The sequence below is a fragment of the Juglans regia genome, chromosome 8 (assembly GCF_001411555.2).
Source record: "Juglans regia cultivar Chandler chromosome 8, Walnut 2.0, whole genome shotgun sequence".
NCBI lineage: Eukaryota > Viridiplantae > Streptophyta > Magnoliopsida > Fagales > Juglandaceae > Juglans > Juglans regia.
Genome location: NC_049908.1, coordinates 675,255 through 817,073, shown reverse-complemented (window position 1 = coordinate 817,073; position 141,819 = coordinate 675,255). Strand labels below are relative to the sequence as shown.

At 35.2% G+C, this 141,819-nt stretch overlaps 12 protein-coding genes and 1 long non-coding RNA gene across 29 annotated transcripts; 8 read left to right on the top strand and 5 right to left on the bottom strand.

Annotated features, from left to right (window-relative positions):
* The first annotated feature begins 6,254 nt into the window (after positions 1 to 6,254).
* On the top strand, positions 6,255 to 20,050 carry LOC109001015 (muscle M-line assembly protein unc-89-like). Of its 6 annotated transcripts, none has more exons than XR_001997821.2 (15): positions 6,255 to 6,579; positions 8,938 to 9,141; positions 9,306 to 9,487; positions 13,453 to 13,579; positions 13,655 to 13,852; positions 14,582 to 14,629; positions 14,750 to 15,670; positions 15,786 to 15,896; positions 16,214 to 16,278; positions 17,559 to 17,610; positions 17,820 to 17,906; positions 17,982 to 18,025; positions 18,744 to 18,818; positions 18,884 to 19,557; positions 19,736 to 20,050. XR_001997821.2 is itself a non-coding variant. In XM_018978128.2 (14 exons), the coding sequence occupies exons 1-14, from the start codon at positions 6,478 to 6,480 to the stop codon at positions 19,485 to 19,487; spliced, it is 2,820 nt and encodes a 939-aa protein (XP_018833673.2). In that variant the 5' UTR covers positions 6,255 to 6,477; the 3' UTR covers positions 19,488 to 20,050. The 6 variants fall into 6 exon arrangements, 2 of the variants coding, with proteins under 2 accessions (XP_018833673.2, XP_018833674.2); XR_001997820.2 differs by having other exon boundaries at positions 19,705 to 20,050; XR_001997819.2 differs by having other exon boundaries at positions 18,884 to 19,617.
* A 10,714-nt stretch (positions 20,051 to 30,764) lies between these two features.
* LOC109001025 lies at positions 30,765 to 34,496 on the top strand. Of its 2 annotated transcripts, none has more exons than XR_004802203.1 (3): positions 30,765 to 31,708; positions 31,811 to 31,879; positions 33,676 to 34,496. It is a non-coding gene; the product is annotated as an uncharacterized LOC109001025 (long non-coding RNA). The 2 variants fall into 2 exon arrangements; XR_004802202.1 differs by lacking the exon at positions 33,676 to 34,496 and adding an exon at positions 32,761 to 32,990.
* Positions 34,497 to 54,102: 19,606 nt separating this feature from the next.
* On the top strand, positions 54,103 to 58,492 carry LOC118349275. The gene is made up of 6 exons (XM_035693322.1): positions 54,103 to 54,286; positions 56,272 to 56,510; positions 56,597 to 56,806; positions 57,232 to 57,324; positions 57,402 to 57,491; positions 58,145 to 58,492. The coding sequence occupies exons 1-6, from the start codon at positions 54,103 to 54,105 to the stop codon at positions 58,490 to 58,492; spliced, it is 1,164 nt and encodes a 387-aa protein (XP_035549215.1).
* Positions 58,493 to 63,803: 5,311 nt separating this feature from the next.
* LOC109001021 (WRKY transcription factor 18-like) lies at positions 63,804 to 66,209 on the top strand. 2 transcript variants are annotated; one of them, XM_035692979.1, is made up of 5 exons: positions 63,804 to 64,057; positions 64,179 to 64,241; positions 64,853 to 65,152; positions 65,392 to 65,508; positions 65,614 to 66,209. In XM_035692979.1, the coding sequence occupies exons 1-5, from the start codon at positions 63,971 to 63,973 to the stop codon at positions 65,977 to 65,979; spliced, it is 933 nt and encodes a 310-aa protein (XP_035548872.1). In that variant the 5' UTR covers positions 63,804 to 63,970; the 3' UTR covers positions 65,980 to 66,209. The 2 variants fall into 2 exon arrangements, with proteins under 2 accessions (XP_035548872.1, XP_018833684.2); XM_018978139.2 differs by having other exon boundaries at positions 63,808 to 64,057; positions 64,176 to 64,241.
* An 8,082-nt stretch (positions 66,210 to 74,291) lies between these two features.
* LOC109001014 (WRKY transcription factor WRKY76-like) lies at positions 74,292 to 76,714 on the top strand. The gene is made up of 4 exons (XM_018978127.2): positions 74,292 to 74,623; positions 74,978 to 75,253; positions 75,751 to 75,870; positions 76,075 to 76,714. The coding sequence occupies exons 1-4, from the start codon at positions 74,585 to 74,587 to the stop codon at positions 76,468 to 76,470; spliced, it is 831 nt and encodes a 276-aa protein (XP_018833672.1). The 5' UTR covers positions 74,292 to 74,584; the 3' UTR covers positions 76,471 to 76,714.
* Positions 76,715 to 77,043: 329 nt separating this feature from the next.
* LOC109001013 (formin-like protein 18) lies at positions 77,044 to 93,653 on the bottom strand. 2 transcript variants are annotated; one of them, XM_018978125.2, is made up of 19 exons: positions 93,090 to 93,653; positions 91,210 to 91,910; positions 89,953 to 90,174; positions 88,047 to 89,827; positions 87,832 to 87,961; positions 87,199 to 87,270; positions 86,981 to 87,079; positions 86,788 to 86,829; positions 86,383 to 86,463; positions 86,240 to 86,290; positions 86,027 to 86,108; positions 85,041 to 85,135; positions 84,751 to 84,822; positions 84,532 to 84,648; positions 78,518 to 78,586; positions 78,350 to 78,416; positions 77,752 to 77,925; positions 77,490 to 77,527; positions 77,044 to 77,388 (listed from the first exon to the last, which is right to left on the bottom strand). In XM_018978125.2, the coding sequence occupies exons 1-18, from the start codon at positions 93,160 to 93,162 to the stop codon at positions 77,511 to 77,513; spliced, it is 3,945 nt and encodes a 1,314-aa protein (XP_018833670.1). In that variant the 5' UTR covers positions 93,163 to 93,653; the 3' UTR covers positions 77,044 to 77,388; positions 77,490 to 77,510. The 2 variants fall into 2 exon arrangements, with proteins under 2 accessions (XP_018833670.1, XP_018833671.1); XM_018978126.2 differs by lacking the exons at positions 77,044 to 77,388; positions 77,490 to 77,527; positions 77,752 to 77,925; positions 78,350 to 78,416; positions 78,518 to 78,586 and having other exon boundaries at positions 84,560 to 84,671.
* Positions 93,654 to 96,350: 2,697 nt separating this feature from the next.
* On the top strand, positions 96,351 to 98,966 carry LOC109001012 (chorismate mutase 2). Its single transcript, XM_018978124.2, has 6 exons — positions 96,351 to 96,524; positions 96,755 to 96,985; positions 97,502 to 97,588; positions 97,692 to 97,835; positions 97,994 to 98,086; positions 98,356 to 98,966. The coding sequence occupies exons 2-6, from the start codon at positions 96,767 to 96,769 to the stop codon at positions 98,587 to 98,589; spliced, it is 777 nt and encodes a 258-aa protein (XP_018833669.2). The 5' UTR covers positions 96,351 to 96,524; positions 96,755 to 96,766; the 3' UTR covers positions 98,590 to 98,966.
* Positions 98,967 to 103,220: 4,254 nt separating this feature from the next.
* LOC109001011 (BTB/POZ domain-containing protein NPY1-like) lies at positions 103,221 to 109,170 on the bottom strand. Its single transcript, XM_018978123.2, has 4 exons — positions 107,975 to 109,170; positions 106,110 to 106,179; positions 104,716 to 105,888; positions 103,221 to 104,036 (listed from the first exon to the last, which is right to left on the bottom strand). Exons 1-4 carry the CDS (start codon positions 108,034 to 108,036, stop codon positions 103,527 to 103,529), a joined length of 1,815 nt encoding a protein of 604 aa, XP_018833668.2. The 5' UTR covers positions 108,037 to 109,170; the 3' UTR covers positions 103,221 to 103,526.
* Positions 109,171 to 113,706: 4,536 nt separating this feature from the next.
* LOC109001010 (early nodulin-like protein 1) lies at positions 113,707 to 114,635 on the top strand. The gene is made up of 2 exons (XM_018978122.2): positions 113,707 to 114,005; positions 114,119 to 114,635. The coding sequence occupies exons 1-2, from the start codon at positions 113,828 to 113,830 to the stop codon at positions 114,463 to 114,465; spliced, it is 525 nt and encodes a 174-aa protein (XP_018833667.1). The 5' UTR covers positions 113,707 to 113,827; the 3' UTR covers positions 114,466 to 114,635.
* Positions 114,636 to 115,381: 746 nt separating this feature from the next.
* On the bottom strand, positions 115,382 to 117,986 carry LOC109001008 (nuclear nucleic acid-binding protein C1D). The gene is made up of 6 exons (XM_018978121.2): positions 117,544 to 117,986; positions 117,405 to 117,460; positions 117,094 to 117,148; positions 116,730 to 116,810; positions 116,390 to 116,643; positions 115,382 to 115,744 (listed from the first exon to the last, which is right to left on the bottom strand). The coding sequence occupies exons 1-5, from the start codon at positions 117,749 to 117,751 to the stop codon at positions 116,408 to 116,410; spliced, it is 636 nt and encodes a 211-aa protein (XP_018833666.1). The 5' UTR covers positions 117,752 to 117,986; the 3' UTR covers positions 115,382 to 115,744; positions 116,390 to 116,407.
* A 1,730-nt stretch (positions 117,987 to 119,716) lies between these two features.
* Positions 119,717 to 124,226, top strand: LOC109017823 (pentatricopeptide repeat-containing protein At4g31850, chloroplastic). 2 transcript variants are annotated; one of them, XM_019000009.2, is made up of 3 exons: positions 119,717 to 123,462; positions 123,651 to 123,736; positions 123,826 to 124,226. In XM_019000009.2, the coding sequence occupies exon 1, from the start codon at positions 120,063 to 120,065 to the stop codon at positions 123,402 to 123,404; it is 3,342 nt and encodes a 1,113-aa protein (XP_018855554.1). In that variant the 5' UTR covers positions 119,717 to 120,062; the 3' UTR covers positions 123,405 to 123,462; positions 123,651 to 123,736; positions 123,826 to 124,226. The 2 variants fall into 2 exon arrangements, with proteins under 2 accessions (XP_018855554.1, XP_018855553.1); XM_019000008.2 differs by having other exon boundaries at positions 119,717 to 123,471.
* On the bottom strand, positions 124,154 to 131,433 carry LOC109001007 (probable protein phosphatase 2C 60). 8 transcript variants are annotated; one of them, XM_018978118.2, is made up of 13 exons: positions 131,175 to 131,337; positions 130,661 to 130,686; positions 130,446 to 130,580; positions 129,962 to 130,084; positions 129,088 to 129,151; positions 128,080 to 128,188; positions 127,466 to 127,619; positions 126,520 to 126,645; positions 126,018 to 126,141; positions 125,628 to 125,704; positions 125,437 to 125,489; positions 124,786 to 124,840; positions 124,199 to 124,618 (listed from the first exon to the last, which is right to left on the bottom strand). In XM_018978118.2, the coding sequence occupies exons 4-13, from the start codon at positions 130,076 to 130,078 to the stop codon at positions 124,430 to 124,432; spliced, it is 1,068 nt and encodes a 355-aa protein (XP_018833663.1). In that variant the 5' UTR covers positions 130,079 to 130,084; positions 130,446 to 130,580; positions 130,661 to 130,686; positions 131,175 to 131,337; the 3' UTR covers positions 124,199 to 124,429. The 8 variants fall into 8 exon arrangements, with proteins under 8 accessions (XP_035549419.1, XP_018833663.1, XP_035549417.1 ...); XM_035693526.1 differs by having other exon boundaries at positions 124,154 to 124,615; positions 130,446 to 130,686; positions 131,175 to 131,433; XM_035693524.1 differs by having other exon boundaries at positions 129,962 to 130,080; positions 130,446 to 130,686; positions 131,175 to 131,338.
* A 2,469-nt stretch (positions 131,434 to 133,902) lies between these two features.
* Positions 133,903 to 137,521, bottom strand: LOC109001006 (pentatricopeptide repeat-containing protein At2g29760, chloroplastic-like). Its single transcript, XM_018978111.2, has 2 exons — positions 137,442 to 137,521; positions 133,903 to 135,613 (listed from the first exon to the last, which is right to left on the bottom strand). Exons 1-2 carry the CDS (start codon positions 137,444 to 137,446, stop codon positions 134,014 to 134,016), a joined length of 1,605 nt encoding a protein of 534 aa, XP_018833656.1. The 5' UTR covers positions 137,447 to 137,521; the 3' UTR covers positions 133,903 to 134,013.
* Between the last annotated feature and the right edge of the window lie 4,298 nt (positions 137,522 to 141,819).

Below are 141,819 nucleotides of genomic sequence, written 5' to 3'. Positions count from 1 at the left end.
CTCTCTCTTTCTCTCCCCTCTCTCTCTCTCAACATTTTCATTCTCTCATAAACCATTTCAAATTCAAAGGTTCTTGCACAGTCGACGAATTTTCTTGGTAGGCTTTATTCTCTAGGTGTTGAAATTTAATATATACTTGTACATTTGTATAAAGTAGGAAGATTGGTCATTTTCTCTTATTGGAACATCGTTTGTTGGTACGGTGGATGTAAAGAGTGGTTATTCTCTCTCTCTCTCATTTTTGTTTGGTTGTTGATCATTTTCAATTTTGGATAAGATACTTGCTGTTATTTGGTTTTCGAGAAAGTGTTGGGGAAAATCTTTATTTTTTAGGCTTATTTTTGTTTAGTTTTTGAGAAAGTGTTGAGGAAAATAAAAAAGTGCCGTTGTTTAACAAAATTTAAATTTAAAAAAAAAAATTACACCGTGTTGGTTTGGGTCAATTTGTTCCTTGGCAGCTAGGTCGGATCGGGTCGGGCCCAAACACAAATCGGATTGATCGGGTTGTAGGCCTACTGACTTTTAAGAGCATTAGTCATTGATATGTCTAAATTTTGGCTAGAATTTCAAGTTTTGGTTATAGCATTAATTTTTGGTTAGGTAAATCAACATTGGACTAGACAGTTTAAAATTTAAATAATAATGTAATATTATATATTTTAATAATATTTTACATTAATTTTTTATTAATATTTTACAAATACATTTCATATATTTCTTCAAACTGGATTCAACCATCCTATACCACAAAATCAGGCAAAATATATTACATACTGTTGAAAAATGAAAAAATAATAAAGTAAAAAATGACAGACTATTTATCAAAATTAAAATGGATAATATAGATTTTAAAATAATTAGATAATATAAACATTGAAATAATGTATAAATTTTTGAAATGGATGTAAGATATTACTTTGGAAATGATTATTATAAATTATTAAAATATTACTTTGAAAATGGTTGTTGGAAATGATTAAAATATTATTTTGGTGAGTGAATAGTGCATGCCAAAGATGACTATGGGGCTTAATTTACTGCAACTCATATGTTGAGTTATAGTAGTTTGGCTAATACAACATAGAGAACTTTACTCATGCCTTGCTAAAATATGAAAATGTACTGTCATTTGGCTAGTCCAATACCAATACTTTTAAATGAATACTAATATACTTTTAAGACATTTCCATAGAATCATTGACCAATGACTGCATTATATAATTTGCAAAGCACTCAAATGATATGGTACAATCATAATATCAATTTAGTTTAATTTGTTTTTCATGAGAAATGTTATTTTTATTTGTTTGTTTTCATCTCATCTCATCTCATATAATAATTACAATCTTACCAAATTCTCATATAAAATAAAATAAACAATTCAACTTTTTAAATCTCAAAACATAAATAATATTAAAAATATTTTATAAAAATATTTTATTCAAATTTTAACATTAATCTCAACTCATCTCATCTTATATTATCTAATATGCGAAAACAAACGAGGACTTGAGCACCATATCAGAGATTGATCATCAAGACAGACCAGCCCAAACAACCTGAGGGAGTGAATAAAACTAGAATATTGCTCATTACTTCTCTTTCATCAGTTGAATGGTTTTAGTTCAATAATTCCTCTGCATCGACTAAGTTTTTGGTTCAGGTGATTCCAGAATTCCTTATAAGCTGAAATGCAATTGCAGGGTTGTGTTTTAACGAGAGACGTAGACAAAGCAACTCGTGGACCACATTATCTTACTTTCCCGTGCATTATCTTTCCATGTTATCGAATTTCATGGATACATGGTGAAGAATAATTGTTACCCACGTGCATGATCATTCCCTTGATGGCTTAATATGTTTTCAAGGATATAAATCACATGCATGCATGCGCCGCATTTTAGCTAATTCTGCAGCTGATCAGATGCAGCACTTGTACCATATTTGGCATAATCTGCACATGAGATTAAACTTTCTTTAGATTTTTGGAGAAAAACCGCGACAGCAGACTCTCTTTCATGTTGCAAAATTTTCTTTTGGCTTGTAAGCTGTAAGAGGGAAAATTTCCTAAAAAATAAGCATCGCATCAAAACCATATTGGCTTTCTTAAATGTAATCATGGACTAAAAAAAAGATGCGATGAATGGTACTTTTTTGCCCACTTTCTTTTGCTGATATTAACGCCCGGTTGGGATTAAAAAATATTTCAAATTTATTTCAATTTGTATCATCTAATTATTATAATTTTTTAAAATTTTTATACAAAATATAATAAATAATTTAATTTTTTAAATTTTAAAATAATAATAATATTTTAACAATATTTTATTTAATTTTTAACTTTTATTTCAACTCATTTTCTCTCAATTTACTATCTAAACCGTACTTAAAAAAATTCTATTACTTTTTAATAAGTCAAAGCACAACTTTATTTTTTCCAAATCGGTGTCCTTTGTGAGAGTGGCTTGGGTTAAAACTTAAAAGCACTCAGCAATATCCCTCCTCATCTCCATATTCCACGAGAGGCATGTGATGATTAGGGGTGCGAGGTACCCCCTCTCCGCCCCTGCCTCGCATCTATCCTGCCCACTTCAATAATAGATTATAGTTTATTTGATATAAAAACAGAAATGCTATAGACAACCGACCTGTGTTCTCGCTGCGACATCTCGTTCGATGTGGCTAAAATGGAAACGACAACGTTTCGCAAAAATTGAAAACATAAAGGGCTCTGGTCTCCATCCCCATTTCGATTTCCCTCATCATTTCGAAGACAGAAGATGCTTTGGTCGCCTTCCCTATTTCCAATCCACATTTTCTCCATCTCCTTCTTCCTCCATCCCCACAATTATGTTTCGAATTCAAGAAAGCCACAGTCCTCACTTCGTCTTCATTTTGCCCACATTTTATCTTTCTATTTTCTCCATCTTCTTATTCTCCATACCTACAATTACCTTTCATAGACCTCTTTTCGTCTTCCCACGATGGTTTTGGGTCTCTTCTCATCGTTCTATCCCTGCTCACACTCGCAAGTTCCATCGGACTCCATGGACTTTCGTCACAATTTTTTTTCTCTCTCTCTGCGTGTTTGGTTGTTGAGAAAAACAGATGAAACTAAATGCGAAAGGAAATTTATAACTTCAGGTCTCAATTTGAGCTCTAATTTTGTGTGATTATCTTTTTGGTTGCAGAGAAAATATATAGAAGTAAATGAAAAGAGATTCATGATTTTTCTCAAATAGTTTATAACTCTGACTTGTTCTATGTATGCGCATTTTCATAAGGGGTCATTTCCATAGAAAGCTTCGATGATGGCTCTCTATCTCTAGATTCGGTCCTCCTCACGTCAAAGCTCTAAACCATCCTTTCAGGAAAAGAAGTCACAAAACCAAAAGAAACTATACTGGCAAATTTCGAAGTATCATCCAAGAAAAATGTCACAAGTAGTGGTAGAAGGATGAGGTGTGAAACGAAGAGAAGAGACCATCGTGGGTTCGGCGGTGTTTGTGGTTGTTTTTGTGAGACAGAGCAATGAACGTTTATAAGAGGAAGAGATGTGTGGGGGTGGAGAAGAGAAAGAGAAAAATGTGAGGCGAAATGGGGAGGGAGATGCAAGCCCTTTTATCTTTGAGCTGCAGCGAAACGAAACGTTGCCATTTCCATTTTAACCACGTAGGACACGATGCCGCAGCAGCGACGCAGGCAGTTGTCTATAGCATTTATGATATAAAAATTATTTATAAGTTTAAAAGTTATCAAAAAACACATTTTTTTATTTAAATTGTAAATTTAAATTTGTAAATATGATTATAATTTAAAAATTATGTAGTTTTTAAAGTTACCAATATATATTTTGTATATGTTGTAGTGTATTAGGGTGACCCTTTTATAAATTACCTTCACAATACAAGTTTCACACTTAAGCGATGTGAGACTCTTGTATTGCCTTGACAATCTATAAAAAAGTCACCCTACTACACTACAATTTACACAAAATATTAAATAAAAGTTATACTTAATACATATTACTATATTTAAATATAGTACAAATAATAAATATTTTTAAATATGTATAGTATAAATATATAAATGTGGGGTCAGGTTGGGCCCTCCCCGCCCCCGCTAGGGGGCCAGATGCGGGGCGGGGTTGCCCCGCTGCTCTCCCTTAGTGATGATAAAAGACAATCCAACATCATTCTCCATAAAATGAGATGATTTAATCTTTATAGACAAAAGTTTGATAGATAAACTCTTTTTTTTAATTAACAATAAGAAAATAAAAAAAGAAAGCACTAAGATAGATGCAAAAAATAATGGATTACATTTTAGACCAATTGCGGTAGATTTCAGAATCTATGACAGCGCATGAAGGCAACATGCTTGTCTCTTTTCAACCACAAAAGTTAGATCTAAAAGATCTGGTAGTGGCGAGTCCGGTGATCTGGCGCATGTGGCGATAAAAGCTGCTAGAGGGCTAGTGCGTGAGGACCACTCGTGGTAATTTTCGTAAAATTACCACTTTCCTCCGAACGATTTGTGACTTTGGAGTTTGCTTATGTCGCTCGTGTATCTAGCGAGTTGCCGAAAAGTTGTATATTTGTCTTTTTCAGTTTTGAATGAAACAAAATAAAATTAAACAAAAAGAACTATCTTGATAGAGCGTGAGTGGATGGAAGAATGATGGGAATGAGAGGGAGAAGAATGATGATTTATACAAATTCTAAATAGACAAATCTCTCACAATTTCTTTTTAAAAAATTGGACCACACAATGAAAAATATAAAATATATATATATATTTTTTAGTGGAATCCACTTTTTTATGAAAAACTTACACAATATTTTTCTATTTGAAAGTTATATTTAACATTACTATACGTATATCTATATTGAAGTGATTATCAATTTTAGTATAACATTGGGAATTTTAAAAACTATGTAGTCTTTTTTGGATTATTTATTGGCGATGATATATTTGATACGCAATATCCAGTTTTTCTAGATGTTCGAAAATAAGTAAATAATAAAACTAAAAGCATAGATAACAAATTTATTTGTAAGCAAGCATCAAGGATAGATCATTCATATGTCTAGGCTCCATTTAGATGTTGAGTCGACTTAAGATGAGTATAATTCTTTATAAATAATATTGAGTTGAGATAATAAAATGAATTTTATAGGTTTAATTAAGATGAGTTTAAAATGTGTTTAGATATTAAAATGAGTTAGATCTAAAATAAAATCCAACTGAGATGAGCTGAACTCATTCAAAGATCCAAATGAAACTTTAAAATGAAAAAAATATTTCATACCAACTTTCATGTAGAATTATTTAATTAATTTTAAAAATTCAATGACATGAGCTAGCAATCCACATGGCCCCACATCTTGAATTAAACCTTATGTACAACTAAAATCATATTCAAACAACAAAATCATAAATCTTGAAAACTTTTAATCTCAAGTGACCAAACCAATTTCACTTTCGAATCTTTAGCTCAAAAACTATCACTTTAAATGAATGAATTTTTTACAATTTTGAAAAATATGTGAAATAAAATAGTGAGCTACCACATGCTTAGTAAGTAGCAATTTATTAGAGGTGTGAGAGTTGACAATTTTATTGACTATAAGAGAGTGAATAAATTCTCAATCAAATAATATGAGTAATGCAATTTTATTTCAACCAAAATATCCAGCCAAATATCATGACCACATGATAATAGGGAAATCACTAATGTACTACAAATATATCATGCCATGAAGACATTCATCGATATATCACAAAGACATTTATATAATGGATTCAAGAATAAATAACATGCTCACATTTAACTTCTAAATTTAATAAATCACAACAAAGCTAAAATAACATAAGAATGTGTATAAATTTAAAGTTTACATAAATTTAAAATATAATATCCTAGTGCATAATTCTAAACAAAACCTAACAGTTATTTTGTACTTATATTATATAATTTGACTAACATCATTACAATATTATGATAAAATAAAAAGATGTTAGAGATTTCGTTTTGGACTCTCATTTTTTTATCAGATTGTTTTTTATTTTTATTTTTAATTTTTTTTTGACTTAGTGATTAAGAAGATATTATTTAATAATATTATGAATTTTTTTTTATTTTTTTTAAAATATTTAAAAATGTTAAAAAGTGTGGTTACCGTAGACATATAAATTATAGTAGCAAAACTTTATGTAAAAGTTTGGTATGATATTTCACAGCGGAGTTCTTTTATTGTCACCAGTCTATATTTTATACGGAAATTTCAGAAATCCTTACAATTCTCTCTGAAAAAACTCGATTTTTTTTTGTTCTTCTCCAAAAATTAATAGCGCTTTCTTTCGCTGAAATTCGAGTTCTCCTCTCTCGTTCGTGCGCTCCTTAGGGTTTCTATGGTTTGAAATCGACGCAAGACGCCTGAGATTTGGAAGGATCCAGGGTTACGAAGCCAGCGAATGGCGTCTTCGGATACAGAACTCGAAGAACAGCTTCTCCAAGCTGGGAATAAGCTCGTGGACCCTCCTTCTTCCGTGGATGACCTCCTTCCTATCCTCGACGTAAAGCTCTGATTTTTCCCCAATCCTATTCAAAATTTTTTACCCTATTAATTTATTTAACCCTCTGCATTATTTAATAAATTATTTTACTTATAAAAATGATCACCTTTAAACAAATAATCGTTTTTTTTGTCTCTTTATTAAATTCCATAGATACGATTGTTGCCTCTATTTAATGAGATGGGTTCTTGACATTTTAATACCATTGAAGCTTGTGATGTAGGGTTTTATTGGTTTTCGTCATCTGTGTTATTAGCCTTTTGTCTTCTATACGTGTTGCATGTTTTCTTGCATTTCTTTTGCTTATTTTCTTAGTTTAGACGGTTTTTTTCTGAATTAATACTTCACGGTGCCACTGACGTATATTATACTGGAATTGGTTTAAATTAGGAGTTATGCATACTGCATAACTAATCGTTTGATGCTAAGCTACCGTGTTTTTATTTGTTTGTAACACTCATCCTTGAAAGTTTCTCAGATGAGGGATCGAATCTTTAACTTCGATGATTTTTATATAAGTAATCGTAGGGCTAGTTTTCTGTGCACCCCTGGGATTAGTTGGGAAGCTTTTCTCAGACACCCGGTGCCAATAAATGTAGGGCTAGTTTCTATGTTAAATAGGTATGCATGCAAAACAGAATATATATATATATATATATTTTAGTTTTAATCTGTAGGTATGCGTGCAGTTGTTTGGCTTCTGCATTAAACACAATGCCACATTAGTAGTTTCTTTGGGGTATTGTCGAATGAGCTATAATCACCAATCAGGACTTGCATTTTCTTCATTATTGCCATCTTTACCGGAGGAGGGGGAAAAGAGAGAGGTAGATACATTTCAATTGGAAACTCATGATCTTGGCATCTTCCCCACAGAAATTTTGGAAAGAGAATAATTGACAAGCTGAACTGGATTTTGTACTATAACTTTCCGAAGGAGGACGGTCATGGATAAGCACAACATTATAATAGATGACGTTTTTAATTCCTTTCCATTTATATCAATTTTTTTTTTTGGTAAAATCACGTTTTTGAACATGACTCAATGCGTTTACCCTTTTTTGGGTGTTTGCTTGTTTAGCTATTTAATCATGAACTAGAGAAAGGCCTGTTATTCTTTTAATGTATTCACTGCTATATGTCTTTTTGTGGGGGTGGATTGTATCAATTTTCCATATCCTGGTTGGCATTGAGTTATATGAGAATTCAATCTCCTTTCGAAAAAGGGTATCTAGAGAGTGTAATAATTTTTTTATCATATGTTGTTAAAAATACTACGATATTTTTTCCTTTTCTGAAAGTAGTGAAGCCCTATTTTTTAGGCCTTTGCGTGAGGTGTATGGGGCATAAAAGGCATAAATGCCTTCTGTCTGCATATGTGTGAAACTCGTAAGCCTGGATTTGTTCAACATGAGCCCCACTATGAATTTCTAACGTATTATTTCATGAACCCACATAAGATATACTTATAAAAAAAAATGAACCCACATAAGATATGTTTCCAAAATTTGGAACATTCACAATTTTTGAAATATTAAAAAATTATTGTTGACTCCTTTTGTCTCTGTAATAAGCTATGAGGATGGTGCATATTCAATCAGTACCTTAATACTCTTAAGTAAGCATGCACTATTATAATTTATTTTTTGATCGATAACAAAATCTTATTGAGCATAAAATAGACAAAGGCCCAAGTATACTGGACATATTCTCATGCGCTATTATAATTTATAACTGAGCTTTATCAGCCATGAATAATCAAATACCTGTCCTTATGAGAATGTTAAATTTTCTTGATTTCTTTAGAGAATATTGCAATTTAGTGTTGAAGAATATTATGACCAGTTCACAAAAATAATAGTGAAAATTATTTTAGGAAGGGAAATATTTGAAGGATTTTCTTCTTTTGGAAAATTTTACAAATTACATGTTATGGGGGTAATTATGGGACACAAGGAGCATGCATGCGTAGAGAATGCAAGAATTGTGTCTTATGTTCTCTTGCTATCACATATCATGCTGTTGTTTTTCGATATACATAGCTAATAGTTAAGTTTCAGTTTGTTATACATGCAGCATCTTCACTTTTTCTTCTGTTTCATTAATAATGATGCACCTTCTTTTGCAAATGTTTCCGAACAAGTATGCAATTGTTGATCTTTGAAAATTATTGGTTATGAGATTTCTTTAATGTTCACTTTCATGCCTGCATCCAGCGTTAGCGAATGGTTAAATTTTCTGTGTCTCGACTATTGTAATGACGGGGGACTGGAAATGGCAAAATTTGTGACTTTTTACTTGTTCTGATGGCCTTGTATTTGCATAATCACGCTCTTTCTTTATCCCTGGTGATTTTAGCATGTAGAGAATTGTCTGTCAAGAGTGGAACAGTCTCCCACCAAATCAATGCAAAGTGCACTTTCTCCATCACTGAAAGCATTGATTGCTGATAAACTTTTTAGACATTCAGACGCTGATGTGAAAGTTGCAGTTGCCTCTTGCATCAGTGAAATTACAAGGATAACTGCACCTGATGCTCCTTATGATGATAACCAGATGAAGGTATCTGAACTTTGTGGTTGGGATATTTTTGGGGATTTTACCTACTAGCTAGCTGCCTCGACATTATTATTTGTAAAAACAAATTCACTTATAAAAAAAAAAGTTATAAAAACAAATTTCCGGTGTTATCTTGCTTTTATAATATTTCATTTTATGTTGTGCAGGAGATCTTTCAGTTGCTAGTATCTTCATTTGAAAATCTTTCTGACAATTCCAGCCGGTCATATACAAAGAGGACCTCAATTCTTGAAACTGTGGCCAAGGTCAGGTCATGCGTGGTGATGTTGGATCTTGAATGTGATGCCCTGATCCTTGAGATGTTCCAGAATTTCTTTAAGGCAGTAAGGTATTAAACGTCACCCCATCTTAAGGATGTTTTATCATTGAAAATATCTGCTGTATTCCGTAGTGTCTTTATCTTTGTGGAGTCTGAATATCTATCTGATGTGTTTTGATTGGTGAAATGGTACTTACGTATTCGACTGATGTTTTTTCAAACATTTGAACTATGGCATGAGTGGTGCTGTCTAAAACAGGTTAGGCTTACGTATATGTTGAGTTGTTTGGAGTAGTTAGTGAGAGTGTAATTCTTACCTTAGGTCTCGTTTGGAAGGTGAGATGAGATGAGATGATCTGTGAATAATATTGAAATGTTTTGTGAATAGCAGTGAAATTGTTTGAGTTGAGATGTTTTATGGGGTTTTGGAAAATGAGAGAGAAAAAGTTGAATAAAAATATTATAAAGTTAAAAAATTGTTAGAATATAAGTTTTTAATATAATTTTTATTTTGAGATTTGAAAATGTTGATTTTTTTTTTTGTCTTTTGTTTGGAAGTTTGGGAAAGTTGTAATGATTAGGTGAAAAATTGAAGATTTGAAATTGAAAAAGGTTTGTGGTTTTTGGATATTGAGATAAGAGGAGATGTTATGAGATGAGCTGAGATGAGAGGTTTTTTCTATCCAAACTAGGCCTAAATGTAAAGTGTTATATCCATAAAAAGTGGATCCCTAAGGGTTGGTTTGAATTCAAAGCTGAGATGAAATGATTTTAGATGAAAGTTGAAAAAAAATATTGTTAGAATATTATTTTTTAATATTATTATTGTTTTGGGATTTGAAAAAGTTGAATTGTTTATTATATTTTGTGTGAGAATTTGAGAAAGTTGTAATGATAAGATAAGATGAGATGAAACACTTTCCGAATCCAAATGGAGCCTAAATATGTTGGATACTAAACAAAAATTTTATATTTTTTTTCCATGGTTTTACAGTTGAAATTACACTTATCTTAATTATCAGAAAAAGAAATTTCACTTAAGTTATCTTGGAAGACCAATTAGCTTTTATGACAAGATATGTACAAGCCCAAACCGTTTATTATGTACCTTTGTTTGGTAATTCATATAGCTGATGTTCATAAAGACTCTTCTTTTGCTACATCTGGTACACTTATGGTTTCCGTGCTAAATTGGTCCCCTCAATAAAGGTTAGCAGGCACAATAAGGTTATTATTTGCAAATTTCTGGAGTAATTTTTTTTTTTTTTTTTATCAATTTATTAATGATGATACTATAAGTACACAAGATGGTGTACAAGAGATAAAACCTATTTAGGTTGTAGCAATAGAAACAAGAAAGTCATAAAAATCAAGGCCATTAAAGTCTATAGCTATGGTCATAGGAATAGAGTTCTAAAACATAAAGATCTAAGTTCCGCTAGTGAATGCTCCTTATCTTCAAATGTCCGGTGTTTCACTCTTGCCACAGGCATCACATAATACAGATATGTACCATCTTCCACACAGCTTTGATTTGTGGAATACCTCCTGGATGTGTCCAATTGGCCAAAAACTCACCTATTGTGGTGGGCATTATCCAAGCTAACTCTACTCGGTCAAACGCTTCATTCCACTGCGCTCTAGTAATCTCGCAATATAGTAAGAGATGATCCACAATCTCGTTGGATTTCTTACACATGCAGCACCAATCTAGTATAATCACCCTGCGCTTCCTCAGGTTATCTGTTGTGGAAATCTTACCCAGGGAAGTTGTCCAAGTAAAGAATGCCGCTTTGGGAGGTGCCTTATTCTGCCAAATCTTTTGCCATGGAAACTGATTATTTGGTGAGTGTGTGAGGGACTTGTAGAAGGATCGAATCGAGAATGTACCCTTACCTGCAGGTACCTACCACAACGTGTTAGCTTGTTGTCTATCCGGTTTCACAGAATACAATAGGCTAAAAAAGTCCTCGAAGTTGCCAACTTCCCAATCTTGTGCCGCTCTATTGAAAATGATCTTTCATTGGACTTGATCTCTCGATAACACCATGAGATCCGCCTCTAAAGCTTCTTGATCACATGCAACCCGGAAAACTGATGGAAAGGAGTCCTTTAAGGCATTATTTCCCCACCATATGTCACTCTAAAATTTTTTTCTAGAGCCCGTTCCTAGCATCAGCTTGGTATGGCGAATAAAAACCCTCCAACCTCGTCTAATATGCTTCCAAATGGCCACTCCATAAGTCCCACTCACCTCTCTAGTACACCCGCCCCCCTCCCCCAAAAAAAATAAAAGAAAAAAGAAAAAGAAAAATAAAAAGAAAACAAAATACCATATTTGCAATCAACTACCAACTTCCATAGGGCATCCGGTTCCATATTATCTCCACAACCATTTCTCAAGTCAGGCCCGATTGAAAATTCTCATATTTCTAATTCCCAACCTACCAGAGGAGATTGGAGTGCATACCTTGTCCTAACGGACTAGATGAAATTTGAATTCATCCCGCACACCACTCCATAAGAAATCACGGTGAAGTTTTTCAATCTGGGCCGCCACACTATCTGGAATTGGGAAAAGAGACAAGAAATATGCTGGTAATTGGTAAGTTAGAAAGAATACTCTTGATTAAGGTAATCCGACCACCTTTTGAGAAGTACAACCGCTTCCATACTGCCAATCTACGTTCTATTTTCTCAATCGCTGTATCCCATATTGATATAGCCCTTGGGGCAGTCCCCAACAGAAGTCCAAGGTAATCCATGGGAAGAGAGGAAACCTTACATCCAAGCGTACTGGCCAATTGCCGAATGTTGCTAACAGTACCAACTGGCACTAACTCTTATTTATCATAGTTCACTTTCAAACTTGACGCTACTTCAAAACATAGTAGAAGTGCCTTCTATGCCCGGAGCTGGTATTGTTCTACCTCACAAAATACTAGTGTGTCATTTGCAAACAATAAGTGAAAGATGTTAATAATACCCCTATTGGGGTCACCAACTGAGAAGTTAGCCACAAAACCATTCATAATCAAAGCTGATATCATTCTGCTAAGTGCCTCCATAATAATGACGAAGAGGAGTGGGGACAACGAATCCCTTTGCCTTAGGCCTCGCGAACACTAAAAAAGCCAACTGGACTGCCATTTATCAAAATTGAAAATCTTGCCGTTGAAATGCACTATCTAATCCACAAACACCATCTCTCTCCAAATCTGCACCTCCCCAGTAAGTAAAGTAGAAAGTCCCAATTTACGTGATCATAGGCCTTCTTCATATCCAGCTTACATAGGATCCCTGTAGAACCAGATTTTAGTATGCTATCTAGGAATTCACTGATGATAAGAACTGAGTCCAAAATTTGCCTACCCCTTACAAGTGCATTGTGGTTTTGTAATGATCTTCCCCAATACCTCTCCTAAGTGATTTGCAAGGCACCTTGGAGATGATCTTGTACACCCCATCGACAAGGCTAATGGGCCTATAATCCTTTACCTCTGATGCCCCAATCTTCTTAGGAATCAATGCAATAAAAGTGATGTTTAGATTTTTCTCAAATCTTCCAGCTGAAAACGGCTCTTGGAACACCTTCATTAGATCCTCCTTCACTACCTCCCAACATGTTTAGAAGAATCCCATAGAAAGCCGTTTGGGCCTGGTGCTTTGTCTTTGACCATTCTTCTTACCTCACCATTCTTCTCAAATTTACTTTGATAAGCTAATGTATTCTTTATTTTTTCCCGATTTTCAGCTACTCTGTCTTTCACCCTCATGATTTTGTTTGTTATTATGGGCGCTTTGATTTTATTAATTTTTTTTTAAAGAGAGCTATTCAGCATTAACTTGGGGTAGTTTTCGTTTTATGCAGTTGATTTCTATCCAATTCCCTGATCATCTTTTAGTTTGAATCTCCTGTTTTGAATATCTATCTGATAAGTTATAGTTTCTGTCTCCAGGAAACTTTTTGGGAGTTAATTGTGTATTTGTTATTTATTTTTCATTGCTGATGGTTCCGCTTGTTCAAATGTCAGGGATTATCACCCAGAGAATGTCTTCTCATCTATGGAGACAATTATGACCCTTGTTTTGGAAGAAAGTGAAGATATATCTCTGGACTTGCTCACTCCCATCTTAGCTAGTGTGAAAAAGGACAATGAGGTTAGTTATGCAGTGAGCCTGACAATATGCATCTGCCTTCTCAATTTTATCAATTTTCTGACCCTTCATTTCCAGGAAGTTCTGCCTGTAGCGCGGAAGTTGGCAGAGAGAGTGTTCGAAACTTGTGCTGTGAAGGTAAAGCCTTACCTAATGCAAGCAGTGAAAACTTTGGGAATATCTTTCGATGATTATAGCGAAGTTGTTGGTTCGATATGCCAAGAGACATCTAGTGCTGTTGAGCAGAATGAAGCCCATGCTACTGGCAAAGATACGGTAATCTTGTCATTTATTCCAAGATAGTGAAACTTACACTTTTTGCTGTTTCATGACTGTAAGAGAACTTCTGAGTTGGTGCTCCCTCCAAAGCCATCAATACATAAGTTCTGTCCCTCGTTGCCTTATCATGAATGTTAAAGAACTCTTGATTGGTGCTCCCTCCATAACCATCAACACGTCTGCTCTGTCCTTTGTCTCATAACATTTTACCAGTATTCACCAAGATCTAGTCACTTTCATCTGGCATCACTGTTTCCATTCTACAATCTTACTACCACCGTATCCTCCAATCACCATCTCTTCTCCTAAAACTATTTTCTTAATAATTCAACAGTAAAAATTTCAATTGACTAAGAGATATTTCCATATAAACAGTGGTTTGGAACAATGCTATTCTCTGATTGCCTTGTTTTATCTGATTTTGGTAGCATTAATGTTGAGATAGTTTGTTGATTATGTAGAAGTTTCGTTTGGTAATTTTGTTGAGGTGGGCTTTCTGAGAGCAGGTTCGCACATCATGATCGGTTCACATGGATTTGAAACCTATGTGATGCTTTTTACACTTTTTTTTTTTTTTGGGGAAGGATGGTCATCTATTGAATTGTTGTCTCCTGTTATATCTCTTCCAATCTGGTCAAGTAATCATTGGTGGTTGATTCATAAAAAAAAAAAAATAATTTGCTTGTGATGCGAATATACTCATGCTTCTGTGTTTATATTCTACAGGCTGACAAGAGCAAGTCAGTGAAGTCATCTGTGGATGAGGAAGCCCCGGTATGTTCTTCCACTTATCTTAATGCTTTGTCTTGCTATTAAATTATATCATTTGTTCTTATCTTGAAACTTAAATTTGTGAGCCCGAGCTGTCTTTTATATCATTTTTCAATTGTTCAGGAGGATAATGGGAGATCAAAAGCAATAGCTTTTTCTGAACCAGTCAAACCTGCTATTCAGAGCAATGGTGTCGCACAGATGGGGGAAAATGACTCTTTGCCACCTCCTAACTCTGATCAAAAGCAAGAGGATGGTCATCATGCTGATCCATCCATAAGTATGAATGCATCGAGCAATGCTGAACCTGATAGTTTGGATACCGAGAACGCAATAAACATAGAACACCAGCCCCGACAAACAACTAGAAGAGGAAGAAAATTTAACTCTACAAAAAAATCAACCGAACCTTCTGAAAACACGGAACCTCCTGACAACTCTGTCATTGATGATGAGATGGAAACTGAGAAACTGCCAGAGCATAAAAATCACAGTGAGGATGTGCCTAGTCCATCTCCCGAGGAGGATCCACCTGTTGAGGCAACTGGGTCTCCAAAAAATGAAAAAGAGACTGGTACTAAGGTATCCTCACCTAAGACTTTGGATAATGAATCTGGGAATGTTGCTCCCCTATCCCCAAGAGGTGGCCTTCCTGATGAAAGTTATTCCAAGAAGGCAGGTGGACGACTAAAGAAAAAAGAGAGCTTGACTAAAGAGGCTACACCATCAGCAGATGAAGTTTCAGAAAAGGTATCTGAAGCAACAAGTGATTTGGAGCTAAAACCAACTAGACACACAGGGAAAAAGGTTCCTAGTGAGATTTCTACTGAGAATAAAACGCCGACTGTGGTAGATGAATCTAAAAAGGAAAGTAGTGATTCAGAGGCAAAACCTTTGAGGCGGCCAGCTAAGAAGGTAGATGGAAGCAGTAAGATTGGTGATGGATCATCTTCAAAGCGACCAGAGGACAAGAAAAGGCGGGGACAGGGTAAAGCTATTCGTGAGAAGGATGAAACAAAATCTCCTGCCAAGGCTGATGACAAAGTACTTTCTAATTGGCTTTCGAATCATGAGCTTGCTGTAGTGTCAATGTAATGCTCATGATTTTTTGTGCTGGATCCTAAAGCTAATAGAAATGTTGTTTCAATGATTTATCTAGGAAATGGTGTCTTCACCGAAGTCAATCACAAAATCTACCAAAGATGATCATCACTTGGATGAGACCCCTAAGACAAATTCCAAGAGAAAGCGTACTCCAGGCAAAGAAAATGTATGTATCTTTGGTTTGCAAGGCTGTATATGTTTTATTTCTTATTGTTTTAGCTTCAAAATGAAATTTCTAACTGGCGCAATTTATTGTGCCTATCATATTAACGTGGGATATCCTCCATGAAGCTGAGTACATTGTTTTGGTATCTTTTACCCCTATTGGGGTGTTGAAATTACTGATGGCATTGGGTTCTTTAAATATTTCCAATGTTAAGTAGTTTTTTCAATTTCAAAGCTGTCAAAGAATTATCTGTGCATATTTTTGTACTTAGGATTTAACTAGAAATCAGTTCCTTATTTGAGTGATTGCTATCTCAGGATTCTGATTATGGTGAGAACTTGGTTGGTTCAAAGATTAAGGTTTGGTGGCCTAAGGATCGGATGTAAGTACTGTCGTTATCTTCTATGTGTTCTCAATTGGAGATCTTCATTGATTAATCTTCTAAATGATGGCTTTTTGTGACATTGTATATCTTATGTTTTATATTTTCTTAATTTATTTTCTAATCCATTTCTGGAAAGTTTGTAAATTAAACTGTTGAATGCTGTGCATGTGTGTATGTGCGTTTATTCCTATAGTAGAATTGCTTCAAGTGGTTTTCATTGAGTGTTTATAAACAGTATTATTCAATCATTTTAAGGCCCTCAAGATTTTATAGACTCAGTCATGCCATTGTATTTTTCAATTGGGGCTTCGTTTCTTTCATGATAACTCATTGCATAGTTGTCTACTATTTATTACTAAAATCTTGTCAATTTTAATTCATGATCAACCCAACAAGCTTTTGTTGTATATCATACCTGGTTTTTGTTTTTGACGAGTAAGAAATTTGTATCATACCTGAAAATTAAAGCTACTTTCAGCAAAGACGGCTTTTCACCTTTTGGGGGTTTGTTAAAATTTGGTCTATATGGAGTTATTATGGTTCATCTGGAAGGGGGGAATATGATAAATTTTGGAGTTGTAAAAGTGTGATGAAGTCGTAAAGGAGAGAATTACAGCATTGGCGGCATTTATGATGTGTGGCCACAGTGCAGTTTTAGAGGTGTTGTATCTCAGATTACTTGGAAAATGTAAATCTAAATTACGAATGAAGTTGAAAAGAATGAGATGATAAAATGGTTCTTGGTCTCAATTGGGAAGTTGAGCAAGCAGTAGCTTTTCTGGGGGTTTGTACATGAAGAAATCGGGTGTCTTTATTCGGTTTAGAGGAAGCTTTAACATCAGATTTATGTAGGGGATTTATGTAGGGGTGTGCTCTCAGTGGATCCTAGTCCTTTATATCATGGCTGTCACACGGACATGCAAGCTCCTAGACCTGGTCCCTTAAAGGTTATTTTATTCTGATTCTAGAGTTGTAACTACTGTAGATAACTGCACCTAGTTTCAACCTTGGAACAGAGTGTCTCTCTCTCTCTCTAGATAACTACTTTCATTATAACAGTAGTGTCTCGATAACTGCACCTAGTTTCAACCTTGGAACCTGTATGCTGTATAATCAAACCTTTTGCATTGCCTATTAACTGAACTCTGTTTCATTTTGTTGTTGCTTTTATATTATGCTCTGGAGAAGTTTGGTCCTTGATGGGGAAACTTCTTATACGTGGATTTACAAGAATGTTGAGCTTGTTTTCCCTTACGTTTTATTTTGTAATTTTGCAGGTTTTATGATGGTGTAATTGATTCTTTTATTTCTAGCTCAAAGAAGCATAGGGTGAGATGCCCATTATACAAGCCCCAAAGAATTATCATCTTTTGTGATCTCTCTCTCTCTCTCTCTCTCTCTCTCTAAGTGTACATGATTTACAAAAAATTTAGATTTTCTCAAAACAATAAACATTTTTTTTAAAAATCTTGTATGTTGCATTTAGTGTTGACTTTTATTTGTACTCATATCGGATGTGCTGTTTGGATTATTTATAGGTATTATATACAGATGGCGATGAAGAAGTGTTAAATCTTAAGAAGGAAAAGTGGGAATATATTGGAGGTGACTCTGGGTCAGATGGGGTGGGTGGCTCCCTGATTTATATTTTGTAGCTTATACTTGTGTTCTTGAGTGATGCTGATAAGATCTGTTGACAGGAACAAGTAGCTGATCAGCCAAGTCCTGATCCTTCCTCTGAAATGTACGTATTGCCTACTTTGGTATTGACCTTTTAGTCAAGAATTTGTTGCATTGCGGTTTTCTCTTGAGATGTTCTAAAATTTGCGTCATCGGTACTAGCTGTCAAAGTTTTGCAACCCAGAACCTATTTTAGCAATTTGTTAATTCTGTCCCATTACTTATATGACATGTATCATATGGGACGTTGAGTTTTGATAGAATGAATGGATTCCGTTTCTGACTGCTCTGGCATGGTGCCACATAGCGGCATGTGCAGTATGGCAGTGAAATTATGAAATGATTTGTTTTTTATTCCTTAAATGTGAATAACTTACTGCATTTTTTGCATCCCTTTCAATTTTAAAAGTTGCACAAATTTCTACCGAATGAATCAAACGAAAGTGTCTTATTCTTGAGCTATCTAAGGTACAGGTTTCTTGTTTTTTTTTTATACTGCCCAATAGGTTTCCTTGTTCTCTTGATTTGCCATAGCAAAGCCTTTGGGTTTAGTGGCAATCTCTTTTGATTTTATGAGTTTTTAGTTGCATTAATGTATCCCTTCATTTTTCCTATATATATATATATATATATATATATAAAATCCCTTCATCTAGTGGTTGTCCTTTATGCTAAGTGGCTTATATGTTTGGCACCTGAGCCTTTCTGATTTGTATTCTTCACAATGTTCTTGCTTGGTCATTATAACATATGCTCTGCTCTGTTTCCATCATTATTTGCAGGCCCCCTAAGAAGAAAGCAAAAAATAATTCTGATGAGCCAACTAAGCAAGCGAAGATGGATGCTTTACCCAAAAAGTGAGTGCTCTTTTAGTGATAGACTTTTTCGTGTTATTTCTTTGCTGGCTTATAAGGGTTTCCAGTTTACCTTCTAGGGGTGGAGGTGCTTCTTCCAGCAAATCCAAAGGCACATCTTCAAAATCTGGTCACAAATTCCGTGAAGGCAGTAAAGTTGATGGCAAGTCCAAAGATGACTTTCCCAAGACTGAAAATAAATCAGAGAATGCCAATAGTGTCAAATCGAAGGATCGTACACCTAGAAGTGGCGGTAGTAAATCAGTTGGTCCTGCTCCTAAATCAGGTGGGAAATCCAAGAAAAATGATCCCAACACACACAAGATTGGCAAATTCAAGGATGATAATACCAGCACACCTAGAGCTTCCACCAAGTCCAAGCAAAACATCGAAAAGACTGGAAAGTCCAAGCAAGACACGCCCAAGAGTGCCTCCCTTTCCAAGGACAAAAACCCCAAAATTGGTGGTAAGTCTGGTGTTAATGGTACTGGCAAGATGAAATCGGGCAGTTCATCATCAAAGGCAAAAGAGAGAGAGGATATGAAGGATAATTCTACTGATTCTGCAAAGGTGCCTAGAAGTACTAAGGGGAAGTCACCAACTTTGTCGAAAGCACAGGGAAGTGACTCAAAGACTGGGAAGAAGCGCCGGAGGGGAATGACAGGGAAGTGATTCCACCCACCACCCTCTCCAGCTATCTTTGATATCTGAGCAGTGCAGTTAACATTAAGCTATCAATTAGGTATTCTTCATCATCTTTGACATAATTCCGAGATTGCAACTAGCTTGTACTCCACCACAGGTAGCCTAGTTTATAGTTATTTTAGGGTTTAGCTAGTTTTTTCCTTTATTATTGTTTTAGTAGGTATTTACGTTATTTGGCTGACAGCACTGGAAAACAACGGCTCTCTTTTTGTCAGAAATGCTTTTTCGCAAGCAGTGTAATAGATTCAAGAATCAAAACTAGCTGGCGGAATGACAACACCTCTTGATCGTACTAGCCTTCTTGTACCAGGTTTTTGTGAACAACTTTTACAAGGTTTTTGTGCTTTAACGATAAAAGCGTTCTACGATCATTACGGCTGTAAGTTGTAACACATGGTTTTGATCACAAAACCTCCTCACACATGTACAAAATCCCACTGTCTTCCTACATTTTCTCCTCTCATTGTTAACCTGTTTTTCACTAATTTATAGGCGACCTTCCTGGTGGCTGGAAGAATGCCCTTCACTTCTATTTAAACTCGCAGTACAATTTCTTTGTAGAATTAATTAATTCAATAGGTTTCACTTATGTAGAGCTCGCGGTGTTCCATTAATGCCCCCCCCACGTACATCGATTGCATTGCAAGGTCTGCATGTGCTGGCAGACCGTAAGAATTATTTTTAATATTTTAAGTAAGCTGAAAATAAATGATCGATTAAATTGATTAAAATTTTAGAGACCCAACTGATCATGAATCCCTTGCAGCATATATGATTAAGTTGATAGTGTGTAGTGTAAAAAGTTTTCAAATGATATGATACATCTTATAGAATGAACTTGAAAGCTTGTTAGTTAGTGAGAAATTATTAAAGCTAGCTGTATATTATTAATTATCTTTTCCTCTTTTGTTTTGATGAATTAGTTGAAAGATCTTATTAATATTGCTGCATTTCTATTGGCCAACCACTAGCGTAGTTTCATCGAGTTAGTGGATTGCCTTTATGTTGGTCAAATGTTGCTGCAAAATTCAAATTCGTGTCGTTTATCTTTTATAAAATTTGATCATGATGTGGTTCGTGAAGCAAAAGTGACTTAATTTCCTTTTGTCCTTTTTCCGAAAGGCATATATATATATATACACATATATATGTACAGTGCTACGTTTGAGCTTCCCGTTATATGTGGCAAGCTACGTATTTTAATTTTTTTTTTTTTATATAAAAAAAAAAAGCTTTATCTCCTGCCCAACACCCCCTTCCCTTGCTCCTCATTTCCTCTTCAGACGTTCACTTCATGCGACTCGTCCGTCAGACATCTGACCATGTTTTAAAACCAAGAAAGCTAGCCACTTTCTTTCCGGCGCCATCTTCCGGCACTCCTCCGTCCAAACTCCGCCGTCTTGTAAGGGATTACTCGTTAAAGTTAAACAGAGTTTTGCGGCTATCTAACTTAGGCAAATGCTAATAGGCCAACCATTTAGCTGGTAAGGCTTGGTGCATTTTAGTTCCATTAACTACAACTTTTCCAACATCATCAGAAGTATCTCAGAGATTTTCCAAAAGAAAATCACACAACAATGTCATCTAGTTGTTGTGGACAGAAAATTTACACCTTCATATCAAAGTTTATTCATCATTCCGTTGAAGACAAAACGCTGGACTGATCACCAATGAATTTTTTAGCATTACAACAAATGAAGTACTTGTAAAAAAGAAGGCATTACAACAAATGAAGTTTTGCCAACATCATCAGAATCATCTTAGAGATACCCCAAAAGGAAAATCAAACAACAATGTCATCCAAGTATTGCGGACAGAAAATTTATTACATCATATCAAAGTTTATTCATTATTTCATTGAAAACAAAACGCTGTAACAATTGCCAATGAGTTTTTAGCACTACAACAAATGAAGTATTGAAACTTGAGGGATGTACTACGCTTCCCTCGAGGACCAAGTCGCCCAGTCGAAACTTGGTCTTTGAAGGGTTCTCGGCATACTTCTGGAGCGCGTCAGTGGGAGTGACATAGAAGATGAGCTGGTCTTAGAAGTTGTTGAGGACGATGAAGACGAAGCCAGCGACGTAGTTGAAGGTGAGGGCATAGGTCTAGAGGCGACGAGTCTGTAGTTGTCGAGCTCGGGCACTGATATCCACGGTCTTGGGACGGGTCGGGTGGCCCTAGGTGGTGATAAAGAGGAAGCGGATGCTGGAGAGGGAAAGATCGTTGGAGGAAAAGGACGGTGGGGGGTTTGATGGGGAACATGAAAAGGGTGGTGGAGCTGGTGGTGGTTCGGAGAAGGTGGGATCTGAGGCAGAGGGAGAAGTGTGCGGCCTCTTTTTCACTTTCGAAATATACCTATTCATCGAGTAAAACTCTCAAAATATACCTGTTCACTTCTGAAATGGTGTAAGCACGGTATGAATTTCTCATAAGGTTGAAGACGAAATGGTGCGAGCACATGATGGTTTCTTAGAAGTGGGTTTCTCTTGTTTGCGGGTTTGTTTATTGAAGACGAAAAAGGTTGAAGATGAAATGCTCAAACAGGCGGCCTCTTTTTTTTTTTTTTTAATTTTTAAATGCTTAGAACGTGGCATTCCACGTCAAGCAGGAAGTGGGAACGTGGCATTCCTATATATATATATATATATATAAGGGGGTGCTTTTTTTTTTTTTGAAACATCATAATTCTTCTTCTCATTCATTAATAATGAGTTTAATCAATACAATCCATATCTTTCTTTACAAGAGAAATTAACATGAATTCCAGATACTGGTCCATCTTCAATCCAACATTGTTCTCCAATATCAATCTGTAATGCCGGCCTCTTAGCCAAGTCATGAGCCACACTATTGCCTTCTGATCAGTAGATAAATCTAACTTCCCAATCTGATATTTGAGAGAATATATATATATATATATTTATATAAAGCTCCATTGCCCTCCATGAAGCACAAGCTTCAGCTAGGTCAGGCCAGCTTACCTATAAATTCCTTTGCAGCATACAGAGAAATTAGAATCTCTCCCTTATGGTTTCTTCCAATAACACCCATTCCCATTATTTTCTGATTTGCCATGAAAGTTACTATTAATCATGATGCTAAACTTATACTAATATATGGTTCTATTTTCGTGAATATATAACTAGCATAGATATTTCAGTACGTACTCTGCGGAAACTTCGCTAGCTAGCTTGAGGCAATGTTAAGAAATCTCATTTGACGTAATATTTATATATGATAAAAATATTTTTAGAGAATTTCTTCTTTAATACTTGATAAAAAATATTTATGTCAAGTTGTTTAGTTACTAGACTACAATTTTTTGGTAGTTTAAGTGGGTGATTATCAAAATTATAGGGTGTACGTGGTTATTGCAAATTGGGTATTAGTAGATGAAGGGGGGTTTTATATATATATTTTTTCCTTTTATTGAAACTTAAACAATCTTACGGTTTGTAAGTCCCATGCACTCGTATAAAAAAAAAGAGTTTATTATTAAAAAAATAATTTATTTCATGTTGATTATAAATTTATCTATTTTTTTTTAAATAAGCATGCGAAACTTGCATATCTTTAAAACTATAAATATAATTTTTTTAAAATATTAGTTCAATTATAACTTGTTATTTTGTTAATACAAGTTATTTAATGGTATGTATGAAGAGTAGTACGTTGTTTTTAGTTCAATTTCTACGATCCTCTAGCTAGATACTTAAAAAGTTATTTAAAAACTAATTGAAAGAAAACAAATAACATAAAAAACTGAAAAACTAAAAAGAAAACATGAATGAATTTCATATGATGTACATTAGATTGATCATAGGTGTTGGCTGTCGCACAAAAGATATACAACATGCAACGCCATGGGAATTCCCGTCCTAGCTAGCTATATATATATATATATATATATATAGCTTTTGTCCTCATTCGGAAAGCTTTCGGATAAACAAGAAAACATGAAAGTATTGGGTATAGCTAGGATAGATAATATTGTCTCATCCCCCTCAAGGCGTTACAGTACCCCAACAGTTTGCATGCAAATTGCAGGCAACTCAGGAAACTTGTCGCAGGTTGTAATTGCCCATGACTTTTCAAGATTCCCTTACAGAAATTTAATTCGATTTATTTATTTGATTATCAATGGCATACAGAATTCATAAGTAGTACTACTGTGGGGAAGATATTAGAGTAACGATACATATATATATATATATATGTAGCATATTGTATAATATATTGTATAACAATGTTATAAAATGAGGGTATTTTTATAAAATGAGGATATTTTTATAAGATATTTTATAAAAATAATTCTTATTTAAAATATAATTATGTAAAGTGCTGTAAAAAATATAGTTTGTAAATCATTTTCTAAGATATTAATAGGATGTAACTAACTGATCGATGAGGACTAAAAGCAATGGCCCGGGGACCTTGTTTTCGAGGGATCGATGATCTAATTGCCCATGCACTTATCAAGATACTTATTTTTTCTGATAAATAAAAGGATTTCATCATGAGTTAATAAATACATTTGTGCATGTCCAATGACCAAAAACAATACACATGATGAATGAAATGGTAATTTAATTTAATTTCCACGATAATTTTTTCCCAGCTATCAAGAGTTCCTTTTGGCTTTTTTCCGTCGAGATAAATTGTGAACCTCTCATGAACACCCAAAACTAATAATAATAATAATAATAATAAGACAAATGATATTTGTAATCGTAAGTGCACAAGTGTCGTACAATCATTTTAAAAAAAGTTAATAACTACGGAATCTATATGAAAAAAATTAATTTTTTAATAATAAATTTTACTTTTTTTTAAAGTAATTGCACGTTACTTGTACACCTCACGATTATATTTATCATTACTTTAATAATAATAATAATAATAAGTATAAAAAAATCAGTGGTCCAATATGCCAACAACCCTAAAGTTAAAGCCCTGAAATATTTAAATGAAAAAAAGGACGAGTTAGATTTGTGTGTATATATATAATATAGGTCTACAACATTTCTAGCTTTTTGGGCGTGCATGGTCTCAGCTTGTTCCTGCAGATCCAAGCAGCTTATAAATTTTCTGTGATCTGTTAGTATTTGTTTATTAGAAATTCGTGCAGTTTTCGGATTAGCTAGCTAGCTAGCACCTTATTAATTTCTCAAATTCTTTTTTAACAATTGAAACTGCAAGATCTAGTACTGCATGCACTTGTTTAATTTTTCTTCTGTACATACATACTGCATCCCATATGCATATATATATATATACTAGCAGTGGGTAACGTCCAAGGGACGTTTGCCCAATTTTTTATTTTTTATTTTTACCTAGTGATTAAAGAAGTATTTTTTAATGATGTTGTAAATTTTATATTTTTTAAAAAAATGTTTATGATGATTAAAAATATACATAAAAAAAAAAATTTAAAAAAAGTGAAATATACATTCAGGACATATTTTCGGATTATAAACTAAATTTGATAGTTTATGTATCATATGCTATTTAATATCTGAAAAATATTTAATAATGACTTAAAATATTTATCTAAGGACTTAAAAGGAGGGGTTGAGATTAATTTCTTAAAAATATTTAATAAAATTTGATTATTTATTTAATGATGAAATATTAGTATTTTATAAATTAAATTTGATAGTTTATATATGATTTGTTATTTATATTTTAATTATTTTAATTTTAAATTAGTTTAAATCAGTGTTTTAATAAGAGAAATTATTTATATATAAATTTTAACAAGAGAAATTATTTATTATAGTAATAAATATTACAATTTTATAATTATATCTCTAAATTTTAATAGAAATTATTTATATAATTTTAAAGTGTATAAAATCTACACAATTTAAACAAATTTTAGATCCCAAACGTTGTATTTTACGATAAAACCCTGCCCCTCTCTCTTCCTCCCTCACTTTTCTCCCCCCCGATCTCTCTCTTTCTCCTCCCTCTCCTTCAGCGTACGCGGTACGCTCTCCCCATGCCGAATTCCTCCACTGCCCAGCCCGGAGCCGCCGTGCGCCGGTGAGTCTCACCGCCCCTTCCACCGGCACCACCTCACTCCGGCGAGTCCCTCCACACCGGTCTCCCTCTCTCACGCTCTCTCTTCCTCTCTCTCGGTAGTGCACAGCCCGAATGGGCTTAATGTTGCTGCGTCGCCGTGTGCCGTCCTCCGATGCCACCACCTCCACGGTAGCCTCCCCTGCGACCGGCCATCCTCCTCCAGCGAGCTCGGCCTTCGTCTCCCTGCCGTTTGCCCCCAGGAAGTCCACCTCTCTCTTGCACGGGTTCTCCACACCCACGGCCGAGCTCCACCTCCTCTGGCCACCGCACCACCACCGGGACCTCCTTTGGCCACCGACCACCTCTCGTAGCCATCCCCACGTCCAGCCGAGCCACCATGCATCCTCACGTCTCTCACGCTCTCTCCCTCTCACACACGGTCGACGCGGTCTTGCCTTGATTTTGCCGTGATTTTGTGATCACTTTGTGGTATTTTTGTGATGAATTTGCTGTGATTTTGTGGGGATGTGGGGATTTTGCCGTGGTTTGCTTTGAGGATGCAGAGAGAGGGACGCGGTCTTGCCTTGATTTTGCCGTGGTTTTGGTTTTGCCGTGGTTTTGTGATCACTTTGTGGTATTTTTGTGATGAATTTGTTGTGATTTTGTGATAATTTTGTCGTGGTTTTGCTTTGAGGACGCAGAGAGAGGGACGCGGTCTTGCTTGATGTTGGACGGCACTATTCACTACTGTTCATCTTATACACGCTTTTAAGTATTAGGAAGATATGTTAATTGTTTTGGTTGAAGTAAGAAAAAAAGCATTGAAATGCATGGGGTATATATGAGGTAGCTGCTAGTGATAGGAATGATAACTGGTTGAAGTTATCATGCATTTTACCGTGGATATATATTCTGGAAGAGTAACCCAAAAAAGTCAATTTAAGAAGGGGTGAAAACTCTGTTTGCAGTAGTAGTACTACGTACTGCATGCCCCTTTAAACCTTGATCAGAAAGAGCATGTATGTATGTACTACGACCATTATATATGCAAGCAGGCTGCAGACATAAATGTACTAGCTAGGACCAGAATGAAGTTGTAGTTTTTGTACTAACTAGCAGCTTAACTAATGCTTATGACTCCAAAGGATCGGCCCTTTTATCGCCCACATGCAATACATATATATATAAAAAATCTAAAATGAAATATATATACGTTCCAAAAAAATAAAACAAAATATCAGAAAAAGGTACAATCGGTCCCCGCTAGCTGATCACTATGCAGCGAAAGGTAATAAATATTGCACCTAAAGCGACTCCAGAGGTACTGAGAATACTGACCGACCTCTTTTCGGGTTCAGAATCTAACCACTGATCGCCAGCTCCTTCCCTTCCATGCATAATTTACAGCCTCTCTTTTTCTTTTTCTTTTTCTTTTATTGTTCTGAAAATAAAAACCATTAATTATAATGTGCATTCAGAAGATGATCATGAGCTCCGTGATATCCAACCATATATAAATCCAACCCTTAACCTCAAGATCAGCGAATTATATATTCCCCATGCATCCATCATCCCTGATTTTGATCACTATCTCGAGAAAGTTGGCCACCATATATATATATATATATATATATATATATATGTATGTTGACGTGCTAGCTTGTAGGTAGAATGGGTTGATGATGCATGCATGGTTTACCCTAATTATAATTTGCAGGGCAGAGATGTACGTATATTGTATATATGGTAATATCAATTGTAAGAAAAATAAATTAATCAAATGCCACAAAAAAAAAAAAAAAATTATTTTTCTTCCAATTTCTCATGCCATGAAAATATTTCGGAATTAAGAGACACAACATATATATATATATATATATATATTTATATATCTGTGTATGTGTGTAAATATTATTCCCCCAGCTATATATGTATGTATGATATATATTGTGGGCAGAAACAGAGACTAGCTAGCCGATGGATCAGCCATTCTAAATGGATGCAGGAACGGCTGGCCTTTCTAGCAATTACGTACAGTGCGCGGATGCTGTCTCCATCTATCTGTTTGAATTTCACTCATGAATTACCAGCGCGCTATTAATTATTAGATCAGCTGTACATGAGTGCTATATATATAATATATCATATACACAGAATTTCAAATCTCTTCGATCATTTATTGTTTGAGAAACGATCAATAACTTTAAAATGGCCGGACGTACTTGATCAGAACTACGTACGTACTAAGATTTAGATCATCATCTGTACGTTCAAGTCAAATTAACTAATATTCATGTCATGATCAACTCATCATGTGTTGTTCATGTCGGTCGATTAGCATTTTATTATTTTTAGTTATATTCCATTTAATTGATTGATATATAAAATTAATATTTTACATTCGTATATACAAAAATCTATTCCAATATCCATCATGCATGCATGAATCCTTCGAAAGTGTCCGTAATGCATGAGATTAGAGTCTAATTAAACTAACTGAATTAATGAAAAATTGTACTAATTTGTTACATACTGTATTGATCATCTCCAATTAAGTCAAATGATCTAAATTCAAGAACGACGTACGTATAACAATCTAATTCATAGCTGTATTCTCCAGGGGCCGGCCGGCCGGACAGATCATGGCGGCCAGGAACCGGTACGTAGCTAGGTCGTAACACACACACATATATATCTCGCATCCGAATTAATTGTTTTAAATCTTTTGTTTGAATTAGTTGATAATTAATTAATTTGAAGTAGAAAAAAACATGATTATATGAAGTTGCTTTTATTCTATTTATTAAATTTATTTAAAAAGAAATTGTTACATACACTATATGATAATAATATATAAAGTAGGACCAGTTTAATTATATATATAATGTACCTATATATAACTGATCAGTACAGCTAGACCTTGGACGTATTTTGAGCCTAGTCATGAATCCATCAAGCAATTGCAGTAGTCACGTCGTATTAAAATTTAATGTCAATCATTCTAAAACGATCGATCAATTTTAGAGACAAGTAACTAAAATTTAACATAAAGTTGACAGGTGGCTGATCATCGAGCTGTTCCGTATATAGAATGTTGATCGAATTTTTCTTAGACGACATGCAGCCCATTGATCTATCTGGAGCTGTCCGCCCTCCTCCGATCCATCTCAAAAGAAATGAACATCAGTAACCATGACCACACACGTTTTATTTTTATTTTAAAAAACATTTTTTGAATATTTATTTAATTTTAACTATCTTAATGAGATTACAGTATTTGTATGTTAAGAATATTTTAAATTATTTGTGAATAACAGTGAATTATTTATAAATAATAGTAAAGTAGTTTAAATATATCTGATAATAATTCATGTGTTCCTAAATAGAATCTAAACATTTATTTTTACAACAAAAAGTTTAAAATCTTAGAAGTTTTCACGTAATAATCTAATCATTCTGTCATCGATATAATAATATTAATACAAAATATGCAGATTAATCCAGATCAAACTGACTGGCCTATTTATAGTATTATAAAAGAAAATTTTTGTTTTTAAATTGATTTGTAGAGCCCAACATATGATCATATATATATATATATATATGTCACTTAAAAATGATAAGATTTTCAAGTGAAACGTGTAAAGGGACATAGTGATTGGTGCCAGCTTGGCGATTGTTGTCGCAAGGAGTTACCCTTTAAAGAATGCCAAAAAGGAAACGCAGTCATAGTCCCATCTGCCCCACAACAAATATTTTACCGATCAATGTTAGGGACAGATGACCGTAACAAAGCGGCCACACTTTGACACTGACCCCACGTCTTATTGATCCGATGGCAGGGATTAGTCCCCGTCAGAGAGTTGAATCAACGGCTGACAATCCTTCACCGGTCAACCTACCCATGACAGCAACACGTACCATCCAACAAGTATCTGAGCCAACCAACCAAATGATCCCTATGCAAGTTGCACACACACTCTCTCTCTCTCTCTATCCCCTCTGGCCTTTTTAAGTTTTAACCTCGAAAACGCTTTCGTGAACTGCTTTGCTCCTTCGTCGCCTTCCCTCAACAAGAAAGATAAATAGTACATCGAGAACACTAGCGAAGAATATCCCACCACACACGCACATGAGACGTACGCACGTACCGAGTCGTGATAAGAAAGAAAGATAGCCAGACCAAAAGCAAAAACAACAACACAAAAAGCAACGAGCAAAGCGTGGATTGATTAGCCTCAGGTGAGTGACTGACTCTTTCTGTCGAAACATTATAAAAGCTCTCTCTCTCTCTCTCTCTCCGCTCCTCCCTCATTACTTTCCTCATTCTTTTGTTTGTTCACTGCCCTTCCGTTCCGTATTTTGGCCCTTTTGGGTGCAATTCGCTGTGCTATCCGTCGGTACTGTTTGATTTGTTCCGAAAGAAGTCAGGCTAATGGAGACGTGTCATGACCGACACCTGTACATCATGCATGAGAGAGGAAGGAGAGTACAAGGGAGGTTGTTGTGAATGCAGAGCCTGAGAGAGATGATCATGGGTTTTCTTTTCTTTGGTTTCTGGGTTTTATTTTTTCTTGGTCTGAGAAAACCCTAAAAATGCTTACTTTTTCTCTGTTCTACACCAAACGAGAATAAGATCGCAGATTGTTAGCGACTTTTGGTTGCTTTCCTTAAATGTGCCCCACTGTGTTTCAGATCTGACTCAAATATTTTTTTTCCTATCTTTTTTGAGTGTGTATGCTGAAGCCTTTTCGTTTCCTCATTTGGGAAGCCTTTTATCTTTACTCATTTTCGCTTCCACTCCTCTCTGATTTCCGTTTCTTTGGGGCATAGAAATTGACAGAAGAGAGTGAGCACACAGAGGCACACGGTATAGTCTATACTATTGCTTTGCGTGCTCGCTTGTCTTTCTGTCAGATTCCAGTGCCGGAGAAGTCCAAACCATTATCACCCCTCCTCCGTCCTGCCTTTGTTTCAGAGATCCTATCTCTCACTGTCTCTCTCTGATATTTCCTATATAATCTTTTTTTTGGCTTTCTGGGACTTCCAACTTCAAGAGCCGATGACGAAGATAATCGAGGGTTGGATGGATCGTGAACAGGTGTTTTCAGCGTCTAGTGTTTGAAATTCGACAAATAATTTATGCTTAATTTTATATATATATATATATTATAGATTTAATTGTTGAAAGCGTGACTTTTGATGTAGTTTTCGCGAGAAGCTACGCCCGATTACTGTGTGGATTAAGCGGCAAAACTTGTTTATAACATGGGACCATTACGTTAGATAGGAGTAGTATGGTCCTCACCAAATACTCCCTCCTATAATCCTATTCCTTTTTCTGCTTCATAAGTTGGAAGTTTGCCATCTTTGTAGCGCCATCCCCTTTTTTTATTCCTGCGCATGCGTTTTTCACTCGAGATTTGATACTGCTTGGGGTCTGTTTCCACCTGAATCTAGCTAGGTTCTGGTTGCTTGTTTTCTCGCTTCAGATAGATATTATTGTTTATATTAATTTGAAACCCTATTCTAGCCATAAGAGAGGTCGCTTTTGGCATGAGTGGCTGAGTGCAGAGTTTTCCAGCTCTAAAGTCTTGTAAAAAAATTTGGTCCCTTACATCCCTAGTACTGATGGGTCTTTGGATCAGAAAACCACAAATTTCAATATGATCTTTGAAAAAAAGTTCTAGCATTTCAATATCTAGATCGAACTCTCTCCAGATCAGAAATTATATTGTCAAACAGGTTTGGGCGCGCGTGCTTCCAATAACCCTTCTTTTCTACTGGATAGAGTTTGGTTTGTGCCTGATCTTAAATAAACAACAATTTATAATTTCAATACTTGCAAATCAATAGAGAAATAGATGGCTTATTCTTTTATGAGTATTTTGCTGAGATCGGTAATCTTTACTTGCTGTACGTTGTCTTTTGTGATCAGTTCAGTTTGATGTCTGGATTCTGCATGATACATGGAATCGAAAAATTCCACCCGAAAGATCAGCTAGTCATACTTTGTCAATCATTTTGCTTTGGGATTCGTTCTTTCCAAGACCCAAGTACTGATAAGTTTCATCTGACCTTTCTGCAGGAGTTTATCTCACGTATACTGTATTCATTAATGTATTCGACAATGTTGATCTTATATATCTGTGCGGTCTTTGGTAGGAGTATTAGCTATAATACTACTACTACTATTTTATGCTGATCAGTTACAACATTTCATTAATTATATGTTCTAACTTCTAGTGACGATTCAATTTCAGACATTTATGTCTACTGCCAAATGCCTAGGCCGCAAAATGGAATGTTCAACTAATCCTATGTTTTACAAGGTAATTCAATTTGCAATTCAGAATTTTGTTTACCGTATGTTAAAACGTTGACAATATTGCTGGCACATTTTCAGTGCCGTCGTCCTATACTAGAGTTTTTAACATATTACGAGGTTTTGATTATTAATTATTTATTAATCATGTCTTGTTTTTAATATTCTAATTATGTTAATTTTAGAAATTTAATTAGAGATGATTTTTATCTTTAATATTGTTATCATCTAATGATCATGTACGTATGATGAGACTCCCATCAGTTGCATGGTTAAAAAAAGAATCACGATCCTTGGCATTATAAATTACTTTCTGATTTTTCATCTGTTTTTTTTGGGGATCTATATTTTAATTACTGCAATACAGGTTTAGGCCATGTTGTCGTCTTATTTTAGTACATATATATATTTTAATTACTGCTATTCATATATGATTTTGTTTAAGACCAGACAACATGTGACATGCATGCATTATATATTTTGCTATTCCTCTATTGTGTTCGGTATTTACATTTAATACTCTTATTTATTTAGTCGCAACATATTGGAAGTAAGTTGTATGAAAAAATTATAAGGAGTTGGAATAGTACGCGTAGTTGGTGGATGCTCATCAAAATGGATCGAAGAGTAGTTGGATGAACTTAGAATAGATGTTAATCATGAATGAATGCATGAATTCGGCATTTTACATTTTTCTTGGATTGCATAAGCTAGTATATACTATGGTTTCCAATTGATCCCTGATGAAGTTATTAGATGTCCATCAAGATGAATTTTCGTTAGACATATGCTAGCTAGCCAGTGGTAATGAATGCTTGAAATAATATGTAGATCGAGGACTTTTTTTGTAATTATATATAATAATGCCCCTTCTAAATCAATGTGTAGGAAATTCATAAGCTCAATTCTGGAGAATTTTCTCGGGAGGAGGGAAGATGTTAATTTTGCTTGAGGTTCAAAGCAACTTGATTTCAATATTTTAAAAGCCATCATTAACCCTTTTTAATTTCTTCTTTTGCTTATTGATCAAAATATACTGAAGGTTATTTTTTTTCAAAACCTATGTAATATCTTGCTTGGTCTGCCTATATTATACAGATATGTGTGTGAGTGTGTACGTATTATGTATCTATGTATCTATGTATTATATATTTATCAGGGTCTTATATTTTCTCGTGCATAATGGCGCAAAACAAAAGAATATGCTGATTCGGGTGGACATACTATATTTAATCTACCATTTATCCATCATTTCCACATTTAATTAAATAATAAAAAAAATCGATCGGGACATTAAATTAATAACTAACCAAATAAAGGGGAGTTCTCTCATTTAAAAATAATAATAAACTCTGGATACAAATAATGCAATCATAATTAACCTATGAAATAGGAGCTAGAGAATCCTTATATATGCATGGGGAGGAAAGAGTAGCATTGTTTTTTTACAAGTAATCAAGAATTTTTATTAATGAAAGCATTAAGCATAGCCCATGTACATAGGATCTATACAAAAGATGGAAAGGTACATAATTTTTTAGATGGAAGAAATGGAAAGGAATCTTGAATGTGATTATATGGATCAGTTGAAGAAATGCATTCTGCATGTTGGTGGGCTTAATTAAGAAATGTCATTGATATTAATTGGTCATGTTCAATTACAACTAGTCTTTTTCAAATGATGAGCTACTTCAGAACCACTGGCTTTGAGGTTTATGAGGGGTGGGTATGGGTATCAAATCTCATGAGCTTTTGTTTGCTTAAGGGTGGAATTCACTAACAAATGTGCTTTTTGTGTGGTAGGAGTCCGTCATCTTCGGCACCCTCATTTCCTTCATTTGCCTTTTTGACTTCATCTCTGCCTAAAGATAGTGTGGTGCACGCCACCTTCAACAGAGGAGTAGTTGGATGACAAATTTGTTGATTTATTGGAGCTTTTGTCTTTAAGGAAGTAAATGACCATTGGATGATGATATCAATGTGAATGATAGGGCTTGAGGATGGTCTTTTTGGTTGTTTTGATACCCTAGGAGGATGAGGTATGAATTGGAGAGGGAAGACATAGCGAGCTCTTTTGAGTTATTGGGCAAAATTGGTGGTGGTGGTTTTGAATAAGATCGGGCATTGGGGTTAGAAATTTTGTTCTTTCTTTGGCCAACAGGTCATGTCGAGGGTGGCATTAGTTTCCCTATTGGGGTTGGGTGTTAAGGAGTTTGATTGTGAGGAGATCTTAATATGATGGGTGGTGATGGCTGGTTTGTTGGGTTTTTGCTGGTTTGCATTTTTGGGGTAGATAGGTACTGTGGATTGTGGTGGTGTTTGATAAAGGTCTTTGGTATGTTATGATAAATGATGAATTCGAGTTTGGCGGCCATGGATGGTATTTTCACAATGGCTAGGAGGTGCATATATACCAGGGGATAAGGAAAGTGATGGTTGTGGTTGAAGAATGAAATCGTAGTTCTTATTGTCCATCAAAACACTTTCTTTTTAGCTTTCAAAAAGTGTTTCTTATTGACCTTGGAGATAATAAAGCTACCTTATTTAATTTGTGAAGCAAAAAGGAAAAGAAATCTCATATATATGTGATTAATTATCTGGTTCAAGATATTCGACAGGTTCAGGTTCGGACTAGTAATAAATCCATTCTGTTTAATTTACTTAAAAAAAATGAGGTTCAAGATACTTTTACTCGACAAAAAAAAATTATGTGGGTTCAAGAATTGCTCAAAGTCGACATGTTAATTGGTGGGCTAGCTATAAGCTTTAAGCATGCATGTTATTGCATTTTTGAGCATTTTGAAACTTGAACACATACATGATACATGAAATAATTAAGAAGACCAAGTTCATGCACGGTAATTGGTAGGCTTTTCCACCCTCAGTTCGGCGCTGAATATATTAAGAACACATACATGATGTGATATCACTAGTGCTAGCTTGTGTGCGTGTATATATATATATATATTTATGTATGATGATGATGATGATGATGTGATAAAAAATATTGCTTGTATGCTCATTTATAGCTTTTGATCGATGTGCATGCCAGGCCTTTTGAATTAAAGAATCACTAGTACTGTCCTCGCTAGCCATATATATGCATGCTGTGATACCAATAATTTCTCTCCACCTTAATTTGTCCCTGGCCTGGCCTGGCTCTTCAATGTTCCTGATCTAGTTATCAAATTTTCCCAGTTTTCAGGGTTATTGATGAATGACTCTCTCTGATCTCTCTTCCTAATATAATTCTAGATCTTTTTTAATCTTTGAAAAAAGGTCCTTAAATTTAGTAGTAATTTTAGATCAGATAGTGTTAAGGTACGTACGTACCGTGCAATTTGTTGTCTCCATTATAACATAAATTTCAATGATTGCTGGTACGCTTGGTTGATCTTCTTCTTGTGTTTACAAATCATCCAAATATCAAGTACTTCAGTCTATACATTTACAGATCAGACGTCATTTGTGACTGCGCCATTAGTGAAATTAAAGTGAAGGAATGGTTTGTGAAAAGCTCTTCATGTATTAACTTAGAGTCTCATGTTTAATTATGTTACAATCGTTTCTATACATTAATCCCATTATTCTTAACTCTGCAGACGTGCGATATATATTTTCTTAATTTGTGTTACATATTAGTATCTCTTTCCACTTCTATTAATTATTAGGTGTCTTCCATTTAATGTTCCTATGTATAACATCGTACTTGTGTACTCATCATGTAGCATGCCTTGTGATCAAAATGTGGCTATTGATCTAAAGTTATGGTAGGGCTTATATATTATTGGATTCGTTCATGCCAATCTTGCCTTGAAACGATTTCTATTAGGTAATCGGTACACACTGCATGCAGCTTGGTCCAATATTACATGAGCTGATCATGAACTTTGCCTCGAGCCTAAGCTATAGCTAGCTAACTTTACATTGAAACCTTATTTGCAAGCATTATTAGGCCCTAATTCAGGATTCTAAGATCAAAGATCTCATGTTTTGATCGTTTTACACTGTGCATGAAGTGCCTCATGATGTACATCTCAAACAAGAGTGATATATATATAACTTATAAGTTTGCTATTGCGGAAAAGCAAGAGTGATATATATATATATATACATGTACAGTGACTTTTAGGGAGATATCTTCATGTACACTACCTGAAGAGTGCATGAGGTTTTTCCTTTAATTTTAAAATTCCTGATAAATTACATATATATATATATATATATATTGTGTTATCGTCCATGTTAGTGCTAGCTTGTCAGATTTATGAATTATCCAAGTTATAAGTGGGGCCTGGGGGTTAAAAGCTGGAGAAACAGCTCTCTACCTCTTAGCCTAAAATATAAGGGAAAAAAAAAGCGCACTGTTGATAAAAATACTTCCTAATATATTTTATCATACTCATCATCCTCTTATCATTTCATTATAGGAGGATAATTCATTGTTTCACTTGTCTATATAGGAGGAGGATAAGCCATTGAAGTAATGATGAATAAATAGATGATATATAGCTAGTATTGTTTTATAAATATCAAAATAAAATTGCTATATATTGCAACTAGATCTATTAATTCCACTGTGTTCATGTGGTACTGTATATTAACATTCAATTTTATTATTATTTTTAAAAACATCTACAAGTTGATAGTTAATATCGCATCATGGAATAATATAGTGAGATACGAATAAGATGAATGTACAATTAAATCAAATTAGAGTTTGGTTATGCAAATAGTACTTGATTTTTTTTTAAGCAAGCAAATATATAATTCAGATAAGGAAAACGAGATTCATGAAATGGGGGTGTGGTTCCCCAACAAATACTCCATTACAACAACCACATCGAAAAAGTGAAGAAAAAAGATTTTAGGACCGAATACTTGGTCCTCACCTATACCCTGCAAAGAGGTCGGTGCCGTGTTAAATGATGGTTTTTGGCAGTTCGCACAGTTGTGCGAACTGTGGAGCCACCGCTGGAGGGGTGAAAGTTGAAAGTATACTGCGGTTTGTTGTTTTGAGATATTTCTTGAAAAGACTTGTATTCCCTTCCTTAAGATCATCAGTTAGGGAAAGTGGAAATATAGTAGGAAGACCAGCATCGTATGGACTGGATTGTGGCGGGCCATGTTTCTTCACATGCACCTGTGGTACTGGTGCGTGGAGACCATGTGCTGGTGATTGTGAGATGGGGTGAGGTAGATAAGCTCTTGAGGTGGAAGATCTGCTAGTGTTGCGAGTGTAGTCGACATAGCTTTATGGTGCAACGGCGCATGACAAACACGCATAGAACAAGCCGCATGTGAGCATCAAGAGTCGAGATTTTTGCTGCAATTCTGCTTCGTCCAGTAAATCGGCGGTTGAAGAGTTGCATGGTAGGGTGTGTGTCGATAATCGATCGCCGAAGTGCGGTAGATCCAAAGTTTTAAATATTGTGTAGTACCGGTTGGTATTTACTGTGCCGGACTAATAACTGGCATGGGGGATATAGATTCGTACCGGGTCAAATATTGGCCATTTCGGTGCGTTTCGGTCAATATTGGCCAGTTTTCGATGTACATGCCAGTTTTTAGTGTATTGGCCAAAATTTTGTATTTTTATATTTTTAGTGTATTTTCATAATTTTCACTCCAATTTTCACATCTTAAAACTATTTTCTTAACTTTTTTTAATCCCCTTTTCTCGAGAACTGAAAAATCAAATTCTTACTCTCCTTTTTGTGATGAAGATGAGTGATTATTATTTTAATAGTTGGATTGAGAACTTAAAAATATTATTGAGTTTTATAAATGTGTTTTAACTTTTTAAGACTTTTGAAATGATACCCAAAATAATATCGATATCGAAATATTTCGTTCCAGTGTCTTAATTAAAACGGTATTCAAAACTTTGGATAAATCTAACTAAAACTGAACCGATGGAAGAAGAAATAAGAAACACTAGCATGAAAACATATACACAAATCGGTATTGAAAAAGGAATGGAGAGGAGGTCCACTCCGATGGAAATACTGTGAAAGGAAGAGCATCTTTTCTGGAGAGAATGAGGAGCTTCTATCTCTGGAAACGAAAACGCGCAATGCAAATAGTACTTGATGATCATCTGGAAGCTTAATCTAATAGTGCAGTCTGGTACTGTGCCCAATCAGATGGCCAGTCAGCTTGTTACCAAATGAAAGAAACTTAAAGCCAAAACTAAATGCTTGAACTGGTCAACGAGGAAAGCAATTATTTGTGATCGCTGCTGCATATCAATGGCATCTATCTTTTCCTTTTAATTTGTAATGATTAAAATGTAATGGAAAAAAAATATTAAAGCTTGGGCAATGCATGGCTGCTGTTAGTGCGATGTGGGTAGAAAGTACTGCATTGAGTGGTTCAAATACTAATGGCTCGAGGCAAGAGTTCCTATGGAAGAACTTTTTGAGGGGGATCCTATGGATGAATGCTATGTTTTCATAGATTTTTTGTAAAAGAAATTGAGTCCCAGTTTCCAGCGGTACCAGCTAGCTAACTGGCCGTGCATGCAGCTGATCATCCATATCAACATGGTGATAGACCAAAACAAAGCAACCTCCAACCTATCAAGAAATCAGAAATGGCTACCTCAATCAAAGGTTTGAAAACTTTCAAACCGATCGAGGATCTGCAAACTTTGTTGCTGATCTTAGTAAAGTCCGTACCCAAACCAGCATGACCAATATCGTCTCGAGGAAACCCAAAATGAAGAGCCAGCTTAGAGATGCCCAAATTAAAATAGCATGAAAACTTTGTAAACTGCTCTTAGAAACTCTCTTTCTCTCTCTCTCTCGTTTAAAAACTCGGCGATATTGCACTGTGTGCACTCAAGATAATACCGGGTGCTCCAAATGATTCAAGCCAACCCGGAACCCTCCTCCTCCTCCACCATTCCTCCCAATAAACAACTTCCTTGAAGAGATTTCTCAGTCCCCCGTAGCCCACGATTTTTTCATTTTCAACTCACAAACCCTTCGGTGCAATCCTTCAAGATATGCATATCCGCTGTTCTTTCTTGGATTCCTATACGGTAGTATGTTCCACCGACATTGTAAACGAAATACCTATTTACATCTGTTTCCAAAGCAAAGCCGCCAAATTTATGCAATTCAATGATAGCATCCAAGGGCTACTGCGGCAAAGAAATGGGTATTCGGTGAGAGTGTGGCGATTAAAGTCATAAACAAGGACCAGGTGATGAAGAAAGAAGGCATGATGGAGCAGATATAATGCGAGATCTCGCTCATGCGCCTGGTCCGACACCCCAACTCGGTGGAGCTCAAGGAAGTCATCTCCACCAAGACCAAGATGCTCCTCATTCTGGAGTACGTCTGCGGCGCCGCACTCTTCGCCAAGGTCACCAGGGGCAGGGGCAAGTTTTTTACTGTTTATTCCCTTTTGAGAATGCTGTTTGGCGGACTAGAATATATACATGGAGAGAAAAAGTGAAAAAAAAAAAAAAACTGTTTGATCATGCACAAGATATACAAGCTTAAATGCACAAGTCGCAATATTTTTATGAAAAAAATCATAGAAAGCGTGAAAAATTCAAAATTTTTTTTTTCTTTTAATAGAGTCTACGTTTTTATAAAAGACTTTATAAAATTTGTATATTTGACTTTTGAGACTGGTAAAACATTTCTGTGTAAAATAAAAACAAAAAAGGCTGGGCTTGTACAATTTCCGTTGAAATTCATTTGGGCTATTCATTAGAGAAAAATGGGCCACGAGCGGGGATCTTTGGTGGGGCCACTGAAAAGCATCCAATCATAGTCCAGAAAAGGTTTGGGCTTAGGATCTCGTCATTCAGACTTTGGGAAGGGGCTAGACCCAATAGGAAAAGTAGTCAAGAGAAATTAGGCTACACCTTTTGAAAGTCCAAGCTCATAGAATAGAGTCCATGTGCATGAAATAAACAAGAACCTGTACTTTTATGCACGTCAAACAAACTTTTTTTTTTTTTTTCGACTTCATAATTTTGCAAATACTTAAAAATATATGCTTATTTATATCAATAGGGAGTGGCGGAACCAGCAATTTTTCTTTGGGGGGCCAACTTTTCTATCGCACGAGATGTTTATCATGTAAAATGAAAAAAATATTACAAAATCATAAAGTATAACTGTATATAAAATTAAATTTAGATAATTTGCCAAATAACGTAAAATATTTAGAAATTGTTTTCTTTGTAGAAACTATCAAGTGATTTTTTAGAATTTCATCTTTCATTCTAATATCTAAACTAGTTCGTCAAATTTAATATAAAATCTATCTATTTTGGTGTCACATTAAGCATAGAATACTACAATTGAGACCTTAAATAAACTTTTCCTTGCTCAACGAAGTTTAGAGGATAAATCATCTCTGCTATTTTTCATAAAAATCATCAATTTTAAATGATTTTTCTTGTATTTTCACTTTGGATTATATATTAAGAAACTTAATATTGTATGATAAAAAACTTTGAGGTCAATGTTAATAGTTTATGATTTCTCCTAATTATCTTAGTTTTAATTTAATTTTAGTGTGACCACATCCTTGACAGTAGATAATATATAGAAATTATATAAAATCTAGGGGTTATAGGAAAAAAAGATTAGAGACAGACATTTCTATGTATATTGAAATTTTACAAAATTTTTGAAAGCATATGGGGAATAAGGAAATTATATATATATATATGTATAATTTTTTTTTTTTTGGGGGGGCCTAATTTCTATATACATGGAATTATGAATAAAGTTTAGGGGCTATTTTGAATTTTGAAAAAACTTTTGGGGTGGCCATGGCCCCCCTCAAGCTCTATGTAGATCGGACACTGTCAATATAAGGTAACCTATAAAAAGCAAGAGAGTTGATTTTATCCACGTCAATTGAATAACGAAAATAGTATGAAATGAAGGGTAGTTTTGTAAAATTGAGAGTTTTTCTTTTTTAATGAAGTGGCTTGATTGCATTGATTGATTATAAAATGAGTTGTAAAAAAATTATAGATGTACCATTACTCAAATACTATTATAAATTTCTTAAATTCTTTTTAATTAAAAGTAAACGGTACACCCAATTTTACCAATAACTAACTTTTGGGTGGATAATTCTTTCCTAGAATTTAATCTGATAAAAGAGTTCCAAACAAAACAATGTAAATGAAGCACTATAGTTTTACTATATATATATATATATATAATATAATTTATCTTTTAAAATTACAAAATGTAATGAAACCTCATGTCGGCCTACAGAGTTGAATCTTCCATTTTTACCGTATAATTATATGATAAGATATGCATTATAGTTTTGCATTACGTTTGAACGTATATATATTCACATTTGAATGTCCACGTTAGAATGTGCCTTGGACATTTAAATGTAGAGGCTATTTACGTGTAAACGTGAAAATTTTTTACGCCCCAACGTTTAAACGTTAGTGATTCACGTTAATTGATTTACTATTAAAGTTGGATATTTCAAATTAAAAAAAAATTTGAGAATTGAAATTTAAAAACAATAGATATATTAAATAATATTGTTTATTACATATGATAAAAATAAAATACAAAATATGATAAAATTTTATAAACAACACGATAAAAGTGAAAAATACTTAGTACGAGTTGTTTACATGTTTTATTAAAATCTTTATTTAATATGTTGACCTTTACATTTAGGATATTTATCCAATGGATAATATTGGTGACACTCTAGTCTATTGATCATACGATCTTTCAATCAATGTGTACAATAATATCTAAGACCATCGTATCAGTTCAAGCAGGTCGAGCATCTCTTATAAATGTACCTGTCGGCAGTTGAATAGATTTTCTAATATGAAGAACAATACCGGACCCAGACTGAGATGGAAGAACAAACACGGTATTTGTTATAGTGTGTAAAGTCATGATTAGTTAATTTTCAGCAGCTGGCTTATAGCGCTATAGAAGAAAAAAAGGAACAAATAATTAAAGAGGCCGTCCCGATGGACCATCTAGACGAAGGAACGGCTAATAATTGTCCTGAATTCATGCAAATGATGTCATTTTCAATGTGAAACGAAGAGATTCTTACAAACTCAAAAGAAACGGCCTCTCAGCGAAGTAATGGGTCGAAGAAAGAAAATCACGTCCGTCCATGCCAACAAAAGGGACAAGATCAGGCGCTTATCCAAAGAGAGCCAAAGCTAGCTAGCTGCAGTATGCACGCGTACGTAAGAAGAAACGTACGATCGAAATTCTCCAGCTATACTAGTAGTCTAGTACTGCATGCATGACCTTACGACCGTTTCAACGTGTACTTATTTGGAGATCATCAAATCTCAATGCATCCATCTTTCTAATTTCATGTGGTCCGCGCGCGCGCAACCACGTATTAGTTTATATATTTAATCATCGTGTAGTGTTATTTTCTCAACGTCCTGGCCGCGAGTGGCACCTAACTTCCTTGGAATATTAATAATGAAAAGTCTTCGCGCTCGCGCAGCTAGCTTATGATCTAAAGTAAGTCTGATGACCTTGACCTAGCTAGCTATATATATATATATATATATATATAAATGATCATGATTGATAATGGGTAAATATTATATATAAATGCATGGGCTAGCTGATCTTGGGGAACTCCAAAATTAAGCAAATTAAAATCACGTTTGGATTAAAAGATTAGTTGAAATTAGTTGTAAATAGTAATGAGATAAATTATAAATAATAATAAAATTTATAAGTTAAAGTTAATGAATAATAATAAATAGTAGTGAAATAACTTAAATGTAACCAAAAAAAAAATACCGCTTACTATATAGTAAAATTATTAATTAAGAAAGATCGATGGAAAATACATCAGCATAAACGTACATTATTAATGAAAAACCACCCTGTACTTTTTTGTTTTCTTATTTTAAAAAGACTTCCACGCGCAAATATGATCTGCATGCAACGTCGATATTGCCACGCAACTAGCAACTAGCTATATATTAACAAAGACAAACAGCAACTAGCTAGTTCCATATATATATATGATGATGATGATGATGATGGATGCGAATGGATCGATGATGACGAAGGGTTCAAATATCTGGTAGAGGCTCATCATGATATCATCGCTGGTGTATTATGAAGTTAAGGCTTCTAGTATTTTAAGTGGTAGGTATGATTACTTTTAGAATATCATCCATTCATCATTTACTTGACCTAAAAGTTTTAGGTCGTCCATGTACGTAATTGAAGCCCGTGTGGTTCACAACTTCACAGCGAGCGATCGAGCGCACTAGATAGATACGTAGAAAACGTACCATTAATGGACCCCAATCATATAAGTTGGGTCTGCTAGCTTTATTTTTTTCCTCAAGTACTATAGGACAGAAATAATTGGTGGGTAGTCGATCGTCGTGTTGGCATCTGCTTGCTCACATACACACATACATATATATATATAGTGGTAACTAACAAAAAGGTCTTGTCAACTAGTTGATCATGATGATATAGGAAATTGATCTTTGTTAATTTCTTGTATATATGTGTGTGTATATATATATATATATTTATTTTTTCGTTTGTCTATGGTGAGAGACCCAAAATTAATGGTGGATCCCAACAAATTATGCATGTTCCGAATATATCATGCATCATGTTCGTGGTGGAAAAGCTAGCTAGGGGACAAAAACTAGCTTCTGATTCTTTTTGTTTGCGCGTTACTTGCGTACGTACGTACGTAATTAATTATCATGTGTTCAATATATATATAATATATATCTTAGACTATTAATTATACTTAAGATTCTCAAATAATACTTCATATATAGGGACTTATCAATTTGAAACAATTAATATTAATGTTTATATTCAAAGGTTATTAATGCACGACGTGAATCATGAATGGGGACAGAATATGATTAATAAATTTGATAAAAATATCTCACCTAATCTATATTTGGACAATAGCTAGCTAGGGAATCATGATGATCGGTAGTCAATATCTTTTTCCACACATAAAATCAATTCATTTCAATCAGACTTATATATTCATTTATAATTCAGATCATTCAAAGAAATAATCTTTTGAATCTGATCATGGTAGTACTCTTCTTCTTGGATATTGGTCTAATATTTCGTCTAAGGCATGGAAACGCATGCGCGCAGAATTGGATCATACCGGCCGTACTAGTACTCATGTTAATATACATATATACATGACGAACATAATTTTTCAGGTTATAATTTCCTCTATTATCATTTTATTTATATATTTATATATATATAGCTAGCTACTAGAGCAACGAACGATCGAGGACAACGACCTAGCTAGGTCAACTTGGATGGCGCGACAAGAATGCATGCATCCATCATCCATGCAAACGTATGCCTCTGACATCATCACAAACACATGATATGCTTGACACGTGGATTTCTCGTGGGATTGAGGTGTAACCTAATCATTTTTTTAGCTCGATGGTATATTGACTTAAACGGGAATTGACTTAAAGTACGGGAATCTTTGTGTACGTACCTAATTTTAAAATTATTAAATTATATATAGCAAAATAGCTCACTGACTCGGGGATGACTACAAAGGTTCTTATATGAGAGAAAAAAAAGTGGATATATATCGACACGCGGAGTCCTTTACACTGAATAAAAATGGAGGATAGCATTAATTGGCAGTATATAAACAATATTATTAATTGATTTTATTCTCTATTTTTCTGTTCTTGTAAAGACCGGAGTCTGTTAACATTGTATTTTGTATCCCTTTAGAATTGGTTCCAACAATTTGGGTCTGAGCCTTTATATCTGCACACTCAAGAAAATAGGCACTACAAGAAAAATCACTTTTATTGACGAAAGTTTTAGCGACAATATAAAAATCGTAGCTAAATGTTCATCTTTAGCGAAGAAAATTTTAAATTCGTCGCTAATATTACTTTTGACAACCAAAATTATACCGTCATTTATATTGGTCATAAATATATAAGCGGGAAAATTTCCCACCAAATAAGAAAGTAATTGTGACGACAATTATAAAATTAGCAATGACTATAATCGTCGTTAATAATCTTGTTGTAGTAGAGCATTGCCAACTAGTTTCATTTTGTCATAAATAATAAGTTTTAATAAAACTGTAATTTTTTGTAAGTTTTAATCGAACAATCGACTTTTTACGACCTAATTAATAGGCACAAAAGATAATATTTTAGTGACGATAAAAAAATCGTAGCTAAATGTTTATCTTTAGCGAATAAAATTTTAACATTCGTCGCTAATATTACTTTTAACAACCAAAATTATACCGTCATTTATATTGGTCACAAATATATAAGCGGAAAAATTTATCACTAAATAAGAAAGTAATTGTTACGACAATTATAGAACTAGCAATGACTATAATCGTCGTTAATAATCTTGTTATAATAGAGTATTGCCAACTAATTTCATTTTGTCATAAATAATAAGTTTTAGTGAAACTGTAATGTTTTGTCAATTTTAATCTAATAATCAACTTTTTACGACCTAATTTATCTTCGCAAAAGAAATAGTTTAGCGACGATATAAAAATTGTAGCTAAATGTTTATCTTTATCGAAGAAAATTTTACCATTCGTCGCTAATATTACTTTTAACAACTAAAATTATACCGTCATTTATATTGGTCACAAATATATAAGCGGGAAAATTTCCCACCAAATAAGAAAGTAATTGTGACGATAATTATAGAACTATAAATGACTATAATCGTCGTTAATAATCTTGTTGTTGTAGAGTATTGCCAACTAGTTTCATTTTGTCATAAATAATAAATTTTAGTGAAACTGTAATGTTTTGTGAATTTTAATCTAATAATCGATTTTTTACGACCTAATTTATCTTCGTAAAAGAAAATATTTTAGCGACGATATGAAAATTGTAGATAAATATTTATCTTTAGCAAATAAAATTTTAAAATTCGTCACTAATATTACTTTTGACAACCAAACTTATATCGTTATTTATATTGGTCGCAAATACATAAGCGGGAAAATTTCCCACCATATGAGAAAGTAATTGTGACGATAATTATAGAACTAGTAATGACTATAAGCGTCGCTAATAATCTTGTTGTAGTAGAGTATTATCAACTAGTTTTATTTTGTTATAAATAACAAGTTTTAGTGGAACTGTAATTTTTTGTCAGTTTTAGTCTAATAATGAACCTTTTACGACTCAATTTATTTTCGTAAAAGGTAATATTTTAGCGACGATATAAAACTCGTAACTAAAGGTTTATCTTCAATGAGAAATTATTTAAATTTTTCGCTGATATTGAACATATTGAATGATATTTTTAAAATTATTTTATTTTATTTTTTGTATTGTATTATTTTTAATCAAAAATTTCAAATTTTCCATGATCTCACGTCACCTCAAATTGCAAATATTCTTTTTTTAAAAAAAATTGAAATTAAATATGATTTTTCCTATGTTTCGTGCTCTTATATTTTTTTATTTTTTATTTGTTTATATCAATGCTCTTTTATTTTATTTGGTGTTTCTAGTATTTGATTTCATATTAATTGCTTGATTCACGCTACTTATCACAAAAAGTATCTTATTGAGGATGTGAAATGTATTTTTAAATTTAAATAACTAACAATATCTCTTTTTAAAAAAAAAAATTTGAAACGGAATATATATGAAAGTTATTTTAAAATTTTAATAACTAACAATATCTCTTTTTCAAAAAAAAAAAATTGAAACGGAATATATATGAAAGTTATTTTAAAATTTTAATAACTAACAATATCTCTTTTTCAAAAAAAAAAAATTTGAAACGGAATATATATGAAAGGTATTTTTAAATTTAAATAACTAACAATATCTTTTTTTAAAAAAAAAAACAATTGAAACGGAATATATATGAAAGGTATTTTAAAATTTTAATAACTAACAACATCTCTTTTTTTTTTTTTTGAAATGGGATATATATCTTGTTGAAACTTGAAACTTGAAACTGAATGATGATGTGAAAGGTATTTTAAAATTTTAATAACTAACAATATCTCTTTTATTTTTTAATTTTTGAAATTTGAAACTAAATAAGGATGTATAAATACCAAATAAACATAAGCTGGGACACTTATCATCTACTTTAGTCTTTACGTACACGCCAAACTGCCCAGCAGTATTTAAGGGCACTAATTAGTCATCTACACGCCGAACGGGGTTTGGAAAGAATAAATAAGGCTAGCTGCACAGGTGAATTAAGGATACAAGGAAGAAAGATTCATCTACATTTATATTTTCTGGTATGTAATTTTTTTTATATGTTTCTTTTAAATATTATTTTGATGTTTATTTACATACAAATTTTAGAATTTATTTTTATCAATATGTCTAGTTAAGTTTTCCACTAATTTTGAGAATGAAACTTTATTAGTGATGATATGGTAGTATTATTTATGAGATTGATTTTTTTTTTCAATTATTTATGTGTTCAATGATCTATTATTCATACTTCATATTAATTGAGGAATAGAGTTACTGAATATGAGTTCAATCATATTTTTCTTATGATATAGAATAATTCTAATCAATTGAAAGCCTGATTTATAATTTTAACAAAAAGAAAATATTATATCTTTTATGATTTGTTTTAACATATATATAAGTGACAATTTGATTTTATATCTTTGAACGAACAAGAATATATATAGTTTAGATATTTTTTAATCCTGTCGGTCAAGCATGCTTTCATACTTTTGGATTTTAATCTCGTCCGTCAAGCATGCTTTTATAATTTGCTTAATTACAAAAATTGTCATTTAAAAGTCTATTTCTATATCCTAATTTGATTGGTCACTTTTTTCATTCTCTCAATCCACTGTTTCTCTCTCAGCTACCCTCTCCCTATCTTCTCTCAATAAATAATTTAGAATAATTCTACTTATTATTCTTACATACTATACATATTTTAATTTTTTTTCATTTTTCTTATAATAAATATGTAGTGTATAGATAATAAGTAAAACAACTCAATTAATTTAATAATAATAAAATAAAATAAAAATAAAAAATACTATTAAAATATATAAAATCTGTGATGTAAAATGATGAATAATATTCCTCAATAATTTATTGCCTCGTCACGTTATAATAGTTGTACAAGCAAGAGTAGCTTTTCTTCCTATCCATAAAGTAAACTTTATTAACTCTACGTGATGTAGGAGTGGGTTATTTTTAAAATTGTTCTGTTATTACGATATTGTCCTTCTAAATCATGTGATCTTTTCTACATGTGTTTGACTTTATGTAAACTTATTTAAATTTGAACTCCATTTTTACAGGAATGATACCTATTTTATAAAAGTTAAAATTATATTAGATTATATTAATAGTTTATAAGAGTTGAAATGCCATTAACATTATTTAGGAATCTGAATATTTTTCAATTTTTCAGAATAAAACATATTAAAAGCTTTAAATAAAATTAATAACTATTAGATTTAGTTAGGATGACCTTACTTCAAGATGAAAGAATTTTGTGTATAATTTAATTGATTTTGTGTATAACTATTAGACTTAATTACGTAGTGTTAATTATTATATTTTATTAATTTTCAAATAATTAATTTTCTCATCTACCTTTAAATTTTATTTTAATGAAGTAATTGAAATAATTATTTTTTTCTCATTTAATTTTAAATTTTATTTTAACAAATAATTGATTATTGGACTTTATTATCTTAAAAGAAAATGAACGTACCGAAGAATTTTTGTTTACAAAAATATTTTAATGGTATTATATTTCATAATAATGAAAATTGACTTCTAGATTATAACGTAATTATTATAAAGAGATTGTAAATTTATAATTTTTCACACATATACTTTTCAATTATAGTTTTAGTTTTAGTTGAACTCGATTTGTTTGTTAAATTTTTATAGGTACAATAAAATGGACAAGAGCTGGATGCATCTTACTAATAGATTTTCAACACCATATGTAGAAGGGGTGAATCAATTTATTGGTATTGCACGTGGTCATGCAGACAAACTGGGTAGGATCAGGTGTCCATGTGTCAAGTGTAAGAATGGATATTATAGGACTGTAAATGTAGTGGAAGATCATCTTTTTATTAAAGGAATTGATAAGAATTACACACAATGGATATTTCATGGTGAAGATAAAACATGGAATGAAAATCAAGTTCATGACAATGTTAATGAAAATGACTGTACAGAAAATGTTGACGATGTTGAAGAAATGTTAGATGATATTTACATGGGAACATTTATGGATACTAATGTAGGAGAGTCTTCCACTAGCCAAGGTCCCGTATTGCCAGAATTAGGAAATAGAAATTTTGAGCAGTTGTGGGAAGATTCTCAACGTCAACTTTATCCAGGTTGTGTGAAGTTTTCAAAATTGACTTTCATTATAAGGTTGCTCCATTTGAAGACAATTAATAATTGGAGTAATAAGTCATTTGACATGTTGATCGACCTGTTGAGAAAAGCACTTCCCGATGGAGAGACGTTGCCTAAGTCATACTATGAGGCAAAACAATTGAGGCGAGGTTTGGGCTTTAATTATGATAAGATAGATGCATGCAAAAATGATTGTGTACTTTTTTGGAAAGAGCATGCTAGCAGTCAAAAGTGTCCTATATGCAAAGAGCCAAGATGGGTTGACAATGAAAAAAAAGATAAGAAAATTCCTCATAAGGTGTTGCGGTATTTTCCATTGAAGCCAAGATTGCAAAGGTTATTTATGTCAAAAATTACAGCTGAGGATATGAGATGGCATAGAGAAAAACGAGTTCAAGATTTGAATAATTTAAGACACCCAGCCGACTCTGTGGTTTGGAAAGAATTTGATAAATCGCATCAATGGTTTGCTCAAGAATCTCGCAACGTTCGACTTGGACTGGCAACAGATGGTTTTAATCCATTTGGTAACATGAGTACATCTTACAGCGTGTGGCCGGTACTACTTATGCCGTATAACCTACCTCCTTGGAAGTGTATGAAAGATCCGTACTTCATGATGACCTTACTTATTCCTGGGCCTAGGGCACCTGGAAATGAAATTGATGTGTATTTGCGACCATTGATTGATGAATTGAAGCAGTTGTGGGAAGAAGGTGTAGATACATTTGATGCATCAGTATCACAAACCTTTCGATTACATGCAGCATTATTATGGACAATAAATGATTTTCCTGCATATGCAAACCTCTCCGGATGGAGCACTAAAGGAAAATTAGCGTGTCCAGTGTGTAATGAGGAGACAGAATCTATGTGGTTAAAATATGGGCAGAAGCATTGCTATATGGCTCATCGTCGCTTTTTGCAACCAGGGCATATTTGGCGGAAAAAAAAAGCTATTTTTAATGGTAAAGAAGAGCATAGATTGGCACCTCATGAATTGTCTGGCAATGATGTGTTAGAACAGCTTATAAATGTCAGAGATATGCAATTTGGAAAAACAAATAAGAGAAAACGTGCAGTAGAGGAGTTGAATTGGACAAAAAAAAGTATATTCTTTGAGTTACCATATTGGTCAACCTTGAAATTAAGACACAACCTGGACGTCATGCATGTTGAGAAGAATATTTGTGATAATGTCCTAGGAACATTGATGAATATAGAGGGAAAGACAAAGGACACAGTCAAAGCACGAAAAGATTTGCATCAAATGGGTCTCAGGAAGGAACTACACTTAAAAGAAGATGGTGGTTCTTATCTAATGCCATGTGCACCCTTCACATTGTCAAGTAATGAGAGAAAAAGTTTTTGTGCTTGGATAGAATCTGTGAAGTTCCCCGATGGTTATGCTTCAAATATTTCTCGGTGTGTGAACGTTGCTAATCGCCGGATATCAGGAATGAAAAGTCATGATTGTCATGTTTTTTTACAACGGTTACTCCCAGTTGCAATTCGTGGATATTTACGAAAAGATATAAGGATGGCATTGATTGAACTAAGCTTTTTTTTTAAAGAACTATGTTCACGTACGTTAAACATAGATGTTTTGAAGCAACTAGAAAGCAACATTGTCATCATTCTTTGCAAGTTCGAAATGATATTTCCTCCATCTTTTTTTGATATAATGATACACTTAGCCGTTCATCTACCACGTGAAGCATTGCTTGCAGGACCGGTGCAATTTCGATGGATGTATCCTATTGAAAGATTTCTTGGCAAACTTAAAAGATATGTACGAAATCGAGCACGTCCAGAAGGGTCAATTGCGGAGGCATATATTGATGTTGAATGCTTGACATTCTGTTCTATGTATTTTCATGATGTTGAGACAAGATTTAATCGAGTAGAGCGGAATACTGATATTGGGCAAGGGAATGAATGCAGAGGTTTGTCCATTTTTTCTCAGAATGTTCGTCCATTAGGATCCTCAACACTTCACAGTTTAGATGAACGACTTTTTGCAAAGGCACAATGGTATGTGCTAAATAATTGCACAGAAATTGAGCGCTATCTAAAGTAAGTAAATCATGTTTGATTTGTTTAATTGCATATGCATATGAGTTATTAATTATGTCACGTATTGATATAAATTTTATTTGCAGTGAACACCATGAGGAGATCAAAGCAAGATGCACAAATAATATATGTCATAGACATGAAGCTGAATTTCCAAAGTGGTTCAAACAACGTGTAAGTATTTTTTTTTAGCAATATGGCGATATTTCTAATGTGTTGAATACAATCCATATAATATTATTTTGCTAATTGTTATATTTTGTTTGTTTTGCATTATTTTTAATAGATTAAACATTTGCATAGCCAGAATGCACCCGAGGTATCTGATCAATTATATGCACTAGCTTGCGGTCCTGACCCACAAGTTGCATTCTATAATGGTTGTATCGTGAATGGTGTTAGATTTCACACTAAAGAATGTGAACGAAATCGGTGCACACAGTGTAGTGGTGTACTTGTTAAAGGGGAACACGAAGCAAATGATGTTAACTTTTACGGAGTTTTAAACGATATTTTGGAGCTACATTACTTGGGAGGCCATCAAGTATTCCTTTTCAATTGTGATTGGTGGGATATTGGAAAACGAAGAACAGGAATACAAATAGACAATCATTTTACAAGTATAAATATATCTCGTGTTTGGTATAAGGACGATCCTTTTGTCTTAGCATGTCAGGCATCACAAGTATTCTATCTCAATGATAATGAATTGGGAGGTAATTGGAGAGTGGTAGATAAAATTACTAATAGGAACATCTATGATGCACCCCTGATGGTAGAGGAAGAAGATGGAGAAGCGGCTGATACTGAAGCATATCAGGAAAATGAACCTTTCGGGTTTAATGCATCTGTGGAACTTGATGAGGAGGAATTGACTCCACTGTTGGGAGACGATGTGACATCTGAATATGTTGATGTGTTACCAGCCAACAATACAGTTATTAATGAGCATCTTAGTGATGAGGCCATGAATAGTAACACCGATGAGGAAGGAGACTCTGATAATCAGTTCTATGCAGAAGAAGACATCTTGGTCACTCAGAGTAATACAGATACTGATGATGAACTGTAGTGAATATGTTTTATTGTATACCAAATTTAGGTATTTATTCTCTCTTATAAAATAAAGTTTGAATGTTAAGTAATGCAATAGATTTAGTTTTTAAATTGAAGTTGAAAAATTGTTATCTTTTTAAATCAATAAAAAAAATAAACAGACTTTTAATTTTTATTTAGGCATGTATTATCTATTTTATATATATAACAAATTGTACGTATATTCTTTTAGTTTTAATATGAAGTTGGTGACATATTATCCTTTTAATTAATATATAATATATTATAAGGAAAATGATGGGTGGTTGCATCCCGATAAAAGTCACGGCCTATTCATCCTCTTTTTTTATTTAATTGTTAATGAAGTGTTTTTAAATGAGTTTGTGATTTTTTTTTTAAATATTTAAAATGATTTACAAAATACTTAAAAAAACACACAATAAAGATGGAAAGAAAACTCTCTCTCTCTCTCTCACTCTCTCTCTCTCATACATATGAATTAATTTATAAGAAAAATAAAAATACTTTAGATGTGATAAAAGATCCCTTATAACTTCATAAGAATCAAAACGCGCGAATTGCATCGTTACCAAAAGAACCTATGCTGCATTAGTGGCTATTGCTTTAACTTTCATGCATTCTCTTTTTATCTTTACAAGGCCTTGGACGCCATTGATGTTAATAATTTCTTATTTATTTATTATATTTGGTTACACATTGATGTTAATAATTTTTTAGTTATAAAGAAATATAAATATATAGTAGATGAGAATTCTTTTAAAACCATATAATCCACTCTCCACAAAAAAATGTGCATCTTAATGGCATCTTCATATTTATTCATAATTAACTAATGATATATTTGCCAGCATGATTGTAAACGAAATATAGATTTTAGGAGAACATAGATTACGTTTGAGAAATAAAAAAATAAGAAAAAAATGGCACATGAGTTAATACAAAGGCAAAAAATGACACAAGATTTTATCATATATTGAGTTATTTGATTAAAAAAGTGGCAGATCAATAATCCTACATTTTCTCTAAATATCCTTTTTTTTTTAATTCCAGAACACAGAACACGACATTATGAATTTATATTTTATATTTATAATATTTTATATATACATAGGTGGTGTTTAAAATATTATATATAATTTTATATAATATATATAATTTCTAATTTATAGATCATGTGCACAGGTGATAACAACTAACCATGCATTGAATCAAGGATAAAGGCATGGCACGTTAGTCCTTGATTTTCTCTTCAAGTGAGTGGGTTCATGGGGAAGAAAGTACAACAAATGAAGATGGCGGCAATGTAAATTCGGCTGGCACTTTTTTTTCCCTCCAGATCTCATTTTTATTCCTTGCCTTTATTCCCATATCCCACCATTTTCAGAGCAGTTTTTTTGTACGGTATCCATTGCCTTTTTGTACGTGTTCCTTGCTTCTTCCTTACCTTTAGTTTCTTTCTCCACCAATTCTCATTGCATTTTTTTTTATGTATTCATTAACCTTTCTTTGTCTTTTTCTATCTTAATTATTACTACACTCCATCAATCAGTTTACCATTTTCAGGTAAATCTCTATAAATTGTTCTAATTCTTACTTTCTAATTGTTTAACACTAAAATCTCTATTGAATCAATATCATGAAGCTTTTGTATGTATAACTTTTTAGTAATTATGGCTCCAATTACTACTCGAGGACGTGGAGGACAATCATCCCGATTGACTTCAAGAGGTGCTCCTACGAATCAACTACGATCATTTCATGAAGGATCTTCTTCTATGGGAGGATCCTTGCCAATAGACTCAACAACAATTGAGAGTCAAGTGCATGAAACACAGTCAAGTGGTGAAGGAGCATGTAAGTTAAATTTTTTAATTTTTTTAAATCTTCATCTTGTAATGATTTTCTAATTTTTTTCCTAAACTATATTTTGATATACCATGATGTACTTTTTAATTAGCTTCATCTTCTTTAGTTATGGTTTGTGATGCCTCTCATGGTTTCATTTTTTAGAAATTCTGCCGTAAAACTTATTTCATACTTGGTGAAATATTTTTCTATTGTGTTTTGTGAAAATACAAGGTGGGGTCATGGGGTCATGGGGTCATGGGTAATTGATATGACCTGCTGGTCTTTAATCTGCCATTAACGGCTAATCCCATTATCCCAAAAGTAGTTTTTCAGGTTATGTGCTTATTTAATGCTACTTTCTTTTGGGTGCTTATTTAATTATGATTTATTGATAGCTAAGTTTATGTGTGTATGCATGAAGTTTAGTGTCGGCTCCAAGATCCTCATAACCTGATTCTCAATTGCTAAAAATCTCTATAAACAAAATAATTAAAAACTATATTTCTGGTTTCATAACCTTAATAATTAAATGTATAGTTTCAAATGGATTTGAAGCAACTAAAATATAAGCTAAAACAGAGTTGCTGCCATGTAACTCTTTCTTTAACACAGCTAGATTTAGTAAAACACATTGGATTTGAAGCACCCACAATAATATTTGTAGCCTCAACCAAAAGTTTAGATATACCAAATCAAGTTCCATTTATTTCCTTACATCTAAAAGCATAACACAACCCAACCAAGCATACCAACAACATTTTATATGAGTGGAATTAATCCCAACCAACCAAGCATACTAGCAACAAACTACTAAACTCTATCATTCAATCCCAACACTTCAACATAATCCAACACAAACATAATCCAACACAAACATAATCACACATTTAGAAATCATTTCCGTCCTCACAAATCCAATATGAGTGAAGTTAAAAATTAAATATTAAATCCATCAACTACAAACAATCCAACCATTACATTACTCCAATATTTAGCATCAATTCATAGGATTCCACTTCACACTCCCATATGCATAATCTAATAATTTCACAACCCAATATCATCACAAACCACACCAGCTTTCCTCAGTCTACCACATCAACACAATCAATTTATAAAACAGATTTGTCCATAATTTAACACACACAACCAATCACATAAACAACCTAGAGCTCTAGATAAAGAGAATATCTGTTATACCATAAACAATCTAGACGTGGCTACAGTGTTGCTCGGGGCTGTAGTTGTTGCTTGCTGCCGCTTGAGGAGGTGTCCAATGGGTGGCCGGACAACCACAGAAGCTGTGGCCTTGGGGTGGTACTGTATCGTGGTGGCTGATGGCATGGGTTTCCGTGGGACTGACCAAGAGGAGGGGCTGGGTCACGGGGGGTACCTTGATTTTAGGAGGCCAGCCGTGAGACATGGGAGGAGCAGCCGGTTGCCATTTACGGCGGGGCTTGCTGTGGGAGGCGACTTGAAAGGAGATGCCGAGAGAAGGAGAGAGAGGGATCCGCCGAGAGGGGGAGGGGTTACCGGCTCTGGCCAGGGAGGCTAAAAGATGCCGGAGAGAGAGAGAGAGGGATCCCAAGAGGGAGGAGGGTGATTTCTCACACGGGCATCTCTGCCGGTGAGGACGTATACTCTTGCTACCGGGAGACGATTGAGAGGGCAGAGTGGGAGAGGGCAAAAGGGGATCCGTAAGGACCGCTGACATCCACCCAACAAAGATCCCTGTGACCTGTACGGGCTGGGCCGGGGGCTGCACCAGGGAGCGGATAGGGTAAGGGGGGGGGGTAGTACCGGATTGAATTGGGGGGGGGGGGCTTACGGTTTTAGGAAAAAAAAAAAAAAAATCAATCATCTTAATTTTTATCATCTTCCCATTTAATGTAAAGTAATTATTTTATGTCAACTTTATTATACATGCATGTATCTTTTATAAGAGCTACAAAATAATAATTTTAAAAATGATTTATTATTATATTTTTCAGCCACTTCTAAGGTGAAACGAGGTCGTGGTAAAGCACAGTGCGTATCATTTGAGAAATTGAGAAAAACTGGTCTCATTCCAGTGAAGATAGAATCGGGCAATAAGGGAGCTACTGGAACAAATAGTACTACTTTTATTAGCAGGGTAGGCTATATTGCTAGACATTTTGCCCCGATTACATGTAAAAGCTGGAAGCACATCCCTGAAGTAGATAAGGAGGAATTGTACGCTCGGGTCCGCGTAAGTAATCATTGTGTTTATTTACTATTTTCTTGTTTTGGTTTAAAAATTATGTAATACATTTGTTTAATTTAATTATGTTTTAGGGAGAATTCCTCCTTGACTGGAATGAAGATGAAGTCAAAGAGAGCGTTAAAGCAAAATTACAACGAAGCTACAATGACTATCACCATACATTGCACAAGATATTTAAGAAATACTCAACAAAAGAAGAAGCGATTGCTCATGTCCCAGATGATTTGAATCAAGCTGATTGGGAAATATTATGTGATCGATGGGCAGACCCAAAATATAAGGTATCTCAATGTTAAAGTTTGTCACGTATATATTCATAAGATATTGTATTATTTAGTATCAATTTCGTCAATAACAAACATGCATAAAAATTATTTTTTTCATGAGAAAATAAATGTAAATTGATATATATATATATATTATTTACAAATAATGTAAACTTGAAATTTATGGTGGGTGTTGTATATATAGTAGGATTGTGATGGAATTGGAGTCTTGAAAATGTGTATATATGTTAAGGGTAGAACTAGTTGGTTGGTACTAGTTTCATTTCTAAATAAAATAAATATTGAGTTAGGATGGACAAAGAAACTAGTTGTTACATACTCATAAACCTTGCAATTCTTTTTTTTTTCTTTATATTTTTACTCCTAGAATTAACTTGTATTTTTTGGTTTATTTCTTATATATATATATATATATATAGAAATTGTGTGATCAAAATGCTTTGAATAGAAGCAACTTGAAAGTTAATCATGTGGCGGGATCAAAATCATTTGCTCGACTTCTCGAAGAAAAGGTATTTTTTAATTGTCATTTATACATTGTGATTTTTAATATTAGAGAGTTTTTTTAATTTTTTTTAATCTGTTGAAGCGTGGGGAGGATACTACTTTGATTGATTTTTACAAACTCACACACTCGAAAGATGGCTCTTTCACAACTCCTACAGCAGAAGAAAATTATGTAAGTAATGTATCTTTCTTAGCGAAATACCTTATTTCAACTTGAGTCTTGATTTTTTATTGTAACTATACTATGTAGACTTTATATTTCTAGTTTTTTCTTTTTATTGGTCTAAGGAATCTAATTTTTTTTTGTCATTGTCTTTGTCTAAGTTATTATATAGAGTTCCATCTTGAGTTAGAGTTAGAATATGCCATCTTGCACTATTTGCTTACTATAGTTCATAGATGAACTGATACAGGTAACTTAAACGTTATATGCAGAGTTATTTTTTATGTGCAAGTATTTGATATTTACATTGTTGTTTTTTAGTTTTTTAGATTTGGTGTCTTATGGCACCATGTAATTAGAATGTTACTGCATTATTGATTATTATGATTATTTTAAAATAATGTATTAGAAACTTGAGATGAGACCTCTTACTCACTTATGTTAACCATGGTTGTAAACTATATTGTACAACAATGAATAAAAATAAAAAATTAATTTCAATTTTGAGATGTTGCTGATGTTTGTTTTTTCTTTTATGATATTTTTATTTCTTAAGGTTAATTGATTTTATTTTATTTGGGTTATGCATTGGACTTAGACAAGTACAATGCATACATATACTAACTTACTTTTTAAAGACAAACTTTCTCTTGCTTTTGCAGCATAGGATGAAAGATTTATGGAATGAGAGAAATACTGCCGGATCATCACGGACTGCAGAAGATATTTTCAACGAGGTTTTAGGGCATAAATCTGGATATGCCAAAGGATTGGGAAATTATGTCATACCTATTCCATCATCTTCACGTTCATCCAAAGTCATCCAACTCACTCAACAAGTAGAGAAATACAAGAATGAGATGGAGGTTTATAAGGAGAAATGGGAGGAGTCGGTGCAAAGGGCAGAATCTATGCAATCAAATATCAACAATATGGTAGAGAAACAAAGTGAATATGATCGTCGCCTCTCAGAAATTATGGCACAATTAGAGACTCATAGAGAGTCCTAAAGAGACATTTAATTTCACATTTCTATTTTAGTTTGCAAAGAACAAACTTTATTTGAGTGTTTTTATGAACAATGATACTAGATTTAAATGATGGTTTTAATTTTATGCATTTTGTTATAGAACTAGAATTTGTTATTAATTATTTTTTAATATTGATTATTAGTTGGTATTCTATTTATAAAAAATGAAGAATTGCGCAATCATACGTGATGAAATATATTTGTCACTAATTCTAAATGCATGTCATCATTTATGATGATAAATATTTATCGCTAATTATAAATCATGGTATGTAGTGACGAGAGTTAGTCGTCACCAATAATAAACAATAGCGACAAATTTAACTCGTTACCTATGCTAGACACTAGGTTTTTATTGTATTATTTGTGATAAATTAATTTTGACGGCAAAAATTAGCTTAGCGACAACAATACTTCCTCACAAATAATTTTCTATTAGTGACAGTTATTTTGGTCGCTATAATGTTCATATCTGGGACGAACTAATTGTCTAATATTAATGAGGAACAAATTTTTTGTCACAATTGCGTTAATTTTTGCGACGATTTTTGTTTTATGGGGACTTTTTGGGACCAAGTATTAGACCCTTCTTGCGACAAAAAATGTCGTCGCTAAATGCAGTATCTTTTGCAACGATATGCTTTTATCGTCATTAATAACTATCAACGACGAGATATTTCCGACGAATGTGCGACGAATTTTTTTCCCCGCAAAAAACAATTTATGACGAAAATTCAATTTTTAGTGACAAAATTTTTTCTCGAAAAAAACATTATTTCTTGTAGTGAGGGGGGGTTGGTGGTGGCGGGGAGCCTCTGATTCTTAAATCAATAAATATTCTTGGTAATTTATTCTAGAGTGTGAGAGCTTAGAGAGACCGTGGGTGATTATTGTCGGGTTTCTCCATACCCTATGTCAGGAAATCGAGTGTCCTCCGCATTTCTTGCCCGTTTCATTTGTCTATACAGATTTTTGAGTGCTTGATGTCACTGAAAGTGTCAGGACGACAAGTCTCATCTGTCTTTGTCATTCATCTTTCTCGCATAGGGGTTGCTTCACGAGTTTCTTTAGCTTGCGGGCCGGGTATTAATTCCGAAGGAGTGCAAGAACTCCCATAACAAAGTAAACCATAACAAGTTTATTAAAAGTATGATCTCAGCCAGCTGCTAATGGAATTAACAAGCTAGAAACAATGATTTACATTCAGCGGCCATTTATAAAAGTGACTGTAAAATATGGTAAGTACGTGATTATCACTATTCTTACTTTTTTTTTGTTAAAATAAATAGACATATTTCTCAATTAATTGCTAGCTAATTAATAATAAGCATCGATCAGCTTGTTGATCTTGAGAGTTAGCTAGCTAGCTAGCTAGTATCCTTGAAGTAGTTAACTTCTCGGTTCCAGATTGCTTATAATACGTTCCTTTTATAATAATATTTCAGCAAAGTTTCAAAAATTATAACTAGGAATATATATATTGAACCATATATATTATGGAAAATGTTCTATCTACCTATATAGGATACCCACTGATAAAAGCTACCGATTTTTTATTTTCTTTTTCTTTAAAAAAAAAAATAGTTAAGGAAATATTTTTTTAATAACTTTAAAAAAAAATTTACACATTCGATAACTAGCTAGCCACTCGCTCGGTGATATTATATATAACATATAGATCAGGCATATACGTACGTACGAATGAAGCTTGAACAAAATTCAAAAGGCGCCCAATCTTGAACGAAATCAACTCACGTACACATGATTCATATTAATTGCTTCATAATAATATATATAATTAGCCAGGTGGCGCGCGCGACGATCGTGATCAACGATTGAAAAAGAAATCACGTACTCTTCCATGGGTACGTACTGTATTAATATCTAATTAAAATAATAGGAATAGAAACCCAATTTCTTTATATTTTTTTTCATAATTCTGATTTAATAAGAAGAAGAAATTTTATAAAATAAGTATTAAAAGTATCATATATATGAGTATGATCATTATTTTATAAAATTATAATCAATTAAAATAACATTGTAAAAACAATATTTATGCATGCAGTGATCTTCCATATGATCATTTTTCTTATGTATAGAAGATCAGCCTTTTGTTTTTATAAGGACAAATCAATTATCAATGCAGGCTTTAAATAAAGTTGATCACATTGTGCCCCTAGCTATAGTACTACTGTCCGCTCATGACCCACTGAAAAATATTACTACTACGTCTAGTACTACAGTACGAAGACATATATGATATATATATATATATATATATATGAGAAGTGATATATTTGTAAGTGTACAAATGTCACGAATTTTTCTAAAAAATTAAATACAAATGAGATTTATATAAAATAAAATAAATTTTTTAATGATATATCTCATTAAAAAAAATATATATATATATAAACGCTTACCTAGCTAAATCATAACTAGATATAGTATTACTTTTTAAAATTAACTTGATGTTGATGAGTACTGGCCTTTCACGTCGTCTTCCACTATTATATATATATATATATTTATATATAACACCAATTTTATAAAAGTAGGTACATGTTGACTGCAATTGAAATGTTGCCCCCGTTTCACATTGTAATAATCTGTACACGCGCCGGCCAAAGCTTCTAGATGGAGGTCCGAGAGGCTGGCTGGCTAGCTAGTTGATCATCATCCGGATCACGTTTTTCCTGCCTGTTCGATCTTCAATTTATTGAGTTCACTTTCAGCTAGTAATTTATAAGCCCTACTGATCATGAATATCTCTAGCTATTTGCTTTGTAAAAAATAAATTTATTTCATCAAACGATTATTCTCATTTTTAATCAACTGTCATCGAAAATTAATTAAGGAACTGCAGGATGCATGCAGCTGGATGTGATCATCATGAATTAACACATGACATGCACACACACACAAATATATGTATGTATGTATGTATGTATGTATGTATGCAGGTGATTTGCATTTCCATTAATTTTGCATTGAATAAATAAGGATAAAGAGCTGGACTTTAGAAAGAGATATTTGAGGATAAGATCAGCTGGGGAAAATGTCCCATGGATTTTCGTGAAATGTAGTTAGTGCCCACCGATCCATGTGGTCATGTGGTCACAGGTCTTGGTCAAGCTGGCCGGGACCGATCAATTAAAAATCAAATCAATTTAGATTCTAAATATACTAACGGTAAAATAAATTATCAGGTGTAAGATGTGGAGTGAATAGATCTAGATTGATGTATACCAAAATCATATATATCAACATGTGTTTTGAGAAAATATTTTTTGTGTCCAATACATATTCGAGAAGAAGCTGGTAAAAACAATTTATAAGCATGATTAATATCTAATTATAATATTGAGGTGGCCCGCCTCTACCAACTAATTTGAAGAGACAGTACTCTTATCTTTGGATTTTGAGCTTATTTCTCTATATCAAACTAATTATTGATAGGACTTATTATTTTTTAAAAAAAATTAAAACATATTTTAATTTACTTTCAAACATATTTCAATAGACCCACATAAAAAACGCACTCAAACATCGATCCTAACTCATGATCATAAATCAACTTAGATCACCTCAACACGTAATTTATAACACGTACATGGAGTCTTAATTAAGAATTAGCTAGCTAGGATCGAAGGAATACTGATCATGTCGAAGCAGCTAGCTTACAATTAAGGATCAGTACGTAGTAAGTTTGAAGCTTGCATTTGATTAATTAGTTAATCTACCTGCTTAATTAAATATTCCCGAGAAATTAAGCCGCCAAAGTTACCGAACGGCCGGAACAAGCTGTAGCTAGCTAGCTAGCTTGGGGCGCAGAGAAGGAAGAAATTCAGTACTGGATAAAACGTACGTCATGGGTTAGTTTGAAAAATGGGGGTGACACGAAGCTTCAAAACCGTGTTGCCAACCGTATATTAAAGCCTCTGGCTAATTTTGAGTCAACAAGAAAGAGGACCAGGAAATTAGATATTTTCTGGAAATTACAGTACATATATTAATAGGCCACGCTTCCTTTTTTATTTTATTTTATTTTTATAAATTTTTTCTCATATATGATCCAATTATTGTAATATATATATTTGTCTATTACTTAAAAGTGTTTATATGTGTACTGTTTATTACTGTTGTTCATCAACAATAATAAACAGTAAAAGAGAGTTTTTTTTTTTTCGCATGTTTTTTTTTCCTCGTCTACATGTATACTGTTCAACAGTAATAAACAGTAAAGAGGGTTTTTTTTGTTCTCTTCTCATGTTTTTTTTTCCGCATATTCTATTACTGTTTATCAACAGTATGAACAGTGAAAAGGTTTTTATTTTTTTTATTTTTATTTTTATTTTTCTAGCATATTTGTTTAGTTTTTCTTTTTCTTTTTTTTTGGTTTGTCCGTGTGAATGCCAATGTGTGACGTAATACCACAATCATGCGTGGGGAATGAAAGAGAGGGAGAAAGGAAAAGTGGAAAAAAAATATTGGTTTATAGATTTTAAATTACAACTCTTCATCTTTAATCTTCAAATTTAATCTAACGATAGAAGTTTAAATATTAATTTAAACTAACATAAAATAGATAATTAAAATATAAATATTCTATCATACACTAAAAATTAACTTCAATTTATAAAATACTAATTTTTCATCATTAAATAAAAGATAAAGTTTTACTGAATATTTTTAAGAGAATAATATTATATCATATATTAAAAATCAACTTTAATTTATAAAATACTAATTTTTCATCATTAAATAAATGATGAAATTTTACTGTACATTTTTAAAAAAAAAACTATCTAATTAATTTAAAATTTTAATATAATTTAAATTTCATAATAAATAATGAACATAAATAAATAATAATTTTATTCTTATATATTAGATTATTTTAATATTTAAAGTTACATTTTATTTTTTTCTTCAATTTAATAGATGTGGCTAACGTGCTACATTTATCACCGTTAGTATATATATATATATATATATATATATATATAATGAAAAGGCATTGCATATGGAAGGCCAGCAATGAAAGCACCGAAGCTAAAAAAGTCCATGCACTTAGATATTATAGAGTCTTGATCTGTCAATTAAAAACTCGTTTCGACTCAAAAGCGACAAGCCAGGCCGTGTGTCCCATATATATTACTGTGTGAATTAATTAATTGATTGATTGCAGTAGTCTTGACCTTGACATCTCGGAGAATTTCAATATTCTGGAAAAACCAACACATTTCCTCGAAACTTCCCCTGCAAACTAATCCTGCCTCTCTCCGGCCTTAATTTCCTTTCAATCTCTTCCTATATATTTCCCACTTCTTGTGGTTTCTTTCTCATTCACTTCACCACTTTCGAGACACAATTGCTTGTCCCCCGGACATATATCATTATATATAATTTAATAACCTCTTTCTTCCCAGACTCCAAACTATATACCTCTACAATGGAATCCAAATCCTTGGTCGACAGTAGTACTTCTCTGGACCTCAATCTGAATCCTTTCCGGCCTATGGATCATGAAGAAGCTCCGGTTAGTACAACTTTGTTTGATCTATTTTGTATATATATATATATATATATAGCTTTAGCTTGTTGATCTATCATGTAATAATTGTTAAACTTAGAAATCTTCATCTACTTTGGACCAGAAGAACGAGTTTGATGGAGTTTTAGGCGCTCAGGCTTGTGATCAGAAAGCATCCATTAAAGAAGAGGTGAGTTCCCTATCGAATTAATTAAAGAAAACAGCTCATGAATCGTGTCATGATCAATATCACTACTGCCATTAATCGGTATTGCATGTAGGCATAACTGGGGCATATAATATTTCAATATATGATATTATATACATATACATATATATATATATATATATTCTCCTGTACTTCACTACTGTATTTGCTATATATAGCTTTGTTCAATAAAAGATGGATGAATCATTCCCAAGTTTCAGTAACTTCACATACACAGTTCTTGCTTGGGGTTTCCCTATATATCTTCTCTTCTGCTTCTTGGCAGCTAGCTTTGACCAAAGATTCGTACGTATGATATTTCAACTTCTTATAACTTGAAATATATATAGTAGTAATATATATTACTGCCTTAATTAAAATGTTAAACCCTTGATAATTTCACTGAACACGCTAGCCAATTTCTAGCTACTAATTGACCTTGGAGTACCTGCATCCTCTTAATTCTAATAAAAATTAAGAAAAGAAGTATGTGCTCAGCATGAACTATTAATCGGAAAGCTCATGTTGATCTTATATATCCCAACCCTAATGGAATTGAACCCATCATAACAAAATTCACATGATGTAAACAGGCTGGCCATTTGGCTGAGGAGTTGGATCGTATAAGCTCTGAGAACAAGAAGCTGACTGAAATGTTAGCTCGCATGCGTGAGAACTTCAATGCTTTGCAAAGCCATTTGATAGATATCGAGAGCAAGAACTCCACAAAGGAAATATTCATTAAATCGAGGAAGAGAAAGGCCGAGGAAGAGTATTTTGGAAATATGTTTAGCCACTCTAGCAATGAAGAGTCATATTGCAAAAAGGCCGAGAACTTCAACACCAAGGTTTCAAGGGTTTGTGTACGGACGGATGCATCCAACACGAACCTAGTAAGTTCTTAGCTAGGGCTTCCATTTAAGATTGTTGAGAAACTAGAATATGCATCATATTGGGTTATATTTATCCCCGACATTGAGAAAGATATGCAAAATGGGGCATCTAAGTATTAATTAAATAGAAAATCGGCTTTAAAATGTTGGAAATTTGTAGCATTAGTGTGTGCGCTATATATATGGAAGTTAGCCCAGATTCCAAGTGTTAATTATGAAGCCTATACAATGCATTGCAGGCTGTGAAGGATGGATATCAGTGGAGAAAATATGGCCAAAAGGTCACTAGAGATAACCCATCTCCAAGAGCTTATTTTAGGTGCTCCTTTGCACCAAGCTGCCCAGTCAAGAAGAAGGTAACCGAGAGCATCTCGGCAGTCTCTCTTTCTTACAAACCTATGTACTCTCTTTTGGTAAATATTGCATTTTGTAAATAATGGTTTTTTTTCATCTTTAATTAGGTGCAAAGGAGTACTGAAGATCCATCTCTTTTGGTAGCCACATATGAAGGAGAGCACAATCACATGCACCCTTTTCGAGCTGATCAATTATCATCATCATCAGGAGGCTCAAGCCAATGTGCAAACCTTGGTTCTGTTCACTCATTCTCATCCATGAGATCTTCATCACGTCCTACGGTGACACTTGATTTGATCCAGTCCGGATTGTGCGAAAGTGCCAAAAACTCAAATCAACATGTTGATTCACCCGCTTTCCAGCAGTTTTTGGTCCAACAAATGGCTTCTTCCTTGACAAGAGATCCCAATTTCACAGAAACACTTGCCGCGGCCATTTCCGGAAGAATTTTAGACTATACTCAGAATTGAAAAATCGTGACATTAGGAGTACACTTATATAGACAGTTTATATATATTGTTGTTTTCTGGCTCCATGCACTCGGAAATAGCTAGCGTACGTAGGGCTACTGTAAATAGAATTCGAAAGTAATGGATCTTTTTCTTTTCTTTTTTTTTTTTTTTGGTTCTACAGTACCTCTTTGTATTGAGCTTTAAGGGCTCGTGAATATGGGTAGTTTTCTTTGTATATTTTTCAGCAATTAAGGTTATGACATTAATGTACTCTTTGTCGAAATTTTTGCTTTAAAACTTGGAATTTAATATTGTTGCCATGTTACCAACTACAAATTTTTTATTTTGTGGTTGAAACTTGGACTCTTGGAAACCCATGAAAAAAAGACACATTCTAAAAAACAATCCAAAAAAATACACAAACAACAAGACCATGCAAAAAAAAAAAAAAAATTTGAATAAAAATACAAAAAAAATATACAAACTCAGATCATACAAAAAATGCGAACCAATAGCAAGAGGAAAAAAAAAAAAACCCACAGAACATGTAAACGAAAAAAAAAAATCTCAACCTTGTAGAAAACGAACCCGAAGAGACAGACCGTGAGAAAGATACAAAATTCACAACATGCAAACCCATAAAACACAAAAGACTCATGGAAACCCATGAAAAAAAGACATTCTAAAAAAAAATCCAAAAAAAATACAACCCCAACAAGACCGTGCAAAAAAAACAAAAAAAAAAAAAAAGAAGACAAAAAGCGCAAAAAACATATACAAACTCAGATAATCATACAAACCCATAAAAAAAATCTATATTTTCACAAAAAATGCAAACCAACAGCAGGAGGAAAAAAAACCCACAGAACAACCCAGGAAAAAACAAATTGACAAAAAATGCAAAAGAAAAAATACAAACTCAGATCATACAAACCCATAAAAAAATATTTATTTCCTAAAAAGAAGAGACCAAAATTGCGAACCAACAACAAGAGGAAAAAAAAAACCCACAAAACATGCAAACGAAAAAAAAAAATCTCAACCTTGCAGAGAACAAACCCGAAGAGGCACTAACAGACCGCGAGAAAGATACAAAATTCACAACATGCAAACCCATAAAACACAAAAGACTCTGAAAACCCATGAAAAAAAGACATTTTCAAAAAAAAAAAAAAAAATACAACCCCAACAAGACCGTGCAAAAAAAAAAAAAATTTGACAAAAAACGCAAAAAAAAATATACAAACTCAGATCATACAAACCCATAAAAAAATCTATATTTTCACAAAAAATGCAAACTAACCGCAGGAGGAAAAAAAACCCATAGAACAACCCAGAAAAAAAAAATTGACAAAAAATGCAAAAAAAAAAAAAAACAAACTCAGATCATACAAACCCATAAAAAAAATATTTATTTCCTCAAAAAATGAGACAAAAAATGCGAACCAACAGCAGGAGGAAAAAAAACCCACAGCACAACCCGGGCGAAAACACAGAACAACCCAGAACGTGTAAACGAAAAAAAAAAGTCTCAACCTTGCAAAGAACAAACTTGAAGAGACAACACATAAGTTAAAACACAGAGAAGAGAGAAGATGAAGAGAAACGGTTGACTGGGAAACCGAGAGAAATCAGAAGAAAAAAGAAGAAAGAGAGAGACGAAGAAAAGGCGAAGAATAGAAGATAAAAGAAAGAGAGAGAGGATGGAAGACAAATAAAAAGGCGGAAAGGAAAAAAAAAAAAAAAGCAAAACCTGCAGCCCCTCTGACATCGCCACAGTAAAAAGACCAAACCATCCCTATGTAAATAGACACAAAAGAAAAACATAAAAGAATAGAAAAGTCAAAACACCCAAAAAAAGGGAGGCAAATAAAAAGGCAGAATCGGAAAAAAAAAAAAACCTACAGCCCCTCTGATTCAGGTTCCGGCTTGGATCAAAACGGATTTAGAACCTGGATTGCAAAACCCGGACCAACACGGTCCGGGTAAAGGTTAGGGACTGGGGTAAGAAAAACCCCGTGTGATAGCCCTCCCCCTCCCCCTCCCCCTGCGACTCACTTCTCTCTCTCTCTCTCTCTCTCTCTCTCTCTCTCTCTCTCGTTGTGCTGCGGTAGAAGCAAAAACCCTAGGTCCCTGTCGCAACCATCGTGACCCCATCGCCGAATCTCTGTCGCTGTTGCCACATCTCTGTCGCCGTAGACCTTTGCCTCTAGGTCATTGTTCCGGTACTCTCTCTCTCTCTCTCTCTCTCTCTCTCTCTCACACACACACACTCAATCTAAAGAAACCCTAGCCTCCCTCCCTCTGTGTCGACAAATAAATGCTAGCCTCCCTCCCTCAATGCCGATGAAGAAACCCTAGCCTACCTCCCTCAGTGCCGATGAAGAAACCCCGTCATCCTCATGAGCCTATCATCGTCGTTGCTGACTTGCCTCATCCTCGTGACCCAAGGTTTGTTCTCTACAATTTGGGTCCGTTTTACTCTTATTTGGGTCTGTTTTATTACGATAAGAAAATGCTATCTGCTGATGTTTATTCTCACCTCGATCTCTCTCGTTTCTCACCCTCTTTATCTCGCGTCGTCAGATACTTTGGAATGACGATGATGAAATGCTACGGCTTGTGTAGCTTTTGTTTAGGTAAGATCTGTGCTATGACATTCTATGCTAGATCTGGGTTTGTTTTGTTATTTTGTTAAATATGGGTATAAAGTATATGCTGCTAGTTTGATAGATCTGGATTTTTTTTGTTATTTTGCTAGTAAAATGGCCTAGAGATTAGAACGTATTTCTGTTTGGTGGAAGTGTTGCTCTATCTCATCTGCTCTATCTCTCTCTTTGCTATCTGCGATGCCGAACGGTGGAAGTGCTTGAGTTTGGGATCCAAGAGATTAGAACGTATTTCCGTTTGGGTATGTTTTATTTCTTCCCTCTGTTTTGTTCTCTCTTTGTTGATTTTAGGTTTTTTTTTTTTTTTTTATGAGAATGTTTGAATGTTTGAGTATTATTTTTATGGGTTATATCTGTTTGAATGTTTAAGGAATATCTGTTTAGCTGCAAAATGCTAGAGCCATGGGTTATTATTATTTGGAAGATTTGTTTAGATCTGTTATACCTGAAAACACACACACATATATATATATATTTATATTATAAAATGAAGATTTGTTATGATTTGGAAGAAATGGTTTTTAGGATTTTTTATTTTTTTAGATTTTTTTTTTAAAATAGTTGTGTTTCTGGATGGAGTATGGAAAAAAAATTGGGGCCTTTGGGTTCCAAATTATTTTTAGGAAAAGCAAAGACTTTAGAGAGTTAAGCCAAATTCAATCTAGTTTCAGACTTTAGAAGTTATAGCCTTCCGCTTGTGGTCCATTCCCATTGCATGTTCTGGTTCATTGACCTGGTAGTTCTATTTAGGGGGGAAGATCTACATTGGCTTACATTTTTTAAAGCTTCATGTTTCCATCAAGTTGATTCATTATCTTTGGTGAAGCAGCTAGTCCTCTAATAACGTTTCTATATTTAATTGTAAATATCTATTACAAGTTTTAACCTCGTACATTTATTTTTCTTGTTAAATATCCACTTTGAGACCAACTTTGGGGATGAGCAACAATTTCTTCAGGTTCATGGTATTGCACCAACTATTTGAACTATAGTTTGTATAAAAATACTTGAAAAAAAAGGGTTTGAAATTGCATGCTTCAATGAAACAAAGAGGATGTGCATCAGTCAGGTTTTATTGCATGCTTCAATGAAACAAAGTTGAGTACGTACTAGCACAAGTACTACTGTATTAAGCATTTTGATATTCATATTGTTAAGCGAGTAAAGAGAATGTGTAGCTTTTTTATAGTTGAGTACTACTTTGTTTTATGTTCTTGTTTATTTATTTTGTTAAGAGAAGTGGCTGTATAGGGATATCTATTTGAATGAAAACTCTACAAAATATTTGTTAGTGTGGGTGTATTTGAAAAAAAAAAAAAAAGAATTCATTCTCATCTTAATCTTTAATTTATTAAGTGGAATTTGTCTTAATCCTTGTATATAATCATTGTTCAAAACTGAGTGTTTTGCAGGATCTCTCAATCAAATTACTTGAAGTTACTATTTGATGTGGAGATTAAATCATTGATGGACATGTTACTGATTTTGTAATTTATATATTGTAATTTTGTATATTGTAATGTAATGTATAAATATCAAATAATGTAATACATAATGGATTGCATTGTGATGCATGCATGGATGAATTTATGCATTTAGTATTTGGAACACATTATGCGTTCCAACTTGACCTCTTTAAAAAAATAAAAATAAAGTAAAGGCTTTTGAATAAAAAATATTTATGGTTTGAAATTTTTTGTGTTTTGCTAATTGAACTTTTTGAACACAAATATTTTTAATAAAATAAAGGCTTTTATTAAAAAAAAAAAAAAATCTGGGTACAATTCGAAATCCGGATCCACCCAGGTTCTGCCCCAGGTCTAATCCGAACCAATTTAGTTCAGGTTTGACCCAGGTTTTCAAGTCGAAACTCGGATGAACACCCCTAAAACCAAGTCTTTAGTCTCCGCACGTGAATTAAAGCAGCCTCCATGCATATATATACTTGTGCAGCTATTACTATTCTGTTAATTAATTTGTGTGTGTATCAAATAAAAATTGGTAGTTTTTCAGTATCGATCTTTTATATATGCATGAGTCGGTGTGTATGTTATAAACAAATAACTTATTTTAAGTTTTATTATAATTATTTAAAAAAAATCAAATACTAATATTTTATCCTATTCTATCATGTGGTGAGTGTATCATTAATTATTAGCAAATTTTGTAAATATATATATATATTTTTTTTATGACAATACTTAAACCGTGTTGATCTATATTAATTGTCCTACCCACCTGTTGGGGGGTCTTATATATGGTACGTCATATATACGACCAGTAGTTGTGAGTTAGGTTATTCAGTACGTACCTGATCACCAAGTATATTAATATTTGGGGGAAAATCATACTCAACTGACACTTTGTATCCATAAAATGTACCTTTTTTTGTGTTTGTTTATATTAATTTAGTATTATATTTTTTTATTTTGTGTATTTAAAAAAATATACATAAAAAATTATTTTATAAAAAATACACTATCTATACCGAATTTGGTACTGATTATCGAGGCTCTAACACCACCCATATTTGAGAACCAATTAATAGTAAATATCTGATCCAACACGTTGTCTTTAATTTCTATACGATTTTAATGCATGTGGGTGGATGAAAATTAATAAAGTAGTGATTTTCTTTTTTTTGGTTATGTTCTTCAAGTACTACTCCACTAGCGAAGAAAGAGTTTCCAAGTGCATTATCATGAAAGCATAATTCCTGTATAATTACACATTATATATATTACATTAATATTCAACAAGTGAGGCAATTATATATAGTAAAAAGCTAAATACAGTCGCCTTATACAACCGTGGTGCAATCGTGGGCCCACCTCTCTCTGTATATGCCCCCTCCCCCCTTCTCCTTCAACCTCTCTCTCACCCTCTGCATCTCGATCAATGGAAACTCACTATCTCACTTTTTTTTTCCTGAGAGAGAAAATCCACGACTTATTGAGATCTTGGTATTTTTTTTGCAAACTTGTACAAGAACATCAAACTGGACTGGACAAACTCACACCACACAAATGAGGAAAAGAAAAATAGAACTATGGACAGGAAGAAAGTGTATCAATAACACAAACCAAACACCTCAAAATAAATCAATAGCTTTCAAACAAGTTCTCCCCTTATATACCACTTGAGTTTAGAATCGCATTGATGATAAAGTTGGACGGTTTCTCAATCCACTTGTTAGCCCACCACTCTTCTATACAACTTTTCTACTTCTCAACAGAGACACCAATCTGGCTGCCAGTCTTGAAGGAGAGAAAGACTGACGCAATTTGGAAGCAGTCGACATTTGGCTCAAGCTTTGACACCACAGTCGGGTTCTTGATCTTGACTTGAAACTTAGAAGAAGCCGATGGAGGGGACTTAATTAAGAACTGAAATTGAGTTTGAGAGATCTGCAGATTACGAACCCGCGGGAGAGATCTGCGAAGTGGGTTTGCAAATTCTTCTTCAACCTTCTTCTTGTTTTTTTCTTTTTTTTTTAAAAAAAATTTTTCATTAATATTGACGTGACGCTTGCATCAGACGATTGCACGCCGACTCCTATTCGCGACTGTATGTAGCGGAGCTGTTATATATAATATATATATATAAGAAATGTTATTTTAAATTTTTTATAATATATATTATTTATATGATATAATTTAATTTATAAAATTTAAAATTTATCTTTTAAATTAAATTATATCATATATATAAATAATGTATGTGATAAATTTCTTGTAATAAAATTGTTCTTTATATAATTAGAAGTTTAGGTGATCGATTGTCTTTTTTTATTAATTATCGTGTCAAGTGGGAGATTTCGTGCATAGATTGATGAGTGAGTTAAATCATAAACATTGTTTTTGTCCACGTGTTTACGTCATTGACTTTCGATGACTATTGACCCGCTACTTTATACAAAGACTTGACTTTCGGCCGCCGTACGCCTTTTAACGAACTTTTTATATAATCAGTACTATAACTAATTAATATTATTTTTGTAACTTGTTTTATCAAAATTTCCTTTATCTAAAATATAGAATTGTAAAAGTGGTAAATTAATCATTTTCTTTAAAATAAAGATATAATATAGCAATTAATACTATATATATTCATGAATATTACAAACATTTAGATCAGATAATAATCTGTCTTATAGCTCGCGGCTAGCTCAACCTATCTAATTATTAGTAGTAATTTAATTAATTGGTGTATATATTATATATATATATAACTTTTATATTTTATATATATATATATATATTGTTTCAGGGCTAGCAGCTTAATTAATTGGTCATCAGCATGATGACTATGATGATGATAAAAAAAAAAACGTTGTATAAACATATCCCAAAGCATAAACTGATCAGAGGAAAAACAAATTAATCCTAATTGATTTATCATGCTAAGCGATCACCTAACATGACCTGATCACTTGGTTCTTAGCGGAATTAAGATAGTGGAAAAGTTTATGGCAGCAGCTTATTAGATATAACAATTTAATTAAGAATATGCATCGAATTGGGTACGTACGTGATCTTTGAAACTTATTTCATCAACTGCTAAAAATCTTTGATATTAAATTGATCAGGAACACATACCTATATATATATATATATCAAGTATTATTCATGTGGTTCGATCGTTTTTTATGATTTTTTTGGTTGAAATTAAAGTTACGTACTGCACACGATCATTCATTCGGCCGGTACTACTAGGATTATTAATATTGGCGGCTATATATATATATATATATTATTGTTTTTACATTTTTGCATTTCTTAATTTCCTCATGGAAGATGGAGACGCTTAATTTACCAGCTTGTCCCTGAAGACATGACTGATTTACTTCAATTGATCATGATCAGTATATATATATACTAGCTTCTGAAAATTACTTACTAAATATTTCTCCGTGATATATGTGTTAATTTACTTGTAATTAGGCCAATAATAATCACAGATCATAAAACAACTTGATCATCCCATTCAAACCATGACTTTGGCCGCCTATATAATTAGATTCTCAACATTTTAACTGCATATTCGTCCAATTACATATCAAAGAATTCTATTATCAAATTAGTGTACATGTAGAGCACGTACACAATACGTTTAGTAAAGCGTTTTTATGTCATAATTTGATTTAGAAGATAAATTTTAAAATTTTAATCTTATAAATTAAATGATCTTATTATTTAAATAATATGAATAGTATAATAATACCAACTTGAGATCAAATAGAATAACTTATCACATAATCTCTTTAGATCATATATGTATATATATATATATATATATAATTTTTGGATCATGAATCATAATTATGGTCAAAAAATTAAGAAAAATATTTCCTACTACTGTCTTTAATTTCCTTAATTACGGGTTAGAAGAAAGAATTGATTTGGCCACCAAATTAAGGGGTCCACCAAAATAAAAAGACTTGAAGTCTTCGGATTTACCTTTTTTATTTCTGCACGCTTCCAGTACGTACGACCAAAGATGGAAGTCATGTGAACTAGTGTTACTTGTTGGAATGGAAAGACATAGAGCTTACGCCATTAATTAATTGATGGTGATGTAATGCAAGCTGCGTGTGGATGTCGTCGTCATGATCATTCAAAGGTTCTTAAATAACATGAATTCTTTACCTTTCTTTTTTCTAACACATGGATTTGATTTCCAACCCCCCGGCCTTCATTGCAAGCTGGCTTACTAACCGGCCTGCAGGGATCAGAGAGCTAGCAGCCATCAAATTGGCCGTCTTCTTTGATCTAATTCTCCGCTTAAATTAATCCTTGAACGAAAGTACTGCCTTAAAAGTACTACCAGAGCGAGCCAGTACCGGACGAGAATATATATTATTTTACATACGGATCGATCATGATCTTCATTTTTCTTCCAACTGTCTAGCTAGCTAGCTATATCGTCGAAGTTCATCCAGTTTGTGATCGATCATGAACAACATGGAAGCTCACACCTCTTGTAATGAAAAGGTAGTAATTCTTATTTCAATTGATCTCTTCTTGCTTCTTTTCTGTGGGCATGGAAGAAAAAATCGACAAGTTCGTCTTGATTTTCTTTCCAATATTAATTGATGCGCTCGTTCTTTCCATATATATACTATAGATCATGCTCGTCAAATAAAGAAAATTAAAGTAGTACCGACATGGCTGGGTTCTTCGTTTTTACTTATTTTGTAGCTTCATTAATTTTCGGCAGTTTTCAAACTCTAGACTGCAAATTCTAAAAATAAAATTAGGTGATCAATATTAGACATAGAATAACCTATATATGTATGTATGTATGTATACATATATTCTGAGAAAAAAGAGCTGTTCCGCGGCCAGGTGAAAACCCTCCGAGCAGACTTGGAGAGTTTACGAAAAGAGAACGAGACTCTAAGATTCAAGCTTGAAGTTATGAACAGAAAATGCAACATTCTTCAAGCCCATCTTCAAGAAACAAAGGCACAACAATTGGGCATGATCGATTTAACTGCAAGCCGCTCGAACAGTGAAATTACAAGCTGCAAGAGATCAGTACGGATCATCGAGCAGCAGGTTCCGACACCTACTAAGACATCACAAATTTTAGTGAGAACCAACTCTACGGACAATAGCCAAGTAAGTAGTCTTTTTTTTTTTTTTTTAGAAGAGGACGGTACCTCAAATTTATTGATAGTCTTCACGAAAACCGTAGTCACAAGTAGACACCTGGGAATTAACAGATAATCATAATCGACCAAAACCCAAGCATCTAAAAGATCTAAAATAACGTAATAATAATTAACTATCCAAAAGTTACAGGTCAATCAATAACAAAATATACTTCAAAAAATTAAAAGAAAAAGACAATCTTGAAGATAAAAGTCAGCTAACATTTATAAGAATAAAAAGAAAGAGGAAAACATGCAGTTGCAATATAACAAAAGCCTCACTACAAAATTCACAAATAAGGAATATTCATTATGTTCATGCGAAGATGCCAAGTAAGTAGTCTTGTTGCTACATACATACATGCATATCTTAATTCAATATAAAACATCTGTGGGCGCTAGCTTGTCATGTAATGGATCCATGATTTCTTCTCATGATAATTTATATTTTCGTCGTGAATTTAGGTAGTGAAAGATGGCTATCAATGGAGGAAATATGGGCAGAAGGTTACTAAAGACAACCCATCACCTAGAGCCTATTTCAGGTGTTCCATGGCTCCGGCGGGATGCCCCGTCAAAAAGAAGGTATTATATATATATATATATATATATATATATAATTAATCAGATTATTGCATAATATTCGAATCTCATGATCATTTGTTATTATGATCTCTTCAATCCATTTGGGAATGATTCGATTATAAAAAACAAGTTGTATGTGGAGTAATTAATTAAAGCTCGTTCTAATATTTCCTCGTGATCATGCTGGCGCTATTAATTGATCAGGTACAAAGATGCGTGGAAGATAAGTCTTTTCTTGTGGCAACTTATGATGGAGAGCACAACCATGATGTTAATTCTCATGTTCCAGCTCTGATTAGGGACTCTTTATCTTCATCAGATGATGAAGTAGTACTACCCAAAGGCTCAGTGGCTAATATTATTTATCCTGAGCCCTACCCGCTTGAGAATCACTCATTTCGACCGTCTATCGCCCTTGATCTTAGTCTTTCTGGGCCAAATGACAAAAGTCCAAGAAATGATGTTGTGGAAAATAAACTCCATAACAACAACTGCAACGACATTGAAGAATATGTGGCCTCTTTAACTAAGGATCCCAGCTTCACCGCAGCTTTAGCTGCAGCAGTTGCACGCTCCATGCCCCACCTGCATGCTGCCTAAACTATCGATCGAAGATTGGAATATCAACATGATCATCATATACTTGATCTCTGCATCTCATCAAGTAAAGAGAGCAAAATAGCTAATTAGAATGATAAGTTTCTAATTTTAGGAGTTAGTTTTTAAGAAAATATGGTTCGAGTGCTTGAAGTTTCTTTCTTTAATTAACTTTTCTACTTGTATGAATATTCAGTTTGGTTTTATCTTTAAAAGAATGGGATCAAAGGGAAAAGGAATTGTTATATGATCTCATGCATGCGTTTAGTACTGTTCAACTGATTTTGTAGCATCAACATCAGAACAGATAAATAGTGCATGAGGTTCTGCATGTATCCGCCCAATGGTTATGCCTGACATATTAATATAAGGAAAAATATTTGCATCAGCCTACTATTTATCACACACTCAACACACTTAGTGTATTGAGGTTTAAAAAAAAAAAAAAAAAATTAAATGCATGGTGTGTGAAGTGTGTAGGCTGATGCATAGAATTATCCTTTAATATAATATGCTTAGAAAAATGGCTTTAATTATATATATATATATATAAATATATTGCTCATGATACCGCAAATATATATATACATCCCTCAGTAGTACTACTGATTTCTTTTCAGAAAGATGAAATATTAATGCCCTTAATTTCTAGTCATATATTCGTAACATTAATCTATCTATATATGTGTATATATATCGACATTTACATCCTAACATCCAAAAAATATACATGCAGATCAAATATTAATGATGGAAGAAACGAGCTAGCTAGCTAGCTAGCTAGGGAGGGGGATCAGATCAGGATGGGGTATGTTGTCAAAACTAAAATTTTACTGCAAAATTTCCGAAGATCAGCATATGATCAGAAGGCCGGGCTCATTGAATAATAGGACTCCATATATGCATGCAGCTCCAGCATCACTGCTCCAAAGAAAATAAATCATTCAAAATATATAATGAAACTAACATAAATTTCAGAACGGGAAATAAAGCTGGGCGGGCGAAGTATATATAAGGCTTACCACTTAAGAATAAAAAATCTCTCAGCTAGCTACACCATCTGCGTTGATCCATTAGCCGTTGAGTTATTATCATGATGATCATCAATATATACCATATATGCAGTGCATGCTAGCTAGCTGCTGGTTATACGTACGTCGTTTTGTACGTACGTACTCTCAGTCCTAATTGCATGTAAGGGCTTTCTTTTTCATGCAGCAGTACTACTTAGGTTAGGTTATGTTGTGTTGCTAACAAGTAATTAGCTTGATCAATTCATGTTACCACTCTTGATGGTAGTCCGCATCAGGTTTACGGACTCCTTTTTGGAAGCACCCAACGCTATCTTCTCATTTTCTTCCTCCTTCTGTGCTTTCTTCTTTTCGAGCTCAATATATTTGCAGTTTTCTTCGTGTGCTCGTACAAACATCCTCACAAAGTTGAGCAGAGTAGATACGACTACGAGTACATACAACAAATCAAGAAAAAAAAAAATGATTTAAAAGCCACTATAGATCATAGCATGCATGCATGCACCACACACAAGATTCAGAGATTAGTATAGCAGCTTGGAGTACATAGTAAATGCAAAATATATCAAGCTAATAATAAGTATTCATGCTCACCGATTGGAGAAATTCTATTAGCTAATATATATAAATTAACCATGATATGCAAGTACTACTGATTGTTCCTTAACTCAGTAGGACAATGAATGATCGATGAGCCATGTTATAGAAGATTGCTCGAACTGTTGCTATTTGAGTAATTGATCAATCACTGATGTATAAATAACTGGTTGTTTTATTTTTTTTTCATTTCTTTTTCCTACTGCAGTTTAAACAGGAACACAGATTATTCGAAACCTTAAGACCAAATATACCTTGCTCAAATGGACAACGGGCTGGATCTTCCCCAAAATAAAGAGCCAATGCATCTGCATTTCTACCCTGAAAATCCAAATTCAGAAATATGTCTAGTAATATCATCTTGCAAGCACCTAACTAATGTACTCTAAAACCAATTCCATCAAAATGAGCTAGATACATACCACACCAGAATAAAGTGAAGCCAAAGACCTCACTTCAGCTTCAGCATAGCTAAGAAACTCCTTCAAAATCTGAATGTTTCCCAATGAAAGAAGTAATATTAATAACTTGAATTAAATTTAATCAGAAAACAATGTCCAAGTAAACTATTTTAAGTTTAAAAGCAGGTATTCGACAAAGGGGAAGTGTTTAAACGGGAAAAAGACCACGTCCTCTTCGAATGGTGTTAAATCAAGAAGAATTTCCCACCGTGTTAAAAAGCTTGGATAACACCTCTTCTTTCTATAAGAACAGGGTAAAGTGTGAGTTCAAGACCCACCAGGAGTGTAAGATCTGTTATCATGGCAGGACTTCAATGTTTATTTTATTACCATGTACGTATGTACTGTAATATATATGATCTGATGACTGTTTGAGCTTTCTGTTATAATCAACACAGGTGACTGATTTTGAGTTAGGGAATTCAACTGGTACAAGTGAACACTTTTTGATTCCTCACTTTAAAATCAATGGTGGGAAAATATAAAAATTATGTCCTACCCACTTCCCCTCCTTTTGGCCATATTAATGCTTTTTTAACTATCCAAGCCTAGGCAAAATATATCACTCTGAATGTGGAATAACTGTCTGAATTGAAAGGGCACTTTAAAAGGCAAAGCTAGGCTAGTTGGAAGCAGTATATCATACTAACGTACTTCCTGATCTCTTCACTCGCTGGCCCTTCTTTCAATACAAGATCTCGTTAGGAAGTTGTTGGCAGTATTAACATAAACTCGATAATGCATCACAGTGGACAAAATAAAAAGCTGCAGCAATACACCTCAGTCGACTCATCAGAATCTTCAGGAGTGCGCTAGTGCTGCCAATTCTGTTATGACAGTCCATTCCTTGCTATGTACAGCCTTTTGTAATAAACGTACAGCCAGTATAACAAACTTGATTCTTTTTACCTTTATTTTCCTTTTCTATTTGTATTGCTATGCTTGTAACCAAATGCCTATATAAAGGCACGACTGATATTGAATACAGCGTGAGGAGAAATCTTTTATAGAAGAATTTTGTCATTCTTTATGGTATCAGAGCTGCTGACTAGCAGTCTCTCGATCCACACCTTGCAATGACTACATCATCTTCCACCTCTATCTCTCCCTCCTTTTCTCACATAGTCACAATCAAATTAAACCCTGATAATTATTTGCTTTGAAAAGTTCAGATCTCTGCTTATCTTAAAGGACAAGACCTTTTTTCTTTTGTAAATGGCACTCAGATCATCCCTCCCAAAACTCTCCTAACGGAGTCAAATTCAATGCCAAAAACCAATCCTGACTATCTTTCTTGGCAAAAGACTGATTAAATGATCCTTAGTATTTTGTTTTCCTCTCTTGCTGATTCTGTTATTGGTCATGTTGTTACTGCAGGAACCTCAAGGGAGTTGTGGCTCAAGCTTGAATCCATGTTTAGTTCCCACTCCCAAGCCAAAGAGTTCTATGTTAGATTTCAACTCACCAACCTTTCTAAAGGAGAGCAATCTGTTTCTGACTTTTTTAGCAATGTTAGAATGCTAGCTGATACTATTGCTGCTACTGGGAACCCACTGCCTGGCAAAGAGTTTGTGACATATCTTCTAAATGGCCTTGGTCCCTTGTATGAGTCATTCGTTACCTCCATAACTACAAGAACCGAACCCATCACTTCAAATGAACTATACCATCTTCTTCTAGTTCATGAAAGCCGAATGACCCATGTCTCTCGCAACACTAGCTCTCTTACCTCTCTTGAACCATCAGTAAACCTAAGCACTGGCCAATCTCGAGACCAAAGGGGCAGAGGTTCCTATAGGGGGAATAGATTTAGTCGTGGCCGTAACAGAGGTTTTTACCGTGGACGATTTTCACCATCTCAGTCCCGGCCCTTTCAAAATAACAACTCACAATCAACTTTTCCTCGCCCCACATGTCAGATTTGCTCCAAAACAGGTCACATAGCCCTTCAATGTTACTCAAGATTTGATCATGCGTACCAGTACAAACCACCTCAGTCTTTCTCCACTCCCCCTTTAGCCAACTACACCTCTCCTTTCGCCATCACTGACTCATCATGGTACCCTGATTCTTTTTTTTTTTTTATCAATAAATCATGGTACCCTGATTCTGCCACTACTCACCACATCACCCATGACCTTTCTCAACTAAACCTCTCCTCAGAACCTTACACAGGAAATGATCAAATCAGAGTCGGCAATGGAAGTGGACTTCCTATCGAAAACATTGGTGACTCTTCATTACTTTCTAATTTCTCTTCTTTTCATCTCTCAAAACTGCTTCATGTGCCTTCTATTACTAAGAATTTGGTGTCTGTTTCTCAATTTTGTCATGATAATGCTTGTTTTTTTTAATTTCATTCAAATCATTTTTCTGTTAAGGACAAAATCACAGGGAAGCTCCTCATCAACGGACCTATCCGTGAAGGTCTCTACCAGTTTCCTCCTCCCTTGACCTCCTCCTCCCCAAGTGCCCTTCTTGAAGAACGAACCACCATCAGTCAATGGCACCGACGCCTTGGACACCCCTCCCTTGATCTGGTTTCCCAAATCCTGCGATCCAACTATTTGCCGTATTTCCCCACTGACTCCAAGTTTACTTGTCCCGAATGCCCCCTGGCTAAGGCACACCAGCTCCCGTTTCCTTCAAGTTCAACTCGCACTACCAAGCCCTTAGAGTTAGTTTGGGCCGATGTATGGGGCTCAACTCCACTTATGTCCAAAAATGACTTCAAATATTACCTGTCTATTGTTGATTATTTCACCAGATTTTCATGGATTTTTCCTCTCAAACTTAAATCAGATGTCTTGTCTACTTTCACTTCTTTTATTAATTTTGCTGAACGCTTCTTTAATTGCAAAATAATATCACTTCAAACTGATGCCGGTGGAGAATTTCGCTCTCTCACCCCTCTTTGTAAAAATCCTCACCGTTTTTCATGCCCGCACACTCATCAACAAAATGGACTTATCGAACGAAAATATCGTCATATTGTAGAAACTGGTCTCACTCTTTTAGCCCAAGCTTCTCTACCTCTTTCTTTTTGGGATGATGCTTTTCAAACGGCCACTTATTTAATTAATTTACTTCCCACACCTGTTTTACATAATAAATCTCCACATTCCATGATTTATTACAAACCACCGGATTACACTTTTTTAAAAAATTTTGGATGTGAATGCTGGCCTAATTTACACCCTTACAATCGACACAAATTAAATTTTCGGTCCACGTCATGCATCTTTCTTGGATATAGTCCCTCCCACAAAGGATACAAATGTCTTGATCTCAAAAATAATCGTCTCTACATTTCTAGGGATGTTATCTTTGCAGAACAAAATTTTTCATACAAAAAAACCAACCCAACTCCACCTCAGTCCACTAACCAGACCGTCCCTCTCCCATGCCTTCAGCCGTCTATCCTAAGCCCACCTCCGATTCATCAACCCAGCCCACCTCATATACATCATACAAACTCAACCCAGTCAAGTTATCCCAGCCCAAACTCTTCAAACCAACCCACGACTTCTTCTTCCTCACCGACACATTCACCTTCTTCCCCAATATTCTCTGCATTTCCATTTGCTCCAAATCCACTGTGCCTCATTCCTCCTCGATCGCCCATAATCACATGCTCTCAAACCAATTCCTCCCGTCCTCATGTCCCCACAGATGGCACCATTCCTTACCCATCACGAACCTGTCTTATCTCCACTAAAACCATTCCCAATGAGCCATTGTCTTTTACCCTTGCTTCAAAATTTCCCGAATGGAAAGATGCCATGGCCAATGAATACAATGCTCTGGTTCAAACCCAAACGTGGTCACTTGTTCCCCCTATACATGCCTGTAATCTTGTTGGTTGCAGGTGGGTCTTTCGGACTAAGCTTCACTCGGATGGGTCGATTGAGAGAAGGAAAGCTAGGCTGGTTGCAAAAGGCTTTTATCAACAACCTGGAGTCGACTACACTGAAACCTTCAGCCCCGTAGTAAAGCCCACCACCATTCGGTTAGTCCTCTCTGTGGCCATTTCTCAAAATTGGTCTCTACGGCAAATAGATATTCAAAATGCCTTCCTTCATGGAAGGCTCAATGAGACTGTTTTTATGGAACAGCCCCCTGGATTTGTCAATCCCAATCATCCTGATTACGTGTGTAAACTTCACAAGGCCATTTATGGCCTCTAACAGGCACCTCGTGCCTGGTTCTCTGAGCTGAGTACTTGGCTTCTTAACTATGGCTTCACAGCCTCAAAAGGGGATCCATCGTTGTTTATTCTTCATAGAGAAAATTTCTGCATCTTTACATTAGTTTATGTTGATGACATGGTCATTACATCCTCTTCATCTGCTGCTTTCGAAAAATTTCTTGCCAATCTGAGCCGTGCTTTTCCTGTCAAAGACTTAGGGTGTTAATTTGTCTTATTTTCTTGGTTTGGAATTAGATTATTTACCTAGTGGTATGTTGTTGTCCCAACGCAAGTACATATATGATATTCTAAAGAAGACCAATATGACTGAATCCAACCCCATTTCTTCCCCCATGTCTGCAACCACTAAACTTTCCAAGTTTGATTCTCCCTCTTTTGATAATCCTACCCTGTGTAGTAGTGTCGTTGGGAGCCTTCAATACTTGTCTCTAACTAGACCAGATATTTCTTTCGCTGTGAACAAAGTCTGTCAATTCATGCATGACCCTAAACTTACCCATTGGACTGCTGTAAAAAGGATTCTGAGATACCTAAAATTTTCTATCAATCATGGTCTCTTTTTTACAAAACAATTTGGTTTTACTCTTCATGCTTACTCGGATGCCGATTGGGCGGGCTGTCCCGATGATCGACGTTCCACCGGAGGCTTCTGCATCTTTACGGGTCATTACTTAATTTCCTGGAGCTCCCGTAAACAGCACATTGTTGCAAGATCAAGTACAGAGGCTGAGTATCGATCTCTAGCTAATACTATGGCTGAGCTTATTTGGTTACAGACTTTGATCAAAGAACTTGGTTTTTCTCTTCATCATCCACCTATCTTATGGTGTGATAGCTTGGGAGCAATATATCTTACTTCCAATCCTGTTTATCACTCATGCACTAAACACATAGACATAGACATTCACTTTGTTCGTGACAGGGTAGCTGCCAAGACGCTTCAAGTTTCTTTTTGCAGTAGTAAAGATCAGATTGCAGATGTATTTACAAAACCCTTAGTTGCTGACAAGTTTTCTTCTCTAAGAATGAGTCTCAATGTGTGTGACACCCCATTTGACTCGAAGGGGCGTATTAACATAAACTCGATAATGCATCACAGTGGACAAAATAAAAAGCTGCAGCAATACACCTCGGTTGACTCATCAGAATCTTCAGGAGTGCGCTAGTGCTGCCAATTCTGTTATGACAGTCCATTCCTTGCTATGTACAGCCTTTTGTAATAAACGTACAGCCAGTATAACAAACTTGATTCTTTTTACCTTTATTTTCCTTTTCTATTTGTATTGCTATGCTTGTAACCAAATGCCTATATAAAGGCACGACTGATATTGAATACAGCGTGAGGAGAAATCTTTTACAGAAGAATTTTGTCATTCTTTAGGCAGTGACTCTTTCGACTAACTATTCACTTACCACGAGATAGATTGAAATGAAATTGGGCGCAAATCAGCTCAGGTACTTGTTATGATCTAGGAACAAGTCTCCTCCATAGGAAAATAGAGTGGCAGTTTAGGAGATAGCAGAAAAAGTTTATGGACTATAATCGTTGCCACAAATTACACAGAATCAGACCCCTAGAGAAGTAAGGGATGCTATTGGCATGGTCTATCGCAAGGGGTCCAGCTAATATAGGTTAAGTTTATGAAAGTATATCACATGCTTCAAATCAATGCATCCATCAGCTGTAGGAAAATAATGCAGTATCATTATGTAAAGAAACTTCATTCACACAATTGAACACATTTGGAGTCGATGAACAGAGTACCTTGCAAAATTCATTCGAAACACGACCGTCATTTTCTGAGGCAGACAATTCCTGTACAACTTTCTCCAGCCCCTTACTAACGGCCTGCATTTCCTCCGCCAAATATTTCAATTGTATCTGCATGGTAATGTGACTTTTAGCTACAAAGACAGAAATACAGGAAATTAACTTCTTCCACAAAGTGTATACCCAGAAAGAAAACAAAACCAAAAATGATACCTTTGTTGAAGCCTCCAAACTCTCAAGCTCTTTTGGAAAATCAAGAAGTTCTGGCAACTTTTCAGCAAGCACCTACAGCTTGCCAAGCAGAAATTTATTACTGAAAATTATAAATGATTGTTCCGAAGAGAAGTGTACAGAAATACAAATTTTAATGTTGACCGAGATGTAGAAGCAACACGAGTAAAACGAAACCAAAATTAACCATTAACCAGAGGGAAAAGAAATTCAAAAAAACTCTTGTCTTAAGATTAACCAAAAGAGTCATCTTGTTATATTAAATATTCTACCTTACAAAGATAATGCATGAGAGTCATCTTGTTATTCCGGGCTCGTGTATCAGTGAGTTTAAGGAGACTATCCAATCGAAATCCAATTGCAGAACCTGCAGCAATAGTGTTACAAACTTATTGCAAGAAGAAAGCAAGATTGCTCCAAAATAAAATTGTACAGCATAGTTAAAGGCAAATGTTGACAGCTGATGCTTCAAGGGAAAAGGTACTCCACGATAGATAGATGAACATCAACAAACACGCTTGTACATAGACATTAACTTAGAGACGTCAGAAATTCCATTAAAAAAAATGTAAGTTGTTCCAGAGTTGAGCTCATAGTTCTGGCACAAAGCAGTATCACTTGAAATGACCCATATATGGTCCAACTCCACCCTGCAACTAGAACAACTTGAAGATATCGGCATGACCTCGTTCAAGTACTAATAGATCCGATGTGAAAATAAATATAGATGGGTCTCCCACTCAAAAGGCCAACAACTTGAAGAAACTCTAATTCCCGAGGGTTTTTTTTTTTCTTACTTGCATTCTCATCAGACCCAGAATATGATCAGATCAAGTTTAAGCTAGAACGGAACTGACAAGTGAGGGCAATCTGCAGGGAAAGATGATTCTTTTTTTTTTTTTTAATTTTTGGCTTGAAGTTCTACTTTTTCTCCTTGTCTTTACAAATGCCAAACCTATTATATTATTATCATTTAAAAATCAGGTGGCTTTGTCACCACTGCAGTATTTTATATATATATATATATAGGTAATGGTACATTTTTTTGACAGTGAAGAATAGATGAAACCCGAGTACATAAAGCGCGTATACAAGAAAAAATACTTGATTTTTTACAATAATCTTTTTTGATATCTCATGTCTTGTATACAGGGTATCGTTGTATACCCAAAATTCATATACAATTTATATACCTTGGGATGATGCGCAAAAGTTAAAAAACAAAAAAGAAAAACACTTCCAAGGAAATTTAGCTCACCTCTTGCAGTTCCATGGTTCAAAGCATTACCCAGGGAAAGAATGGTTTGCATGATTCTTTTCAACTTGGCCGAATTTCTGGTCTGATAAGCACAATGGTGAAAATGGTGTTATAATTTTTATTTTTTATTTTTTGGAAAATGGTGTTGAGATTAAATTATTCAGAAAAACATTTTGAAGACGCAAGATAATGGTATATGACAATGTAACTTGCCTCTTCAGATGCAGAATTGACAATATTCAAATTATTTCTGAGGTCGGAAACCTGAAAGAAATATTACAGGACAAGGGCTAAAGCAACAAAAAGGACAACAACAGAAAGCATGTGGAAAAATGGTGAAATAGAAATCATATGACCTGAGAATGGAATTGTATCTTAAAGGAGAAAACTCTCAGCTTTGACTCCACCCGCGGCACTTTCATCAATTCTAAGAAAAACTATTAGAGGGGGAAAAAAAAAGTGATTCAGAACATCATGGAAAAAGACAGGATTGAGATATTTATGAAGTTCATGATGAAAAGTCAAATATTGATACGATGAATAGGACTCCAACTTGAATGATGAGCTAAAACATAATGAAATTGACAGCCCATAGATGATCATCTGTATATCTTCTTTCCTCGTCTGATGCAATGGACTGAAAAATTGATTAATGTACATGTCTAGGCCAACGACCGGCTTGTCTATTCGATTGTAATGGTGGCATCAGCCATACTACTCAAAGTTACAAATCAAAAAGAGAAGAAAAATCCGGCCCATACCTGTTCACATTTCCCCAAGTTTTCCTTATTTCCACCATAACCCTGAACAATAAAGCTTGATTATAACACGAGAAAGATTAAAATAAAAATCTGGAGAATTGTACTCATGAATGGGATAGAGAATACTCAGTGGGTACGATATGCAGACATGGGGGGACTAGATCAAGATTTCAATTGGAAGAAGATAGGATACCTTTAGCAAATCTATCTCTTCTTTCGTTGGACAGAACTTTATGAGATTCTCAACCTGATCAACATCTAGTGCTGATTCATCCAACGCAAGGACTGAACTCTAAAAGAAATGGGCAGGCAGGGAAGCAATTATGATGCCATAACTAACATTTATGTGCAAACAAATGCCACAAGGAGTACGCTCAGGAGAAAAAAAAAATGTCATAAGGAGTACCATACCACCAACTCAGGCAAAGGGACTTTAACTTTAGTAAGCATAATTTCACAATTATATGCCCGCCTTAGCTCAATCTGCAGAAACCCATTAATTCCATACATATTGTAGATTAGAAGTGCTATCAATGTCTATGGGAAGAACAGACATATTGAAATTGAATGTTACTCCGTTCAATAAAAAATTCTGGCTAAAGATATTTGTTCCATTTGTAAAGTCAGGAGAACAACTTGCAGACTTGTTTATAAAGTCTTTTGATTATAACCACTTCAAGTTTATTTGAATATACATATTTTCCATTCTGAAGGGAAAGAATATCCTTGCAATGCATGTTTGAGGGAATCCATGAAATATATTTTGCCACAGAAGGATATACTAGTCAATTTGTTTATTTGACCCTCTTTATACGTAATGGAATATTGAGAGGGAGAATCTATAATTTATCATTTATAATGCATATACCTAATATATATCTTTCTGAGAAATAAAAACTCGAGTGTTAACCCACAGGAATCACACGCAAGGGCCAGGAGACTGACCCAAACCCAATTCATTTTTTTTTCGGGAGAAAATTACCCGCCAGAATCAGGAAAGTATGAAAACAGAGTTTTGAGCGAATGAGAACTTAAAACACTAACCAACTGAACTTTTTCAGACTTTGATCCAGAGCCGAGGCGATTCGATTTTCCACCAGAGCTTCCATGTTGTGAATTTGGCGCAGCTGCTGAGAAAAGACTCTCAAGTTCTGACATGTCGAAATCTGGAGCCCTGGCACCAATAAGAGAGTATATGAAATAAAAGTTCACAAGAATCATATAAACAAAATTAGTCGGACAAAGAAGAAGATGCCTACTTGGAAGCTTCATCAGTTTTCTGCGCTTCAGCCCATAAACTTCCTTGCATCGCTCTTGTCAACTTTAACCAATGATACGGCTTAAGATTGGACTTTTTAGGAGGAGCCTGATTTCTGGGACTTGAACGTGATACGCCCCATCCCTTTGAACTTAATGTAGCACCGGAAGGTGGTCCAGGAATTGGAGGCACATTTCCAGCACTAGCTCTAGAGTGAGACTGTGGAGAGGCACTGCCAGCTTTGGCAAAGGGAGCTGGAGGGGGAGGTACAGGCGGAGCATGGGCAGAATTCTTTGAGGAAGAATCCTTCATGGCAGAATTAGGAGGAAGGGAAGGTGGAGGCGGTGGTGGTGGGGATGGTGCCGACGATATTTTAGTTGGACCTGAGGCAGGCCCAGAATGTGGAAGAGGTGGAGGCGGTGGGGAAGCAGATGTAACTGCTGCGTTCTTCACACACGGCGCAGAATCAACAGCACAAGCATTTGAAGATGGAATAGCAGGGGGTGGAGGAGGAGGAAGGGAACCTGAAAGTGAGGTCTTGAGAAATGATGGTGGTGTTTCTGAAAGAGGAGGTGGAGGAGGGGGTGGGGGAGTTGAAAATGAGTTTTTTATTGTGGAAGACAAGGGAGTTCCCAGCAAAGAAGAGGGTGGAGGCGGAGGAGGGGGAGCTGAAAATGAGTTCTTGATAGACGAAGATGGAGATACCTCAGAAAAAGGAGGAGAAGGGGGGATTGAGCAAGAACTCTTGAGAGCATCGGATGGAGATGCCCCATAAAAAGGAGGGGGTGGAGGAGGGGAGGGAGGAGGTATTGATGACTGTATTGTGGTCCCAGGATGTTGAGTAGGTGAAGAATCTTTGGCACTTGAAATTGATAGAGGCATCAACTGATGAGATGGAGAAGCTGCAGAAGTTTTTCCGGAAGTTATAGGAACATTTATTGAAGATTGTAATGAGAAAGAGGCATGTGAAGGTGTTAGCTTTGAAGGAGTGGGTTCTTTTGTAACATCAATTGAAGACTGTAATGAAAAAGAGGCATGTGAAGGTTTTAGCTTTGAAGGAGTGGGTTCTTTTGTAGCATCAATTGAAGACTGTAATGAGAAAGAGGCATGTGAAGTTGTTAGCTTTGAAGGAGTGGGTTCTTTTGTTGGCTGTACAGGTTTAGCTATATTTGAAATAGAAGGAGCTGGAGAATGTAAAGCCATTGCCACTGCATGCTTGACTACTTCTTCACTATTAGATGCAGCATGATCTTGCAACAAAGCTGTAATGCCAAGGGCCGATGGCGCACTGTGGTATCTTGATATATTGACAGGTGAGCCTTGTGAAGAAGCCGGAGCTGATAGGGAAGTGGGACGTCCTCTTTGGGATATGATCTTAGATTGTGCCCGCCGTTGGAGTGCAACCTGTAACTCTTGAGGTTCAATCTTCTTCCTAACTGAATCAGAATGTAGACATGATTCAAAAGATTGCATAGGTTGTTTCCCCTGAGCCTTTGATGCCTTTGATTCTGATTTTAGATTTTCTGGAGTGGAATCCGGCAACGAAATACCTTCTGCAGTAGGCACAGAAATGTATTTTGATGTTTCCTGAAGAAAATCTGATTCTTTGATTTGTTGCAGCACATTCAATGCTACATCTACCTTGGGATCAAGCCAATCTACATTATTGAAAATCTCTTGTACTTTAGCAAATGCTTCCACTGGAAGGCCTTCTTTCTCCTCGATTCCAGGGCAAACAATTGAAATAAGAGAATTTGCAGCATCCATCTCCGAAAAAAGAACCTTCACAAGTGATCAGATCAGATAAAAGATTTAGCAGAGTCCATACATGACGCAATTTGTCCCTCAACAATATAGCTGTTGTTGTAGTAAACATAATAAAGAACTACTGGGAGAGAGATCAATACCTCTGCTCTAAAATTCTTAGAAAACTTATCCTTGGCATTCCATAAGATGTCAATTTCGTCACCGTTAAGAATCAAAATATTTGAGCGTATAAAGGCAGTATTAAACATAACTCGAAACATCATCTCTTCACGTTCCAGATCATTATCCAGGCTAATGCACTCAAGAACAACATCACCTTGGACATGGCAATGGATGTCGAATTTAACAAGTTCACAATCTGCCTGCAATATAAGGTAGTAAGGAGAAATATTACAAGGATGATATAAAATTAAATTGGGAAAATATGCAATAATAAGCTCCCTTTCATTAGCAATGCATAAAGATGGAGAGAAACAAAACATGCAATAGGCAATAAACATTGAAAGTGAGAAGGCACCAACTTAGTCATTACTGCCACTTTGAATTTGATTAAAATGGGCAAGTATGCCAGCTTAGCTATATTATATTAACTAGCCAGTTCAAAATCTTTTTTTTATTAATTAGAAAAATCCCAAAAGTATGAAGAACTAAGGCACTTAGGTGAAACATTTCTCAGTTGCCATGGAGTTCGTACGCTCTAACCTCCACTGCTTAAATCAGAACTGACCTATCTATAAATTCTAACAAAGATATATTGTAATAACGACCAAAACAACAGTAACAACAATATAGCAAAATCATATGGTGAACCATCAGGGGCAAATTTTCTATTTAGTCACTGGTTGATTAAACTAATTAGCTTGGCCCATGATCAGAATGATCTCCATACACAGATCATTATACACGACATCCTTATGACACTTGAATGTACTCTGTCATGACACTTGAATGTATCATGATATTCACTTCGTTCCGAGAACCATGGCGGATTAAAAACTTATTAAGCATACATCATATGCATTACCCAAGCTACCATTCCAGGATACTTCTTTGGGTGGATCGGCCATAGGTATGACATTTTCACATCATAAGCATCACCAGCATGAGACTGAAGATTCGTAAGCTCTAGTACTTTTGGTTGCCGGTATAAGCAGAGGAAGAGACAAGCATGAATAATTGTGAAGCACAATACAGACAAACAAAAATACGGCACATAAAGTAACTAGTTCTTCTAAAAGTGAGATAAATCATGGGAAGCACAGCCGATCAAGATCAATAAGAAAGAAATTAAATGAAGAGCGGTTCTTTTCCTAATCCAGAAAGAACCACAATTGAATTCACAGATTAAAGAAAAAGGAAATTTATATCCAATAGTTAAAAGACCTAGCTAGGTTGACCTGCTGGTAGTGTCGAACAATTTTGCTCCTCTTTGGAGTTGAGAACAGAACTTTGGTTGTCCGATCAGCAGCCATAAAAGGATCCTGTCCGTATATCCTAAATATTGGACAGCAACCACCTTCTCCATCCATATTAGGAAGGAATCTCATAATAATGCAGTCCAATGTAAGAGCCCTATCCAATGGAGGCCATTCTGAACCGACATTTCGTCTGGAGACGTACTGAAGGTACCTCAGTTGTGAAGGCATTGGATTCAGTGGTGACATCAACTGCAGAAGTTCCCGAGGTGCTTGTTTGTAAATCATGTCCAGAGTTTTTTGTTCCCCGGTGTACTGCTTCCTGTAAATCAAAAGAGAAGCCAACATGAAAGCCAAAACCGGCCATCCACCTCGTTCACAGTGCATTAAGAGCAAATTTTGTTGCCCAAGTGACAACCAGCTTTCACTTGATCTTAAAAAGTGGTGGATCATCTCCATTGTGAGCAACGGGCAGCCTTCATAGTGTCGTGGATAATCCATCACCGTCATATCATACTCGGACAATATGTTACTAATCTGGCTTTGGTTCTCTCCTTCTCGGAAGTTGAAGACCATGAATGAAGCATCAGGGAAGTGTTCACGGAGTTTACCAACTATTCCTCCTATGTAGACTTTATACTCATCTTCTTCCCAAACATCCGTGGTGAAACAGCTGTCAAAGACTACACGTGCAACAGCATGATCACAGCATAACTATAATATTAGTCAAATTCTTTTACAGCATGAAAACGAACAGTGTAATAATCTTCAGTCGATCCAGGCCTAAAACATGTGTTTCCTCCAAAACATGCAAAATAAGGAAACAAGCAAAGGCTATTATACATACAATGATTTCCCTTTTTATATTTTCTGAAAACCAAAAATTGATATATTAGAGTTTTCGAGACTAAATGGTGAATGGAAACAAGGATACATAGACCATTATAAACAAGGATACTCCCATAATTCATCAATACAAACACACACACACACGTACATACATACATACATACTGTACATACACGCACACACACTCCACTAACTCATCAATGCATATGTAATATATGAGCGTGTATGTGAGTGGCATTCATTGAAGTACAGTCCTTGGACAAATATAACAGGGTCCAAAACTTGTCAGCGGTCATAAGCAACTAATTAAGGACTTCCCTTTTTATATTTTCTGAAAACCAAAAATTGATATATTAGAGCTTTCGAGACTAAATGGTGAATGGAAACAAGGATACATAGACCATTATAAACAAGGATACTCCCATAATTCATCAATACAAACACACACACACACACATACGTACATACATACATACATACTGTACATACACGCACACACACTCCACTAACTCATCAATGCATATGTAATATATGAGCGTGTATGTGAGTGGCATTCATTGAAGTACAGTCCTTGGACAAATATAACAGGGTCCAAAACTTGTCAGCGGTCATAAGCAACTAATTAAGGACTTTGCCACAAATTGACACAGAGGTTGCAATTCTAAATCGCTGACATTTTAGTGCTTCCAATACCTGACGTATGATTTGCACACAAAATCTCCATCTCTAAGCATATGCAAAATGCTAATTACACATTGAGCAACTCCCAATTAGACTGATAATAATGTGTGTAAATCATGAAAAAAGACCATTATGTATGCATAAAGAATGTCCAGAGGCACTACTATTGACACCAATGATGGAAATTCACCACACTGAAATGAAATAATAAAAATTCAACAGAACTCATTAATCTCCAATTAATCCGGCCACTATTTTCGTTTTTTACCGACGCATTAATATGCAACCTCAAATGACCAAAATTTAAAAGAACTCAACCGAAAGAAACATACCGTAAACCCTTTCAGAGATCTCCAAGAGTCCATCTGGCGGCTTCCGGTAAAAGAACTTGCGGAACAATGCCATGGTCTTTCGAGATCCGACAGAATACCCAACCGGGGAAACCTAGAAATTAAACGGTCCAATGCAACACTCGTATATAGAACGAAAGCTCAACCCCCGTCTCAGCTGAAATACCCAGATCAAAGGAACCGCAAAATACAAAATCTTGAGAATGGCTACGATGGCATTGAAGAGAGTGAATATTCAGGAATTAACCAGAGGTATGGATTTTGCTGGCTCTTGAAGGAACACTTTCTGGGTATTATTGTTGTCGTTGTCTTGACATTCACACTTTGGTGTATGAGAGAGAGACTTGGCTTTCCTTTCAATCAAGACATGAAGAACTGTAGAGAGAGGGGCGGAGAAAAAGAGAGAGATCGAGAGGAGAGATTAGGCATATTCTCACGTTGTAGATTGGGGAACAAAAAGAGTGAGATATGGTGGTTGTTTTAAGAGGGAATTATTTTTGTGATCCTATTCCCAGGATCTGAGGTTTGTCTCTGTCTTTCTCTGCCTGCGCGAGTGCGTGTTGTCCGTATCTGTTTATTTCGTAGCAAAGCAACGCCGATAAATTGATAATGATGTGGCACGTGTGTGTGGCTCTCGCTGACGACTGTAAAAGGTACTTTAACGGACCTATATATCCCAACTAGAGTTTATGTTTTTTGTTTCATATGTTCATTTTTTAATTAAATTTTGAATTAATAATGTTTTTCTTAACAACATTCCAAGGACTGTAACAGCAAGTTATAGTAGTGATATGTTTATTTCCGATTAATTTAATAAAAGAACAAAGAAATGTGCCAATGTGGTAGCCATGTTACGTAGTTGGTTTAATTTAATAAAAAAAAAACATATATATATATATATGTAGAAAAATATTAAATTGGGAGCTTGGTAAAGAACGTGGCGCGCTCTGATTGGTCCACGGAGACCCTTTATGCAATTCTCGCTTTTAGGAGTAAACGATTTGACGTGTTTGTTAAAAGTATATAATTAAGCCTTAATCAACGTCTCATCAATCATCACTTTCTTCAACCATTGCTTCATCATTACCTTATTTCTTCTTATCATTGTCGTTTCGGTACGCAAATGATTACTCGCAACCGTGCATGCCACTTCGCCACCACAATTATTTAATTAATTAATCGACAACCTTGAAATTTTCAATTCATACGTTAATTCGGGTAATAAATCATAATTCGAGTGTGATATGTAATGATGCGCGATCCGGATTGAAAAAAAAATCGGTATTATGGCTTTTTTCTTCCTGCTCGGTAGTTTCTTCTTTCTACTTGGTAGTTTCCTCTTTCTCTCTCTCTAAGTTTGTATTGGTAAATTTGAGATTCTATATTTGTAGATCTACTATTTAGATTTGTTTATTTTTAAAATCTTCCAACAAAAGCGTTTTTGTAGATCTGAGTTCATGTACTTATAGATCTAAGTTTCTGTAGACTTATATGTTTTTCTTTTTTCTTTTTTCCTTCATTTGGGTTTGGATTTGTATCTATGTTTATTTTGTTTTTTCTACTAAAAATATTTGTTGTTGTTTATTTACAAATTTTGTATCCCAGAACGAGAATAGAAGATATGATTTTGCAAATATATATGTATATATATAAACTCAAAATCCCTCATTTTTACTTGCTCTGTTTTCACCGCCACCTCCAAACCAACTCCACATTTTAATCTAAAATCAATTTTGACCTGACAAGAAAATGGCTGAAAACACCCAAATTGCAAGCATTAAAGAAGACCCAAAAGCACCTAAAAGCCTCTTTTCATGAAAAGTCTTCTGCGAAGACTTCCAATCCTATCATTCTCTGGCAAGTCTGTATGCACTTCAAATTTTTTCATGTTCTTTGTGTTTGGTTGTTGGGAGAGTTCATTTTTGTAGATATGGATTGATTAGATCTAGGTTTTCGTTTTTGTTTTGACTCCATAACCATTTGATTTGTGAATCTTAGTTGTCATTCTAAATTTAAACGATTTATGGGGTTTTTGAAATTTCATAATATAGATTTGGTTTGTCTTGATTTTAAAGTTCTCGAATATCTCTTGCATACCAGACTCGTTCAAATAGGCTATAGTGAAAATAAAAAGATATCGATGCTCTGACTCAAACAACTATTAAAACAAAGATGAATAGAGAAAAAGGCCAAGTCTTTTAATAAGAAGTGATCAGAAATCGTTATAATATTATTTATAAAGATGGGCCAGGCCCAAGATAGAAAGAACATTGTCGTGTGGGCCGATTCACACATGGTGTTCAATGAATGGTCTGAACGGTGGTGATTCCCCCGTCGAAGTGAAAAGCTGTTTGTTTTTTAACTTTTACATGGCCCATTGGCTTGGTTTAGAGATTTCCTTATTGATTTGGGCTTCATTTATTTTTTATCTTATATTTTATCAACTATAATCATATTTATCAATTATGTTAAAATATAATTAGATATGATAAAATAAAAATAGAATAGAGTCCGGCTAGCTCCACATTTTGACCGTTAGTTATTTTTATAATTTTTCTATTCATATATTTTTAATATATTTAAATTTTTAAAAAAATAAAAAAATATACTAATACACTTAATCACTTCTTTAATCATTAAATAAAAATAAAATAAAAAAATTTCCGAGCAGTTTAGTAAAGCATTAAGATTTTGGATAGGTTTAGAGGATGATATGAGAATTTTGTGTTTTGTTTTGAAGTTTAAAATATTATGTTTTAATTTTATTATTGTTTTGAGATTTGAAAAATGTGTATTGAGATTTAAAAAAGTTGAATTATTTATTATATTTTATATGAAGATTTGAAAAATGTGTAATAATAAGATGAAATGAATTGAAAATTTTATGTTTTGTGTTGTACCCCAAACCTGTCATAATAGACAAAGTAGTTTTTTCTAGTAGAATCCGAAAGCATTACGTGTACCGACCAAACAAACGGTAGGAACGGCCGCGTGGGCCCCTCCAAGTCCCACATCCCACGCAACTTCCGCATGATAGGCCAACCATCACATACACACGCAAAAACACCCCCATAAAAACGAAAGATGCTATTTTACCTACTTAACATTTTGACATCATATATATTTTTTATTTAATAATTAAGAAAATAATTATTAATATTTTGATTTTTTTTATATATTATTAAAATATTTTTAAATGATAAAAAAATACGAATAAAAATTAAGATCGTTGCGTGCGCATTACATGACATCCCCCCACTTCGCCCCCATTAGCAAGCAAGCAAGCAGCTTTTTCTTTTCCTGTTTTCATCCAGGCAGCTCTGGGAATACCATCATAATATCACCTCCTCCCTTCTTCCCTGCCTCTTCCCTCTCTACTACAGCCACAGCCACAGGCACAGGACCACCATTTTCCAGGTACTTTTTCCTTTCTTGACTTTTTCTTTATATCATCCACCGACTAACAACATGAACAGCATGATTCTTGATTGACTTTTTGGAATTGTCCCCTTAATGAAGATAACCATATTATGTGGTTGAGATTTTTTCTTTATTTTCTGAGTGACAAACGAAAAAAAAAACCCCGCGTAAACATGTTGGTGTTAGTACTGATTCTTTTTGTGGTATCTCGTGGAGCTGTTAAACAGTATCATATTGCAATGGCACTCTCTGATTCTGATTCGGCAAATGCGCTGACGCTTGAATCGGTAAGAGACTCTTTGGTGAGACAAGAAGACACTATCATCTACGCTCTGATAGAGCGGGCCCGTTTCCCCATCAATTCTCCTGCGTACGATCATTCTTACGCTAAAATCCCGGGGTTTTCAGGCTCCTTGCTTCAGTTTCTTGTCAGGGAAACCGAGGCCCTCCAAGCTAAGGTATGTATGTATGTGCTATTCTTCCAACTACCAAAGGGAAAAAAATGCTTCATGTTGAACGTCATCATTGTAGCAGACTAGACAGCATACTGGGAACTTTGAGGTTCTGTATTCTTTGATTTTGGCTAGAATCATTTGATCAGAAAAAAAAAATTGTCGTTAAGTTTTACGTGCTTGGTTAAAACCTCTGAATTATGGCTTTTTTTCTGTTTCAATTTACATAAAAAAATTACCAAAATTGGCAATAGGACCTGTCCCGACTCCTTTATGATGCTAGAGGCAACTGATACAGGCGCCCAAGCCCATACCATCCTTTCAGCATGGGATTTCAAGATCTTAGAACTGATTATTTTCTGTCTGCTAAGTTGTGTCATGGATTTGTATATTTTCTGATTCATTGTGGGTGCCTAACATGAACATGGTAAAACCAGTACAATGAGTCACAAATGACTTTTCTGGTTTGGGTCGCGCTGCTACTCCTGAGCCTGATTTGCAATATGACCTGGAATGTTACAGGCTGGCAGATTTACAAACCCTGAAGAACATCCTTTTTTTCCAGATGATTTACTGCCCTCGCTGGTGCCTCCTTTCAACTATACCCAGGTAAATGATATGATTCCCCCCCCCCCCCAACAAAAAAAACTCTCGCTTTTCTGTTCAAATTTGGAAAAATGTCGATTTTTGTTGGATCTAATTCTAGCTATAGGTTTTGCATCCACCAGCCGCTTTCATTAACATGAACAAGTCCATATGGGAAATGTATTTTGATAAACTTATCGCGTTGTTTGCTGCCCCGGGTGATGATGGCAATTATGCATCAACTGCTGCTAGTGATCTTGTCTGTTTACAGGTAAAGATGGTTGTAAACCTTTTCTTTTTGTAAATTTTAGTTGACATGCATGGTGAGTTCAGGATTTGAAGAACTCTGGATAAAAATGGGTGTCTTGATCATTTGATTGACCTAGCTTTCATTTTGATAAGGAATGATATGACTATTATTACCCGCAGGCCCTCTCCAGACGGATTCATTATGGGAAGTTAGTAGCTGAGGTAAAATTCAGAGAATCCCCTCGAGATTATGAGCCAGCAATTCGCGCCCAGGTATAATGAGTACATCATTACTCATAAAGTAGACAAAGTTTTCGTAGTTATATCTGCTTTGTTGTGATCAACTGAGGAAGCAGTAAAAATGATCCATTAGACTGCAATTACTTATGATAACGAGTTAATCGAGAGGCATTTGAGAGAAACGAGAACATATATTGAAGGACCTTTATATCAGGGTACTTTTAACACCTAATTTTTATAGGCGCCAACTCTTGAAGAGGTATATAAAGGTCATGCATTTGACAACAATTGCGTTGTTTCAGGATAGAGATGCTCTGATGAAATTGCTGACATTTGAGAGTGTGGAAGAAAAAGTGAAGAAGAGAGTTGCGAAGAAGGCCATGGTGTTTGGGGAAGATGTGACCCTGGACAATAAGGAAGCAAGAAAAGGAAAGTACAAGGTTGATCCCTCTGTAGTTTCTCGACTCTATGCGGAGTGGGTGATGCCTCTTACCAAGCTTGTCGAAGTTGAGTACCTCCTACACCGTCTTGATTGAAGCCTACTTCTCCTTCACTCCTTCATATTGAAATCATCAATGCGATGTAGTTTCAAAATCGACCCAGTTTCAGCAATGTAAGTAATAATAGAGGACAATCATATTTGCAACATATTGCAACTGAGATTTGAGGACTTGATGCTTAACAACGCATCAATGATTTCCTCTTAACGGTATCATGACTGAAACATTTATCAATGGTGTCAATCCTGAGTCAACATCAAAACAGGAGAGCATGTAAATTAACTCTGGAAACATTTGGATCAGTGCTGCTGCATATATATTTCTCAAACAGGCCATCAAAAGTTAAATCCTGTATTTCAGGAATGCAGAATTACAAGAACAGAGAAATATACAGAAAAGGCCATCACCATCAATTAATGATAGTTTTGACCTTCAATTTTCATCTATCAAATTTAAAACAATTTTATCCTTTGAAAAATTTAAATAATAGTAATTGTTTTCCTTCCATCCATCAAGTGTGAATGCCACATTAGATTATAAACTTGCCATTTCAGCCTTCTGTTAGTCACGTATGCAATTCAACTCTCATTTGATGGATGTGAGATTTTACGAAAGAAGCTTTTTTTTTTTTTTTTTAAAGAGGACGGAACTCCAAGTTTATTGATTGCCCTCACTTTTGGCGGAGGAAAACTTTGGTTACAACTCAGCACCTGGTGGTTACATAAGGATGATCTTCTTGGTTACAACTTAGGACTACTAAAATTCGAAAAACAAATCAATCCTAGGCATAATTTTGACTCTTTTGAGGACCAAAATAAAAGATTTCTACACAAGTATATATGATGGATATGACAAAACTTCTGAAGAACTAAGATATGCTTGACAGAACATTACTTGTGAAGAACACTGCTCCTTTCTGGATAAACAAGGTCACCACCATATTGTGCAAGGCAAGTTTCTATAACAGAAGGATCATCCGTGATCAATTTATCCAGGCGTTCTTCAATAAAAGCAAGTCTCTGTCAAAGAGAATGGTTAGTAAAAGCTACCGATAATGAAGAACTAAACACGAACAACAACGACATAAATGAAGTGAAAACAAAGCGCATTTGGTGAATAGTGTGTAGCAAGGCAATATTAAGCTTGTCTCCTGTAAGAGCTAAGTATTCTCCTGCGAGAAAAAAGGAAAACAAAGAAACCAAACACTTGCAATCAGGATAGGGTTTTACATGAGAAATTTTTACCAATTCAAAAAAGTTAAATACTTGATCCTAGTGATTAAACTGATTACAGAAACTGTGTGAATCTAAATATTCCATCCATCATTATGTTTGAGTTTGTGTTTATTGGAAACACAGCATATTGCAAACTCAGAAAGAAAAATACTTCACTCAAATAGCCTGGTAGACGAGAAAGATGAAAGGATGCCCCTGCATCAGGATGGAAACCCATTTTAGCCTCTGGATTAGAACAAAGCAGCAATTTTCATTCATAGTGTTAACGCTTAAAAATTGCACAACAGACTGGAAGGGGAGAAAGATCTATTCTCGGCTCCGTTGAAGTTGTTCTAGGCCTGGATCGGTATTGTGTGGAGTCCCCGGCAGTGGTCCAATGCGATTGTACGGTGTCTGTGCATACATCCATGGAGGTAAACAGTAAATAAATGCAGGAAAAATAAAGAGAGGGAGAAACACAGATTTACGTAATTCAGCACTGGGCCTTCATCCACCGGGGTGCGGGGAGGGGAGAATCCACTATAATAAGCATGTGTTACAGTCTCTTATGGTCTCTCGTCCTTATTGTACAATGGAGATCTGAGTTCTATCATCTGATTTTCATCCTCGCGCTCGAGTCTCTATGGTGAGGTTGGAGAAGATAAAGTCTCCAAGAAACCTGACCAAAAGTTCCTGAGGTTGTATGTGTTCGTGCCTTTTATCTCATGCACCTCTTTGTTTTATGTCACTTCTATTTGCTTTATGTCACATCACTCATTTTTCCTCCTGACACTCTATCTTCCCTCATATTTTTGTCCCCTCTTTTTCTCTCTCTTTCTTCCCTCTTGATAAGTCTCCCCCTATTGGGCTTGACCTAAGAAACACCATGGACCCATTATATTTTATCCCTTACACATAACTTAGAAAATTTTAATGTATGCATCTACCTCGGCAAAAGCTGGCGGTTATTCAACTGTAAATAAAGCACAAAGAAAGTTTTATTCCAGAAAAAATGCCGGCAGAGATGGCCTTTGCTTCTAGAGGACATATCAATGACTGGATAGAGATGAATGTTTCCATAACTTGTATTCTACAGGCAAAGGGAAATCAGAAAATGATCCTCATCACCCTGATAAAACCAAAGCTGCAACGGAACAGAAAAAAATTAAAATTCTCTTACAATCAAGAATATGCCTTTTCATCTCATCAATTGGTTAAGGCTATATGCTTGCCTTATTGGTCGAGATTATAGGGTAAAATCCAAACAAAGTACTTCACTTCGCGGAACTCTTTAACACTTCATATAAATGGAAGATACAAATGACTCCAAAAAAAAGTTAGCAGTAATTATTCAGTCAGCAGGGCATTTTTATTTTTGATAAGTAAAAGAAACAATTCAAATCAACAGGGCATTGCAGCTGTTGCGTACGTACAGTTTTATCGGTAACCAAACGGAACATTCCTGGAAGGCACCTCCTTCCATAGTGATACAATCCAAGATAGCCAATAGCAGGGATGTGAATTAAAAAAGGAAAAGTCGATTTCGCGTATCGAATCGCCCACTAATATTAAATGTAATATATTCGTTTAATAAAACAATATAAATTAAAGATGAAAATGATTTTTGTAAAATAAATGATCTTATTCTTCTCTCAATTTTTTTATTTTTATAATCAAAAAATTTTGTAAATATTAATACGTAATTTAACGTAATAAACCGCTGGTCCCTAACAAATTCCATTAAAAAATCATCAATCGTCCCACTCCCAAATGTTAAAAACTAGGATAAGGCATTTTTTATTTGCTTTTTTAAGCCCAAGGAAAACTTTGTTCGACTTGTTTGTGTGAAGCCTGCATTCTATTTGTGTGCGATCCGATAAAATATTCACTTTCATACTCTATATCTATATAACTTTTTCATAAGACATGAGATATTTTTCATAGGATATGAAAGCATTTTTCATAAAGTATGTTGGTGTTTTTCATAGGATATGGAGTGTGGAATAACGACTGATGAAAAAAAAAACTTCTTTATTATATATATATTATACTATTTCATGCGGTTGTCGTACCACCACACTGTCTATTCACATTTCATATGAATAAAATCAATCACTAAGTAAATAAATAAATAAAGTATTTGAACAGTAACTTAAAGCGATAACATTGAGGGGTTAAATAATATTTTCCTTTCCACAAACAGTAAAAGAATGATTAAACATGGCCCTATCCCCAAGTAAAAAAACAGATAAATTAGATGAGATGGGTCATTCACCAAAATATTTTAAACTTCAAAAGGGCTACTCACATGTGGCTTCCAATATATTGCTTGAAGATGCATAAACATATATAATGGTTGAAAAAACTGTTTACACCCAATTTTTTAGGCGCATTTACACTAACCGTTGTAAATGCAGATCATCTTCAGAAACATATTAAAGCAGTTTAATAAGTATTAATATCACATTCTATTAAGTTAGAAAATAAAGACGGCAATATATTCTCAAAATTCCAGACCATCTACATTCCCAAGTCATCCCAACGTAAAGATTGCGTTTTTGTTGCTATTGTTATTTCCCTTCTCGTGTTTAGTCAGAGTTCGAAGAACCAGCTGGACCTCTTGAGTAACAGATAACAATGCAATACATTCATCAAGAAAAATCAGATATAAAAATCCGACATCTGATTTTTCTTCTCATGACTTATACAATCTGTTAAGCCGAGCAGCCTACGAAAGAAAAGAACTCCAATTCACGGTTTTACCAAATGGGTATGACCTGAAAAGACAAAATGAACAAACAGCGACGAGGAAAGAACTCTGGAAACTTTGAGGGTAAGAGCAATTGAGAGAGCAGGTCTGTTGAGAATGGTAGTTCTTGGCTTAGTTCTTCCTTCGACTAAAACCTGAAAGCACGAGCAAACTAGGGAGCTTTGACAGTAATAAAACAAGCCCGCAAATGGGGTTGCATCTTAGAATGAAAATGAACAAAGATTATAGAGAAAGGGAGAGCATAGGCACAGAACTCTCTGAAAACTGAGTTTAAATTTTCCAACCTAAAACATACGAGCATAGCGAGAGACGGCGAGAGAGTGGGAGTCAGTGTGAGAGAATGACCTGGTCTTGGAGAATATCGTTTTGCTCATAGTTTGGCAGAGCTCTCTCTCTCTCTCTCTCGTTGCGGTGTTCTTTGGTGTCTCTTTGCTACAGTCTCATCAGCTAACTCAGACTTTTGGGTGATCGGCGACCGCGGCCAAACTACGTTGTATTCGGTGTGTTTATTTGGAGGGGAACGGTAACTGAGAGGAAAACATCTTCCCTCGGAAAACACTTGCATGCGTATTCTGTTTTCTCTCTGGGCCGAATGGGCCTACAGTGGGTGGGGGCCGCCCCTTAGTTGTGGGCCCATGATTTGTCTCCTCCACCGTTACATACTTGCAATTTGGACTTTTATATGATAGGGCTACAGCCCGAGCTCGGCAAGCCAATGGGCCTACATCGATGGACTTTTATATGAAAAAACAAAGTTACAATTTGGAACCAACAGATGTTAGAAATAAAAAGGCACTCAAAAGGGCTCACATTACATTTCTTTCTTTTGGGTGAAGTAACCCTTTTCAAACCAACATTTTGCACTCTGCAGCTAAAAAGTTAAAAACCCTTCAGCAGCTATAACAAAAAGTACCATTTTTTACACTTGAAAAGCGGTTCGAGTCTCCCTCTCCTTCTGAAGTCTGAATGAACCCTCCCTCAAAAGTCCTCTACGAGATTGAATGCCTCCTGTGTCTTGAAGATGAACCTGAGGATTTGGTGTCTACAGGAACCATTGAAGTTGGGCTCTGCGAACTCACAGACGTCTCAGGGCTCTTGTTATCTCCATGCCCTTTACCCACAGCCCACAGTTTATCGAATATTCTCCTTGACCGGGATGGCAGCAACTGCATGCTGCTTCTGCTGTTTTTGCTGCTCTTCTTAGCAAGTTTCCCGTCCATTTGACTCATCTGCTTCTCGAGGGTTCTGCAGTTTTCAGCTGTATTCTCACATTCTTCGTCTGTATTTTGCGTGGAAAGTGAAGCATCCCGGGAATTGTTGTTAACGGATCTAAAAACAGCAGATGTTCTAACCTGCTCAAAAAAGAGAACTTGGACAACAACCCGAAGTGGGAGGCGCTCATTCTGAGCAGCATGCATGGATGCATCCATCGTCAGTTTCTTGACAACCATAAGTCCACATATCCTCTTCCTTTCAACTTTTGTCAAACTTGGATGTTCCTGGAACATAATAATCCATCAGATCTTCATAAAAGAAATGTGTTCATGCTTCAAACCACAAAAGGCCGCATCTTCTAAATCACAATCACATTCACAAGAGTATAAGATAAAATACGTAAAATATCATTAATACAAAGCAACAGTGCCGCTCAGTAAGCAAGAGCATTGGAACACTACGGGATTGATTTGAGTGGCTCTTCCACTTGAAATCAGGGCACCTCAGTCAGCATTGGACCAAGTTTAAACTCGAATGCAACCCGTTGCGGTGGCCGCTTAGGTATTAACCTCACAAGATGTCCTAATGTTAGTCTCTAAGATTGTTTATGTTGTAAACATGATGGGCAAAGCAGTGAAACTGGTCCCTAGGATGCCGGAAGCTATGAGAAAAAATTAATCAGCATTTCAGACCACAGCGGATATAAATCAACATAGCACAGCTCCAAAATTTCTGGCTCATCTGCCAGAGCCCAAAGAATTGGAAAAACTTGTGAAATTGTGGCTTCAGTCACCTGCTTGTCTCATACAAAATGAGCAGATGCCCATTCACTATTTTTTTTTTTTATTGGTAAACAATAACTTTATTGATGAGAATGAAAATGCCACTTCAATATCAAGAAAGCATCCTGAAAAAATTGGAAAGATGCACAATATTGGAATACATGGCATAATAAGATCCTACCTTCAGGTAGATGTCAATGGCCTTGTACAATCTGTCATGAGTAGGTCTAGCTAATTCAGGTACCGTCCGTGCCAAGTCAATGAAACTAGAGAGAGTGAGATTTCGATCACGTGCAATTTCTGCTAGATATCCATCAATCAATTTACCAACATTCAACAAGGACCCAAGTTTCAAGACAAAGTTCTCGGTCTCCTCATTCTTCTCAACATCCATACCCCGGTTGGACTTCTCATGCATCAAGAATCGATTTAAAATGCACCGCACCAACTCAGCATCGTATATAGTAATTTGGGGAGACCGAGCTGGGATCAATAGATCTTTAACAGAAGCTTCATGCAACTTCAGGCTGATCCTATTCACCAAATCTTCCCTTGATGACTCATCTGCTCCAACCAAAATTGCAACTTTCAACAGTTTCAGCAAGAAACTACAAGAACAACCCACACCTTTGTCAGATGGCAATAAGCAAATGATTGTTTCTACCAAAGATTTGTTCCTCTGGGCATGAGCATCAGAAACCAAAGCATCAACAGAATCTGGCAACCATCTAACTGCGTACATCTTTAGTGCCTCTCCAATCACAGTAGCATCCATTCTTCCCTTGGATTTTACAGCAATCATTACTCGCTTGTAAAGATCAATGTCCAGCTCACATATATCTTCAACCCACCAATCCTTTGGAACAGATTCCAAATTCACTGGGAGCTTTACTCTATCCTCAACAATTCTATCAGGCTCGGCTAATTTCCGATTAAATGTGTAGGACCAAGTAACATTTGCAGGGTCCACAGAAGTTTTAGAAGCAATGGAATCTATGCATCTTCCAACAATTTTCAGATCCTCAGACCATGGCAGAAGAGATTTGGCCGTTTGGAGAACAATAATGGAATCTTTCCAGCTGCGGAAGATACTAGAGTTGAGAAATACCTCAATCTTAAATATTAGGTTTCCTCGATCAATATCCTCAGTCATCTCTAGGTACTCAGCTGCACAACGAGCAGCCACAACATTGTATGGATTGAGCGTAACAGTCATTCCATAGCAGAATTTTGCACAAATTTCGAAGGCTTTTGGCCCACCGGGAAAATCAACCATACAAATTTCGTCATCATTCTCCTCAGTAGCCTTCAACACTAGTTTCTGCAGGCAATTGCTCTTGGACAAGAGAGGGAACTGAAAAGACAGTCACAGTATTAAAAAAAACCAGCAAAAATCCCAATCTGTGGAAAAAAAACAATCATTTATGCTTTTCTTAATGGATTTTTTTGGGAGGTTTTTCTTCAGCAAAAAATGACCAATTTCAATTCACTAGAGGTCAAAGTATAACAATTCAATCACCCAAGAATGCGGGCATTCAACTCACTAGAGGAAAAAGTAGAAAAAGGAGATCATACCTTGTGAAGGCAAAACTTCACCTCACCCACATTTATGATGACATCCGTTGCCAATTCAGACGATACGTACCTGCATGAACGGAACATTGATATGCTACTCCAATAAAGAGAAAACTATGAAGCTGAACATGCAATGGAAAGATGACTATCTCATGGCTTATAAACTGGAATTTTGTTTTTATAAGAAAAAGTTTACAGAACTGGTTATCTTGGTGCTGTTGATAGTTCTATAGACAATGTCAGATATTTTTGAAAAACAAGCATATTTCTCCATATAAATGCTTTGTATCTCCAAAGACCATAGAACCCAGCTTCAATCCCTAAAGCATAGCCATATGGAATATTATAAGGTACCAGTACCAGAAGGGTTGGATGCAACATCGATTAGAGAACTTAATCTTGATCTCAAACAAAGTCAATAGCTTTGATCAAAACACTTAAGAGTCATAGTGCACTATAATTTTCCACCACTCTTAAATCAAAAGAGCACGACAACTTAAATTCAGAATGAAGGCCCTAGTCTTAAAAGGATAGTGACTTGAGTATTGAGTACCAAGACACCCGAATCCAATTAACAAGTCCAATGAGCGCTAAAAGATTTTTCTGCTAAGCTCTATACAACAAACTGAGCTCAATGCTTAAGTAGATGAACAGAACAGATTTATCTTGTGTTTGGATACAAATGTCAAGAAAACCCCTCCAGAGTCTAAAAGCCAAAATCACAATCAAAATCAATGTCCAAGACAGACAAAATTGGGCCAGATGATATCTACTTTCATGAAAGGTGAAATCATTTCTATCAGGATTTGTACGTGATAGGAACGTAAAGATATGACACCACATTTTACAGGCACCAGAACTATCTAAATCTCAACTAATCTATGACAGCATCATGATCTGCAAACCTGGGTGTACGTTGAACATAACCATAATTATCACAAGAATACTGCCAAAGAAACATGCAAATTGCACTATGATCACATGATCACGTAATTAAATAAGGTAATAACTACCAATCCAGTTTTGTGGTTGCCTGATTTTTCAGTATGCAACCAGACATTGCACATGCAAGAAGTTCTAAAATCGTACTATCAGACATTATCTTACAGCAAGAGAGCTAGATTGGTCGTAGCCAAACCATCCATCTACGGGTTAAACCTTTCCCCTGACCTGTTTGAGGCATAATTAGACAAATCCAAATTTACAAGCAGTGTCCACATGTAGATGTTTTGCGGAAGGTAGAAATCATAAATGGTGGGTAGAATAACGTCCCTCTCACTCCGTACAGTAAGAATTTACTCGAATTGATGATTAGAGAACTCGGGTACCGCATATGGATTTTCCACATCTGGACCACAACTTCTTCAAAAGGACAGTTCAATGGCTGGACCACATCCTGAATGGACGGACACATACATAACGGCGACACCTCCTTCCTATTCTCTCTTCTTAAAGTAGTTGTATTCGTAATTTCAATACCCGCATTCTTTTTTGTGTTTGCCTATATCTTTTTGTATAGCTAAAAGATATTATCAAAAGTTTGTGACTTTATTTTTTCCCAAAATCTGAAAAGGCATAGTTAATTTAGGTTTTTCACTTCACATATTAATCTGAACGTTAAACAAAGCCTACACTTTCCCTAAAATTGCCAGAGCATGCCATGACAAAGAAACAGAACCAAATACACAATCCCCAGAAAAAGAAATATAACCCAGGAACAAAACCATGCTTAAATATTATGTATAACTTTAACCTTAAAATCAGAACAGAATAAATAAAAAAGAACAGAACAATTCACAAGAAAAGAGGACCTGGCCTGCATGGATTCGAAAATTTGCCAATGGCAAGACAAAAGAAACCCTCACCTGACAGCTTTCCCTTCCGCTTGAAATGCATCAGGCTTTGAACCCAACTTCATAAACTTCATTTTTGTTGACCCTAAATACTCCGCGACAAGTACCACAAATCACAAACAAATCTTTGGGCAAGAACGCTCAAAACCACGCCCCTGTTATGCAGTGGAGCTGTCCACACGCCACCTCCAACTTCGTCTCTCTGAAATGACTGATTCAAGACAAACCCAGGAACAAAAAACAAAAACCCAGTCCAGAAATGGCGGTTCTTCAGTGACTTCCTCCTCTGTCTACAAACTTACACGCTGCCACTGGACCATGCTGAAGCAGCTAAACACCGGACCGACACAGTCTCCGACCTTATACCACCACCTCGATCTTGGAGCTGTTGCCATCGATTCTGAGGCTCTATGATGACGATGATGACGCTCGAGGAGAGAGAATACGATAGAATGAAATGAATATCCTAGACCACGAAAAATCCTACAGAGATGGTTCTTCAGAGAAACGCAAAAAAAGGAAACCTACCGTCAGAGCAAAATATGAGTGCTTGTAAGCTGTATGCTGAGACCGAGAGAGAGGAGTGTTGGCGTTAGAGAGGGAGAGAGCCCTCTCTCTCTTTTCTCTCTCTCGCTCGCTCATAAATTATCGCCGCCTTTGCTTTAAATCATCGTGATCCGCTCAAGATCTTCCCTTCTCTCTTTTGGCGCAAATCTCAATGGCTCTCTCTCTGACGCAGTTGTCTCTCGTAGCCCCCGAGTTCTGCAGTATGCAAAGAAAGGAGAAAACAAAAGAAACACAAACGGAGTTTGTGCGTGCGTGGTAGTATATATGCGTGGGCGTAGTTTTGTAGTTTGTAGTGAGGTTTGTATTTTTTTTTTTTTTTTTGGGTTGGGAGGGGTTTTACAGAGTGGCGGAGACTGAAGAGAGTCAGTCTGTCAGAGAAGCAACACCCTCTTAAAAAAAGGAAGCTTTTTTCTGTGCCGTTAATAAAGCACGCCACCCTCTCTTTTCTCACCCCTCTGTCCTTCCTTTCCTTCTCTATTTTCATGTCTACCATTTCCTTCCCAACGAAAGTACCAATTCGGTTCTCATTACTCCCATAAATTGGATTGGACCACAACCAAAAATCAAGACGAGAATTGTTGCATTTTAATCCGAGTCCCTCTTCATAATGGGGCATTGAATAGATTAGGTTTGTGTAGATTTTGAGAACCCAAAGACCAATCCTGCTGACAAATCATCTTAGAAGCATGTGGTCGAAATGATACCTACAGATATGGATGTATTCCCACGATTTCTCCTTACGATATTAAAGGACGTAGCTTGGGTCCTTCTCTTTCTGCTTTGTACAAAAGAAGAATATGCTCTTACCAAGAACTTTACGACAAAGTATCATCTGGGTCCAGTATATAGATTGGTTCCATTCTATGTATATTGCACCTAACAAGCCAAACTGACCAGCCTTGTGCAGTCATAACAGGTTGAAGTGTGTCTACGAAAGAATTAGACACTATCAATCGCATATTGAAATTTCTTTGACTGGTCTCCTATACCGCTCAAGTGCAAGATTGCGCCATAAAATATTAAATACTTAAAAAGTCTGTCTGGTCATTGTTTCAGGATTAATTCACTCAAATTTGGATCAGCAATGTGAAAAGCATTCTCAGTTACAGCTAATGACTTTTTAAAAAAACAAAAATAAAAGAGAGAGAGAGAGAATGATAATATGAATCCAGAGACGAATCATTAAAACAAACAGTGGCAAATCAGAGCAAACTGGCGAATTGATGAGTCCTTAAAAGTAAAGATTTTTGTCTCGGATATTGTTTCCTTATGTTGAGAATTGTCAGGGCAGAGTTGTTTGAGTATGGTGCTGGGGGGAATGGGGAATGGGCAGAGCTCTCAAATGGCAGAAGGAGAAGCTGGTTTAGTTTAGAAGGGGGCACATCCATGGCCCATAATTCACAGAGAGAGAGAGAGAATTCTTCCAATGGTCACAGAGAGGTTGGATTGGTGAAGCCGCGACGCTTCCACGTAGTGAATAGACAGCTATCTCATTGATTATTATTACTGCCACAATGTAATTATAACTCTGTCCAACATTATATTCATTCATATATGCAATGCAAATCGAGTACTCTACTCCTCTCTTCCCTCTGCCTATCTTTTCAGTAGCTCGGCCCTCCTTACAATTTTAGGAATTGAAACTGCTACATCCACATAAGATTGAAAGGTAAATATTTATTTATTTTATAATCATTTTTTTAAATATTTTTAAAAAATATTAAAATATTATAAATTTATTTAAAAATATTTCTTTAATTATTATATAAAAAAATTAAAAATCATTATTTTTTATAGTTTTTTATCCAAATACTTATTATAATTAGAAGAGGAATATATACAATAAGTAGACTTTATTATATATTTAATATTGAAGTCCACGTTACTTACAACAACATTTAATATTGTGAAATCGTTTAACCGTTGATTACAGCCGTTATTGTCTTAAATCAGACGAATTTTTTTTTAAAAAAAAAAGAAGTTAATTTGCAGTGATTAATCAAATTGACTAACATTGACTGCAAGGCCTTACATCATGTAAGTCGCATGTGTTTCGTCTTTCCTGGGAGGAGTTCGCTTTTACATAACTCTGTCGGTAGCCTGTACTTAAAAGAACTTGGAAGAGACTGTAATTGTGGTCAGTTTGGTCAACGGGATTTATTTTCCTCGTAGTTTCCTTTTCCTTCTAACTATTGAATGTTAAGATTTCTTTGGATAGATATTACACGTACGTGTATCTGTTTTCCAACTGTAAATTCAGTATACGTACGAAGGGCTGGCCTCTTTCTGTAATTAAAATATGTGAGGATATGGTATCATGCATGCATGTTCACGATTTTATAAGCAGTTATCATGTTGATAATTAATGGTTCAACTATATGGTTTAATAAGTTAGGACCACGAGCTAAAAAGGTCATGGTCTGGTTTTACAAAAGATCGTATTCAACAGCTAGCTAGCTAGCTAGCAGCAATGCGAAATTAGCTGCATATATGATAGACATCGTTTGTAAATTTCATTACACAAAACAAAGCTCGGTGGATTTGGAGAGTTGGAGTTAGAGATGTGCGTGCATGCATGCATGCATGAATGAATGGTCCCAAAAGCTAGACACGAGAGTAGAGTTGAGTAGGGGACCTTAGGCAGTGCATGCATTATCCTATAGTTTAATGGGCTGCCTAATTTATTGGACCAATTTCCCTTTCAGCTGCCAAGTCCATTATAGCTGCCTCATAATAATAGTCTCCTCAATTAGTTGGGCTCTCTCTTTATATATATAAAGTAATATTAAAGAAAAGTCATTATAATAGTATATATGTTGTATTTATTATATGATTATTATTCTCAATATTTATTTAAAGATGTATAGTCTAGATGATATCATATTATTTATATAAAATAGATACTCTCAATAGTAACTTTTATTTATATTTATTTATATATATATAATATAGAAATTAAGTGGGAAACAAACTGAAAAAATAAGAGTTTTATTTGAATAATAAAAAAGAAAATAATATTAGTTACGTTTATAATATAATGACAAAAAGGCAATTGCACGTCAAATGATCACCACGCGTGGCTTTATAATTGCTGGTGAAATTAGGCGTGAGGATAAAAGCATAATAAATGAATGATAATGGAAAAGAAGTGGGGGGAGGGGTCCCCCAATGTAATAATAATGGTTAAGGTGTTGGATGGGCCTTTCATTGGGTAAATATAGAGACTCCCTTTTAATGCCGCCTGCCCTACCTCTTTTTGTTGTTGCTGACTCGTAGTACCTACTAGCTAGCTAGGCGTAGTAGATTCTTTCTCTCCAGGTTTTATCTTCTCTATACCCTTATTTTTATTTTTTTTCTTTTTGGCATATTTATTTTCTGGGTCCCCTTCCCCCTTTCACAACTCTCTCTCTCTCTCTCTCTTTATGGGATTGTGATATTATTAATATGATTGGACTCAATAATCACTCTAATTCATCTCATATTATTATTAAAATATTAATATTAACTTTATTAAAATTATTTTTAAAATTTAAAGAAAAATATATTTTTTTATAATTTTGAAACCTATCCATCTATAATTATACGTAGGATTAGTCATTAGATGTTTTAAGATAATAATATAATATTATTTTTTTAATAATAATATTTTTTATTTTATTTTTATATTTTACAATTACACTATCCAAAGAAGCCTAACAATTAATAATCAAATATTAAACGGAAGGCATCCTAGATAGCATCGCTAACTTTTTTGTTGGCCTAAAATTAGATAGGAGCATCGGATTTTTTAGCTAATAATATTATATTTATATTATTATAACAAATAAAAATTTCTGTAGCTATAGCCCTATAACATTAATCCTATACGAATTTAATTGGGTTATTATTTAAAGAACAAACTATTATATTACTGTATACTGTTTACGCATGAAAGAAGTTGATTTTAATTTTTATAATAAAATATATATTTTTGATGATGAATAGTACATCTTCAAATTATTTTCAAATTTAAAGATGTACTTAAAATCACTAAAGCTCAAAGTTCAAATTTTTACATTTTGATGAAGTCAATGTAGATGATTTTATCTATATTTCTTCAAATTTTAAAGATCTATTGGCTTTTAATGAAACCAATATTAATGCTCTTACAACTTTATCATATTCTCATACAAAATATAATAAATAACTCAATTATTTCAAATCTCAAAACAATAATAATATTAAAAAAATAATATTTTAACAATATCTCATCTTACCGTCCAATCCAAACCACATCTTAACTTCAACCCCTTTTTTTTTTTTTTTCCTTTAACTTGACAAAAGAACTTAGTAGTAACAAAGAAGAGAAATTGGTGTAGGAGGAGGCAATCATTTAATAAGGAAGATAGATTGGGTTCATTACTTCAATTCGATCCATACTGGCAGGCTTCGGTGCACCCTTGTCCAATAAGCTCCATCCACGAAACCAGTCTTCTAGCTTTCTTTTGGGCTTGGGCTTTTTTACTCTCTGTTCATCCGCCACCTCTGCAGTAATAAAAATATTTTAAAGACAGACACATAAATTATAAATCTTAGCTTAAAAAAAAAGGCTATGCTAATTAGGGGAGGAATTAATTAATTAAAATAATTATTTGTCATGAGTAATGTTACATATAGAGTTTGCAAGCGTTACGGAATTATTTTTAAAAAGAATAGTATTCATTATTAGAAAGTTAATTTTTTTTATATGAATTCTATATTTATTTATTTTTTATTTTTTAAATAATTATACAACATTTACGTATTACACTGTCCTAGATATTATTTCTCATTTGTCCTATATTATAACAAGAGTTATAGTAATTAGGCCTGGTAGGTATACGTGTCACGTACCAAGCATTTTTTTGATATATTATGATCTTCATTGCGATTGTGTACTCTGTGCTCTATTCTATGAGAATGGTCGTCTTTGCCAGACTCGTTCTCCTTTCTGACCGTTGCTTTTCTCTGTATTCATTTTTTTTTTTTCATGCTATTTTGACCGTTCAAACATATATCGCTTTATTTTTTAACCGTTACAGTCTTTTGATCTGTAGATTTATTTGATGGGTCGTAACGGACAAAACCCAGAAAGCTCTAAAGGTCCAACGGCTAGTTTTCTCTCCCTTTGTCCTCTATAAATACAAGGAGCACCTGAATTACCCCCATCAATAACCTCTCTCTTCATCTGAAAGAAAACACACACCCACACAAACTCACTTCTCCGGTGTTCTCACAGCTCCTTCCTTTTTTGCTGGTCGTGCCCCTCGATCTCTCTCAATGGCAGTTATTCCAAGAGCAATTCCAGCTTTTATGCTTCTGTTACTCTTCAGCTTCTCTGAAGCCAGAGAGATCGTGGTTGGAGGCAGTGCGGATGCATGGAAGACCCCGTCCTCTGAATCTGAATCCCTCAATAAATGGGCCGAAAGTTTTCGTTTCCGCGTCGGTGACTCTCTCGGTAAATTCCTATCCGAATTGGGATATTATCAGATTAGTCTTTTTTTTTGTTCAATCATTTTATTGACTTTTTCGAACATTACCTACCTCGTTTCATGCTTGTCTCTCTCGTAGTGTGGAAATATGATGGCGGGAAAGACTCGGTATTGCAAGTTAACAAGGAAGATTATCTTAGCTGCAATACTTCTAAACCCATTGAAGAGTACAAAGATGGGAACACTAAGGTAATGCTCGACCGATCTGGGCCATTCTACTTCATCAGCGGGGCCGACGGACACTGCGAGAAGGGTCAGAAGTTGGTTGTGGTGGTCCTTTCTCCAAGACAAAGGTACACTGGTATTTCTCCAGCGCCCTCTCCGGTGGAGTTAGAGGGTCCGGCCGTTGCTCCAACAAGCAGTGCTACAAGGTTGCAGGGTGGTTTGATGGTTGCGCTGTGGGTTTTTGCTTTCGGTTTGTTTTGATGCGACTCCAAAAGAAGAAAAGGGCACAGGGTGATTACCGGCGTTTGAGATTATTTTTTGTTGGGGATTCTTTATATTTTTTAATCTATACGGCGGGTTGGATATTGATGATGTTTGTATTTCCAAATTCAGATTATAAAACAATAAATTTGCATTTGTTATACGATCAATATGACCCCTTCTCAAGAGAACTACTGACAATTCCTTTTTGGGAGACTGCAACCCAGAGATTTGGCCTGAGAGAGATGACAAGTAGTTTCACAATTCAATCGAAATATTCAAGAATTATTGATTACAGCAAAGCTCAAATGGAAACTAATCTGAGTCGCTCTCAAACTTGCACTTTTAGGATGTGCAGAACCAATAGCGTTTCTGGAGACAGGAAATACAAACAATAAATAACTTTACTGAAACTGTTTTTGATTGGAGTCAGGTTTCATGAAAACTCCCGAGAAAAGACTTACATACATACATTGAGACTATAAACACCCAAAAGGAGAGAGGATCTTTTTCCTTCCATGCAGATTTTGCTTTCTGTCATTTTTTTCTACAGATGGATTCTGTCATTTTCCTTGAAGAAAACAGCAGCTTCACTTATAACTTCAAGAATTCCTTGAGAAAGCCATTCGTCATATCCATCAAAACGATTATGGTTGCTTAGAAGTAAAATCCCTCAAGCCTTTTGAACCGGAGGTGTGTGTCATCTTGACAAAATTACATGTGTTTTCATCCTCACACACCCCACACCACACTTATTTTTATTTTTTCTAGGTTTTATTCTTCTTAAACTAATTGAATTATTCTACTCATCATCCATATACTATACATTTGGCAAGAGAAAAAAAATAAAACCGTACGATTTTCCCGATCTAAATAAAGCAGGTTTTACATGAAGAAGATTTGGCTCAGCATGTTCTATTCGATACGGGTAGGAGAAGAACCCAACTCGGTATTCTTAAAAAAATAGAGAAGTGTGATGTGTGGTGAATGAATATAAATCTTTCTAAGATAATACGACGAATACCTTTTCTTTCTACTGGATCTAATTTAAAATTCGGTATTAATGACAACGTCAAACAGCACAACCAAAACTCAAATATTGTGAACTTCCAAGTTAGTGTCTGCAAATGAACTATCGGCACAGGGGTAGGTAGACAGAGAGATCGGGAAATTGAATATTTAGAAAGAATAACACTTAAAAAGATGACGGGCAACTAAAAATTGAAATAAGCACTCGCTTGAAGACAATTACAGATATGAGCGATCTGGTCCCGCAATCCTGTGGAGATACAAGAAAAAAGAAAGACTAAGACGACCAATCCAATAAGCATAAACCCAATTCCCATAAACAACACCACATCAAGTCTGCACTTTGAAAGGAATAAGCTCAGGAGACACAAATCATACACCTAGTGCGTCCTACAAATTTATCCCTAGACATTGGGATTGCGACAAGTAAACAATGTACATGCGCGTAATAAAATAATGATAAAATATCAAACTAGAGTGACATTACATGAAGCTATTTGAAAAAGGCAGACTACTTTCTCATCAATAATCAGTGAAAAAATATCACACTTGTTCTAATCATTAAATAAAATAGTTATTCATATAAAATTACTACAATTGTAACAATCAATTAGCAACTATATTGTCAACAAAAGCATGAGTGTTAGTACTTCCTTTTTAGTTTCTTGTATAGGCAAGGAAAATAAAAGCTCCAAATGAAGCTCACATAAGATCCTCATAAAACTGATATGAGGGCCTACAACAAAAATTTTCAAAGTAATTTTGAAATTAGGATTGTTCTTTTTGTTGTGGGGTGATTATAAGTTAAATGTTATAAAGAACAAATAAACAAATTATAAATATCAAGGGAAATTAAAAGATGACAAAAAATTTGAGCATCATGCTAAAACTCTACCTGGATAAATCAGGAAACTCAGCCCATAGGGGCATCTTCTTCTTCCAAAGCTTCAGCCTGTAGAGGTCCCCTAAAACCACCTTTATTATCACCAAGAAGTTCACGGGCTGCCTTCTCAAGAAATTCCTTCGCAGCTGTTTGAACCGATTGTTTTTCAGATGATTGATACTTCCGCTTCTTTTGGACACTCCTCTCTAGATACTTCATCTTTGGCCCCTCTCCTCTACTAATATTTCTCATACTTTGCCTCTGGTCTAAAAAAAGTGAGCAATCCCTCAATGCAAAGAGCTAAAAATGGTTAAAGATTCATGAACATAACAATTAGAAAAGAACGATTTACCTGGGGTCAGGTCAGGCAAAGAATGCTCAATAAAACGTGTTGCAGCCTGATAATTCAAGGTAGTAGAAGGTCGAAGTGGTGCTTGAAGAACAAATTCAAAATCATGCAATCAGTTAAGAGGAAAATGAACTACAGCCAACACAAGAATATTGTCATTAGAAAATGAGATTCTAAAAAAATATTCAAATTTGAGCATATGATAGTATGCTCTGCATATTAAATGACCCAGCCCAGTCACTTTCATCTTAAAATAAAGTAAAATCTTCATAGTAAGATTAGGACTGCCCTTGCAGCACCATTCACGATGACATTTTATGATGAGAAATTTACAACAAATGTCAAAATTTCAAAGAGACAAATGTACCTTTACTCAAGTCTATGAACCTCTCTAGTTTGTCCTGATACAAGCTTAATCTTTCCTACATCACATGGGCAGGGGAAAAAACAGTTTAGCAAGACCTAACGTCAAAACTTCAAAATAGTTAGAATCAAACAATCAAATCCAAAAAGCAAATTATACTAGTGCAAATAATGAGCCCTTTATCTCCCAAATGTATAGAAAAACAGAGAAAAGACCGATATGATAACCATACTCTAACATCAAATACAAATATACAAATTATCATATGCTGAAGCAAAGAATCAAACAAAAATCCACGGTATGAGAATACTTACAAGCTCTGATTTGACTGGATGGTCATCTGGGTGAACCCCAGAGCACCTCAACCTCACTGTAAAAGAACAAAACCCAGCAATTAAACCATGCAGAACCAACATTCAGAATCACCGATATTACATTAATTGACAACATTACATGTGAAGAGGGTTGAGGTGGTCCTAGCGAGTAAGAGCAGAGACTGAGCACGTTGTAGAGGCGGCATCTGGGAGAGGACATCCGGGTCGGAGAGAGACAAGAACTGGAGCAAGTGGGCCTCGACTTCTCCTACGTTGGCCAAGGTACGGTTCACAGAGTCCAAGACCGAGTCTGGTACCACCGAGCTTTCTCTTGCTCCTCCTTCCATGGATGCCCCGAATCACGAATCACCGTATTAATTACGATGCTATTAGAGAGGAAGGAAGAGTTTCGTCTGCTGGGTTAGGGCTTTGACCTATGGGTTTGGAGATAAGAGTGAGAGCTTGCGCGCGCTTTAATAAGGTATTTGTGCTTCAGGGGCGTTTCCTCCAAGTCGTACTCCCAATAGTCGTCGGGGCCAAGAGGGTATTTGGATTTCAATGCTTCTCCCTATTTACGGCGGCCGAGTAACGATAGTCGATAGATATACAAAATGTTTTATAATATTTTCAAAAAATATGTAAATTTAAAATAATACTGTAGAGAAGAGCAGGAGTGAAATGCATTGCAACTTTCAAATCAAAAGTATTTTTATAATAATATTTCTTTAATTATTTTATAAAAATATCCTCCGCTTAAAATAAAATTGTAGAAAAGTTGTAAAACACTCTATTTCTGTCAATAGATAAAATATGTTCTCTTTCAAGATCTATTAGAACTTTTTTTTGTTTTTTCGCAGATATTGATATATATTGGAATTTAGTCAATAAAATACAGAGTTTATAACTTCAAGAAGCTTAGGGAATTATACAGATTTATGAGGTGGATCTTTTTCATTGTGAAATTCAGCAAGGATGGTGGAATTTGGATTAATAGGATGTTATTAAAGACTTGTGTCGCCGCTACCTATTGCGTCAAGTTGTGCGCGTATCGACTTTGTGATTGATGAATTTTCCTCATTGTCCATTTCTATTGTTCATTCATGAAATCGAAGTTGCATTTGTGACTGTCAATATAAAAAAAAAACTCTGATTACAAGCCAAACTACTTATCTGTGGAGAGTTTCCTCGCACACAAATTTTTTTACGACGAATATTGTCTTGACTTCTAGGAACTCTTTTGACAAAATTGATTTGTCTGAGAGTACCATTATCTATAAAAAAATAAAACTGAGATAACCATTCCCTCCAAAGGAGAAGAAGGATGCAACCACCCCCATCATCTAAAAGAGGAGAAGGACTAGACTACGCTCATCCTCAAAAAGAGGTGAGTATTCTCCTACTATAGACCAAAGTCCAATAGTCTATTTCTTTTATTTATTAACACAAACAAATACCAAAATTACAAACACTTAAAAACATTGTAAAAAAACACTGGCCAAGGCGACTGAAGTGGCATAAGGATATGCACCACTCTAGGAGGATGCTAGACAGTCGATCTTGAAAATACTGAAGTCGCTAGTCCCAAAAACGTCGCACGTGGCTGTAGCGCAAGCCTTCTCGCAGTAGCGCGTGGAAGCCACACATCTACGATGACCCCATGAGTGTGTGCTAATCGCCACTCCTTTTGGTGTCATATTTGGTGGTTTAAAAGATCGAAGACTAAGGAAACTCATGGTGGGGGGTGTGTATTATGTTGGCTACTGGAAAACCAAGGATCGGTGTTTCACTTTTATTTGACATGAAAAAAGGAAGGGGAGGAAACACCGGAATGGAAGGAGGGAGGGGGTTCTCTCAATAGAAGAATGCTAGGGCCGGCTCATTCACTGTCCATTCATATTACAACTTACTACGGCGATAATAGGAATGATATGTGGCTGTAATTATATCAATATCTTTTTGAAACGAATATCTTTTTTTTTTTTTTTTTTCTGTTATGAAAACGTTAATTAACAGCTGTAGTTGTAATAAGATATTATCGTAATTATAATCCAATGAATCGATTAATTTTTTTAATGATGGACTATATTCCTTTTAAAAAATTATACGACACACTGGTACCATTCATAGACATTACCCTCAACTTTTATTTTAGAAATGAGATAGAAATACTCTTTATTTCATTTAAATTAGAATATTTTATCGTAATTTAATTAGTGTGCGTATCGTATCTGACGACCGGCAAAAACGAAGTTACAAACTTACGAAGCCAACTTTTACCGTGCGTACGATTACGGATTTCCTGCATGACGATTTGACGAGACAACTTGAGGTGGACTCTCACCTTGGAAAAAATATCCGTAGGTACCCAGCAACCCGGCCACAGAAACTCAAGTCCGTGGCCACGGAGTTCCTAGCTAATCCCCAATCTTACCATAGCCAATCTCATCTTCTACCTAGCATCTCTCTCTCTCTCTCTCTTTCTCTCTCTCTCGCCTTAAGTGATACAGGTCAGTACAAGCCACCTCGTATATCTCCATGTAATTTCGCTCTCACAAGCAATTCAGCAGTCTTCAAACATGCACAGACCAGTTCATTTCTAATTTCTAGGATCTACTTGCTTATGTTCTTTCATTTTTTTTATATGTTAATAATCTCTTCATGGCCGTGGTAATCCTCTGCTCTTCAAGTATTTTCTGTACGGGTATCGCTTATGCTTGTGCTTTTACTGATAGTAAGATATATGGTTTAAGCCACAATGGGTCAGTAGGAGGTAGAAGTAGTAGACATTTGAAGACTTTGCCTAGTGGGTCTACGGTGAACTGGAAGAAGCATAGGAGAAAGCTTGTGGGTTTTTGTGGGTTTGTGATGAAGAGTCCAGATGGGGTGGTGGTGGCTAAGGGGAAGCCCAACAAAGCAGTGTCTTCTGAGGAATTTATTGGGGTTTTAAAATCGATTTCGGACCCAAAATGTGCTTTTTCCTACTTTAACTATGTTGCCCAGCTGCCCAGTGTTGTGCACACCACTGAAACGTGCAATTTCATGCTTGAGGTTTTGAGGATTCATAGGAGGGTAGGGGATATGGCTCTTGTGTTTGATTTGATGCAAAAGCAAATAATTAACAGGAACATGAAGACCTATTTGACAATTTTTAAAGGCCTTTACATAAGAGGGGGAATTCGGCGAGCACCAAGTGCACTTGTAAAGATGCGAAAAGCTGGGTTTGTTTTGAATGCATATTCATATAATGGGTTGATCCATTTGCTCCTTCAATCTGGGTTTTGTAGGGAGGCTTTGGAGGTTTATAGAGGTATGGTTTCCGAAGGGATTAAGCCCAGCCTAAAGACTTACTCGGCGCTTATGGTGGCATTGGGGAAGAGAAGGGATACTGAAACTGTAATGGATTTATTGAAAGAGATGGAAACTTTGGGGTTGAGGCCAAATATATACACGTTCACTATATGCATTAGGGCACTTGGGAGAGCTGGGAAAATTGATGAAGCAAATGCAATTCTGAAGAGAATGGAGGATGAGGGATGTGGGCCTGATGTTATTACTTATACGGTTATCATAGATGCTCTTTGTAATGCAGGGAAACTCGATAATGCGAAAAAATTATTTGCAAAGATGAAAGCTTCCAGTCATAAACCCGATCGTGTAACCTACATTACTTTGCTGGACAAGCTTAGTGACTGTGGAGACTTGGATACATTGAAAGAAATTTGGAGTGAAATGGAAGTTGATGGTTATGCTCCTGATGTGGTTACTTTTACCATTCTTGTTAATGCCTTATGCAAAGCTGGGAATTTCAACGAGGCATTTGGCATGTTGGATGTTATGGATAAGCAAGGGATCTCACCAAATCTTCACACATACAATGTATTGATTTGTGGACTTCTGAGGGTAAGTAGGTTGGATGAAGCGTTGAAACTTTTCAATGATATGGGAGCTCTGGGTGTTGAACCTACTGCTTTTACATATATCCTATTCATTGACTACTATGGAAAGTCTGGCAATCCCAGCGAAGCTCTTCAGACATTTAAGCAAATGAAAATTAGAGGAATTGTTCCTAATCTTGTTGCCTGTAATGCATCTTTGTATAGCCTTGCTGAAATGGGTAGGCTTGAAGAGGCTAAAGATATATTTAATGGGCTTAAAATTAGTGGGCTTGTTCCAGATTCAATAACTTACAACATGATGATGAAGTGCTACTGTAAGGTGGGTCAAGTCGATGAAGCCATTAAATTACTATTTGATATGATGGAAAATGGGTGCGAACCTGATGTTATTATAATTAATTCTTTGATCGACACACTTTACAAGGCTAATCGAGTAGATGAAGCGTGGCAAATGTTTTGCAGAATGAAGGACATGAAGCTTGCTCCTACAGTTGTAACCTACAACACAATACTATCTGGACTAGGGAAGAGCGGTCAAGTCGAGAAAGCTATTGAGTTGTTTGAGAGCATGACTGTGCTGGGGTGTCCTCCAAATACGGTAACTTTCAACACACTCATGGACTGTCTTTGCAAGAACGAAGAGGTTCATTTGGCCTTGAAAACATTTTCTAAAATGACGACAACTAATTGTCGTCCTGATGTTTTGACTTACAACACTATAATTGATGGATTAGTTAAAGAAAACAGAGTTGGTGATGCGTTCTGGTTCTTCCATCAGATGAAGAAATTGTTGTATCCAGATCGTGTGACTTTGTGCACCCTCCTTCCTGGTGTTGTAAAGGATGGTCGGATCGAAGATGCTTTAAAGATTGCCGAGGACTTTGTATGTCGAGTTGGGGTTAAAATAGATGGGCCTTTTTGGGGAGATTTAGTGGGAGGGATTTTGACTGAAGCCAAAATAGATGCAGCCACATTATTTGCTGAAAGACTGGTGTGCAATGGGATTTGTCAAGATGGATCAGTATTGATACCTTTGATTGTCTTTTTGTGTGAGCGTAAGAAAGCTCTTGATGCACATAATTTATTTGTGAAGTTCATGAAAAATCTGGGAATTAATCCAACACTAGAAGTATATAATTGCTTGATTGATGGGCTTCTTGAAATCCAGAGTACTGGAAAAGCCTGGGATCTTTTTAAGGAGATGAAGACGATTGGTTGTGCCCCAGATGTTTTCACATACAACTTGTTTCTTGATGCCCATGGGAAAGCTGGGAAGACCAATGAACTTCTTGGCCTATACAAAGAGATGCATTGCTTGGGTTGCGAGCCTAACACCATAACTCATAATATAGTGATTTCTGGTCTTGTAAAAACAGGTTGTTTAGAAAAGGCTATGGATTTATACTATGATCTCATAAGTGGTGAATTTTCTCCAACACCTTGTACATATGGCCCTCTCCTAGATGGACTTTTGAAGTCGGGAAGACTGGAGGAAGCAATGCAGTTCTTTGAAGAGATGCTCAGCTATGGATGCAAGCCCAACTGTGCTATTTACAATATTCTCATTAATGGTTTTGGGAAAGCTGGTGACCTGGAAACTGCTTGCGAGTTGTTTAAGAGGATGGTCAAAGAAGGAATAAGACCGGACTTGAAGTCTTACACCATTCTCGTGGATAGCTTGTGCCTGGCAGGGAGAGTTGATGAAGCTTTGCATTACTTTGAGGAACTAAAGGTGACTGGCATTGATCCTGACCTGGTCTCTTACAATCTTATCATTAGTGGACTTGGAAGATCACGGAGAGTAGAAGAAGCTCTCTCTCTTTTCAATGAAATGCGGCATAAAGGCATTACTCCTGATCTTTACACTTACAATTCATTAATCCTCAATCTTGGGATTGTTGGAATGGTGGAGCAAGCTGGGAAGATGTATGAAGAACTACAGCTTTTAGGTCTTGAGCCCGATGTGTTCACCTATAATGCCCTCATTAGAGGATATAGTACGTCAGGAACTCCAGACCATGCTTACACAGTCTACAAAAAGATGATGGCAGGTGGTTGCAGCCCCAACATGGGAACAATTGCGCAGCTTCCTAATCAGTCCTGACCTCATTGTGCTCGTGGGGCTACGGAATTATACATGCCTGCAGTTCACAGTTCTTGAGGTATGCAAGGTACTACTTTTTTTAACTCTCCTTGTAAAACTGAAATGCACTGTTGAAAATCTTCTTTAGAAGATACTTCTACATTTTATCCATCATTTTCTGATTAAATTAAGGTGTTGGGGTTCATTTTATATTTATGTATGCTTAAAATGGCTTTTCACCAATGTTTTTTTTTATCCTAACTGCAGTAGATGGATGTGGGGGGTGATCATCAATGTTCAAATTGAATGGTATGGGAATCACATCATTCGTATCGACGCTAATGTATATGAAGGTTGGTAGTAAGATATCCACCCCTGTTCGCAACCTTTAATCATTGAATTTGTCAATTTGAAAAATAAGAGTTGATCTTGTGGTTGACAGGTACCGCCATATCAGCATGGTAGGACGGAAGTGGGATGAGAACATAGTATAGTATATAGCATAACTCACTTCATTTTATGTAAAACAATTATTTAAAGTGTAAAAACTGGGCTAGTTAGTACTGTTGATTCAAATCGGATGGGCCGAAAATTCAGTTAAAAAAAAAAAAAAAATACCCAACCATTGAAAACAGTTGCATGCAGTCAAAGCCATGATTTCTCACAAAGGAAAGGAGAAAAGCAAAAGTATGACTATGAACTGAAAAGTAGAGAGAAACACGTATGAGAACCACTTTTCACCTGCCGATATCAAGTTGAATAATAAACGATTTGCTGGCTCCTAAGAATTAAGGAGCATAATAGCCTTAACAAAATATATGCAAGGATTGCTATTTTTAGAGATGTGGTTGGTTGTTGATAAACTGTACATGTTGTTTACGCTGTGGCATTTTCAAACTCTCAAATCTAAAACACGCACATCAACAAGAAAGATTTTTCTTAGTACTCGATCCGAATATTTTCTTACAAGACCATCTACAGTTAAAGATCCAAGAAGATAGAAAGTAGTCCGGTACAGGATCTGATTTGTGGATGCGTTGCAGCAACTACTTTGATCCGCTGTCCTCCAGATTTGATTCAGGATCAGCTGGTTTGTTAGGAGATGCCATGGACATAATGGGTTTCTTGAACTGCACCAAGAGCATGGTCATGTTGTCGCATCCCTCACCACCAGCTGTTGGTGCCAAACACCTATCAAGCACTCTCTCACAAACCAGTGAAAGCTTGTTTTCCTGCTGTCAAACAGGTTGCAGTATTTAGACCTTCAAGGCTTGGAATATGTATATATGTAAGTAAAAACCAAACACGGTTCATTACTTCTTCACAACCAACGTACAAACACAATAAATCTTAACTAGATGTTCATGTTATTAAATAGGTATCAAGAGACCTACGCACTCACCGAGGTTAGTTGTTCGTGAATAAAATCTACCAGTTGCTGGCTTGACATGCAATCCCTGAAAGAAATTAACAGAGACAGTAATCCACATATAAAGATCACACATCAAATGCCCTGGAGTTATTTTTTTTTTTGATAAGTAAACGATAGTATAAATAAGAATAGGCATAGCCCAAGTACACAAGGAGTTATACTAGAGTCAAATGCCCTGGAGTTATAAAGTTATATCGATAGCTAATTATATTAAGAAACTCACTAGCAGGACAAATCTATCAATAAATAGTTTATAGGAATTAATAAGCCATACAATTCCTTGAATTGATGTAGACCCTTCTACAAGGTACCCTTGTGCAACAAAAAGAATAAATAAATCAAGGCTCTACAGGTATCTCTGTCACCCATTAGTCTCATCAACCTTTCCCTGCGCAAAATGATATGTTCAGTTCGCCATCTCCACAGTTCCATTTCATACACCTCATTAGAAGATGCTCCATTTTTAATAGCATTACCAATTGAAAACAAGAGGAGCATAAATATATTTTCAGTAGCTTTCATGTTTCAAGGATTTGGAAGCAGTACGTCTAACTCCCCCATATTAGACATAATACAAACTTAAATGGCTATACTGGAAATGAAAAAGCATAAGATGTGTACCAGATGCCATCGCATGCCAACACAATAAAATCGTCATCGTCACAAAGCTCAACCTTGAAAGAAAACAATTGATTTCATATCAATGTTTAATAAATTCAATCTTGACAAAAAAATATTAAAGCATTTATACAGAATGTGAGGTACATAACATGCATAGCAATTTTGTCATATTACTACGAGAATATACATACCGCATTTATATCTGGATTAGAAGTTACGATTTGCTTTTCAACAGGCAAATATTTATTCTGCTTGAATTCCATGTCACCTGCAGCAAATAGAACTGAATGAAATTATGGAAACTACACCAACAAACTCTCTCTCTCTCTCTCTCCCCCCATCAAACATGTGAAATTTAGACAGATGCATTTGTGTGTATATATTCAATCCACAAAAAGAGTAGCACGGGGCTTCTACTAATGGTATCTAACTGCCTCCACGGAGGAAGCCCCAGAGGCCATGTCCTAAAGTTTCATATTTTCAATTGAGCCTAAGTTATGCAATTGGAGCACAGGGAACTTGGATATAAAAAAATTGATTAAATTTTCAGGATCAGGCTTTCAGAGGTGCAGACAAGATACCTATAGCCCGAGCAAGATTTAAACTGCCATTGACACGCCCTGCATGTATAAAACCACCAGCCTTTAAAATCCTTTCCTTCTCAACCTCAAGATCGGGTTTGTGATCCCTAGACAAATTATATGCCTGAAAGAGAGAAGCCCAATGAGAGAGAGAGAGAGAGAGAGGCCACTATACATCCAGTAATGAAGTTCAAATCTAGAATTTTTTTCTGGGATACGCTCCAGCATGAACACAGGGAATATGTCCACGATTTTGAATACAAAAGTTTTTGGGCAAACTACAAATTACCTCCCCGTGATTATGAGTGATCACAAATTAACTATACCTTTGGAAACTGTCGATAGATTTTCTGTGGTTTTTACTAGTAAAAAAATATATTCCCTGTGGTTTTTGAGAAAAATGAAACTGTCATATTTTTTGTCGACAGATTCTTTTACATGATGTGTATGTGTCGTATGAAACACAAAATTTGGTAACAACTCCAGCAGATTAAAGAGTTACCTGACCCTTCCTAGATATCACACAACGAGAATCACCAGCATTTGCAACAAGAAGTTCGTTGTTTCTAATGATTGCAACACAGGCTGTGCTCCCAGAAGTTGGTCCAGCAAAATCAGAATGAGGTCCCTGGTAACAATGGATGCATTTAAACCCAAGGAATATGGTTAAATCAGATTCTTTTAATCTCAAATTCCATACACTGAGAAATCAAGTTACAGATTGATTCAATAATTTTTCTGATTTTAAAACCCGTTTCTTAAAAAATCAGTAAACAGATTACCGCAATTGTTTGATTAAGATGATTGCCCCAGAGAATTTCCACTTTTCTTCCAAAAAAAAAATGATTTTCAAGTTGAGATGAAAGGAAAGATGAAATATTCTGCACCAATTAGTCTCAAATGAAATTAACAAATTTCATAAGCCTGTTTAAGTTCTACATACTAAACGCACGCACACATGCAAACTTTTGAGGCTCAAAGGTGTACGTGAAACTCATACGATGCTCAATTTTAAATTCTATTGTGATTTATATTTATGTTTCGAAAACTGTTGCCACTTTAATGAACCAGTATCCTTATATGTAACTCCTTATTCATAGCTAAGTGTGATGAATTATGTATGCATGCTATATGCACTCGTGAATTTATGAGATGGCATCTATACTTTTAACCTCAAATGATTTTCAAGTAAAAAAGAACACGTTTAAACCTTCAAAGCTTCCATTGAGTAATTTCACTTTTATGTTGGCCAGCTTTATGCAGTGTTCTAAGTAGGAAACTCGTATACCATGCCCAACAGATGTTTCCCTCAACCTTACATGATCTAGTTCCACTCACTTATTGAATGACCCTTTGACTTAACATGGAAACAAAAATGGAACAAAAAGATCACTGTTGACAGTATATAAGGACAAGAGCTTTAACAAACTAACTGGTTTTCATCTTACCTCCTCAAAAGCCCAATCATCAACCTGCTCATTGCTATCACCACTCCTTGGAGACCAAATCAACCCTTCTATCATGCCAGTAAACTTGTTTATCTTATCGCCCAAAACAGCTAATTCTCTCCAACCCCTTTGTCCACGCATCATTTCATCCATTCTGCATAACCAAAACATCACCGGTTCAAACCACAAAAGGACATAGGTGTAAACTCAGCACCATTAACAATGGAGACATAAACCCACAAAAGGGTTGAAAGCCACCGGTAAGCCGGTAAATAATGAGGTATAATATCCTACCACTTAATCCAAGAAGCTAAAACTCCCCGTCACAAAAGAGACAATAATATACCCTTCTTAGAGCACATGTGCATGCATAACACAAATGTATGCAGACAGTGCATATATATAAGTTTCTTTTTTGCAAGAAAAAATAATGCCACCAACAGTCTTACCAATTTATTTTCCCAATCAATTATATATATATATATATATAAATATCTGGAGCAGATTTTTGGGTATGATTACTATGAAGCAGAACAGTGGACTTTTGAAACAGCATCCTGATTATTAGAAAGTGATGAAAAAGAACTGAATTCTCAAGCATATAATTATGAAACCTGAAAAAAGCTTTCTTAACAGAAGTTCCTATGTCTCCAGCAGCATATGCGTCATTTTTTAGCACCTGTTGGTGAAGATACTTGGCACAGAACTTTGCAACCACCTTGCCTGAAAAGCAATTGGATTTACATGAGTACAATTTTCTCAGTTACTACACCAAGATGAGTTATAGATTGGATCAAGAAGCAGAAGGGGTTCAGACTTTGAATCAGATAGTTTTCCATACAATTAGAAATAGAACTGAATTCTTTCCAAACATCAAGTACATAAGAGCTTTATGGGGTCTTGTCCTCTATATAAAAAAAAAAAAGTACATAAGAGCCATTTCCTCAAGGCTGAATTAAAAATCTATTCTCTGCAGGCCCCATAACAAAATGTCAATAAAAAGAAACCCCGCCCATATCTACACACAGAATAGGAACACTAATTTAAGTTTTCCAATATTGGATTTTGCACGATCTCCCCCTCCCTCTTTCGGCAAGAGATTTGATCTTTTAGGAATGGAATGGACACTTGCAAACACAGAATTTGATTACTACATAGATTGGAACATGCAGATTAACCATTCGAGATTAACAAAAAAACCAAATAGAGAATCTATAGAACCTCAAAGGTTTTGAAATATTAAAAGATTTTGAGATATTAAATATATCTGTGAAAATATAAAGTTGCACCATAACAACCAATCTGCCTGATTAATGCATACAACAAAAGTTAGTCCTTTTATAAGCATGTAAATAGTTGATCGTATACAATAACCAAATAGAGGCAGATCAGATCTGGCAGAATACCCTACACATAATATTGTAACATATGCAATCACCCCAAAGATTGATCTATGAAGTCATTATAAGTCCAGAGGACAGTATAAGCAATGACTGGAAAGCTACACAAATATTAAGGAACAATGATTCCGAACAAAAAAATCCCCATTTCATGAGTTGAAATAGACATCTGACATAGATATCATACAAGCATCTGAAGATTCTGAACCTGACAGTTCTTACCTCCATGGCCATCATAAACACCAAAGAATGAAGTGGATGAATCAAGATCAGGATATGCAGCATGCTGACAAAAGCAACAATCATATCAGCAAACAACATATTAATATTTTATAAAAAGTAAATAGAAATCAAATAAGTCCAGAAAAGGCTAAATCACGAGAACGAACACTAGATTTATTTGTGAAGTTCCACATTCCTAAAGAATTAAGGTTTTACTTCCCAAACAGAAAGCAGAAAGCAGTTAACAAGACTCCAGGAAAATCATGCAACATGTGTACTAAGTAAATCAAAATATAAATTCAAATAGAGGAAAGAAAAAATAATTTACGCTAAATGCTTGAATCAGTCTCATAACCGGCTGTTGCAATTCTCTAAATCCCATCCAATAAAGGATTCAAGTGAGGAGGAAAATTAAAAAGAAAATGAAAAAGAAAAAACCCTTGGGGGTTTACTAGATGCATCATTTTGCATGAAGTAAAACAAACGTGGAACTACTACAGAATCAATACAGAGAATCAGACAGGTTACGATTATTTTATCAAAGTCATACGAGTTGTCAAAGTCCTAACTGAATTCTTCACGTCTGCAAGAGAGTGAAATCCAACAAACCATCAGTAGGATTTGTAACCAAACTAACTGTGGAAGCTAGTAGAAATGAGGAGACAAACCCAATACTAAAGTGTACCACCATATGTCGTATAATTACTTAATTGCTATTGACCCCCGGAGGCTGCATTACAATTGATAGCAGTTGACATAATGCAGTCAGTTCATACACCCGAGTCACTTGATTGTGGACCCAATCCCACTTACATCAGTGAAGCAAAATGGGGGAAAATAAAAGAATTTGCAAAGGTTTCGTTTATTTACTCACAGCATCTTCCATGGTTGCCCGCCAACCTTGCATGGATGATAAACCATATCTAAGCCGATCGTTCTCCCCATCTTCAGAGAACTTTTCGGTTTTGGGAGTGCTGAGGTATGTACCCATATCTATCTGAAACCACATAGAACCCAATAAAAAACCTTTCTTCTACAAATTTTATGTGCAATGACTTTTGCATACTCCCTACGCATTCCATTAATATGATTGGCTGCGTCACATTTTTTTAATATAAAATAACTGTTTTAGCCAATCACATCAGTGGAGTGCGCAAGAAATATGCAAAAGTATCTGTATATAGCATAACTCTTAACTAAAACATGGATCAAACAACATCTTAATAAAATGGGCCATTTTAATTCCATGCCACAAATCCACAACATGTATTCCTCTAAATTACGTTCAGTTGCCGGGAAAATGCAGGGGAAACAATGAAAACAAAAAGTAAAAATTCATAACGTATTTCCATTCTTACTAGTTGGTACCGAGTATAGGAAGAATCTCCACTGGACTTGGCTTAACACAACCACTTGTCACTTTTTAGAAATGGTAAATCGATGAAACAGAGATCAACTTCCTTTGCAGTTCTTTACTTTGTTTTCTCGGTTTCCTTATCAACCAAACTGAGAAATTTAGTCATCCATACATCGAATTCAAACTGTAAGATCAATGGAATAAGATCACACCCACATCTTTAATCTCAGTCCAGCACGGACCTGCGTGTTCAAAATAAGAATCACAAAATCAACTCTGAATCGGAGTTTGAAAGAACCTCGTATACCAATCAGAAACAAATGATTACAGGAAAAAAAAAAAAAGACAATTTCGAAGTACAGAAAACTATAACCAGGATTAAAAAAAATATATATATGTATGTATGTATGTGCAAGGCCGGTAGCTAATTTCACTCAGAGATAACCATAGATCATCACTGGAGATAAACGTGATTAAAATGGAGCAAAGGACGGCTAAAAAAAAAGCTCAGGTAACTAGGATTTGAAGTTACACTATATGATGCATGATAGGGGCGTCCGTTCAGAGTTGGAGAAGAGGGCCTATCAAGGAGGCTTCATTTGAAGAATTCAAAACATCCCACGAGAACTATTAGGGAATCTAAGGAGAAAAGCACAGAATTTGGACGATAGAAACAATGAAATTAATGAATTATGAGAGAGAGAGAGAGAGAGAGAGAGAGAGAGATTACTTTGTGAAGCTTAGGGAATTCTGGTGACTAATGGTGGACTGCGCCAATGTTCTCGAGCGCCTCCCTCTGTCTCTCTCACTCTCTTCCTACCTGTCGTGTATCATCCTTTTATCTTCATTCATTTGTTTCCTCTCTCTCTCTCTCTCTCCCTCCTTCCCTCCCTCGAACTTCCATTATATTTAAGTCGAAGAGACATATCTCTATTGTCCTTCTACCGAATAAAAATTTTCATTATTGCTGTCTATACTTGGTTAATAACAACTAAATAGTTAACTGGGTTAAAACTAAGAAGATTTTTGTTGAGGATTTTGGTAATCCTTTATTTGAAAATAATGTTAAGGACGTCATTATATATATATATATTTGAAAGACTGTCGGTGCTAACAATGAAGGCATCGACAGTAACGATGAAGACATCGACATATCGGAGAAACCTGTAGATCACTCAACTCTTACATTCTAAACTTTATCACTATTATTTTAAGGCCTGGTTATTCATGTTGTGTTCTATTATCAAGATGCCATTGTTTTTTTTTTTTCCATCTTTTAACACAAAATTAATCCCTTTGATTTTCTTAAAAGTTCAATTGGTGTTTGTGGTTTTTTTTTTTATTGGATTTTTTTTTTAATGAGACTGATTCATCCATAATAATTTCGTTAATAAACTGTAAAAAAACATAAATGTGGTGCTTATATCACTCATGGCAAACCACTGCCATGGCAGACGCTCATCGTTAATGTTATTTATACCAATAAGGTAGCCAGCGGGCTTGAGGAGAGGGACCGTACCCTCCCAAATATCTGGAAAAAAAAAACGAAAAGAAAAGAAAGAATCTGTACGAGTTTTTAATTACTTTTCCAGTAAATTTTGGTCCCCTCATATATTTTCTATTTCCAGTTAGCCTCGCAGTTTTATTTCCAAAAAGAGTAGTACTTTTTTTTTTTTTCTCTCAGCAAAGTAGATAACATTAATAAAAAAATAGATACATATTGTCTGATAAAATACAACTTAATTACACGGAGTCTTTACGACTATAGAATTATAAAATACAGGTGGGATAGTGGAGATGGATAAATTTTCATAAAGATGGTTGGATGCTGTCTATTACGCTAAGTTATGCGCATATCAATTTTTAGATCGATGAATTTTTTTTACTGACTAAGTTGCAAAATCTGTAAGAGTGAATTTGATGTCATTGGTGACTGCTTCTATTTTCCAATCTGTTGGTTAATTTTTTTCAAGAATTGCATGGATTATGTGTAATTATAATTTTTATTTATAAGATTTATGTTATCATTTTTGTTTTGAAATTTTTAAAATTTCATAATTTTTAATATATCAATAATTAATATAATAATTAATATGTAAAGAAGTAAATTTTTTTTAAATACAAATATCATTTTTCTTCCTATAAACAAGTCAGATGGGGGCAGTTTTATCATTTTATTGTCATCTAGAATTACTATTTATTCATTATTGTGCAGTAAACAGGAGGCTTATCATCATCAGCCATGTGTTACGCCAACGATACTAAAAATTCAGAATTATGAAATGAACATTCTTAATAGCTTCTGAAAGTGACTTTCTAACCTCAACAACATAAATAATTTCCATTCAGATGGCATCAAAATGCCTCTTTCATCACCTAGAAAAGAAAAACAAAGTCCAAAGAACATAAATTAAAAAAATTAATTTGTGAATACAACTGGGATTGGCCCCTGCAACGTGCCCAACCAGTTTTTCTTCGATGCGCAGACACACACATTACGAGGAAAAGAAAAATTCTACTTATTATTTTTATATTATATATTAATATATAAATATATATCTTTGAATAAAAAAATAAAAAAAAAAACAAATCACAGGTGTCAATATGAAAATAATGAATAGCATTTCTCATTTCATAATATTGTTTTATTTTGTTAGAAAATCTTTCTTTGGGTGGCGACTGGCGTGTGTAGCTAGAAAAATAGAAGCACACAGATGTCGCGGTGGAGGTGATGATAACGCGCGACAATGAGAATGGTTTAGAAAATTGGTAATTCTACGGGACGTGGAACCTTGTCAGCCTTTATAATAAGCTAAACAAATTTCAAAAAATTATTAATTAATTTTATATTTTCTTCTATAATGGCTAAACGAATCGGTGTTTGAAATTAATTAGTGAAGATATACTTTAAAGGCTGCATATCCAGAGCAGAGCACTTTCTCCTTTTCTCTTTCTTGTTTAGTATTAGAGTGCAAGTGCTTATATGATGATAAAATGTGACTTAATTCGGCTGCAGTTGCAAGGAATCTGTGTGTGTGGGCATGTGGGTTTAAAAAATGTTAGTCAAAGTACCAAATCTTCCTGTACATTGAATCCAAATCTTGAGAATGAATATTCAAAAGGGAGGTGCATAAAAAATATATATTCCATATCAGATTAACTCTTTCAAAATGTTTGTTAGAATCAGGAGATCTTTATTCTAATTGGTGAACTAAATTTAGCTGTCTGCTAACAAAATTCAAAATGCAGACTTTAGATACAGCTGGTTCGCAATATATTTTAAAGGGAGGCATTGAAGTAGAAAGACATTTCTCACCTTCTATCCTTCTGCTTTTATTTTTTTAATAAGAATTCGGTGGATTTTTTTTTTTTTCTTTTTGAGTTGAGAGATGAAGGTTTCAAACTTCATAACTCTATTTTAGAGATTAAAAATTATACCAATCAGATGCAGATATTGATGGATAAGATATCCTCCCTTTAAAAAGGCCCATTAGAAAAGTTATGGACTTTTGAGATATATACCTTGAGAGTAAAGAGTTCAATCCAACATACCATGTAAATCAATCCAATCACAAAAATAATATATGCTCAAGACCAGCTACTTTAGAAGATGTGAACCACTGGTCAAGGCCACTTTCCCCGGCCAAAAACTTGTGAAACTTCCCATTAACCTCGATTATACTGCACCCAGCAGTCTTAGCAATGCCTGAGTCATTCATCTTGCCTCTCCATCTCTCCGCTTCCTCCCATTTACCAAATGCTGCATACAAGTTAGCAAACATCATGAACTCCCCGTCACTCAAGAGGCTCGTCCTTTCAGAATACAGCTTCATTAGTTTCTCTCCGGTATCAAAGTCACGATGAATGACACAGGCACTAAGCAAAGCACCCAAGATGGACTCCCCCGGTTCAAATGGCATGGCTTCTATGAGTTGAAATGCACGGTTAAGAAGCTTGGCTCTACTCAGAAGATCAACCATGCAGCTATAGTGCTCTCTCTTGGGAGTGATTCCAAAGTCCCTTTCCATCCTGTCAAACAATTGGCATCCATCTTCCACCAAACCTGAATGGCTACAAGCACTGAGTATGCCAATCAAGGTGATGTCATCAGGCATTATGCAGTTCTCTCTCATTTTATGAAAAAATTTGAGAGCAGCATCGCCAAGGCCATGGAGAGCGAGTCCAGAGATGATGGCATTCCAACAATAAATATCCTTAACCTGGGACTTATAGAACACCTCCAAGGCATTCCTTAGGCTTCCACACTTGGCATACATGACTATTAGGGCTGTGGTGACATGAGGACTGGAGTCTAGCCCGTGATCTTTAGCATGCGTGTGTGTTTTAGTGCCTCTTTCAAGTGATCCCAGACGAGCACAGGCAGTTAAAACACCAGTTACCGTTAGAAAATCAGGCTCCACATGATTTCCGGCCTGCATTTTATCAAAAAAATCAACCGCCTCGGAGTAGAGTTGATTGCGTATATAGCCTCTTACCATTATATTCCATGATATGATATTCTTTGCTGGCATCTCCTTGAATAACGTTTGTGCTTCAACCATGTCTCCAGCATTGGTACACGCCAATATCATAGAGTTCCACGATACAGTATCTTTTGCAGGGATGTCACTGAAGATACGCCTAGCAGATATTATTCTTCCCGTACTGGCATATCCGGAGACCATGATATTGAAAGATGAAAGATCCTTCAAAGGCATCGAATCAAAAAGTTCAGTTGCGTTATCCATCTGCCCACTGGATACGTATGCATCTAGCATCGAATTCCAAGCAACCACATCTTTGACAGGCATATTCTCAAACACTTTACAAGCATCACCAATGAATCCCAGAGAAGAATACATGTTCAGTAAGGCAGTTTGGACAAAAACATGGACACAGAAAACAGTTTTTATAGTCTGGCCGTGGAGTGCAAACCCAACACGAGAACTAGGAAGATCTCCTGCTGCTTTAAGTAAAATGGGAAATGTATAATTATCGGCATGAAATCCAAGTTCCTGCATACGTAAATATGTTAGAATTGCTTTCTTTGGATGACCTTTGAGCACTTGCTTCTTAATATTCTCATTCCAACTTCGTGGGTTGTCAGGCAGTTTCGACAGGCATAGGATGTTGCAGGTCAAGATTGTCATAATTCCTAATATGGCCAGCCTGAAACAAAATACAAGTGAATTGAAATATAGAAAATTTTTAAATATAAGCTCTACACTCTATACACCATTTAAAAATATATAATTTTATCATTTTACTCTCATATTTTATAAAATATGAAATATCAAATATGAGGATAAAAAAATAAAATCACATATTTTAAATAGTGTGCAAAATGTAAGATTTTTATGCTAGCACAACTCTTAAAATATATTCAGATGTTTTGGATTTTCTAATTCTTAGAATTTAGAATGATAATACGATACACATCCACACTCAAATATATATATATATATATATATATAAATTATATTTGGCCTCATGATTTTGTCCCCTCAAAATTATTACTCTGATATTTTTTTTTTATACATTTGGAGAAGGGGGTTTCGAAACCCAAGACCTTCATTTTAGAGGTTGAGAGTTTATGTTAATCAGGTCATAGATATTTGACAATTTTTTTTTTCTTAATAGTTAAGAAAGTAATTATTAGTGAAGTGATTAATGTTTTTTAGAGTTAATCTACATATAATCTCTAAATGGAGACTGCTCATGCAAATACATGCAGTTATATTTAAAAAATTAAAATTACAATAATATCATTTTTAAAATGATTCTTTTTTCCCTTTTACAATCATTTATCAATAGGACTCACAGTCCCCCACTTAAAACTGTAAATAGAAATTTTTTTCAATGTTTAAAAATATTTAAAATATATTTGAAAGAAAAAAAATATAATTGCACGAGTGATAAGTTTAAAGGAGCAAAATCAAAACATTGAGTAGTAGCACCACACACACACTCATTGAAAGGGCGATGGTATAATTTGCTACTCTCTTTGAATAAAAATAGAGTCAACCACTAAAAAAAAGAAATGATATTTGCAGTCTTAGGTACTGCAAGTCTCAACATTCTATTTGAAAAAAGTGAATAAATATGAGATTCGTATGAAAAAATTAAATTTTTAATAGTAGACCCTACTATTTTTTAAAGAAAGTGCGTAAAATTTACACACTCTAAAATTGTATCCAATATTATTCATTAAAAAATAAGTTTTTTTACATTAGTCTTAAATTTATTTACTTTTTTTAAAAGGAGTACGCGGCACATTTTAGAATTGTACAAATCATTTATCTAATATTTAAAATAAAAAGTGAGTAGTATTACTCATCTATAAAATCAATCTCAACACTACTTTGATTTATAAAAATTGTGGGATATGTGAGACTAATTTTATGACTTAAAATGTGTATATCCATCTCATGATTTTAGGTGTGATAAATAAATAAAATTATTATTGAGGCAAGCGTTCCACTACGTCTGCCAGAGGCTGGCTCAACAAGAAAATATTCATCTGCAGGAGTGCACCACGCACAAGAGGAAAAATGAGTCTGCAATAACCGAATGTACTATTTGTCCTATCCTAAGTATGGGAAAAACAGAGTGTCCTATCCTAAGTATGGGAAAAACATTTATAATAAAAATCAGAGTGTCTTTTCAATAGCTCTCTCTATGACTTTTCATCAAACGTTCTGTTTGCAATATTAGGTTGAGCCTCTGTTTTACTCATTTATGGTATCTAGAGGCTATAGGACCGTCCACTACATTTAGCCATGGCCAACCCAGAAAAATCAGAAAAGATTTCTTCTCACCCAAAGCTTATTAACTCATCAACTCACTTTATTACGATAAAACTTATATTGGAGAATTTTCTTATATGGAATGCACAAATCGTGCCCTTCCTCAAGGGACATAAGCTCTTTGACTATGTGAATGGTACTCTATCAATGCCATCTCCTATGGTCAATGGTTATGTGAATCCCGAACATACCTCATGGGTTTTACAGAATCAGCTCATAATGTTAGCCATTAACGCCTCCCTCTCTGATGCCGTGTTAGCTTAGGTTCTCTCCTGCACCACCTCACATGAAATATGGTCCACCTTGAACAATTTGTTCTCAGCCCAATCAACGGCTCATGTTATGCAAACAAAGTATCAGCTTGTAACTTTGAAGAAAGGCTCGGATTCCATTACCGAGTACTTTCACAAAGCTACTTCTCTGGCCATTGCTCTTGGGGCTGCTGGTTAGCCTCTCCCTACCTCGGAATTTACTGTCTACTTGTTGGCTAGTCTGTGTTCAGATTATGAATCCCTTGTGACCTCCTTAACAACTCGACCAGACCCTCTCTCCACCCCACAAATTTATAGCTATCTGTTGAATCATGAGTCTTAGCTCAATCATCAAACCATCTCCCTACTGTTTAACAGCTCTCTTGTTGCGCATAACAATTAACACCACCACAAATGCCTCTCACTCTCAAAATTTTTTTCTTGGTCGTGGGCGTGGCAGTTTCTCTCGTGGGCGACGTGGTCGTAGCATCCATTGAGGGGGCAACTCCATGCCTTCTAATCGCACTGCCCCTCGCTCGACTTGTCAAGTTTGTCAAAAACCGAGGTATACTGCTATTAGTTGTTACCATTGTTTTAATCAAGCTTACCAAAGCCCTCCACCCTCATCTTTTTCTACAAACTTCACTACTACGTCTCCCGTTCCTTCTTCCAATGCTTGATTTCCAAACACGGCTGCAACAAGCCATTTCACATCTGATTTTTCTAACCTTAATTTGGATGCTACAGCTTATCAAGGCTTTGACCAAGTCAGCATTGGTGATGGATCAACTCTCCCCATCCAACACATTGGCTCTGCTAATTTAAACTCTTCTTCTGGCAATTTTCTTCTTCGTCAACTTCTTCATGTTCCTTTAACTACTCGCAACTTTCAGTTCGTCAATTTTGTATAGATAATGCTGTCTACTTTGAGTTTCACGCTAATTATTTTTTTGTGAAGGATTCGCAAACCCGGGAGGCATTTCTTCAAGAACATGTTAGGAACGGTCTCTAGGAACTATCTACTGATGTTTCGGTGTCATCTCCACCTTCTGTTGTGTCTCCACAAGCTTGTCTTAGTGAAAGAACTTCTCCTCAGATTTGGCATTTTCGCCTTGGTAATCCGTCTTCTTGCATTACGTCTTTTACTATTAATCAATTTAAACTTCCTACTACAACCAGTTCCATTTCTCCTCAGCTTTGTATTGCTTGTCCACAAGCAAAAATACATGCTCTCCTTCATCCTCTAAATCTTTGTCACTTTTTTTTTCTTTTATTTTTATATGTATGGGGACTGGCGTATGTGCCCTCCTCCACTGGTTGTAAGTACTATCTAGGCATAGTTGATGATTTCTCTAAATATATTTGGTTTTTTCCTTTCCAATTTAAATCGGATGTTTCTACTATTGTCTTAGCTTTTCTCACTTATATTGCTACATTTTTTTCTTCAAAAATCATCTTTGTCCAAACAGATAATGGGGGTGAGTTTCGGACACTAAAACAGTTTTTTCAATCTCGAGGCATTACTCATCGGCTCTCTTGCCCATATTCTCATGAGCAAAATGGCACGGTTGAACGACGCCATCGTCAAATAGTTGAAACAGGGCTATCCTTACTAGCCCATGCCTCTATCCCACAAAAATACTGGGTCGAGGCCTTTCAAACGGCTATTTATTTAATCAACCGTCTCCCCACTCCAATTTTAAAAAATTCCTCTCCTTTTCAGACTCTTTTTAAACAGTCCCCTGATTATAAATTTTTACAGACCTTTGGATGTCTTTGCTGGCCCAATTTAAGGCCCTATAATAGACATAAAATAGACCTTAGATCCAAACCATGTGTCTTTATGGGCTACAGCCCTGATCATAAATGGTACCTCTACTTCCACATCTCCACGGATCGTGTTTATACATCTCGGGACGTCCAGTTTCACGAAACAACCTTCCCCTTTGCTTCCCCATCTCCTACGTCTAACCATATGGGCCCAGCTTACATTCCTCTCCCATATCCAACCTTAACTCTCTCGATCGGGCCTGCTCCTCACTCTATCTCTCATTTAGCCTAATCCCGAACGTCCAGTCCCTAATACACCCAACCCGCAGCCCAACCCTCACTTTGTTAGGTCATCCCTAACCTCAGATTTCAAAACCTCTCTTGCGTCGCTTGAGTCCTCTACGTCTTCTCCTTCAGCCTCACCTTCTCCACCACAACTTCAACCACACCACTCTATGGTAACACGTTCTAGAAACAACATCCATTGTCTCATTCAAGGAACCGATGACACTATCACTTGGCCCCCTCCCAAATCCTCTCTGCATCTCACGATTGCCAAACCTCCCTCCATTCCGGAAGAGCCATCTTCCTTTACCGAAACTTCTAAACACCATCAATGGCAAGAAGCCATGTCCTTTGAGTTTCATGCTTTGCTGTTTAACAAGACTTGGGATTTAGTTCCGTCCACTCCCTCTTTGAACGTGCTCGGCTCCAAATGGATATTAAAAACCAAACGAAGGGCTGATGACACCCTTGAACGCCGCAAGGCTCGCCTTGTGGCCAAGGGGTTCCATCAACAACCCGGTGTTGATTTCTCTGAAACGTATAGCCCTGTAGTCAAGCTAGTCACGATTTGCCTCATTCTCTCAATTGATGTGTCATCTGGATGGCCACTACATCAGTTAGATGTTCAAAATGTGTTCCTTCATGGTGATCTAGAAGAAGATGTCTTCATGTGACAGCACCGGAGTTTGTTAATCCGGACTTTCCACACCGTGTCTAAAAGTTGTGCAAATCTCTTTATGGTCTTAAACAAGCCCCTAGGGCTTGGTTCTCTAAGCTTAGCAATAAACTTTTGTCACTCGATTTTATTGGCTCAAAGTCGGGTTGTTCAGTTTTTCAAATGCTAGTGATTCAATCTATGTGTTAATATATGTAGATGATATTATTGTGACTGGATCAAAAAATGCTCTTATATCTGATTGCATTGCTACTTTACATAGCTCTTTTCCAATTAAGGATCTAGATTCATTGCATTATTTTTTGGGTATTGAAATCACTAGGACATCTCATGGTCTGTTTATGTCACAGTCCAAGTACATTTCTAATCTTCTTGTCAAAACTAATATGCATAACTCCAAGCCAGTGGCTTCACCTATGTCATCCTCATTGAAACTCACGGATGTTGATGGGTCCTATTTTAAGGACCCTCAGTTGTATCGCAGTGCTGTAGGGAGTCTGCAGTATTTAGTCTTCACTTATCTTGACATCTCATTTGCAGTGAATAAAGTTTGTCAATATATGCACTGCCCTAGACTTCCTCATTGGCAAGATGTCAAACGCATTTTACGTTATTTGCGTCTCACCTCTCATCTTAGTCTTTATTTCTTTAACAAATCTTTATTTGATCTATCTGCTTTTACTGATGCTGATTGGGCTGGCTGCCTTGATAACTGCAAATTCACCGGATATTATTATATATATTTCGGTTCTCATCTTGTGTCTTGGGGCTCCAAAAAGCAACCCACTATAGCACGCTCGTCAACTGAAGCTGAGTACAAGTCCGTGGCCAACACCACCTGTGAAATTCTGTGGCTTCAATCTCTACTCAATGAGCTGGACATTTTTCTTCTCGAACCACCCACCCTTTGGTGCGACAACCTAGGGTTCACTTAATTGTCAGTAAATCCGGTCCTCCACTCTCGCACAAAGCATGTTGCTCTTGATTATCATTTTGTGCAAGATAGAGTTGCTGCTAAGATACTTAAAGTCTCATTTATTTCAAGCAAAGAGCAAATTATCGACATCCTTACAAAACTATTATGGTTCAATACTTTTCGATCAAGCCTCATCATCTCTCCCGTGCCGCTTGAATTGATGGGAGCTATTGAGGCAAGCGTTCCACTACGTCTGCCAGGGGCTGGCTCAACAAGAAAATATTCTTTTGCAAGAGTGCACCACGCACAAGAGGAAAAATGAGTCCGCAATAATTGAATATACTATTTGTCCTATCCTGATGTACTAAGTCTGACAATGCATTATGTGTATAAATAGCAGTGAACATAGACTACAAAAAGTAAGGGAAAAACATTTACTAATGAAAATCAGAGTTTCTTTTCAATAGCTCTCTCTATAACTTTTCATCAAACGTTCTGTGTGCAATATTAGGTTAAGCCTCTGTTTTACTCGTTTAATTATATATAATCTTCATCTTCATTAAATATTATAATAAGCGACATCACTTTACTATTATAATCGTTATCAACATACGCAAAGTGCATCTAAAATCATGAGAAATAGCTCGTCCAGTTAAGCCTCTGTTTTACTC

Excerpts from the sequence above, each read along its gene's own strand:
- LOC109001015 (XM_018978128.2), top strand. The coding sequence starts at position 6,478 with ATGGCGTCTTCGGATACAGAACTCGAAGAACAGCTTCTCCAAGCTGGG. Across the intron at positions 17,907-17,981 it reads GTGACTCTGGGTCAGATGGG|GAACAAGTAGCTGATCAGCC; the intron begins GTGGGTGGCTCC and ends ATCTGTTGACAG. Across the intron at positions 18,819-18,883 it reads ATGGATGCTTTACCCAAAAA|TTTACCTTCTAGGGGTGGAG; the intron begins GTGAGTGCTCTT and ends AAGGGTTTCCAG.
- LOC118349275 (XM_035693322.1), top strand. The coding sequence starts at position 54,103 with ATGGCTCCAATTACTACTCGAGGACGTGGAGGACAATCATCCCGATTG. Across the intron at positions 54,287-56,271 it reads GTCAAGTGGTGAAGGAGCAT|CCACTTCTAAGGTGAAACGA; the intron begins GTAAGTTAAATT and ends TATATTTTTCAG. Across the intron at positions 57,325-57,401 it reads CTCGACTTCTCGAAGAAAAG|CGTGGGGAGGATACTACTTT; the intron begins GTATTTTTTAAT and ends AATCTGTTGAAG.
- LOC109001021 (XM_018978139.2), top strand. The coding sequence starts at position 63,971 with ATGGAATCCAAATCCTTGGTCGACAGTAGTACTTCTCTGGACCTCAAT. Across the intron at positions 64,058-64,175 it reads TGGATCATGAAGAAGCTCCG|AAGAACGAGTTTGATGGAGT; the intron begins GTTAGTACAACT and ends ACTTTGGACCAG. Across the intron at positions 65,509-65,613 it reads GCTGCCCAGTCAAGAAGAAG|GTGCAAAGGAGTACTGAAGA; the intron begins GTAACCGAGAGC and ends ATCTTTAATTAG.
- LOC109001014 (XM_018978127.2), top strand. The coding sequence starts at position 74,585 with ATGAACAACATGGAAGCTCACACCTCTTGTAATGAAAAG. Across the intron at positions 75,254-75,750 it reads ACTCTACGGACAATAGCCAA|GTAGTGAAAGATGGCTATCA; the intron begins GTAAGTAGTCTT and ends TCGTGAATTTAG. Across the intron at positions 75,871-76,074 it reads GATGCCCCGTCAAAAAGAAG|GTACAAAGATGCGTGGAAGA; the intron begins GTATTATATATA and ends TTAATTGATCAG.
- LOC109001013 (XM_018978125.2), bottom strand. The coding sequence starts at position 93,162 with ATGGCATTGTTCCGCAAGTTCTTTTACCGGAAGCCGCCAGATGGACTC. Across the intron at positions 86,830-86,980 it reads AAGAGATAGATTTGCTAAAG|GGTTATGGTGGAAATAAGGA; the intron begins GTATCCTATCTT and ends TTTATTGTTCAG. Across the intron at positions 86,464-86,787 it reads ACTTGGGGAAATGTGAACAG|TTTTTCTTAGAATTGATGAA; the intron begins GTATGGGCCGGA and ends CCCCTCTAATAG.
- LOC109001012 (XM_018978124.2), top strand. The coding sequence starts at position 96,767 with ATGGCACTCTCTGATTCTGATTCGGCAAATGCGCTGACGCTTGAATCG. Across the intron at positions 97,589-97,691 it reads CTCCTTTCAACTATACCCAG|GTTTTGCATCCACCAGCCGC; the intron begins GTAAATGATATG and ends TTCTAGCTATAG. Across the intron at positions 98,087-98,355 it reads AGCCAGCAATTCGCGCCCAG|GATAGAGATGCTCTGATGAA; the intron begins GTATAATGAGTA and ends GCGTTGTTTCAG.
- LOC109001011 (XM_018978123.2), bottom strand. The coding sequence starts at position 108,036 with ATGAAGTTTATGAAGTTGGGTTCAAAGCCTGATGCATTTCAAGCGGAA. Across the intron at positions 105,889-106,109 it reads TGAAGTTTTGCCTTCACAAG|TTCCCTCTCTTGTCCAAGAG; the intron begins GTATGATCTCCT and ends CTGTCTTTTCAG. Across the intron at positions 104,037-104,715 it reads CCATTGACATCTACCTGAAG|GAACATCCAAGTTTGACAAA; the intron begins GTAGGATCTTAT and ends ATTATGTTCCAG.
- LOC109001010 (XM_018978122.2), top strand. The coding sequence starts at position 113,828 with ATGGCAGTTATTCCAAGAGCAATTCCAGCTTTTATGCTTCTGTTACTC. Across the intron at positions 114,006-114,118 it reads CCGCGTCGGTGACTCTCTCG|TGTGGAAATATGATGGCGGG; the intron begins GTAAATTCCTAT and ends TCTCTCTCGTAG.
- LOC109001008 (XM_018978121.2), bottom strand. The coding sequence starts at position 117,751 with ATGGAAGGAGGAGCAAGAGAAAGCTCGGTGGTACCAGACTCGGTCTTG. Across the intron at positions 117,461-117,543 it reads CACCTCAACCCTCTTCACAT|TGAGGTTGAGGTGCTCTGGG; the intron begins GTAATGTTGTCA and ends GTTCTTTTACAG. Across the intron at positions 116,811-117,093 it reads GTTCATAGACTTGAGTAAAG|CACCACTTCGACCTTCTACT; the intron begins GTACATTTGTCT and ends TTGTTCTTCAAG.
- LOC109017823 (XM_019000009.2), top strand. The coding sequence starts at position 120,063 with ATGGCCGTGGTAATCCTCTGCTCTTCAAGTATTTTCTGTACGGGTATC.
- LOC109001007 (XM_018978113.2), bottom strand. The coding sequence starts at position 130,096 with ATGTGGTTTCAGATAGATATGGGTACATACCTCAGCACTCCCAAAACC. Across the intron at positions 129,152-129,961 it reads GGGCAACCATGGAAGATGCT|CATGCTGCATATCCTGATCT; the intron begins GTGAGTAAATAA and ends TGCTTTTGTCAG. Across the intron at positions 125,705-126,017 it reads AAATCTTGCTCGGGCTATAG|GTGACATGGAATTCAAGCAG; the intron begins GTATCTTGTCTG and ends TATTTGCTGCAG.